General features: G+C 43.5%; 3 protein-coding genes across 7 annotated transcripts; 2 read left to right on the plus strand and 1 right to left on the minus strand.

Annotated features, from left to right (window-relative positions):
* Positions 1–23,579: 23,579 nt before the first annotated feature.
* On the minus strand, positions 23,580–62,057 carry SHQ1 (SHQ1, H/ACA ribonucleoprotein assembly factor). Of its 2 annotated transcripts, none has more exons than XM_058845361.1 (12): positions 62,004–62,057; positions 59,666–59,848; positions 59,145–59,209; positions 58,579–58,701; positions 57,656–57,798; positions 56,839–56,951; positions 54,852–54,979; positions 49,368–49,522; positions 48,084–48,137; positions 46,127–46,250; positions 43,277–43,397; positions 23,580–24,738 (listed from the first exon to the last, which is right to left on the minus strand). In XM_058845361.1, exons 2-12 carry the CDS (start codon positions 59,806–59,808, stop codon positions 24,090–24,092), a joined length of 1,818 nt encoding a protein of 605 aa, XP_058701344.1. In that variant the 5' UTR covers positions 59,809–59,848; positions 62,004–62,057; the 3' UTR covers positions 23,580–24,089. The 2 variants fall into 2 exon arrangements, with proteins under 2 accessions (XP_058701344.1, XP_058701342.1); XM_058845359.1 differs by lacking the exon at positions 62,004–62,057 and adding an exon at positions 61,760–61,935.
* A 3,102-nt stretch (positions 62,058–65,159) lies between these two features.
* Positions 65,160–87,826, plus strand: GXYLT2 (glucoside xylosyltransferase 2). Of its 4 annotated transcripts, none has more exons than XR_009278303.1 (8): positions 65,160–65,482; positions 71,540–71,729; positions 71,931–72,062; positions 77,739–77,990; positions 78,926–79,049; positions 81,336–81,508; positions 82,136–84,245; positions 85,513–87,826. XR_009278303.1 is itself a non-coding variant. In XM_058845231.1 (7 exons), exons 1-7 carry the CDS (start codon positions 65,301–65,303, stop codon positions 82,316–82,318), a joined length of 1,236 nt encoding a protein of 411 aa, XP_058701214.1. In that variant the 5' UTR covers positions 65,160–65,300; the 3' UTR covers positions 82,319–85,371. The 4 variants fall into 4 exon arrangements, 1 of the variants encoding a protein (XP_058701214.1); XR_009278304.1 differs by having other exon boundaries at positions 85,808–87,825; XR_009278302.1 differs by lacking the exon at positions 85,513–87,826 and adding an exon at positions 84,662–85,371.
* Positions 87,827–89,270: 1,444 nt separating this feature from the next.
* PPP4R2 (protein phosphatase 4 regulatory subunit 2) lies at positions 89,271–116,650 on the plus strand. The gene is made up of 9 exons (XM_058845232.1): positions 89,271–89,459; positions 90,152–90,233; positions 106,605–106,775; positions 111,275–111,368; positions 112,203–112,240; positions 112,557–112,631; positions 113,017–113,160; positions 113,441–113,709; positions 114,604–116,650. The coding sequence occupies exons 1-9, from the start codon at positions 89,426–89,428 to the stop codon at positions 114,915–114,917; spliced, it is 1,221 nt and encodes a 406-aa protein (XP_058701215.1). The 5' UTR covers positions 89,271–89,425; the 3' UTR covers positions 114,918–116,650.
* The last annotated feature ends 5,246 nt before the right edge of the window (positions 116,651–121,896 follow it).

Below are 121,896 nucleotides of genomic sequence, written 5' to 3' on the forward strand. Positions count from 1 at the left end.
AAATTAAGTTGCTGGCTGCTGTTGGCCCCATCCCTGCCCCGGGCACTCCTGAGCTGGCTCAGCAGCACTTCCACACGTGTTGCAGCCTGGTTTCTTGGCAGCCTGCATTTGATGTTATCCTGGAAAAAAGGCTCTGAGAAGCTCACAGGCTCTGCATTTAGCACAAGCAGCTCCTTTTCCAAAGGAAACACTTAAAGGGTTATGCAAGAATAAAGCTAAAAGGGCTTGTAATTAGTCAGAGTTGGGCAGGGGCTAAATTAGCCAAGCAAAGTCATTACCCGCCTGAGATCTTCACTGCAAGGCAGCAGAGGATGCACACACATCTCCTCGAGCTACACAGGAGTCTGCCAGGAGGCTTTATCTATCCCAGGAAACCCCCAGTGCCCCAAATGAAGCACAGCTGCAAACCACTGGCCCTGCAGAGCGGCCACCTTGTCCTGCTGCAGCCCTGCAGGAGCTGATGGGAACAGACAAACCTTGTTCCAAACCCCACTGACCCAGCCTGGCCACATTCTGCTGAGGGTTTCTTGCCCTCTGACCTCCCTCACAGCCCACTGACAGCTCTGGGGCAGATGGGAATAAAGCAAGGGATACACTTTGGGGGGGCAGCAGCCCTGGGGGGGCTTTGTCTGCTGCCTCCATCATGCCCCAGTTCAGCAGCTTCAAGAATGAGTGGGAAGAAATGGTGGTGGATTCTGGCCTTCACTCTTGATGGGGAAATTTCCAAGGCAGAACTGACTTTTTCCTTCTGCCACAAGGTTCTTTCTGCTGGAAAACATCCCTTGGATGATGCCTGGGATTGAGGGATTGGAGCAGGATACACAAGAGATACCAATTTGGGCCAGAACATCGTGATCAGACTGTGCTGGGAGCGTGGCTTTCAGGGAAACCCCTCCAGCCTGGGGGGAACGGAACTCTGACCCACTGCCGAGATTCCTGAGCAGGAGCAGCCACAGCAGGGACAGGCAGGGCTCTCCAGGATGTTTGGGGGCTGTGGGGATGGAGGAGCAAGGACAGGACTGTCTGCACAGGTCAGAGTGGCCCTTACCACGTTCTCCTGACAGACGGGGGCAGGAGCTGTGTTTGATCCGGGGGTAGCTGTGGGATTACTGGAGAGCTGGAGGGAAACTGAGGCAGCACTCTCTGCAACACAAACAGCTCCCCAGGTGCTGGAGGAGCATTGCTCCAGTGCTCTGACCCAGACAAACATCTCTCCTGCTGGATGAGCCTGCCTGTTGCTGGAGGCCAGCCCTGCAGCTCAGGCAGGCACTGTACCAGCACCAGAGCTGCCAACACTGTGACACAGTGGCTGTGGGACACCCCCAGCTGTGCCAGCCAGCAGCCAGGCACTGCAGATCCAATCTCCTCCTGGGGTCCCTGAAGAACAGATACAAATCTGTTAGAATTTGATTTCAGGATGCAATCCCACCATAACTGATAGCACAAACATGGAGTGAAACAAGCCCTCCTGCTCCCTCCACACTGGGAGTGCTGCTGGCCAGGCAGGATCCTGAGCACTGTAGTTATAGCAACAGGCACTGTCCTGATGGCAGCAGTTACACAACTCCCAGCTGCTCCTCAGAGTGCGACTCGCTGCACAAACCTCTGAGGAGCAGCCGCCACCAAAACCCCCCAGGGAGGGCTTGGGCATCCCTGGAAGTGGCCAAGGCCAGGCTGGGCAGGGCTGGGAGCAGCCTGGTCCAGTGGAAAGTGTCCCTGCTTGTGGCAGGGGGTTGGAATGAGGTGGTCCCTTCCAACACAAAGCATTCTGTGATTCTGGCTGGCATGAGCTCCCTTCCTGCAGCTCACCTGCCTCAGGAGCCTTCAGAGCTCCCCAGCCACTTTCTGTGGGCACAACCCCCCAAAAAAGCAAACACCATGTGCCTGCACAGGCCTCAGAGTGTTCAATCCACATGATAGAGAACAACTCCAATGCCTGCTGCCGCCCCTGGGAGGTGTCTTTGGCACCCAGGGTGTGTGGGGTCAGCAAGGCACACTGGAGTCTGTAAGCGACACTTTGCTGATTTTCTCTTCTTCACCACACGCAGCCAGGCTAAAGAGCAGCTCTCTTGCTTACAGCTCAGACGTCCTGCTAGAAAATCAATAGTCATTTGGTGATACTCTGGCACTTGGCTGGCTGCACTGCAATGCCTTGGGAGGAGCAGCTCCCATTCGCCAGTCTCCCAAGCCAGCAGAAACCAGCAAGGGTCAGAGTGGCCTTGGGAAGATAATCTGGGGCCATTTGAGCACCACAGCCTGATAAATCCATCCAAACCTTCAGGAGTCTCATTTTGTGCCTGTCCAAGGGACTGCCCCAGCCTACAAACCAAGAGCAGCTTCTCAGAGCACCCAAACTGACCCAAACTGTGAGAAGACACAAGGATGTGACCAGACATTTGCAAATTGCTGCAGTGAGCAGCCCCACATGCATTTGCATCAGTTCCCTCCAACACGATGTGCCTGTGCTGCCTGTGGGACTGGGGGGCTTCTCTGGCTCCCCAAACTACAACAAACACACATAAAAACACTTCCTAATCAATAATTTATTACACTGAGGTGGCAGCATAATTAAGTAACCGGAGGGCTTTGGGCAAATATCTGGTAGCATAAGGTGCGACGGGCTTTTGGCATGAGTTTTATTTAAACACGTTGGATCAATTTGAATCAATCTGACATGTACACACTTCAGGGCATGGCTAGTTTCAAATCAATTAAACTCCTTATGACTTTATGATTAGAAACCTGAGGTTAAAAACATTAATATAAAATCGCAGTTTATAAAGTGAAAAGTAAAATCCCAGCGTAACGTTTCATGAAGATCACAGGAATCATTATATAAGCTTCATTAAACAAACAAGGTAAGAGTAATTAGGCTGTAAATTGAGCACAGTAGTTAAAAAAAGAGGAAACTATAATTAGGAGGTGATGGCCACTTAGCTAAAGATAAGGAAATATGGAGAACTGTGCAATTTCAAGCAAAAACACAATTGATTTCCTTGTGGGATGGTGCTTCCAAACAAAACCTTCCATGGCAGAAGCTGGTTGGAGCAAATAGATGCAGGACATGCAAGCGAAGAAACTGGTCTGAAATTGGCCTGGAAAGAGATAAAAACCCCACATTAGGCAGCAAGTTACAGATAGGACTGGTATAAAATAGTGAATAAAATCCTAATTTGTATCATGGCCTCAAGTTGTGCTCTGAAGCTGTGATTCTGCAGAGTACTGAGCAGCTGCTTGGGTCTTCCCTGTGGGGAGAATGTACATGTCACTTACTAACACACAGGACTAAAGTGTGACCAAAATCAAACACTAACTTACACATACAGGACTAAAATGTGATCATAATCACCTGGACTGATGAGGAATGGGTGCAAGGTGAGTGTTTGGGAGCATTTCTAGAGGAGGGCCTGCCTGTAGGTTTTGCCTTCTTGTACATTTAGTGTAGGAATTGCCAAATTCAAACATGCCACCCCCTACTAAGGCAATTAACAGAAATCTCACAAGAGCAAAATCCTTGTAATGAGCATTCAGAGCATGATGCTTTTGCTGTTTCTCTGGCTTGGCACAGATGATCCAAACAGATCCAAACCATCCCCAGCACAAATGCATCCTGAAGCAGATTCAGGCCAGCACATCCCTCCATAGGCTGTGAGAGAGCCTGTAAGTGATTCTCCTGCAGAAATACAGAAAATTATGTTGCACAAGTTTTATCTGCCCTACCCAAAACACATCTTTTAATATAAAAACCCTCCGTGGATGAGAAAATGGAAAGGGCTCCCCAGAAGCTCCCTCTCTTACCCACAGGGCATAAATCCCTTCTGAGGGCACTCAGCCACAAGTGCCAAAGGGCAGGGTCCAAAGTCCTCAAAGTTATCAGGAAAACTCATCAGCCTCAGTGAGCTTTGCACAGGGCCTGGTGCCAGCAGATCTCCTTCACTCTTTGTTTTAATGGGGTTGAACACGGGAGGCCCACGCACGGCTGTGGGAACTTAACCTTTGCTCACACCCAGATGGATGTTTCTGTAGAGACGTGGAGGATTTGAAGAATAAAAATGCAAAATGTAGAATCAAAGAATCGTTAGAAGGCTTAGAAGGCACCCTAGAGATCCTCTAGGATAATCCTAGCTGATTCCAGGCAGAGGGAGTGCTTCCAGTAGACCCAGGCAGCCCAGGTCAGGTATTGTCCTCTGTGGTGGTGTCACAGGAACCCAGTGTGCCCAGTGTGCCCAGTGTGCCCAGTCCCACAGCCAAGTGAATAATAAATAATCTTCTCACATTGCAACCCAGGGGTTTTCAAGCAGCCCAGCTCCATGTCCTTCTCTCCCCATCCTTCTCCTTGGAGAGCTCCTGCCACCCACCCAGGCTCACACAGCCCAGTGTGGGATGTCTGTCTGTCTGTCTGTCTGTGGCCAGATGGGTTCACTTCACACATAAAGGCATCTGGTCTCCTCCTCTCTCCTCCAGGCTTGCTGGGGGCTGCAGCACCAGCATCATCCCCTGCCCAGAGGGGTCTGCAGCAAACACGGGACCTGTTTCCCAGCCACACACCCAGCCAGGCCACCAGAGCCTCCCAGACCCCACCACAGCACCCCAACAAGCTCAGAAAATAAGGTATCAAGACTCAAAACAAACCCCAAATCTGCCACTTTGAACTTCTTGGCAACCGGTTCAGAGCCTTTGAAGCTGCATCCTGCTCCCACCTCCCTCCCGGTTCAAACGCCTCCCTCAGCTGCCCAGCACATCGGGACAACACATGGATGGGCAGCTGCAGCGCCCTGGCAGACCACCAGCACCACAACAGACCCTAAAAACCCCAGCAGCACTTCAGCAGACCCAGCAACACCCCAGCAGATGCACCAGGACCCCAACAGACCCCTGAGCACTCGGCAGCATGAGCAAGGAGCTGTGCCTCGAGAGAGAAAGCTGTGGGGAAGGCAGCAGCTGGAGGCCATTGCAGGAATTAATAAACAGAAAGAAGGGATGGGCCACTGTGGTGAGGCACAAGGCCCCTGGGATCGGACCCTAAAGGTTGAGGTATGTGAGCCAGGCCCCACAGCCGTGACCTTGGGTTAGAGCACGGGGAGGTTTGACTCGCTGCCCGAGGCTCGGCTGGTTCCCTGGCGGCTTTTGGCTTGGTTTTCAGGGGCGGAATGAATCACTTCTCCACTCTCTTCCTCCTGCCTGGAAAGGTGAGAAACTGCTAAAACCCAGAGAAACCCCTGAAGTCGGTGATATTTCCTGTGGCTTTGCTGCAGGCGCCAGAAACCATCTGACCCCCGGGGAAAGGCTCAGCGTGTGCAAACGGGAGGAGAAAAATGGGTTCTGTCACACAAGCTGGGGCCGTGGTGGCCGAGTGACACTGTCCTGCAGAGGACAGGCCACTGAGCCTTACCTAGGACTTGGGGGGCTGACAGAGACCCCCCTACCTGGCTGTGCCACCACAGGGATCTGGCGTGGGGAGTGGGACGGGAAGGGGAGCCAGCAAGGGAGGATTTTACGAGCTGGCACAGGGCAAGTGGCCAGGGACGCCTGAGCGCTGGCCGGGAGCCAGCACGACGCTCCTGCATTTATTAGGGGACCCGCTGGCTTGCCAGGAAATTACACAACAGTTAAATACTTTATACGCTGAACTAGTTTATTAAGGAACTGCTTGAGATTTTTTCATAGAGAGACCGTTCTGGAAATGATGATGGTGAGAGCAGGAGCTGGCCCCACGATGTGGCACAGGCTGTGACACGGTGAGGCTCAGTGACACAGTGCTGCTGTGCTGCTGCTGCTGCCTGGGAACAGGAGCACAGTGTGCAGCAAAAAGATTCACAAAACGGGAGATCTCTCCCAGGAGCCTGCAAACAAATCCAGAAGAGCAAATCCCAACAGGCAGCTACAGTTACACATCGGCAAAGTCATGGCTGCAGCACAGGCTGGCAAACCCACGTGGGTTTTGAATCTGTGAGTGTGGGCATTGGTGGGCAAAAACTACAGTAGGATAAATCCCACAGGAAATAAATGCTTGTTCTGTGCCTGGAATGGAGACATTCCCACCAGGGCTCCCTGTGCCAGCACCCCTGCCCTGCTGAGCTCTCTGGAGATGGGATCAGACCCCACTGTGCCTTCTCAGAGCTGCACTAATTTTCCATGGATGCAAACCCAGCTGTGACTCAGCCTGGCCTCACGCACCGGGCAGGCTGTGGAGGCTGCCAGGATGGTAAATGCCAGCACAGCAGCTAATGAGGAATCATCCCTGCAGGTGAGGAGTGACTCAGGTGCAGACCCCGGGCTCGCAGGTGCCAAAGCCAACACAGCTAAATGACAAACAGTGAAGCCTGAGACTAGAAATGAAACAATGGACTGAGTGAGAAGGTCACGGTATGGGCTGATCAAAAGTCATCAAGGATCTTGCAGATAATGAAAGGAGAAAAAAAAATGCCCACATTTTCTTTTGGCACTGAAGGAGCGCTGGGCTCCTGTCTGACACGATGTGCTGCTGGCAGAGGGATTTTGCAGAGGGACATGGCCATGGCAGGGGGTTTCACGCTCATCCCTATGACCCACCAGCCCCAGGGAGCACCCAGGTTTTGGTCAGTGGCTTCAAGCACAGCAGCAATGGTCTGCAGGGACACGGAGGGGAGGGCAACCTTTTCTGATTAGGCAGGAAAAGCAGGGAGCCTGTAACTGCCAGGGAGGCTCCGACAGGGAGCTCCTCAAAGGAAGGCGTGAAAATCAATCTTAGATTGGATATTATACAGGAAATTATCTGAGATTGGCTATTAGGAAAATGTTCTTCACTTGAAGGGTTGTCAAGCCCTGGAACAGGCTACTCAGGGCAGTGGTGGAGTTAAATCCCTGGAGGGATTTAAAAGCCGTGGATGTGGCAATTGGAGACATGGGATTTAAGATGTATGGATGTGGCACTTGGAGACTGGCACTGGCAGTGGTGGGTTAACAGTTGATGGTCTTAGAGGTCTTTTCCAACCTAAATGATTCTGTGATTCCATGAAAATTGTCTCTGCCAACACAAACCAGAAAACGGCGCATGGCAGGAGGGGCACAGCCGCTATCGAGGAAACGGCAGCCATCCTGCACCTCCCAGTGAGGAGCAGCAGAAAATGAGTTTTCCGTGGCCACAACAACTGTCAGCACAGTGTTTGCATCCCATCGATCAGCTCTGGAGAAAACAGGGACGGCGAGCGTGCTGACCTTTCCAGGGAAGCACCGCGCATCTGCAGGCCGGACGCTGCCGAGCTGGAACGCACGCCTTGGCTGTTACCCTGAGAAAAGGATTTGTCTGGCTCCCCCTGGCCCCGAGGGTACAGGAATCATGTCCCTCCACTTCTGGAAGAATGGATTTCCCCTTGGCTTTGCCCAGAATTCACTACCTTGCTGCACAAGCACCCTCTCCCCTGTGCTCCCACTCCTTTCCCTTCTGACTTTGAGGACAAGGTTGTGGGAGGTGCTGGTGGAGCTCAGGAGTGCTCTGTCCCCAGCCCCCTCTGCTCCTGGACAATCCAGGCACACACAGCCCAGAGGGCACTAGATCATGTACAACTGCTGGAGTGTCACCAGCAAGGATGTGGCAAGCAGCAGCTATGGCCACTCACCCATGAAATGTAAATTTAATGTTACTATTTGCAATGTAAAGTGCTTTGCACTTTGAAAAATACGCTATTATTTGTGCCTTTTATTGGAGAAAGGGGGAAAAATATATTCAGAAACAGTCTCTTGTGCGTGTTCAGTTCTTTCTGCCTCCAGAGTTACAGAGTTTATATTGAAATTTAGCAGCTGTGGGATCTGTGGACCAACAGTGCCATCACCACTAAATCATCTCTTATTTAGCTAATGCCCTTCATCGCTCGCACGCGCCTGCAAAAGCTACATCCAGAATAGAAAATTACCTGCCAGGCTCCCAGCACACTGGTCAGGAGAATTCCTCCTTCCTTCAGTTCCTCCAAAATGCATCATCCCAATAATACCAACAATGTATTTATAAATATTTCAAGACTGGTGGGTTTATTTTTAGGCAGTTATAATATTTTTCTAAGAGTCTTTTTTTTTTTTTTCTGTTTTTCATTCCCCTTACAAAAAATGTCTACCTCCAAACAGTGAAATCCACTGTGGAGGAATAAATGCATTAAAGACTGTTTAATCCACCACAGTCACGATATTTTATTCTATTTAATATTATGACAAAGACTTAACTTCCTAGTTAATATCATATTAAGGAGCTATTTTTTTAACCGTGAACTCTGTAGTTATTAAGACAAGAAAAAAGTGTTCACAAACAGAAATATTTCAATTAATTCAAAATATCACAGGTTGGTTTTGCCATTTCCTGACTTTCAAATTCATAGAATCATAAAATTAGAGAATGGTTTGGGTTAGTGGGTACCTTAAAGGCCATCTAGATCCAGCTCTGGTGGCAGGTGGCTGCAAGGGACATTCATCAGAGCAGAGCCACCCCAGCCCAGGTGAGCTGCAGGAGTTCCCTGCACCAGCCTGGTGGCACAGAAAATTGAAGATTGATGATGATGAAGGAGATTCTCATCATTTAGTGAGGTAAGAGGCAGAGATAAGCACTCCTGGGGGCTGCAAGGCCAGGGGGGAGTGGTCTTACACCTCCTTAAGTTTCCAGAAAGCTCCGTCTGCTGTCACTGAGGGTTACACAAAGGGACGTGGTGCTTTTCCAGGGACGTGGCTCCAGAAGACAGGAAAACTTAACCCAAGCACTCTCTAAGCCACAGCCTAAGTGATGACTAATAGGAAAAATAAATTAAAGGATAGAGGAGCAAAACGTGGGTCAGTAGAACTGTACAGGTGGTTCTCCTCAATTTGCTGCACCACAAAGAACAGTGGGAAGGAAGGAGCAGAGAAATCCCAAAATCTTATTGCCAGATCTGCAATGCTTCTGGCATAGAAAACCAAGGAACAGAGTGCTGCAGGTCAGCAGAGAATTATTACAAAAGACCATCATTTTCTGGTGAAAATCAGTGAAAACTAGGAATTACCAAGGCAATGCCTTAGTAATTCCCAACTAAGTAACAGAAATATCCATCCCAGAGAGCCAGATTGTGCAGAACTGACCCCAAACATGAGGATGTTGGTCCAGGTTCCCTCCCTGGGTGCAGAGGTGACACATTTGCACCTGCAGGGGTTTTGGGCAAGGCAGGCTGGCCTGGGGGAGCTGCTCATGGACCCACTTCATATCCCAAACACTGGTCCCAGTGCCTCCCTGCAGAGCTGGTGCTGCAGGGACTGGAGGATTCAGACATCCAGTGCTCATGCAGGACCTTGCAGGTGTCCAGGGCAGCTGTCCCAAAGAATGACCATGGGCAGTGAATTGGGTCAGGCTTGGCCTCAGCTCCCCTCACCCCACAGACCCCAGAGACGTGAGGCCATGGGTTCCCAGCACATCCATCATCTCCTTCCCAAGCTTCTGACACTTTTCCGCCCGGTTTTCCTTCTCATTCAGCACTCACAGGGATGGGTTAAAACCTAAAGCCATTTATAGTAATTATGCTGAAGGTTGTCGACAGATAATGCAGCAAATAACACTAGATTTGGAAAAAAAAATCTCCACTCTTAGCTTTAATAAAAGCATTTCAAAGCCCTGGAAGGGTATTTATAGGGTGTGTAAATGTAACGGGAGGGGAGGCAGAGTAAAGGGAGTTCAAAGGGTGTCTGTGAAAAGAAAAAAACCCCTGTGTTATTGACACTGCTTCCTGCTTTCTCACACTCAACAACCTTCTTAAAACAAACTAGAGGAAACAACAACAACAGCAAAAAGCTACTGAGAGCTATTTGAGATTAAATAATACTTTTTGACAGCTGGTAGGAAAGGGACTGATTCTGCATTCATGCTTACAATAGCATGCTGCTCCCAAGCCTTGCTGGCATTGTAGAAACATCTGAAAGCCCAGAGGGAGCTGCGGGTCAGGGCTGGCAGGGACAAAGGGATGGCAGGAAGATGGGCACAGGGATGGCAGGGACACAGGGATGGCAGGAGGATGGGCACAGGGATGGCAGGGACACAGGGGTGGCAGGAAGATGGGCACAGGGATGACAAGGACACAGGGATGGCAGGAGGATGGGCACAGGGATGACAAGGACACAGGGATGGCAGGAGGATGGGCACAGGGATGACAAGGACACAGGGGTGGCAGGGACACAGGGATGGCAGGAAGATGGGCACAGGGATGGCAGGGACACAGGGGTGGCAGGAGGATGGGCACAGGGATGGCAGGGACACAGGGATGGCAGGAGGATGGGCACAGGGATGACAGGGACACAGGGATGGCAGGGACACAGGGATGGCAGGAGGATGGGCACAGGGATGACAAGGACACAGGGATGGCAGGGACACAGGGATGGCAGGAAGATGGGCACAGGGATGACAAGGACACAGGGATGGCAGGAGGATGGGCACAGGGATGACAAGGACACAGGGATGGCAGGAGGATGGGCACAGGGATGACAAGGACACAGGGGTGGCAGGGACACAGGGATGGCAGGAAGATGGGCACAGGGATGGCAGGGACACAGGGGTGGCAGGAGGATGGGCACAGGGATGGCAGGGACACAGGGATGGCAGGAGGATGGGCACAGGGATGACAGGGACACAGGGATGGCAGGGACACAGGGATGGCAGGAGGATGGGCACAGGGATGACAAGGACACAGGGATGGCAGGGACACAGGGATGGCAGGAGGATGGGCACAGGGATGACAAGGACACAGGGATGGCAGGAGGATGGGCACAGGGATGACAAGGACACAGGGATGGCAAGGACACAGGGGTGGCAGGAGGATGGTGGCTGTGGGAAGAGTTGAGCTCTTTCCTGCAGCATCAGTGGGCTGAGGCGCTCCCACAAGGTTCTCCCTCAGACCATCATCCCCGGCTCCAGGGACATCTTTGTAGGGTAAGTGGGTTTCATTCCTCCAGGCTGAGCTGACTGCTCTCCACCTCGTGAGGACCCCAATTATTTTGGGATGCAGCTCTGGCCTCCCTGCCACACTTGCTGCCACTGGGCTTTGGTGGGAGACGGCACCAGCTGCTGGGGGCTGCCCACGCAGGCTCAGCTCAGGATACGTGGGAGAAATTTTCCTGGCAGAAACTTGGCTTTAGGCAAAAATAAAATCATGTAGTGCCATCATTTCCTCATGGCTTTGGAGCATCTGTAGGATGAACAGGGTTAAGAGGAAGGCTGAGGTCTGCCCTGCAGCTCCCAACTTCTCCAAGGAGCACCTTCCCACTCCCGATCCCTGGCCCTCAGGAAAAGCCCCCCCGTGCACCTACAGAAAACCCTTGGATTTCTCCTTCAGCAGGCTCACCTGCAAATTCATCCACAGCATTTTCAATGCAGGGTGCTTCCAAACCCAGTGGCTCATTCCTTTTCTTCAGGTCTGTTTGGGGAATGGCCCGAAGAACCAGGGTGGGGAGGGAGGCACACCTGGATAAGGACATGGATTTTATCCCTTCAGTTCATCCAGCCCCAGGAGGAAAATGGAGGCAGGTGCCCTGCTGTGTCCTGGAGTCCCACCTGGAAACCTGCCCCAGACTCCAGACCTGACCTTCCCACTTCCACACATTTTTGCAGCGAGTGCTAATGAAGCCGAGAGGATTGGAATCACGGGACATGAAAGCTGCACAATAGATCCTGTAAAGTGTCTTCTTCACCTTTTTCTGTTCCCTTAAAATACAAAGCAATCAAGCCACATTTCACAGGGAATTGCTGAACGAGCAGAGAGCCCTGGGGCACGGAGTCCATATTCCAGATGAGGAGATGGCTGTGGCCAGCCAGGAGCAGGCTGTGAGCCCCTGAGGAGCACTGCCCACACAGCCAGGCTACAGGAGCAGCTCAGCTGGGGGGTTCATCCCAGCCCTCCTCCTGCCTGGATCAGGGCAGGGGCATCCTTCAGCAGAGGGCAGGAGGGTTTGGATGTGCTTGGCTGGGCAGAGCAGCTCGGAGAGGAGCGATGCTGGGTGAAAACATCAGCATCTGAGGCACTTTCCTCTTTGCAAAACCAGAGAGCCAGGCAGTGTGTCGGATGTTCATTCATTTTGGGTTAACTATCTTTTCCATTTCTGAACAGCTTCAATTTTCCTGATGTCTCGGGGAAGGGTTTATGAGGAAATAGAGCCTTGAGGGTGGACAGATGGAGAAAAATCTCCCTTCTCACCAAATTGATCACTATAATCTTTCATCTGCTCAGCGCAGGCCTGGGCTGCTGGCACGTGGAGGTGCCACAGCTTTCCCTGTGGATCAGCACGTCCAGAGGAGAGGAGCCCCTGGAGTCAGACTGGGAGGAGGATGCACAGCACAAACCCAGAAGGGTTCTGTCAGGTTCCACCTGACAGAAGGAAGAGGAAAGGAGATGGGGGCTTCAGATCCAGAGTCCTGAGCAGCTTCAGGGTTTGCCCATGGAGAGCACTGACACAGATTTAGTTGCTGCCCTCGCCCCCTCCCTCTGCTGTGGCTGTTCTGGGGCATGAAGGAGCTTTCACATCACTGCTGCTGATAGGGAGAGAAGAGAAACCCGCTGTCCTTTTTATGAAGCCCTTGTGTAACAACACATCCACGCCACAGGCTGTAACCAGAGCTCTAACAGTGCTGACAGGGAATGCTGTGGGACCTCCAGTGCTGGCAAAACTCAGGAAAGGGTTAACTAATCAGTTTCTGGGAATGATTTTGACACAGATCAACCTGCCTGACAGCAGGAAAATATACCTTGCAAGGTCTGTTCCCTTCTGGTGTTCCCTGATGCAATGACAACACAGATACGTTTTTTCCTGCCTGGCCCTGCAAAGTTCTGGGGTTGCTAAAAATGTGACCAGCTCAAGCTGGTGCCAGTGGAATAAACATCTTCCCTCAATGAGAAACACTGGTTAGCTGGCACTGAACAATATAAATAAAAAAGGAACCATCCTGATACCCCAAATTCATGCAGGTCTATAGGGAAGAAGCTGAGCCTACACATGGTGTAATTCAAGTGCCCACACCCAGACCGGCTGACTCATTTGACCATCACCCTTGTGGTCCCCTGACAGTTTCTCAATCCTCCTCCTCCCCCCTCAGGGCTCACTTTTCACTTCCAGGCTGCCCAAGTAGCTCAGGAGAGCAGCCCCAGCCTGCCCAGCTGACCCCAGCCTGCTCGGTGGTGGCAGCCAGGATGGCAGGACAGTGGCCCATCCATGGTCTCCTGCCAGGATCCCCAGCAGCAGAAATGAATCCAGAGCTGGGATGGACACATTGGTCAAACCATGGGGTGAGGCAGCCTCTGAGCCTCACCCAGGGAGATCCCCACGTCCTTCTCTCCTTTGGTTCCAGCCGCTCCCACGACTCTCAATTAACATTTAAGATTTCACTGAATAGCTGGCTGATTTATTTCATTTCTAGGGCCAGTAATTTATGGAAATATATTCTTAAAAATCAAACAGAATGCACTTTACTAATAGCTGGGCCATTCTCTGACATTTCTCAGAGTAAATGAGCATTTGTGCCCAGTGGCGTGTTGTCCCATGACTGAACCCCTATAAAGGGCTTCAAAAATATCTATTAGCCAAGCTCATTAGCTTAAATATCATTAAAATAAATTATATTTCCCTACACATAGGCCCCAAAGTGAACACTACTCTCAGTGGTTACAGGTCAAATGCTCACTTACTCTGAGGACTCTGTGCTGAAAATAGAAAGGGTGTTAAAATTAGTTTACACATCTGCAGTGGTTCAGAAATGATGTGCCCGTGCCTCGCTGATCACTTTAAAAGCGTTAACATTGCATATGCAGAACTTTCCATAAAAATCGACTTAGAGATTTCCTGCTGGTTCTGTGAACACTTTAAAGATCTTTACCTTTATTGTTAATCCTTTTAGATTTATTCATGTATCCATTTCTCCTGTTCAGAGACCCAGCTTAAGGGAATAATTCCAAGCGGGTTTATTTCGGTGTAGGTCAGTTTCTCCCATTTCTGGTTTCAGTTCAAGGGGGGGGGTGGTTTGTTTATTTTCCCATTAACCAGGCATAAAATAAACAAAAGTAGCACCAGCTCCATTGAGACCACAGCAGCTCAATTAGGCTGATTTAAACCACTCCCCATCAGCGGGGCTGATTTACGGCCCCTGCCCGGCGCTGCTGCCGCGTCCCGCTGGGCTCAACGCTCCTGTGCCTCCAGCAGCTGCCACCAAGGGAATGCTGCCCGTCCCAGCCCTTGTGCCCAGCCAGAGTGTGGCAACGGGCTCCTGGTGGCCCACAAAGCTCCATCCTCACACAGCCAGCCAGGTGGGTGTGTGCAGGGATGCCTGCAGATGATGCAGCAACAGCAATAGACCTTCCATCCATAAAGCAGGTGATTTTGAAGAGCAGAGATGATGATTGAAGTTGTGGCGGCTTTGCTGAGCCCAGGCTGCCAAAAGGGAGCTTGTCCTTCCCTTTCTTGCTATGCCTCAACACCGAGCTGTTTCCAAAACTCAAAATAGTCACATTTGTGTGATTGTAGATGCTTAAAAGGCTGAAGAGGGAGTTTCCACAAGGATTGTAGTGACAACCCGAAGGAAGGAAAGTTTAGATTAAATGCTAAGAAGAAATTCTTCCCTGTGAGGGTGGGCAGGCCCTGGCACAGGTGCCCAGAGAAGCTGTGGCTGTCCCTGGATCCCTGGAAGTGCTCAAGGCCAGGCTGGATGAGGCTTGGAGCAGCCTGGGATAGTGAGAGGTGTCCCTGCCATGGCAGCAGAGATAGAACAGGATGGTCTTTAGGATCCTTTCCAACCCATTCCGTGATTCCATGATTTTTGTTAGAATATGGAAGTTGATAGGATGCAGTGCCATCACCAAGGACACAACTGGGGGGTGTGATTGCAGACAGGTCACACAACCCTTGCTGTGCTCTACTCGACCCCGTGCTATGGGCAAAGAGATCCGGGGCGGCTCCAACGGCCCTGGGCTGAATTTGCAGAAGTTGAAGCTACTGATGAATAACCTCGTCACGGCACAGCGAACATGACAACCCACAGAGTGATTTTCACAGCCAGCTCCTGCCAGGCTGAAGCAACAAGACCTTTTGACCTCGAAAGAACACCCTCCCAAAACGCTGCTCGGGCAGGTACCTGCACCCCAACCCCGCAGCTGCTCTAACTGCAAACCAGGGCTGCATCTCAGGAGAGAAAAGCACATTATTACCAAAGCAAATTTGAGTGTTGCTGCTCTCAAAGCATCCCATGAGTTGTATTTTCCTTGTTAGCAGCACCTCTAGGACATTGCTGGCAGTGTAAGAGAAACCCAGCGCTGAGGTCCCCCTGTGACAGATTGCTCGGAGAAACAACGCGGTGATTGAGGAGCTGGACTAATCACAGCAATTGATATAAATTACCGTGTCAGCTACACCGATGCAGCAGTCTGCAGGTTCACACCTCATTAAGCTTCCAAGTGCCAAATGAATCAACAGGGTTCAGCAGAACCATTCTTAATTAATTGTTGTAGCAATAGGGAAAAAGTAACGGGAAAAGAGAATCAGAACTCCCGGCGCAGGCGGGCGGGCTTGCACAGGCTGAAACTCTGCTCCGACTCAGCATTTGAGATTAAAGACGCCCACGGATTAAACTCAGCCAGCAAAGAATTGCCAGGGGCTGGTTTTGGACTAGGGTGGAGTGAAAATTCAGGCTGGCGACGTTTTTCCTCGAGTTGTGCAGTGTGTTTTGCATGGAGCTCCTCTGTGGCCTGTGAAATCTCTGGGTTTCCATTTCCCACCCCACCCGCAGCGGGCAGAGGCCACTGCTGGGCATCTTGCTCTTGGAGCTGACAGAAATTGCAGTTCAGCAGCTTATTTTTAAGCCAGATGTGTCCGTTTTTTCCTGTCTATATTCCCCAAAGCAAGATGCAAACTTACCAGTGAGGGAAGAGGCCGGGAAAGCTGTGGTCTCACCTCTGGCCCGGCTCCCAGCCTTTCTCCGTGGACTCTGCCGTGCCAGGCTGCTGGAAGGACACAAAGTCAAGCTTGGGACAGAAGAAGCAGCAGCCACAACATGGAAAAGCAAAGGACTCTCCAGTTATGATGTCCTTGTCCTCGCAGGGGGTTTCCCTCCAGCACGTGAGAGTTCCAGAGGTCTCATCACAGCCTGGAGCTCAGGGAATGCTGAGGAAAGGCCAGCACAGCCTGTGGGCTCATGGCATCTCCACATCACAGAGCCAGCCTCCACAGGCACTTCTCGTGGCATCTTTAGGATGGATTCAACTCAGCAGCAGCATCCAGCTCCCCAGAGTGGAGTTACACCAGCACGCCCGTGGAGCGGATCCAGCCGGGACCGCGGCGCGCGCGGCTCGCGCTCTCCAGGGGAGGTTTGGATATCTTCTCCTGCCTTCCCTCACGCACGTTCCGCCAGCTTAAAGCCTCCCTGGAGCTCCCATCTGCTCACCACACAGCTTGTAATTGTGTGTGTAATGCAAGGGGCAGTTCAGCACTCAAACCACATTCCCAGCGTTGGATGTCTCCGGGTATTTGCACTTTCCCCACCGCTGCCACTCATCTGGCCCGTTTTCCCTAATCTATAAAACATCCATCTAATATTGATATCCCAGCAGGGCCCTGACAGCTGGAGCTGCCTCTGCTTTGCTGCAGTGTTCAGGCCCACTTACACCAGATCACCCAGTTTCTCTGCACCATTGATTCACCTGTAATCTCAGCAACTTGCCAGCAAAACGTAAATTGAAGAGAAAAATAGAATATGAACACAGATTTCACCTCTTTCCTGCTCCTGGCTGGAGAGCACCACTGCCTGGAAGGGGAACTTTACTGCTGGAGTCCTAAGGGATGTGAGGGGCCAGGAGTGTAAGGGAGGTGCCCATGGTCACTCAAGAAAACAGAGCAATGAGTCAAAATTATCCATCCTCATCCCTCATTGTGCCTGGGGTGGGATCCAGTGGAAATACCCAGCCAAATTCAAGGAACTCGGGGCTGTTTGAAGCAGCATTAGCAGCCAGGAAAAGCTGATACTGCAGCTCCAGGCCTTTCTGCAGGGCCTGGTTGGGTCGGAGCCCATGGGGAAGGAGGATGTGGATCCCTGAGCAGCCACACGCTCAGGGCTGGGCATTCCCAGCACGAAGCCTCCTGCATTCCCACAGACACGTGCACCAGGGCCTGCTTCACATTATCAATGAAAATATCTTGCCAAAATCCAGCAGATTCTCTTAATAGACTGGTCTGTGACTTTCCTTGCATTGAATCACTTCTCCTACCGAGGTAATACATCACTATTTTCTTTAATTTCTCCTTTCCCTATATAAATCTCTACTTAATTAACAAAGCAAACGATTCTTTAAGAAAAACATATCTAAACCATATTTCTAACCCTCAGAATTACTGTTCTAGCAACTAGCAGTATTAAAAAAATATATAAATTGCAGTTTGAGAAAGAGGTTTTGATAAAGTTGGGTCCAGGAATATTATAAATATTTATATTATAAATATTTTGGTTTTTTACACTTATTACTGCAAATCAGTGCGATAACTTTTCTGCCCTTGTTTTGTTTTAAGGGATTTAAGGTGCAAATTGGAGGATTAGCAATCCAAACAGAATAGCAGGAATACAAACTCTCTTCCAAGCTCATGTGTAAAAGCCAACTGCCAAAGAGTCTCTGTTCTCAAGCGAGGAGCCCAACTCGGGAAGGGAGGTTCTTGTGTGGAAAGTCTCTTCACACCTTAATTACAGCTCCTGCCAACCACTTCAGCTCTGGAGTGGGATGTTTTCTCTGGTGAGAGGGTACCATTAGCGCAAGGAGCAGCATCCAGGGAAATCACCTCGCAGGGGAACTCCTCAGGCTTCTGTTTTTAGCCACTTAGAAAAGCAAATTGATTAACACACACACACACACACACACACACACACACACACACACACACATACATACACACGCCCTTCCCCACCCATACTGGCTCTGCACTGACCCCCAACAGCTTTGCAGTTCACAATCAAAGTGGAATTTAGGGTCATTAAGAGCAGGGTATTAAGGTTCCACGAGCTGTTTCAGCTCTCAGAATCCTGGAATGTCCTGAGTTGGAAGGGACCTGTACGGATCATCCAAACCCAGCAGCTGGCCCTGCACAGGACACCCCAAGAGTCCCAGCCCGTGCCTGAGAGCACTGGCCAAACCTGCTGTGTAATAGACTCAGGAAAGGCACATCACTGCAATTATTCATAGCCCAAACCTTCAGGATTTCAGAGCATAATCGAGTTAGCACCAGGTATCTTCTTGGAACAGAGACTTGTCCCAGTTTTTAGGCAGTGCTATTCCCCCTACTCCACACCCTCCACCACCGAGACCGATGGGCTTTGCTGTCAGACATCTGAAGGTAAAAGGCAACTTTCCACCGGTGCCCCGTGCCAAACCCTTGTCTAATCCTTCACACCATGGATAAAGGACTGGAGCAGTGCCAGGCACCTCGGTTCAGTTCACAGCTCCTCTAGTGACACCTCCTTGATGCTGGGATCCTCTCACAGGGAGCTGCAGCATCACCTGGACACACAATTGCACAGATTGTGTGTAACTCCTCACAGCACTGCCCCACCGTGCAGAATCCCACAGGAAAGTGCTAAGACAGGTTAAAACACCACAGGACATACACCATGACTTTTACTCCGGTAGTGCTCCCCCATCCAGGTGTGTTATTCCCAGGATGTTACAGCCCCTGTGTGGTGTTTGTTAGATGGCACACAGCAGGTTCTGGGCAGTTTTTATCCCTCAGATATTTTCCAGTTGGACTAAAAGACTGATTTGCTGAGTTACCTGCTGGCAGCAGCAGGAGCACAGTACCCTATTGCCACCCTGATCCATCAGCGATTCGGGAGCGTGACAGGGAGAAGCAGCTGGGCAGGAATGGAGCTCCTTGTCCAGGACAGCAACTACTGACAGCCCATCCCATGTTCTCCTGCTGCTCCCACAGTCCTGAGCAGCTTCTTCCGAAATACACAGCACAAAGCAGCTTGCTTTTTTGTAAAGCCATCACCCGAACCCAAATTCACAGCTCGGATGCTCTGACCTTGTCTGCTGCACTCCTTCATTCAGATTTTAAAATTAATCATCTAATTCCAGGTAAGTGCTTTAAAATTCGGCCGAATGGGGCATGAATCTTGCTGGGTGGGAAATGCAGGTCTCTGCAGTGAGATGGATGAAGCCCTGCTACGCTCCCCGTCTTGTTTCAAGGCTTCAGTAGCAAGTGCCTGCGCTAATTCGAGATGGGAAGCCTCGCTGTAGGGTAATTAAGCACGTGGGGAGCTCAGGAGAGCCGCCTGCCAGCACCTGGCAGTGGGATTCCCCTTCCAGAGGCACCTGCACTAAATGGTAATTCCTTCCCTCCATTTCCCACTTCGCTCCCGACGCTTCTCCGGCAGCTCGGAGGAACAGATGGAGCAATCACCCTCCTCCTCTCCCCAGCACGGACCCCTGCTGCTACCCAGCGCCTCCTGCACTTGTAATACACATAATTAGGCAAATCAATGGACAATGCAGCATATTAGAGGAGGTGGAGTTACATCAAGGCAAAACACGGATCCCTCTTTATTTGCTGCAGGAAACGGGACGTTTCTACATAATTGCCAAGAATTGCGGGCAGGAGATGAAATGTAATCACAGCCCTGGCAGGTAGGGTGCAGCCAGCAGGTCACTTACCTGGATTGTTTGGTATGGGCAACTCGGTCTCATCTTGATATTCTGTTGATTTATGCTTTAAACATCTCATTACCATTTGTGAGTTACGCTCCCACATCTCTCACACATCCATAATTAGAGAGAGGGATGTTTGCAGCCATTCAGCCCACCGCTGACTGCGGAAAGCACAAACTGAAGGTTGCAGAAGGCAAGCAGCAGCCATCCCTGTAAAAGCTGCCCTCCCTGGGATGCCAAGGGCTGCAGGGCCAGGCACACACAGCTGCTGGCTCCTGACCCAAGGGGCTGCTGAGCCCTCTCCTCCTGTGGCTCCCCAGGCACAGCTTTGTTGAAGGTCAGCGCCGGCTCGGTGCTCCCTGCTCGGCAGCTCCCACCCCGTGGAAAGCAGGACATGGTGAGGTCTCACCATATCCCAGCAGCAGAATGAGAAAATAAAAAATAATAAAAAATTAAATATATTGACATAAAGAGAGGCTGTGCTGCCGATGAGCATCCTGTGAGCGGTGATGGGAGCTGGTGGAGCAGGATAACCTCAGGAAGGGGGTTCTGTGAGGAGAAGAGGGGTACAAGCTGAATCAGTGATGAGTGAGAGAGGCTTTTCCACTGCTGGGCTCTTGAAGGAAGGTGATCTCTTGCCAGGAGGGAACATCAGGGATCTGTTTCCAGCACACAGCCAGTGGGTTTTATCCTGGGTTATGGACTCAAAGTCAGCCGTGCCCCAGGACTGCCTGAGGAAAGGACCTGATCCAGAGAGCCACCAGAGGCTTGTTCAGGTGGTGCTGAGGCCTCACAGCTGCCCTGGACAGAGGGCTCAGAGCTGTTCCATGGAGGTACTGATACACAGAGAGCAGAGGCCAAGCCTCCAGACACATTACATTTTCTGAGAGGTTTCTGGGATCTAATTTTGGCCTGCTTTGTCAAATTTCCAGGGATTTAGAGGAGCAGTGACTGCAGCTGGTGTGGGTGAGCGCCACAGCTGCCAAGGCACCGGTGGCCTCGAGTCACTTGGATACTGATACACAGAAAGGTATTGAAGAATACACCAGAAATTGCAGATTTTAGCTTCTCGCCCTTGCTCTGCACAAATCAGTAGCAGACAGAGAAATCTCCACTATCAGATGTGAGTTTTACTCCTTTTTACTCTATTTCTGTGCTCTCCTTCCAGTCTGGACCTTCCTGAGTTAGGCCTGGTACCTCTGTGGAATCTGGGAAAATTATTTCCAAAGTCACTCAGCAGAGTGACATTAAAGAGAGGGACAGACCACAATAACACTATCACCTTGCTGCTTTCTAGACCTGAAACTTTTTGTCCTTTTCCACGCTTATCCCTTCTCCCACAGGAATGAGATGCTCTGGGGTCAGAGCTGTCCTTCACGGAGCTCTGCCAACATCTCAGTCCTCACCTAAGGGACACAGATCTTGTTTTTGTCGCCAAACACCCTCACAGTGCCACCAACTGTGCTAAGTTGCTGCTGTATGGTGGCTTATGATATGAGAAAACATTTAAAGAAATGCAAACCAGCATTACCAAGAGCATTTTGGATCTGATCTGAGCCAGGTCACAAATTCAGCATTTGTCAAAGGAGGACTGCTACTTCTCCAAAACATAAAGATATAAAAATAGCCTGATTTATGGGTAGCACAATACTACAAACCCAGAGTTATGTCAATGCAAAATCACATCTCACATGTGCCCAAGTACCATGACAAAGGGGAGGAACAGGTCCTCGACAGGCTCAGGAAACACTTGGGTGACTCAGACAATGGGCAGCGTTTGTTTGCTGTGAGGGTATAAATATCACCCACTGCTGAAATGCCTGGGAAGGGTCTGCAAGCTCCCTTGGACACTTCCCTGGTGCTCCCCCTGCTCCCTGCAGCTCCCCCCGGCCTGGGGGGACCCTCTTTGCCCTGTGCCACCACCCAAGCGCCACCACAGCGGCTCCACATTCATTTTCTTCTCCCAGCTTATCTCCCCCCGGCTTTGGAGTGCATTCTTCCTTATCTTGGAGACAAATGGCCTCCACGGAGAGCTCTAAACAGCAGAGCCATTTATCTGCCTGACATGTGTTTCCCTGTTTGTTTTCTGCAGCCTTGAGCCATCGGCTGGGCTGTGACAACACTCAGCTGTGGCACTGGTGGAGGGTCACCCGGCCCCTTCACTCGGGGCTGTGAATCAATGCCTTTGCTGTATTTATCATTTATTGCAGTAAATCGAGACTAATCGATGCTTTCTTGTTTTGACGTGCAGCAAAGCCTTTACAAGCTTTTCACAAATCTGTTTGGAATTAAGAAAAGCCAGGGGAAAAAAAAAAAAAAAAAAGATGTTTAATCAATTCAGCTTTAATTTTTTAATTTGGGGAAAGAGGAAAATGTGGCGCTGTTCCCATGAGAAAAAGGAATAAAAATCAAAATGCGCTTCTGATGCTTTCCAGTATTTCACTTGTTGCTTTTAACTCCTTAAAGTACTACATGAACAAGCATGTCCCTAAGACATCTCCATCCTTTTCCAGCCAATTCCTGGATGCAAAGACCTCCCTCCCTCCCCTCTAATAAATGTGACTTCTTAGGAGTTTCTTTTTTTGTGTGTGTTTGTGTTTGGAGGGTTGTTGTGGTTTTTTGTTTTGTTTTCCCAAGTGCTGATATTTCATGGCCACAGCAAGCCTCAATTTTGGCTAAAGGGTATTAAAGTTCTGTTTTTCTTTTAGAAGTGTCTCTGCATTCTTTCTGGAGAAGCAAGGCTTCCTTTTCACACAGACTGGGCTCATCCTGAGCACTCCACGTGTGCTGGGTAGTCCGGCCTCAGGTGAAATTCCAATCACCCCACATGCAAAAACTTCACACTGCTCCCCTACAGAGGTCACATCAAATTGCCATCAATCAACCCACAACAATCAGCATCCCTTATCAGCTCCACAACCAGAAAACACAGAATTTCACACAGCTTTCTCCAGCCCCTGGGCAGCTGCAGGAGTGACTGAGTTCACCCCTGGAATTTGGGGAGAGCAGGACCATTGCTCTTTTCTCCTGAAGTGCATTTCCCCTGCTCTCTCAGACTTTGGCAGCTCCAGTGTGGATTTTATTGCTGGCATTTAGAAGAATAAGTGCTCCCTGCCACACAGGATGGGAAAGGTTTCTCCCCCAGGGAACAGAACACAGAGACTGATTAAGCAACCAGCAGGTATTTAAGAACATAAAAAATATTGGCAGGTGAGAGCTGCAGCTCTCACTGAGCAGGAGCTGGTGCAGGAACAGAGCTCACCTGCTGATTTCCAGCAGGGAACAGCACTGGTGAAGAGTAAGTCCTTTAGCTTGGGAATTTTATACACTTTTAAATAGAAAAAAGGTTGAGAAGTAATCAAAACTTGCTTCTCCAGAGGAGTGAATCAGATGCTCCTATTGGCTCTGTGCTCCTGCTGAGCCAAACGTGGTGGCCCACGTTCCATCTTCCCAAATCCCTCTGCAGAAATCGGCTGAAAAAAACACAGATGAGTGAGAGCAGCCACCTGATTTCAATAACATAAACTGACTAACAAACTGCATTAACCTGACTGGATTATTTGAATATCTTGAAGGCAATAAAAGGATAAATATGTTGGCCAAAGCTGTGAGCCAGTCTAACAAAACCAGGACTACCCAGGCCAGGTTTGCTCTCAGTCCTGTTCCAGGATCCACAAATGTGTTGTTCCTTCACTCTGGTTAACACTGCTGTGGTGGAACTGAGAGCATCTGCAGAAAAACATTAAATAATTGGGATTTCTGTTCTTTAAACAGCAACAGAAGTGCCCACGTGTAGAAACACTTAAAAAACAGCACAAAAGAATGAATATGTGACAAAACCGCTGAAAGAACTTATGGAAGAACTGCAGAAATATAATCTTCTATCTCTTAGACATAAAAGACACAACCATTGGATCTTGTATTGATGGCATAGGAATTTCCTTTATTTTATACAAAAAGCATAGAATTTATATAATTTCAAGTAACTTGTCATCACTATTTAAACTTTTAAACTTATAACCATTATTTGAAGTGATTTGCTATGAAGCATTTTAAAATAACAGTACAATGTCATAAACAAGTTTATACAAACATAATGAGGATATTTTTCAAGTAAATCCCAACAGCTAAAGAAAATTAAAATGAGTCATTTCAGTTGTATTTGATTAGGACATCATTCTACCACTGAATAAGCTTAATGAAAACTGTTTCTATGAGTTTATTGAAATTATACATTCTCACATAAAATATGAGACTGCTGAATTGGAGAAAAATAAAAATTAACTTTGAAAGTATCACACAGTCCTATCAATTCTTTTCAAAGCAGTCTTGTTCTCCAGCAAAACAGAAAAATATCTTTGTGCAGCACAGGACAGCCTTGGGACAGCTCATTAGAGAACAAGCTGTGAGCTTGTGGGTCACACTGTGCTCCTGCACGGTCCTTTAGTCTTCATCTTCATTTGTGCTGCAGAGAAAAAGCAACGGGTTTGGCTTGGGAGACACCTCCAAGAAATTTCCCTTCCCAGCAGCATCTTCTGAAAATCTGTCAGGCTCGGGTACAGGGTTTTCTTCTTGTTCCTGTGAAATGCAGCCTGCAGTAGCCAATCCTTCAGGCTGCTCTGAAAGTCTCATTGCAGAGTGGATTTGCATTTCTAATTCTTCCACCAGTTTTCCAGGAGGAGTCGTAGATTGGAAGGAAACCTTTGATTTTCCATCACTGACCTCCATCGCCGAAGTGTTTGTGCCCTGCCTTAATCCATTACAGTCAATAAGTGGAGCTGTCCTCTCCTCCTGGAGCGTGCCTTGGAAAGAATTTATTTCCCCATCTTCACTGGTCGAGGACTCCTGCTCATCTGAATCAGAGCCTTCTGTCTCAGATGATGAAGTGCTGCTGGATTCTTCAGAGTCACTTGTCTCCGACTCGGAGCAAAGCAGCTGTTGCTTGGAAACTGTGCCAGCAGCTTTTAACGCCTTCTCTTCCTCCTGTACCAGCACTGCTGCTGCTTCCAGCTCTTCCAGCTCCAGCCCCAAGTGGGACTTGCTGAGCGTGGCTTTCTGCAAGGACTCACAGAGTGCAGCCAACTTTTTTGACCTTTAACAAAGAACAAGATATGTTACTGAACCTGACAAACAGAACTTTCCCATTTGATAACGGAAACACGAATCTTAAACATTTCTTCCATTTGCTTGGTATGCAAACAACTTTCTTCTTTGACCCTGACTGTAAAAGTGGATGTTACAGGAGGAAAAAAAAATCAAAAGGTTTTGTAATTACAGTGATTTAGGGTAACTTTTCCTACAAGGTTAGACAATATCCCACTGAAAGGCTTTGAGGATACCTTCCTGAAAGATCCTGCCGCTGGATGCTTCAGCAGTGCACAGTGAGGGAGAAGAGATTTCACAACAAACCTTTTCAGGTTTGCAGTCTTTAGCAGCACACTCTGCAGCACAGGGCTGGCTGGATGAACTTTATGAGCAGAAAAATCATTTTGGTTTCCTACCCTCCCAGATACATCTGTGAAATGCATATGAAGCAAGAGAATTGGGCTGATTAGTGATCCATGCTCCTCCTCTCCCACCCAGCCTGGTGCACCCACGATCACAGGAGATGTTCAATAACTCTGGCTGCACTTCACCCTTCATTTGGAATTCAGCTGAAATATAATTCAGCAGGAGTAACAGGACCATTTAGATAAATGCCCCTAATAAAGCAGACACACCACATTGGCTTCAAACCTCTGGTCCAGCCCCATCCATTTCCTCGAGTGTTGGAAGCCAGCACGTGCTTTACCAGAAAAGGGCACCATGAATTTATAAACAGAGACTAAAAAGTAAGAGAGTGTCTTGAAATGGAGAGGGGGGTGAGGGCAGAGGGGAAAATGGGTATAAAAACCCAAACATACATCCTGTTTCTTGTTGTGGAGTTTTGCCTCAGACTATCAATCAGCCTTTCACCACTTCCTGCAGCAGCAGGTCTGCTATAAATCCTGCACTAACTGACTGGGTTTCATTTCCTCTGCCAGGGCTGTGAACCTGCAAGGCACGACACACTGACACTGGAGCAAGGAGCTGGGGATGTAATACACAGCTCCTGCGAGGCAAAAGTTAAAGTGCTTGGTCTCTCACTTGAATGATTTTAAAGATCTTTATATTCTGTTTCCCAGGGGGCATAATTACTCAGTATAACATAGATGCTTCCACTTTTTCTTTTGCTCCTAAAGGAATTGTATTTTTAAGTGGGGGAAGGGAAATTCAGTGCAGCTTCTTACACATATTACAGACATTTAAATGCTTTAAAAACTTTAACTTAGAGACACTAGGCTTCCTTAATTCAATCCACAGACAAGGAAACTGAGAAATAACTTTCCCAGAAGTAATGCAACAGAAAACAATTTATATTTCGAGAATTTTAAAACTTAAAGCTAAGAATTAAATGCAACATGATCCTACCAGCTTCTAATAAAAAAAAATGGGTACCAAATTTTATAAACATGTTAAAATAATTTTTTCTTTCTGGCAATTTATTTCCATATTTTGTCAAGGACTTGCATTTTTCTTATGTTAAAAGTTATGGGGGATTTCAGAAATTGCCAACTTAATTTGGAACAAAGCAAGCATTCTCCCTGCTCCATCAGTAAAGAGAAAGGAAAAGAAGCCAAGTGATACATTGAGAGGTTCATGGAGCCTTGCAGGTAGGTGGGAACAGAACAAGTGGCTGCAGGGAAATCTGCTCCCTGAGCACACTGGGGAGAAGCTGATTTATACCCCGAGTCACAAGAGTTTATATCCCTTTCAGAAAGCATTTTGCTCTGCTTTTCAAACAGCCTCTTTCCTTCTAACTCTGTGCACGTGTCCCCTTCCCTGTGAGAGCTGCTCAGAACACGAAGGTTCAATTCCTTTTGCTCTCCCGTTCCCTGACTGAGCACAGCCCCAGGAGCTGCAGAGGCTGCCCGTGCCCTGCCACAGAACCCTGCTTTGGCCCATTTGATGTGCTTCCCTTCAACTCCACTGACACCACCAGCAGCTCACCACACACCCTCTGGCACAACAATTTCCCCCCAGTTCCTACTGCCTGTCTCACCCCCCTGTTTTACTGCTGCCACTAGGACAGAAAAGCAATTTTCCAAGTCCTCTTTCTCCTCACATTGCCATTGTGCCTGTCAATTCGTTTCCTAATTCTATATGCATATTTTTTTTTCCTTTTTCCTATTTTTTCTACCTTCTCCTGTCTATTTTCCCTGCTCCAGACTCTCAGTCCTCATAACCCTCTCCCCCCTCCTTCACTATTCTCTTATAATGCAGTTTATATCTTAAGACACAGAAACATATCACAGAACTGCATCAAGTATTAAGGAGATGTATGACCTAATGTGCTTTTTTGGCATTAATTCTTTGCTGTGTCCAGGCTACCTAATGCCAAATGTTAAGGAAGAAAATACACAGTGATAAACTGGTTCAACTCAGACATTATGCTACTCAATTCAAAGTGGTCCTGCTGACAGATACAAGAATGATTTCCCTAAACCAATTAAGTTGTTTTTTTAACTCTTGGCCATATCAAGTATTTGATGTCTGTGCTCATTGCAGGGGGGTTGGACTAGATGGCCTTTAAAGGCCCCTTCCAACCCCAAATATTCTGACTACAAAAAAGTCTCATTTCAGGTTTCTAAATGGGTCAAATGCTTCTTCCCAACTTTCATTCTGGTCATCCAGTCTCTTGCAGAATCTAAAGAGCTCCACTTTTCAATATGAGACAAACTCAAAACTGTCACCTCTTGACAATTTTACACATAAACCCAAAAAACTCCACTCTCCAACTCTGCAATTTTGTACTTAAAAGAACAACAAAGGACACTCGAAGAACAGGGCTGTTTCTTTTCTGGCCCTGTGCAAGGGACTAGGAGAATTACAATTAGCCATCACACTTCATCTCCTTTAAGGCAATTATCTAACTTGAAGTTTCAGGAGTGCATTTCACATCAGCCTTAAGAAAAGGTGGCAGCACTCCCTGGACAAAAAACAAGGCAGACAGCCTAAAAATCAGCATGGAAATGCTTTCAAAGGGAGACTGTGGGTCTCTGAACTGATGGTTTCCCAAGGTGAAAGATAAGCAACAATGAAGGAAACCAAGAATGAGACACCAGAAATGAGATCAATGTGTATGAGAAACCTGCAGTAAACAGGCCCTGCTGTTTCCAAAATCTTTCGAGTAGTGTTTGAGAGATTAGACAGCAAATACTTTAATTTTTCAAGTATGATTAATGGAATCCATGATTACTTTAAGACATGCTCATTCAGTATGCACATTTGTGGTAATGATATCTTATTATTATGGTAATAGTGTTCTTACATAAACATGCATAATAGGTTTTAAAGGTGCTACACATGATAATTATTAGTTATCACGATGTCAGTTGCTTAAGGAAAATGTTTAATTACAGGTTAAACTGATCAGATGCATGTTTTGTTTAATGCATAGCTCTGAGGAACAGATAAGAGAAGCATCTCGGGGCTTGTCCATGTAGCCTGGAATTAAAATTCCAAGACAGAACTACAGTAATCCTTGTCTGGGCACAGGAGAGTTTCTTCAGGTGCTAGAAGAAGAAAAAAAATCTTGTTCTACAGATCTTAGATTATAAAGAAGTGAAACTGGGCTGAAAAGAACAAAGAGTCAAAGGAGATTTAGCAAATAAAGGGAGATGGATAGAACTCAGAGAAGAATAAAAAGAGGATTATGGCAACGGGAAAGGGAAATCATTAGAGGTTTACAGCAAAGGCCACCTGTGGCAGCATGAAGAGGAGAGATTGATGGGACTGACTGCAGGACTGGGACACAAGTGACAATCAGGGTGGGAGCAGAGCAGGACACGATTCCAAGTAATGCCAAACTCCTCCAAGCTCCAGTTCTGCTTCCTACTCCAGGCAGGGCACATCAAGCTGCTCCTGCCCCAGCACAGCAGGGAAGGAACCAAGCACAGGACCCTGAGTCTCACAAACACTGACAGCAGCTCTGCTGGCCAGCCTGGTGTTTGAACGGGACCTAACTGATCTCAGAATTAACTAAAGACTACATTGCTTGCATGTGGTTAGGGCCCACTCTGTGTTCCAGTGGGAATCAGTTCTCCGTGCTGGCTGGACTCTGCTCCACAGGGCTGACAAGCCCTGTTTTAGAGTGTGAAGCACTTTGCATTAATCTCTTGAAGCCTTGCAGGCAAGAGAAGCAGCCTCAGAGGCAGCGGAGACGCCAAGCGCAGCCGTGCCTCTGGAGCGGCTCAGGTAGGAAGGCAGGGCTGTGCCCCTGCCAGCAGCCCTGCAGCTCCTCGGGATGCATTCAAACACAAACCAGCAGCGTGCTGTGCCACTCAGCAGGGCTGACACACACTGAAAGAACAGTTATTTAACTTATCTCCACTCAGCAGGAGCTCTGGACACACAGGATCTATCTCATAGTAAAGCTGCTGCATTAAGCAAAAGGCTTCCTCTGTCTGCTGCATCACAGGAGCCTTAATTTTATATCTTTAATATACAAGAAGTTACCAAGTTTAAAGAGAAAGCATCAGGCTAAATTTACACTACCTTTCTCCACAAGACCCGGCAAAACTCAGACTTAGGAGAGAAAGTTTCACAGGCAGCCTCTTTCTTTGATAAACCAGATAAGATAACAAGTGATACAACCAGACCAGTATTCCCACTTTAAATGTGTTCCAAATTACATACCTGGCAGCACTGCTTACAATTTCCCACAATTATTCATTTAGCCACAGGCACTGCAAGTATTAAGACAATTCTAGAGTTAATATTATCTCAGCCATCACCAGATATTATCCCGGAGTCTCAGCAGTTCAGATACAGAGAGAGTGCAAATTTACTATCTGTGAGACATTGAAATGTCAGTTAAACTACACAGAATAATGGAATTTTCTGCCTTGCCAGCAGGACTGGCTGAGGACAGGCTGCAATAGGAAAGCAGTGGTGTTTCTGCAGGGTCTGTCACCAGTGAACAAAAGGGCACCTGCAAAGGGACAGGCTCTCCACACCCTTCAGATGGTCTCATTTCCTTCCTGCCCACAGTGGTTCTTGATGGATTTCACCCATCACCTTCTTCCATCACCCTCATCTGCCCAGACATCAGGGGTATGGAAGAGATATTGTTCAATGTCCAGTCTCCAGATAATGCCAAATGAACTTCCCACAGGAACTCTGTCACAATCCTGATGGAAATTAATATCCCCATGGCACAAATCTACATCCAAAGTTCTCTCAAAACAGAAGGACCGACAAGTTACAGCCAAACACAAAAGCAGATGAAAGTGAGCTCATACAAGAATGACACAGCTGGCAAAGCACCCAAATAGTCCATCAAGAAGGAAATAAATTGTTCTTAACTCTGAAATTTGGATGCAGCTTCTATCCAGTCCTGATCAGCTAATGGGGCAACCAAACTGGTGATCTTTGGGGAAAGCTTGAAGCTGAATATTGAGATCACCCTGGTCACTGATCAGAATATTCTGAGAGCCAGGGATGGAGGAGAAAGCAGAGGAAAGGCACATTCCCAATTGGCTGAACAGAACTTAAACTTCAGGGGTTTAGTCCAAAAGTAGCACAATTCCTTCAGGAAGGCAACTAACAATGAGAAACATCCCTGCACACCTGATATGCACTTTCAGGCAGCTTGAAAGAAAAAAAAAAAAAGAAAGATTGCATTCTTATGATACAGAATTGACAGACAATTTGATTTTAATAAAATATTCAAGACATGAAAGAGTCTAGGTTTGATCAGCCCTGACTGGTAAGACACAGGAGCAATAACGATGATGGCGTTGAATACTAAAGCAGAATTCATTAATGCAGAAACAGCTCCAGTCAACAGGCACAAAATTGCATAAATGGTCCAACCATGGGATTAGATCACAAAACCCCTCCAGTTCAGGAAAAGAATCCTTATAAATGGACATTTAGGTGCAATAATAAGAAACTCATCACACTAAAGGCACCATCCATTTGCCCAAACCACTCTTTTAAAAGTCATGGGTTACAAAAGAACTTGAGCCTCAGAATCTGCCTGGAGACAAGAGAGTAAGGCTCAATTACACTTTTTAGAGTGTGTTTTACAGCATCTCACATATTTCACCATTTATTATTTCACTTTCAAGGTTATTTATAATGAGTGCTTCAATTATACAGTAGTCAGTGACCTCCAATCATAGTGAAACACCTTTGAAAAAGTTCAGGATCAGGGAACAAAAATACTCCAAAGGAAGTTCTGAAGGAAATTCCGAGTAGAAAGTAATCTTGGCAAGTGTTAATAGTGTCAGCCACTTTGCCTGTCATGCACACTGCTCTATTACAGACCATGACAACAACTAATTTTACACTGTTTTCATTGCTAAAATAGCTTACTAGATACTTTTACCCCAATTCCCCACAAGTTGGGGCAATCTGTGCGTGGATTTTATTTCATCCAGATCTGGGAACATAACTATTCCTTTCAGGCCAAAACTTAAATCATGAAGTTTAAAGCAGGAACTGAAAAATACACACAGCACCTGAACCCTTTCATGGCAGCAAAAGGCTCTCACTCAGAAGAGCACAGAAAATATTTTATAATAATCAGAAAGATGACTAAGTAACATCTACTAATTTTCTTCCTAGCCTTTATTAGCTGGTTAGCTCATCATACCCTACCTGGCTTGGGAGATCTGAATGAATCACAGAAGAGGTCTTACAATTAACAGAGATAAAAACAAACAGCACCATCCAACAGTTTCATGTGCTCAGTTTATTATACACTTTTATAGTAGGAGGGAGAAGCCATAAATAACTCCATTAAAATCTCATTAGTTCTGATCAATGAGTACAGAAGATAATGGAAGAATGTTAGGAAAGGAAAAACAGGACCATTTTTTTCAGGACTTAGGTAAAAATTGACCTAAACTTTAACTAATCTTCTCCCTTATCTGCAACAAAAGACAGATGAGTGTAAACACAGCAGCAGAAACACAACATTTGTTCACAGGAATTAGTCCTGGATTAATCACTGTTTTCATAGGAAAGAAACAAACCATCTCCCCAACACATCAAAGACTACTTAATTTCTAAACTTCGAGTCAGTACTCAAAAAAAGAAGTGCTCGGTCTGTCTAAGATCTTTTATGCAACTCCAGGTAGAAATCCATGCTTTCTGTCTCTCAAGATGACAGACTCTGATTTTTAGCCTAAATAACCTGGCTTTACACAGTTACACTGTCCATGCCCTTAGTGACTGTTAATCATTGCCTTTCTAACAACTCCTGGAAACAGCAGGCGACTTCATCAAATTTAAGAGAAATTAGGATTGAAAGATCTTTGAATTTCTACATATTTCATGAAAATAAGCAGATGATGAATAATGAGTCTCCTGGGACAGGGCTGGCAGGACACAGCTATTGTGTCCTGGTAGGAGGCCAGGGCAGGCACTGACCTGCCAGCTGATCCATGCTAATTCCAGCTGTGGATTTGCCTTGGTGGAGGTGTCAAAGGATGTGAAGGGATAAGAGCACAAGGCTTGGTTTGGGAAGTTTATAAAGTCTTCTCTTCTCCTTTCCTCACAGAGAGCAGACAAAGCAGAGACTGGAAAAGCATTCCCTGCACAGCAAATCTTCACTGCAAACAGGAAAATCACAGTGAAAATGCTGGGTTAAAAGAAGTCTGGAAAATGCATCTCCCTGTGAGCAAGATTCCCCCACTTCAAACAGAGAGGACCAGAAAAGCAGAAATGCAGCACCAAGAGACTACTCTGGACAGGAGACACCCCCTGCTCTGTGCAGGTGACAAAACACAGCCCTGGCCCATAAACAACGGCTGATGGGGAGAATCCAGAGGGCTTAAGGGGAACATAAAATGCTTTAATCTTGGAATTCTGGCTTTCAAAAGGCATTACATGGACTCTGAAACCAAGAGAGTGATGTACTTACACTGCAATCCAACTGGCAGTCTTGTAAACATGAACTGCTATCTACATAGCTTAAAGTATTACAGTTTGTTAACAATAAATCAAATATAAAACATAGCACCATCTTTTCAATGTAAGTGACTTCTTTTATGTTAATAAGTCTGAATGTTTCAAGTGACTTTCCCCCCATATTTATTCTGAAATTCCACAGTGCTTCTTTCATAATGGATCTAAATACTGCATGAGCTGAACTTCACATTTATAAATATTTAAAAAAAAAAGATGAAGCTTTCCAATAGAACATCTTACTTTCATTACTTGGTCTTTTTGATAAGTTGAAACCAAACAGATCATGGAATATAAAAGAAATCAAGTACAGCTTACTTATGTAGATGATATTATGAAAATACTCGTAAGAGAAAACAGACTTGGAATTAATATTGGACTATAAAAAGAAACTGAAGAGTATTTATATGTTTTAAGAATAGTTTAATGGAGCTCTGTTGCCAAAATAGCTCCAGTAAGTTGCAGCCAGTCCAAACATCTAATAATGGCACAGCTTCCAAAGTCATATATGATAAACACAAATAATGAAAGATGAATAGATAACTCACCACAAAACAGATGCAGAGAGATTTTATAAAAGAATAGTAATATTGGCTGTGTTACAGAAATGGAACACTGACAACTGCTCTGTATTAGCCCCATCTCCCTCGAGTTTCTTTGCTGCCATTACCTAAAATTTGGTCTTCACCATCACTGCTGGTGATCTAGGAGAAAGCTCTTCTTATGCTGCAAATCAGACAATTTGTGTTACAGTATGGGAATGAAAGGTACTCACACAGCAGGGCAGAAAATGTGAAATCTAGTGTCAGGATAATGCTAGCAAAGTCCTGTATTACAAAAATAACAACAATAGCAGGGAACAGGCTTAAAGGCACAATTACAAACATTACTCCAACACTATCCTACCCCTTCACAATGGAATTTATCCACCAAACAACTGAGAGGGGTTGATCAGAGTTTAACTCTTTCACTGCTCCATCGTTTCCAACTGACACTTGGAATACTTGAGGGGAAAACATCACCTGCAGCCTTCTGGCTCTCAGTCCATTCTCAACTCACACAGAACAGGAAAAGACACCAAACCCAGCATCTTGCAAACTCCTGGCAGGAAAGCAGATTTCTGTGAGGGTCTGAAGTGAACAGCCTACTCCCAGCTCCTCCCACAGCCCCTGCTGTGTTTGGGCACCTGCTCCCAGCAGCTCTGGGACTGAGCAAGGGGGGATGGTTTGAAACTGCAGAAGGGTCCACTTAGATTAGATAGAAGAACAGTTTTTACCAATGAGGGTAATAAAACAATGGAAAAGTTTGCCCAGAGAAGCTGGGGCTGGAAATACTCAAGGCCAGGTTGGACAGGGCTTGGAGCAAACTGAGTCGAAGATGTCCCAGCTCACGGCAGGAGGGTTGGACTGGATGCCTGTAAAGGTCCCTCTCAACCCAAACTACTCCATGATTCCATGGTCATGCCTCAGAAATTATTATTATTATTTTTATTAATCCAGCTGCTGAGGAGGTTGGAAACAAAGCAGAAAGATGCTCCCAGCATGGAGCTCAGCTTCCCCCTTGGACCAGAGCTGCACATTCCACCTGATCAGAAAGGCAACGACTGCACAGCTCATCCTTCCCCTCATCAAACCAGAAATCCACTCAGCTGAGCTGTGCTGCCTGAAAAGACACGACACAGGTCACTGACCCTTCTGCAGGCACACAGGAACTGCCTCCCAACAACTTTGGAAAATCAAAGCAGTAGCCTGAGGGGGGAAAAAAAAATGGCTTTCTTCTTTGCCTTCTCTGCCCACAGCAAGGTGCATTCAGACACAGCCTGAAGGAATATGAGCTATAGAAAAGTGATGGAATAAATAGAAAAAAACAACAGAGGGCAGGAGAGCAAAAACATCAAAGGAAACTGCAGCTAGCAGCTGGAAGGAGAGATTAAATCCCTTGTTAAAAATCCATGTTTTACAGGGCTTGCTAAAACATACATGAGGGGGAATTTCTGGTATTATACACACCTGTCTATCACCTTTCTGAGCCCTCAGGGCAGTGTTTTGCCTTAAGGCTCTTAAATCAGTGTACTGTATTAGCTGGGTGTTGTTATTTACAAGTGCTCTGTGTGCACCTCCTGCTTTACAGACACCTGAAATGACAGCTCAGGCCTTAAACAAGATGCAAGACCTAAGGAGAGGCACTGGCAGCAAACAAACAGAAACTGTATTAAAAACAAGCATCAAAACACTGAAAAGAGGAGACACATAGAATGCACCTGCAAATTATCAGTTACTATGTTTAAATCCAAGAACTGTGATCTAAGGTGTAAGAGCAGATGACTTGGGATGAAAATAAATGAACTCGGGGGTTCCACCAACAGCCAACGTAGCCTTTGATAAACTGGTAAAGTCCTACTTAAGTTTTATGGAAAATGATAGCATTTCCTGTTTAAGTAGCATAATAAATTGCTCAGAATCTCCAATGCTCTCTGCACCAGACCCAGAGCTCTGGTTTGAACCAAGAGGTTTTCATCTGAGCTGCACAGTTTTGATAGAAACAAGTAAGACTGTACAGAATTACCCAACAACACAGGGAGAATGAGTCAACTCAATTACTTTTCACTATGAAAATGTGACAATTTATCACTGTCTGAATTTTTCCTGTTCAAATTGACTGTATGATTTATTTTATTTTTTTATACATCTCAATTGCTAAAACCTGAAAACTCTGTCCCATCATAGTTGTAGACAAGTCCTAATCAACCTTTAATTTTCTTACCAGTGCAGTCCTGAATTTATTTGATGTCTTGGCTTAACACAGGTCACTCAGACATTTACATTCATGAAGTATTTTCACCCCTAATCCTCTCCTCTTTTCAAAATCTTTTTGAACAAGGACTAGAATCAGTGTTTTAACACAGTCTTACAAATGATGCATTTTAAGGTCATGCCACTTCCTTCTTCTAAATGATACTACTCTGCTTCTTCAGCTGAAGTGCACTCACCCTGTCACCTGCTCAGGTTCAAACTGCTCTCAAGCATGACCCAACCTATTTTTCTGAAGCTGTTGCCCTCGACTGTCTTTTATTCTCCAATCCATAGCTGTGCTCTACAAGCTTTGACTGAGTGTGTCATTTTAGACTTGCTTGTATTAAAATGCACATTGTTCAAATAAGCACTTATGGCCAGTCTAGGGCAGCCTGTACAATTCATTTCGTACCTTTAAATAAATAACATTTAATGCCACAAAAAAAAAAAAAAATCTAACAGGACACATTATGTATTTTCTTACAGATTTTAAAATATGCATTAAATTAATCTCAAAGACTATCTGAAGTAGCCAATCTCATTATTAGTAAGAGCAGCTGGGACAGCTCAAAGTTAATTCAGCACTCCAGGCCACCAAGGAAGTGAATGGGAAGCAAACCCAGCACAGCACGAGTACTCTAAGCAGGCAGCAAACAGTGCTGCACACTGAACTGCCTGCCAGCAGCAGTAATGCCAGCTTGTAAAACCTGCTAAGAAGGAATTACAATAATTGGGGATTGTAGTCATGAGCTACAATAATTAGGGATTGTAGTCCTGAGCTACTGCAGCCTCACAGGACAGTCAGGGTGCAGCCTGAGAACCCCCAGCTGCCTCACCGTGTTCCAGGTGTGACTACGAGCAGCACCAAGGTTTTGGGGCTTGTCCTTGTACCTGCATGGCTCTTACCAAAGCAGAACAGCAGAAGAAAGAATAGCCTTAAATAAAAACTCTTCAATGTAGGAGGTTTTTTGTTTTGCAGGGAGTGGGGGAGAGAATTATGTGGCTTCAGCACATCTACAATGATGATATTGTTAAAAAGCTATCGTCAAAAATATAATCCTCTCACTACAGAACAGATCAAAACAGACCAAGTTAAGGGGTTTTGTGATGGGGTTGTTACATTACCTGATAAGTGAACACAACTGGCTACAGCAGAACATAAGCTAAAAACACTTGCTAATGGCAAAGCTGCTTTCAAAGCAGCACCATGAAAGCAATTTGGCTTTTCTCTGCACCACACTGAAAGCTGGAGTTTTTATCAAACCTGAAACTGCTGCAGCCTTCACTAAACCAAGGTTGCTATGGGCAGCAATGAAGGTAAAGTCAAACCCCAACCCAGCCAGAGCAGGGAACAGCTGCCCATGACCCTGTAACACACGTGGAACAACACCATGAGGGGCATTTTCCCTCACGCCTCAACTGGATGAAGTGCTTTCAACATGCTGCACAAATCAGATTAATCCCACAGAGCCAAGAGGCAGGATTCTCATCCAGAATATATTACTGCTTATGCTTTTGTTCTTTGGAATCATGGCTGCTGGATCCAGGAGGTTAACAGCTGAAAATTAGCATATTCCTCTAACATTTGAGAATGCTTTAAAGCACCAATTCATTTTTATTATGTGTTAACACATTCCCTCTTCCCCCCATCACAAATCAGAAATTTAGTAAACATTAGCAGTGCACCATTTGAAAACCTTTTAGGACAGTTTTGTTCCTGAATGCTCCTATCTGAACTCAGTATTTTCACAGTAGAGGTGCTGAGGCTACAAGAGTAACTCCAATCATTCCTCAGTTGGTAGGACAGTCCTGACTTTCAAAGGTTACAATTAAACCCTTCCTAGGAACATGAAAATGGCATGAAGGTGAAATAGGACTTCATGAGTGTGGGCAGGTTTAGATGGAATATGGAGAAGAAATTCCTCCCTTGAGGGTGGGCAGGCCCTGGCACAGGGTGCACAGAGAAGCTGTGGCTGCCCCTGGATCCCTGGGATTGTCCAAGGCCAGGCTGGAACAACCTGGGACAGTGGAAGGTGTCCCTGCCCATGGCAGGGGGTGGAATGGGACAACCTTTAAGGTCCTTTCCAGCCCAGACCATTCTATCAATCTATGAATATCAGCCCTACAAGCAGCAAAAAAGGAAATACTAAAAGACTTTAAAGCTTGGCTTGTGTCTTTCCAAGTATTTTGAGCTTTTCAAAACCACAAAACACTAAAGAAAACAAAATGCCAAGAAGAAACAGCTGCAAAAGTGGCACAATCAAGATCTGTTCTACGTACTTTGAAATGTTTCTCAAAGTTTTCCAGATTTTAGCAAATAATAACCAAATCAAATTTCTTCAGTTTGCAGATAAATGATCCATTTCACAAATTATTTTAACACACCATCAGAATGGATGTTAAAATTCTATTTACATTCACTGATAGATCATATTTGACTATAGAAGCTCAAAGATGTTTATATGTTACAAAATATTTTCCCAAATCTAACAAAAGCCTGAGGTAAAACCAATGCAATGGACTGAAACTACAATAACTGAAGTTCAGTTCTTTACTCCTTTGTGCGCTTTTGGATCTGATGTGACACAAGGCAGTAAAAATCCTCTGTATCTCACAAATCTTTTTCTTCCTCAAAGTCCTGGACTCCTTCATGCCTTTGCAGCATCAGGCCTTAACACTTCAGGGCAGCATTGCACTGTATTGATTAAACAAGGGATTCAGAAAACCTGGGGAAAAGAAAAGGGGGCCTGAACAATCACAGGCGATCTCATCACCTCCGTGACATGCTGTGAATGTAATTAATCCTACATTTATTTAGGAGAAATTCACATCCTACACATCAAGCAGCAACTCCCTGCTGGCTTCAGACTGGGTAATTACAGTGTAACAAGGACAAGGCTTCAATTGTAAGGAAGAGATGAAAAGGAAAACAGACCTATGAGGCCAACCCACCTTTCAGGGGCTGTCTCACCTGCAAACCAGGAGAAGCAAATATGACACACTCAAATACCTGATTTTAATTTAGTTAGTTCCAACGAAGACAGCAGCTTCTACAGAGACTGTAAAAATGACACCAGGAATCCTGGCTTTTACTTTAAATCAAGGAGTCCATGCTCAAACTGGCATGTTACACCTACAGTCACCAAAATTAGCAACATTACATTTGTCTCAGGGTGCAGAGCACGTATTTGTGAAGGGTAACAAAGCAAGTTGCAGATAAGAGTTCCACAGAACACAGCAAGGCAATTTAACAGCTCAGCTGTCCTAGCTCACAGCTCTCCTTCACTGCACGTGTTGAAGCTACTACAAAATACAACACAAACAATGATCTTTAGAATCTTATGCTAAGTTAAAAAGTAGAAAACCATAGATGGGATCAAACATTCTCCTGCACACCTCATACCCATAAAACTGTGAGAAGGCAACAACTGCACAACAGGCAGCTGGATGGATGAGTAACCTGCTCTTGTGAAAGTGTCCCTGCCCATGGCAAAGGGTTGGAATTGGATGATCTTTACAGTCCCTTCCAATCCAAACCATTCTGTGATTCTGAGAGCACTAAATCCTGGAAAACTGCCAGGAACACTCACAGCTTCACCACCAATTCAGGAACACAGATAATGCACATTTACAAATATTAAAGAGGTACACACTTAAAGCTAAATGTGCATGTAAATATTAGCTGAAAATACTTGAAATTGCCATGGGCTGGAGCTGTTCCCTTAATCAGGGGTGCAGAACTCCTTGTCCTGCCTGCCCTGGCCAAGGACTGGAGGAAGCTGTTCAGCCTCCCACCCATGTCATGGCCAGCAGGCACATATGTACAACAGCAGCCAAAAACCACCATGTGAATAGAGCCTGGCACAAAGGGGAACACAAAACACTGGAGAAAGACATCAGGCCACACAAAGGAACCTCAGCACAGCAAGAGACAGAGGGTAAACTATTCTGACTTCTCTAAAGGACACAGCTCCTGTGGGGTCACAGACTCCTGACAGAAGGGAGAAAACCCTCCTGCAGTAAATGCACACCTGGATTGCCCTGGTCTCAGCTGCCCATCAACCGACCAGAGGTTTCCCCAAAAATCCTCCTCCTCTCCCTCATGCCCTTCTGCTTAAAGGAAGGTGTGAAACATGGGAGAAAACCCCAGACCCAGAACACAATTCCGTTCTAATTTCACCTCGGAGAGGCTGCCATATGTATCAGAGTGCCTTGTAAAAGCTCGGACCTAAAGAACAAAAGCATGCAAACCAGGCAAATTAAATTTAATTTTATTATGGAAATGAAAGCAATAACAGAAGTGACAGCAGGGTGGATGATAAGCTCACTTAGCAGGGGGATCAAATGAAGTGATGACATGTCATTATGACCTCAGGGGTTAAAGATGCAATTTTCCATCTGGCTGCATCTGGCTTTTCAACAGAAATGTTGACACCACCTGCTGAGATTTACCACAAGCTGCCTCCATAGGTCTTTGTCAAGCTTTTGTTATCCAGGTTAACATTTACTTTTCCCTCTTTTCTGATAAGTTTGGCTGAGCAACATGCTCCCTTTCTTCAAAACCTAACAACACTTAAAGGGATTTACATGCCACTTTACACAATGGATGGAATTATTAATAGTCACCTCACAAGCAGCTTGAAGGGAAGTACTAGGAACCTAGAAAGCAGGTGAAACTGATTTAAGATAGCAAGCAGGAAGATGGAATTTTAGCTACACTTGCTATTATCTTCCATTGTCTAGCACATTTGGGAATCTACTTTTCTCTTAGTAACAGGCACCTGAATAAATCAAATTTTCTGGGAAAAAAAACTAAAAAACCAAAAACACCCAACTAAACACAAAAATCCCTATAATTCCAGACCTAGCTTGTACTCCCCATTCCCAATTGACTATTAGCCACCTGTGTGTGTTTTATTCAGCATCTTCATCATTTCCAATTCTGTATACACTGTGCTTAAAATAAATCAGCTTTTGCCAAACCAGTGACACATTCACTTATTCATCTAATTTACCCTCAGCCAAACTATGATCTCAAACTAAATTTGTAATCAGCTACTGACACACTGCTGGCTTTAAGGATTTTGTTTCCACACAGAATATTTAAAAGCTAGTACATATCAGAGGTGTTTCTCTTCATTTGGAATGGGACTGTGTGCTCTCTTTCACAGGATATGTCCATTATGGTTTTGCCTGTGCAAAACTTTCTTCCTAAACCCAGAGACTGTGCCAGAACAGGTGAGCTGAAGAGCTTATTTCCAGCTGGTTTTAAAGTGCCCAGATTTTTCACTAAAAAGAACCTGCAGTCTGTTTTAACCATTTAAACAGAGGCCCCAACCTCCACCAGGAGTTTGTTGCTTACAGGGAAAGAGGAGAAGAAAAGGAAAATCCTCCATGGATCTTGAGAGTATCCTCAGCCACAAAAAGGCAGGAGGAAATGGAGACAAAGGAAATTAATGAAGCAAATAATAGTTAAGAAACAAAACAGGGGAAGTATCCAGACTGACTGGTGATGGAAATAACTACAACACTGAAAGACCATCACAATAACATCTCTAAATACCTTCCCCTCCCAAAACTCTTCCACCACAACAGCAATTATAGAATCTCAGAATGGTTTGAGTGGGAAGGGACCTTGAAGTTCACCTCCCATCCCCTGCCATGGGCAGGAACACCTTCCACTATCCCAGGGTGCTCCAGACTGCCCTTGGACACTTCCAGGGAACCAGGCACAGCCACAGCTTCTCTGGGCACCTGTGCCAGGGCTTCAGAGGAAATTACCAGAGGGATGTCACAACCTTCTTCCCCTGGAAGACGCACCATCCTCCCCTCCAGGTGCCACACCCTGGGGAGCTGGGACCCCTTGCCTCAAACAGACAAACCACCAACCTGTCAAGCAATGTCCTGAATGACAAGTGATCTTAGCTGTTCCCTTCAACATAAAGGAACAAAACCAAGTGTTCCCATTCCCTTTGCACTTGCTGAACTTCAAACACTGCTGAACTGCACAGCAATGACTGCAGCATATGCTTAAATGCTGTCCTGATTCAGGCCTAAAAATAGGACTGGGTTCTGCAGCTCCTCTCTCTCTTGCTCTCCTAATGACAGACAGCCATTGTGCCATGTCACTCTGACAATAAGATAGCTTAATTGCCCTCTTTCCAGCAGCTGTCAGTTCTGCTTAACTGGGACATAATGTGAGAGTCTGGGAGGAAATGTGTTAATCTATTAGTCACTTATAGCTACTGTGCATTTTCCTGGGCTGGATTTAAAGAAAACTGGGTTTTATGACTGACTTGCCAGACATTATATTCATTGATATGGGCAGCAGAGGTATTGCTGCTTAATGACTCATTTCTTTGTGAAAGACCCATGAAATAACTTTCTCCTTTATTTACTGCACTTTTTCTACTCAACTTCAACCTGAATTTCCCCACACTTGGTGTATTTCCCACACATTTAAGGTGTGGTTGAAAAAGGCCTCCTCAAAGATGAGGGTGTAAAATGAACTGGCTGTTTCAGGAATTAAGCAAGACTGATGAATCAAAATGTTTGGAAACACCTGTAATTGATTTAAAGTACTTTATATATTGTTACCTATAGGAACAGAGTCACTGAAAGCACACAGAGATTAAAAATCAACATCTACAGATCATCATGAACAGCTATGAACTGAGGGTCTTTAATTCTCCAAGAAGTACTGCTAAGGTCACACCTAAACACAACAGCCTGTGCAGGCTGCCTCAATTCTCTGTCTCATTCCCCCTTCTGATCACAATTATTATCAAATTCTCTCTATGTCCCCTTCACTGTCTTGTGCACCTCAGATATTTTATCCTCCACAGTCTCTTGTTAAATACAAAGACTATTTTAGCCCCTGGTTTAGGACTCTGCATTGCTGTATTAACAAACAAAACAATGACATTTTTTGTGTGTGTATTAGTCATCCCTGCTCCAACTCACACCTTTTGTGGGCTTTCAGAGAAGGCTGTGAAGATATGAAAGGGAAGGAAAAATAGTACAAAAGCTGTACAAAAAACAGAATAAATCTGACAAGAACAATATAAAGCTTAGTAAGATTTGAACATGCAGCTTGCTTTAATCATTTAATCCACTTCCCACTGTTTTCCTACAGATACTTTTGGTTTTAAGCCATTAAAACATGCTGGTATTCCAACCAGTCTGGCTGCAAACTACCCAAAACTCTGGAAATACGCCATGCTGACTCCATTAAAAGGGCACAGGTGAGACACAGAAGTGCAGGGGTTTTGTCTGGAGGTGGCAGAGTCTTTCCTCTCAAGTAGTGGAAGCCAAAGCTTCCCACAGTGCCAGGGAGAGCTGCAGGAGCACAGAGCACATGGGGATTTGTGACACTTGTTCTGGTGTTAATAATCAATTGGTGCAACTGCTACAGCCCATAAATCAGTGTTCCATGCAGCTGGGAATGCTTTGCATGTGCTGTCAGTTTTGAACTGGAAGCTCCTTCCAGCCTTTAGCCTGAAGTTACATAAGTGCTATGTAAACATTTCTCTTCCTAAGAAAGATCACAATAAAATCAGAATTCCCCAGAAGCTGTTTTTTTCCCCAAAAACACCTACTAATATATTAATGAAAATCCACACTTCCATTTAAAATCCAATTCTGCCCTCCCTTCTCCAATGGTGTCACTGCATTTTAATACAGTCTTGCTGAATGTCTTTGCTTCTGTATCAAGAATTGCTGGACAAAGTTGCTAAATGAAAAAACTGATCATATTCCCACATATAGGAGACAGAGTTTATTTTACTGATATTTGTTCATAGATGAAACATCTCCCACATCAGCAGCTACTGAAGAACTTACTTGACTTTCTGGATCCAGATGCAATAGTCTGTAATGAAGAGATCATTAAGGATGTAAGCAGGGTCACTCTCCATAAAAATCTTGTGAATGTCCAGCAGACACTTCAAAACTGCAGCTTTCCCTGGAAACAGATTTTTGTTTTTGTGATTCACAAGAAATCCTAACAGATCACCTTTATCATCTCACACCTGAGGGTTTAATAACCACAGTATCTACGACCACCCTGGAAACTGGGGTTGATTCCCAGGCTGGGAACAGCAGCACTGTGTCCTTCAGCATCCACTTCCCTGGGGATGGGGAGCCTCTGGATTCAGCAGGAATCTCTGCAAGACCAAAGCCTGCAGGCCCAGCCATGCGTGTAATTCTCCACAGCTGAAGCAGCCCCTTCCCCTTCCCCCAGCTCCTCCAGTGCTCTGAGCTCTGCTGGCCCAATCTTTGGCACAGACAAGCAGGGCACTGTATTTAAAAAGAAACAAACTAAGCTGAAAAGTAGCTCACAAATAACAAGAAGCTATGCCCCATCATCTCTCCTAAGAGCAGCATTTTTCCCTTTATGCCTACACAAATACCAGTGCTGGGAAATAATAAGGTTGGAAATGCACAGCTCACAGCAGGGCCAAGCACATGGAATTGTGTGAGGCAATGTAATGATTACCTAACAGCAGACCAGGGCCTGGAATTAGGGAGAACTTTCCCTATTTCTGCTAGTCACAGAATAGCTTGGCAAAATGGAAGAAAAAAAACCTCACTTCAGGTTCAGGAAGGAGCCATTTGACACACAGTCAATAAATACAGCAAAAGATTAAAAATGTGCTCTCACTCCATAACCAGAAAACTTCCTGTTGTCAGTTTGACTTTTCCTTCATATGCAACATTCCAATTAGCTGGAATCTCCCCCCTTAGTTTTCTGATGACAGTTGCTAAAGGGTTAAGTGCTGGAACACTTAAAAAAAATTATTTTCACCGTTTAATGGTGGGGAAAAAAAACCCACATTCAAATGAAAACAGCCACCACTGCAAATGGAATCTAATAACCCTCTCCCAAGAGGCTGGCTCCTCCTAGGCTATGAAACCTGAACAGGGATGAAATTACATTTTACAGATTTAGAGGAGAAGGGAAAAAAAAAAAAAAAAAAAGAAACAAAAAAGATCAGAACTCCCCCTGCTGTTCAAGCACAAAATTTGTTTGCGTATTTGTAAGTAATTCCATGCTGAAGAAACACAGCCGGAGAATGAAATTTAAGGGTGAGGAAGATGGCAATAAGGAGGAGGAATGGGGAGAGGAAAAAACCATGGCAAACAGAACAAAAAATCCCCACTGGTTTTGGAAACCAAGTCAGCAAAGAAAACCTAAAACCCCCAATATAACTAATAACTTTTAAATTGTATCCCCATCAATTCTTGTCAAACATCACTATTTTGACTAAAAAGAAGTGTGCTCTTTTACAAAGAAATGATGTGTGGAATTAAAATTTTGCTGATTTTTTCAGGTTCCAGCTGTCAAGCTGTCAGCCCAAGCCATTTCCAACATCTGCCAAGTAACAATGTACATCAGTAAACGTTACACTAATTTGAAACTAAAAATGTCTTTCTTCATAAATTAAAAGTTTTGGATTATAGTACCTTAATGGGTCTCTAATGAGAGGCAGCAAGTCTTGCCAGACTTGAAACAGGGAATCCTGCATCATGCAAACTATCAAATGTCTGCTTTTAGAACATGGGCCCATGGGATTTTACATTTTTGCACAGCTACAGCTCTGCATTATACTGATCAAGAAATAAACTGGTTTTTATGTGCAGATGCTACTTCTTGCATATTCAAAAAAGCCCGCTAGTTGTGTTTAAAAGTAGCAATAAAAAAGCTTCCAATGTGTATAACAGGGAAGTCAGAGAATGTGTCCTGCAGATCACTGGATCCTTCTGGAGTGCCTTGCTGAGAGCTGCCAGACAACAGCTTGAAACCTGAATTCTGCAGATTCAGAAATCCACTCCTCTTTCCACTACAGTCCATAGACTACTCCAAAATGAGGATAAAATTTGACCCCAGCTCTGTATGTGCTGTTTGATATGATAATCTGATTTTATAACATCATGAAATTCTACCAACTTTGATCCTGTGTATTTGGAAGGAAAGTTTAAGTCATATCTCTATTTTACATTCTTTTTCCCCTGCAGACTTCTATGTTTTTCCACATTTTCAAGGAGGAGCATTCACCTGAAGATAAACTGAACTTGGCTGTTACTCTCTTTTTGAATAGTATGCTGAGACACAAGAAAATAATGATATAAACTTTTAAACTGAAACATCCTGGTAATAACTTACCCACTCAGGCAATATCTCTTTGGATCACAATGTTCACTGCAACACCATTTTCCATCGTGATATTAAAAGAAAAGCAAATTTCTTACCTCATGTACTGTCCTCCTCAGAAAAAACTCCATAGGCTGTCAGCACTGCATCACTGCAGTTTTGTTATCAGAATTTTCTTTTTCACACTTAGGAACAGCAACATAAGGCAGTGGAGATAAGTGAGGAGGGACAGCATCCATCTTCCCCTTAAAACTTCACTCCCTGACTGTTATAATGTCAATGGGATTTTCAATCAGCAATGGTTTTTGGCAGAAGTAAAGATTAATATTGCCATTTGTGTGGGATTTTAATCCTGCAACTCACAAGCATTTAAAATAAACCACTGAAGCACTGCTTTCTCACTGATCCTTCTGTCCAAATAATAAATCTAATGCTTTTCTCAAGGAGGTAACTCATGCTAAATAGGAAAGCTGCAGGTAACTTTAGCAAACCAAGGTATAAAGATGGTTGTGTACAACTTCCAGGCCCTAAACACTCACCCAGCTGCAGAATCATGACTGTGTCATTGAAGGCACGTGTCACCAGCTCAAAATGCCTGTACAGGGGATAGCACAGCACTCTTCTTCCAAAAGATACCAGGACATCATGGATGCTGGAGAAACTCTGTGTGCATCAGTGAAAAATCTGAATTAGTCTGTGTGCTTATTTGTTTTCCTTTAAGGAAAAAAAGCCACAGAATGGGAGGACAAAAAAAAAAAAAACCAACACATTTTAATTTATTATGTCTCTAAAATCTGTATTTAAATAGATACGGAAATGTACGTGTTAAATAGAAACAAGACACTGCACATTGAGTTTGCATGGCAAGGTAACAGCAGTCCTGTGCATTTTAGTGGTTTGGGATTAAAAAAAGAATGTAGAGAACATGGGAATAAAACATCTCACTCGAGACTTTGCCATCCTTTAGATTAAAACAATAAATTACATCTGTCCCACATTATTATATATATTAAGGAGAAGCTATAAAAAGCCTTTTAAGAATAAAGAAAAATTAAATCCATATGATATTAACCAAATACATGTGTACATGTAAGATCTTTAAAAATGATACACGACTCTGCTTTTCATGAAAATTCTAGATATTCAAGACAGGGATAAATATACCTGCCTGGGGAGAACAGTTCATTGTCCTCCTTCATGAGTGAGGAACACCTCTAATTTACCCAGGCCAGAGGCATTAAGGAGTTATTAAAGACTTTCTTAAGAGTGATTTCCCTTCCAGCTTTCACTTTTCAAGACAAAATGCTCCATTTATTAATTAATAAATTAAAAAAAATACCTACTTCATCTTGAACTCTCAATCTATTAAAATTAATAAAAGCACTTTGCTGACAGCCAACACTTCTTTGCATGCTGTGCAAAGACCACTTCAACCCATTGTTCATTTTAATGGATCACCAGTGAGCATTTAAATCATTTATGGTTTGTGATTTAATATTTAGAGGCTAAGGTGTGTACATGTCATGGCCAGCAAAATGGCAGTCAGCTCCAACAAACCAAAGCTGAGGCAATTTTTTTTATTTTACAGAATGATGAAAATTCCCAGGCCTAATGATTTATCTAACAGAGATAGTTATTAACAGCTTGGTGCCAGGATTTTGAGTTTTCCAGGTGTGAAATACACTGCCCCAAGAACTCTATCATAGGATAAGCATTTGCAGCAAACTCCTTCACTATGATAGATCATGGATCTGGAAAAAAAATACATTGTGAATTAAGGCAATCAGGGCATTTTTATTTGCCCTTTGCAACCTGCTACTGCAGAACTCAAAAGAAAACCTGTTATCACAGGACAAGTTATGACTGAATGCAACATTCTCCACTACTGGAAAAGTTTGAAGGAGTGGACCCACAAATCCTGTCCAATTTCAGTTTTGATCCTGCAAAGTGAGACTTGGCTCAGTCATTTCAGGACTGAGCTGGGACAGGCCTTTCCACCTTCCTGCATTTTAGGAATTAACGGATTTCAGGCCGGGTCAAGTCCTTCCCACCTCCAGCTCTGTAACAATTTCTCTGCAAAGGCCTGGGTGCTTTCAGTGAACAATCTGAATGTGGAGAGAATGGAATTCAGGGTTTCCTCTGGTCTCAGCTGGTTCAAAGGGTGAGCAGCAGCTAAAACAGGGACATGGCACATGGATGTGGATTAATGATGAACATGGTGATTCTGCTGGTAATGGTTGGACCTGAGGATCTTAAAAGTCTTTTCCAGCCTTTATTATTCCAAGAGTAAGGCTGAAAAGAAGGGAGCAGGTAAAGCAACATGTGCTCACTAACTTCTGGAGCCCCAAATCAATTCCTGGTACCACTAAAAACAGAAAATACAATTAATTAATCTCCAATACTGAAAGAGCAAATGTGGCACAGAAACAAAACACCAAACCTCCCCCCCCAAGTAATCCAGCAAAAACATAACACAAAACTTTATTTTTACCTTACCTCCAGCCAGCACAACGTTGCACTCAGCTTCCTGATGTTCCAAGATGATTCAACCTGATTTTAAGAGAAGACAGTAAAACAAGTATTATCTAATCCAACACTGCTGGTTAAGATAACATTCTGGCAGCAATTTAAGAACCTTTGTGAATAACAAGCAGTAATTACATTATGTGCATCGAAGTGGCCACAGGACAGCATTAAAAATTATATTGCAATGCAGATGTTGAATTTCTGAGTTGGTTTCCATAGTAGGATGATCCAGCCCATGCACAAAATCTTTAAAATGTAACAGCAATACACAGAGAAATGGTGTTTTAGTGGAATTCTGTCCCTTTGCACAAAGCAGTAGAAACTTGAATCAACAAAAGCCAGGCTCAAATGCCTTGTTTCATGAAATCAGCTCAAGACTTTTGGCTTGCAGAGAGGGTCCTGAAGCCAGCAGTGTATGTAAAATATCATTATTCTTAATATGTGACAGATTCATAGTATTTGAGTGGAAGTGAGGTCCAGCAGGATGATTGGGGCAAAAAGCCAGAAAGCCTTGTCCTGGCTCTGGTAAAGATTTGTGTGGCCTGAATGTCTTGGTTTTCCTATTAAATAGGAATAAAAAAAAGGGCATGGGGGGAAAAGGAGAAGAAGCCCAGTGTGTTTTCCACACACATCATACAGTTACTGCAAAACCAATAAAGAATTGTACAACTGTGATCCTGGCAGATTTGCAATTCTGTGCAGCTCCAACATGCAACACAACAACAATCACAGGTTATTCTGGTGAATCAGCAGGTCTGGATGTCTTGCTCGTCATTCTACAGTCCATGCCCTGAGTGTCAGTCAGATTAAGCCAGAATGGTTTTGATTACATGTGCCAATATTTTGGTTAAAAGCATTGAAAAAACATATCAGCACAGGAAATGCAAGGCACAAAGTTGTATCTGGGAAGCAATTCTGAGAGGGCAAGGTATCCACACAGAACACAAAAGAACAATTATTTTGTTAAATTTGCATAAACACAAATCAGAACTACACAGAATTGTCTGGAATCTCCTGCTCCTCCATGTCTCTCCTATTACAATGCTGCTGCAGAAGAACACAAGTATTTAAAAATCCTACTAATCCCCATGAACACCAAATTTAGAGATATGAAGTCGTTCATTTTAACTTCATCATGTATGTTTTAATGCCTGGGAGTAAGTTCACTTTAAGAGGTAAGTTCCCTAAATGGCAGTACAGGGTCCAGCACTAGGTTCCTAAAACATGTTCTATTTTTGACTTTTTTCAACTTACATTCTTGTCCCCTTCATTGACACAGATCTCGTAACAATATGCCAGAAGAATATCAATTAATCCAAGATACACGTGGCAGCGACTCCTTTTATCCAGAAGGTAAGATTTATTTGTGAACTTCCTCATCTGCTCTCTCTCCTCCTCGGAGAAGACAACTATAAAAAGTAAAATTAATTGATAATTGATTATGAGTTTAAAGCTGGCACATTCATTTTAATAGGTGGTAATACTACTCCAACAGTGTCGTTAAAAAGGAGCGTGTAACTAATTACAAGTCACCCATCACTCAAGAAAAAGCCTAAATCACTCTTACTTTCCTTTTTAACTTTTATTAAGCTCTGGTATCCTAATTTCAATGTCAAGCTCCAATACAGCACTGCAAGTACACACTGATGATTCTGAACCTCTCCAGGTGCCAAGGATTTCTGTGGATGCCTGGATATTTTACACAGGGATAAATGCACAACCAGGATCTGAGTAAAATTAGGATTCTTAAGCCCAAAATGTATGGGACAAAAATCCAGAGGCAAGTGACAAGTTAGAAAAGACTATGGCAGTTCTAACTCTGTTTTTTCTCTTCATGCAAAGCAGGTCAGTATCACTCCTTGAATCACAACTATAGATGAGAATCTCTATCAGTGAATTTCTTTATAAGTTGACTTCAATGTAAACACGAATCACACTTCACTTTTAAACAAAGAAACTCTCAGTGAAATTCATGAAATACAGCAGCAAAGTTTTCTTCTTCTAAAATTCAAACTCTGAAGCATCATAACATCTTCAACTGGACCATAAACACAGAAATTCCAGGTCTATTAAACAACAGCAAACAAGACGTAGACTAGGCAATTCCCAAAGGTAAATGTTATGAGATGTTCATTAAGTTGCTGCAAAGTGTCAGGTGTTGCAAATAAAATATCTTTCTCTGAGAAAATACTTTAATGCTAAAAAAAACTATCCATTGCCTGAAGTTTTTGAACAATTAATTATCCAGGCCTGAAACTCATTATTAGTATTTCCAAACCACCACTTATTTTGTTTTCCCCATTCAAAACTTTCAAGTACATGGTGTGAAATTATCAGAACAATTAAAATTGTAATTACATTTCTGCTGTATGAAGCCTGTACACTTTTGTACAGCTACACTGCCAAATTTTAGCTAACAATCTGTACCACAATCAGTATTAATCTAATGCAAAGCAGCACTTGCTGCTACTTATCAAGTAAGCTAAATAGGCAAGTTTTTTGTAACTTTGATTTAGAACTGTTTTGTGTATTTGCCAGTAGCAAAACCATGCCAGAGGAAAAATGTGTGTTAATACATCCACATCTAAAGGAGTCAGGCATTCATCTCACAAAATTTCTAACAGATGAGACTGCAGACATTACCTTTACATTTTAATCACCTCTTTTACTTTTTTTAAACTGGCTATTCCTCATGTTAAAAAAGAAGATACTTCAAATTGTCCTCCAGCAGCAGAATGTCAGTGAAGCAGAGTTTAATTTCTGAGGGGAGGATGAGGTCTGACAGCCAGAGGGTGTTTTGTTACAGCCCTACTGCTATTTTACACTGTGATAACACCACTTAAATCACTGGGAGATCTGTATCTCGAGACTACTATGACACTTGCAGCTCTAAATGTGTTAGGGCACTTAGATAAAATGTGCTGGACCCACACAGAGAGCTGACTCAGTGGTCAGTCAGGAAAGTACAGGTTAGGAAGCACCTCTGATAATGTGCTGGTGAGAGCAGAATCTCAGTTTATAATCCTGTCAAACCAAGTCTTGAACCCCACCACTCTGCCAAAAGGAAAGAGCTGAGCAGAACTGACCCCTCCTCCTCTTTTTTTTTTTTTTCTTTTAAACTGAAGTATTATGCTACAATTTAAAGTTTTTTAAATGTGCGCTTCTATCCCTGTAGGTTAAGGAATCATCAACATCAGATGAAGGAGAATAGTCAGCAGAGAGCAGATTAGTCAGAATAAAGCTATTGATATTAGTCAGTAGCAAACAAGTTTCTTTTCAAGCTCTTCCTAAGCCATTACAAGATGAAAGGCAGCACTACTTTGACTGGAGGCACCCAACGCCTTTGTGCAGGGTCAGCATCTTCCCCAGTGCTGGATACTGCCTTAAAAACGCTCAGTAATAATGTAAATTTAAACAAATAGCTGAAATAATAAAGCTGATTTTGTGTTAAATTGCTTGGATTTGTTGCAGCCTGTTGAGGTGTGAGAGGTAAGTGAAAATTCCCACTTCTTTCCTGTACAGACTCTGCCCATAAAAAGTTGTCACTGAAGCCTCAGCAAAAACTCTGCCCCTTGTACATGGGGCCATTCTGGTAAAATTGCAGATTCTGGCCATCTTTGACTCCCTAAAGCTCTGTTAGGTAGACTGTGATCAGAAGAGCCTCAGTGCTCCAGGAAATGAGCCAAAAGTGCCAAAACCACAGATCTATGCCCCATGCACACCCATACTCACACTATGGCCATTCAAGTCTGGGTTGCTCATTCCTCTCCTGTCTCTGCAATTCTTCCATTCAATTGTTATCTCCTTCATTGATCTTTTCTTTCCTCCCAAGCCTCCATCTCCACCTCTCAAATCAACATTTCCAGCACATTTTCCTCCACATCACTTCTGACCTCTTCCTCCAGGCATTCTCCACAGAATCACTGGACTTGGACAGCGTTTCCTGGATCTCACGATTTCCTTTATACCCATTTTTCTTGCTATTCCTTAAGAAACCCACATTTCCACAAACGTATCAACACCATACATCATTCTTTCTTTCTACTGCTCTTGCCTTTTAAAGCCTGAGATATTTTACAGTGGAGTCTGATCATTAAGAGTTTTGCATGAATAAAAAGCAGAATTTCCTCACCTAACAAAAACCTGCTCAGCAGCAGAGCAGTGCCAGGAAGGAACATATGATGCAAAGCTCTGAAAACTGAGCAAAGCAGGTAGACAGCACAATTGCAGAAATTTGATAAAAAAAGAAAAGTAATCCATCTTAAACTTATGAATCCACCAGTAATGGCACATATCTGAGCCAAGCCTTACTGAAAGGTGGAACTCTGAGAGGAAATTGCTTCTCTTTCTATAAAGAAATAAGAAAGAACAGTCACTGTAAGCATGAGAGGTTACCCTGAACAAAATAAGATATCCTTGGAGCATATAAATGCTAGATTAAATACATATGTCAGCCTGAGCCTTTGAAGATTATTGTGTTGCCTAAAGAGGAGTTTTTTACAGTTGTGCAATTGAAGTAGAATAAAAATGAACTTTTAACCAAGCTGAATGTGACTGTTAGAAAATGGAACCCCTTTCATCTGGAATCTGTAGAAGGAAGACACTAATGTAAACTTCAGCAGCAGCAGCAAGCAAGCTTTCCAAAAATGTTATCCCCTCTTGGGAAAGGCTGTGTAATTAATAAGGCTTTATGGAGTATTACTTGACTTGAATAAGACATTGTAAGTGTGAACAAAAAGGGCTGGAAGAGAATACACAGTAAGATGCACAAAAAGGACAAAAGAAAGAAAAGACACTCAGGATTAAAAAAAAAAAATTAAAAAGGCAAAATACACAAACCACGCACACTGGTGAAAAAGTAAAAAGGTCAAATAAAAATAGATTCAAAGTAAGGACAGAAGAGAGATAAAAACTTTAAATGTTAATGAGAAGAGATGAACCAAAAAGAGAAAAAAAAATCTGGTAACGAGACATTAGAAGAACCTGACGATATAAAAACAAAGAGAAAATAACGAGGGATAAATATAAGAGCAGTAATCAACCAAAGAAAATCTTCAGTTAATTGCAATGTCACGCAAAAAATAAAAAAGGCCATCTGTACTTCTAATTACTTGCAGCCAAAGACGTTATAAGGACAAAAGTAATCAAATTTTTGGTTCCAAGAAACCAATCAAGATAACAACTGAAAAGACACCAATGTAAGTCAGGGAAAGGAAGAATAAAAGTAATTATCTTTATTTAGTGTTTCTGGATAAGAAAATAAACTTTTAAAGAATCTGCTAATTTTTATGTCTCTTTCCCACCCTAAACTCACTTTAATGTTTAACTTGAGGAGCAACATGTCTTTACTCAAAAACAAATCCTTCCTTCACACAGGACAGACAGGAATTCCTGATTAACTGCAGCATTCCTTTGGCTGGGTAAAGCAATATAAAAACCACAGGGGACACATCCTGCTGCTGATCAGATCCCAGGTGGAACAGCCTGGAGCCACCTCCTGCCCTTCTGTATTGCTGCTCACAGGAGACCTTCAAGTAGAACCTGCACTCCCTCTCATGGTGGTTTCCTTCACCACAGCTCACTCAGGTTTAGGAACCTCCACTGATTTCAGTCACTTATTCAAACAGCGCAAACGTTACCAAAATTCAGGTCCTTCCAAGGAAAAGGGTGGATTTGTTGTCATTAACATCACCCAAACTCCAGATTACCTCTGATGTTACTTAAATTTCCTCAAGATTCACAAAACTGCATCAGCGTCTCCACTCAGCCCCATGAAGGTAAGATTTTTTTTGATCATTCTTATTAAATAGGTATCTGTTAGAACAAATGGTTTGGAGCAAATGGACTTTATAATGTTCATTTTCTGTGTAATTTCTATTAGCAGGCTTGCCAGGCTTTTGAGGAGTTTGTTGCTGCCCCTAAAACCCAACAACAGACATATTTTTCCTCAATACCTCAATTTGGAGGAAAAACATTCCTTATCAATAAAATCATCCAGCAGCTCTTCATTTTAATTATATTCCTTAAACCAAGCAAGCAGGAGTAGTATTTCATTTACTAAGGAGTGAATGGATAAAAACAAACAAAGGAACCCCTCATTATTGTGTTTTCAAGCCTCTTGTACCTTTGTCCAATGCTTTTTAAACCAAGTGGTTATGATGGACATAATTAACAATTTCTGGCTTCAGAGGCTGAAAAGAGACCAGATCAGATTACAGAAGAACAGATTACATTCACAGTAAAATACACAACATCTACTCAAATTCTATTGTTCTCCCAGAGAAAATGTGGAGGTTCAGGTATTATCAGTGCACTGAAAACCTCTGGTAAAGGGATTACCATCATCTACTTTAGGAATATGAGATTTTCATACTACATAGGAAATGAACAAAGAAGAATAGAAGAAAATGCACAACAGTAACTCGTAGTGCTCTCTGTAATCACTGTGTGCAGGGAGGCAGCCTCAGTTATCTGTTACCAGTGTTTCCACAAGGTCACCTACTCACCCTGGAAACATCCCTTTAGGTTTCTAAATGGACACAAAGAGTTCCTTTTGAAAACACGTCTCCAAAACCCATAAAGTAATGCAATAAAGTAATAAATATTAAATGTAATAGAGTAATAAATTTCCTTTAAGGACAATAACCTATAAAATGGCACCACAGCAATTATCATTCAAGCAACAGATGTGTGCACATATATACATATCTATACTTATATATATATGTATATTCTCACCAAATGCAGGACTGTCATGTTCCTGATGACTTTCTCCCTGCAAGGCTGTCATCTTTTTATGAGCATCAATCCACCAGGGTTTGTACTTTAAAAGATGCTTAATAGCTTCATCTTCAAAAAAATCAGCTCTAGGGAAAATAGAAAGAACTTTCACATGCTATTTATTTCAATTCATATTATACGTGGGTACATATTAACACATCCATAGAATACGTCTCACTTGGCTCCAGGTTATTATCCATGTTAGAAATATGTTCACTTTAAAGCAGAAAATTATTTTAAAACCCCCAATATTCTCCTGTCTTTCAGTAAGTATTCCTTCCTTACTTCCTCCACCTCTCCTGAGCCACCCAGAAGTCCAGGGATTTCATGAGCTTGCAGCATCATCACGTGAAGCTGAACCAACCTGATTCAGCTAAAGGAAAACACTCCAAAGGCTTCTCAGACAAATCACTTGATTTTATTGGGTAGCTCCCCCACTTAAGACCCAGGGCATTTGTTGGGGGGAAGTTATGCAACTGAAGGAAAAAGGTGAAGGAGGGATGGGGATGGACTTTAAGTAAGGACATGCAGCAGCATGGAAAAAGAAGAGCTGTACATGAGTTCTGGAAGAGAGATCACCTCCATCTCAGCACAAAGCCGCTGTGGTAAAAATCTCAATCTAGTAATCCTAAAGGATTAAAGTTCTAAGCCTCCTCTTAGCATTTGAGCATTTTCTTCATGCCAAACAATGGTATAAATACTAAGAATTGAAAAAAAACAAAAAAAAACCAAAACCACAGGAAATTTCTCCATACCTTCTTAATCACCACACATAACCTGAACACAGAATGTAATCTGCTTCCCTCTCACACTGAGAGATTTTTTTGTTCCCTCCCTTCAATGTCAAAGCAACTTAGAGCTATCAGGGTACATTTTCCTCAAGGCCACCAGAACAGTTGTTTGCCCCCATTTCTGCAGAGTTTCTGTTCTCCTCAGGAAAACAACTTTTGTTGAAGAAAGGCTGGTTCTGAAACAACCAAGACACAGCCATTAAACTGAATGGTATAGCTCTACCAGGCCAGAACACAGAATCTAAAACTGAAACTAGAAATTACTGCAATTTGCATCCCATTAGAGGTTAGGAACTACTTCAGTTCTAGTGAAATGTAGTTCAGGAAAGCTCTTCTATTTTATTGTGTGTTACAGGAAGACATGAGGCTGCCTCTGAAAACAGTCAATTGTGGAAAAAGTCCAGCTTTGCAAACTTACCTTCTGAAACAACTCAGAATAGGTTAAGCCTTCCTGTCCTCACAAAACACACCACAGCACTAATCCTCCCCACTGGGGACTATCCTCTTCTCCCACCAGATCCATCATGCAAGAATCAATCTATACTAATAAATCTCATGGCTTTCATTTATTTAACTTATCTGAACCTAACTTGACCTGAAATTCTCCAACCTGAAAGGCACAAAGAATCATTTCACCTCACAACATGGAAAGAGGCATGAAAGAAACACAAAGTTTCAGTTTGGACATCTTCCTCATTCTGCTGTAAAACAAGTTTCATGTGATGAAGGCAAAAAACAAAGCGGCCAAGACAAAATTTCCTCACTTCAAAACTCAATTTCCCCCCTCCTAGACAAGTGTGTTTTATTAATCCTTTTTTCACAAGGCAAAAACAAAATTTTGCCCTTGTCAACACAAAATCCCAAGCAGGGAGTGGCTGCTCAGCTGCTGAAGAGATGAAGTATGAAACAACATTCTGCAACAGCTGACAGCAGCCCCCTTTAAACACAGACTAAAGCAATAATGAAACAGTTGAGTAACCCCAAAACAGATGAGCAATGTTTTGTGTCAGTGTCCTACTAAGAACACCCACCAAGGCCTGCTCTGATGAGACAAAACCAGACCAAATGTAAAGCTGCTCTTTCCAAAAGTGATCTTAAATCAAATAATTTGTGTTTCAGAGGTACTTGGCCAGGTGAAGTCTATCAGTACTCACAGGTAATGATCAGGCTCAAACTTGGCAGCCTCAGCTGCCAAACGTTTCCTCCTACGTTCCTGTGCAGGAGTTTGGTCTGGATCCTTAATGTCAATAACATCACTGAGCTCATCCTGTCAATGGGAACAAAATTACAGGAGCAAGCCAATGGTATGGCACACAAGATTCATTCAGCAGGAATTGAAGAAGGATGCTTATCAGCATTGCACTGAAATCCCTAGATAAACTTCAACCTCCCTTTCAAGTCTTCCAAATTCAGGTTTCACTGTGCAAATAAAACAACAAAATTCCAAGGAAATGGAATTATTTGAAGCTCCTTAGTATACATGATATTATTAAGTCTATTCAGGTAATTTTATCATAAGGCAGGGAGGTTATTTTGCATTATGATAAATTTGCAATGTTAAGCAAAAGCACACAAGCCCAACAAAGACAAGATAAGACTCACATACCATTCTTTTGACTTCTGAAAATATTCTCGCTCTGAAGTGGTTGTACATTAATTAATAGGCAACTGCAGTGCTCTTTTAAACATCATTAATTAGTTATTTCCCATCCCATTAATGCTGATGGGAAATGTATTCCTTCACAAATCTCATGGTAATAAAGCAGCATACATATTCTAATAGAATGTAAATACTTTCTCCATAAACAGCAATCCTGCTCCAAGACCTGTGAATACTACAATTCATACAATAGTAAGTTAGAGTTACATAACTGAGTTGCACTTTTCAAAAGTTGTTGTCTTGTAAGCCAGGAAGCCTATACAGCAAGTTACCCAGAACTTCCAAGGCAGCAGAAGACAAAATGCATGTACCTGCAGCCTCTGGAACACCCCTGAGCGCAAGTTCCCAAATCCATAAGGGTGCTGCAGTGGTGGAGTGCTTTCTTCATATGGAATTTGTTCCATTTCCCAGTCAAAATCTTCCTCATTCTCTTCAGACAGCTCAGCAGAAGAAGCTGTATTTATGGCATGGTCAGAAAAAGAAAATTGTTACATAGAAAAAATACGTATTACTTCTTTGAAAGGTTTATTGTGCTACTGGTGTTTGCTTTCCTCATTTTACTGCATCTTTTAAGAAATCACACTCAACACTGGGTCATACAGATCTGTAACTCACAGGTCCTGCTTCAAACTCCCCAGCTTCCAGAAATGAACATCAGGAACACTACATTTTAACTGCACTCCCTCAGACTGAAATACCTGTTCCACTGAATTCAACAAGATCAGCATTTGATGCTAGGAGAACTCTGACAGAACCTAAGTGATGTTATCAATAATTTAAGGCAGGATTTAAAAAAATCAAACAGAGACAGACAAACATTTTTATCTGTTAAATACTGATGTTAAGCAAGACATGCACTAATGATTTTAATTAGCTTCTCACTTGAGCTAATAGTCCAGCTGTAGTTCATACAGAAGACTCAACTGTGTGTGTGTTCTACAGCCACTAGAGGGGTACAAAGACCTACAGAGCATTAGCATATTTTTAAAGCACATTTTAAGCACATTTTTGAAAAAAATTAAACATAACTAAACCTCTAAAGCTGACATGTGTATCACCTGCAACATATTTATTTCTACTCTTATCCACACTTTGATTTATTCATATCCCTCTCACACCTTGGACTAGTCAGTAATAAAAATACTGTACTTTTCTATAAGTAACACTATAGATCTGTAATTGCTTCATTACACACATGTATCATCTTGTATAAACAAGACTGATTTTGTCATACCTATTTCTTCTACCAAAGGTTTTGCTGATCTTGATTTCTTTGGTGCTAAAAGAGATGTCAGCATGTCCAGTCCCTCAAAATATTGGCCAGGAACCTCCTTGGGCAACTGAATTGTAAAGGTACCTTAAAAGAAAGTAGGAATACAATTATTCCATTAAAATAGCTGTGACAGACAAACATGCATTTTTCCTCTATGAGAAAGGCTCAGAGGAAGTAGGACACATGCAGGTAGCATTTTATTTTGCACTGATCCTTGTGCATGTTTTTAACCTTATTTCATAAGAATTAAGGATTTTAATGATAAAACATGAAAGAGAATATTTAACTACTTGGAGTCTCCTGACTTACATTGTATAAACACAAACCAACAGAAGAAAGCAAGCTTTATTTAGTTTTTAATCCTTCCATCAAACAATCCACAGAGGCTACATTCCCCAACCTGATTATTGTCTTAAATCTTGTAATAAAGGTTCTGCAAGTAGCAAATTTATTGGTTTATTGCCTTTTTTAAAAAAAGTATAAATTACTGGAAATAGCAACATTTTTTATGACATAGATACCAATACCTTCATCTGTATTGTAAGATGCTTTTTCTCTGCCATCCTCTACAATTCTTCCAGGAAGTGTCAATCTGCAGGCAAAAAATGAGATGCCTCACTGAAAGCCTGACTAATTATGCAAGTTAATGTCTCAGCCTATAAAAATGTAAGGCACATTCCAAAAGCAGCACAAAGGACTTAACTACATGACTCCTCCTCACAGTAATGGAATCCATGCAGTTCAATCTCTCTGGATTCCTCCCAGGAAAAGACACACTCACAAAATACACCCAGAGAGCCGTCTGGCCATTTACAATTAAAAAGCCATTGTACAGTAAATTTAGAAAAGTATTTCTTTTAACTCCCTTTAACATGATTTAATGCCCAGAAACAAAGAGGCCAGACACAAAAACCAAATCTTTGCATTAAATGAGCTGTCTGTAGTCAACAGAATAAAAGCTGCAGATGAAGAACATTCTGAAGGGATCAAAATTAACTTTATTTCCTACTATGAAGATTAATTTTTGAAATTTTTTTCCACTACTTGCCTGAGAAAGTATGGCTTAGCATAAAATTTGAAATCTTCCCCTTCAAAATAAAGATCAAACTCTGAAGCTCTGGCATAAGGCACTCTAATTTTTACTGTAAGAAAATCCGGATCCTGGGTCAGTTCGAAAGCTGGAGTTATCATGATGAATCCAGCAGGAAAAGCAAACACTGGTTATGTGGCCCTACAGAAACAGGAAAAAAAAAAAGTAATTAAAAAAAAATTGTAGCTTCCAATTTATGAGAGCAAGTGGTGTCTCTTCAAAATTCTGTAAGAACATTCCAGATTCTCACATAATTATCCTCCATGTGCTCAAGAAGAAAACACTGATGCCAACAGCAACAACATCAAAGCACTATCAAAAACATAAAAATACTACCCCTCTGCACCTTAATGAAACAACTGAATGTAGAGTTGGAGTATAGGAAAGCACCTGTTACATTCCATATGAAAAACACACTAAAATTCAGTCCTAAAATTTTTCAGCTTTTCGTAACAGTTATTTATAATTTCACACATAGCTGACTTTAGACCTTTGCAGTTCTCTCGTGAACTGAACACAAACCACTATTTAAAATATCCTAAAAACGTGTAATATTTCCAAAAATAGAGCTGCGTTTTATAATTCACACATATAGCAGCCAGAATATGAGCAGGACATGCAAGGACAGTTTAGGTAACATCCCTCAGAACCATATGTAGTTATAAACTCTGGCAAGTGTACATATCTAGCACAAGAAAAGGTATTTATATAGTACTATTCACATATATATACAACTGTCTGACCTTTTAATAGCTTTTCATCTCAGGTTTAATTTGGAACCCAGTTATGGATTGTTTGAATTTTTTGTGGGTTTTTTTTCATTTGTTTTGTGTTTACAAAAGGTCACACAGTTTTGAAAATTAGCTTTCTAAACCAAAAATATTTTAACAAGTAAAACCAGAATAGAACTATTATTTGGGAAAGAACTACTTTTCACCGACTCTCAGTTATTTTTACTAAACATATCCCCATTCTGACCATTTTGTGAACAGTCATAAATCATTAACCATTAACAAGGCTAAATTAACAGATCACCCTTTTCTCATAATGGGTAATCAGCCTCGTTTAGCATGTATGAAAAATAACAAAACTTCCCATTTCCCCCTATCACATGATTCCAGGAGCAACATTCCCCCCCATTCTAGGCTGAGAAGCTGCCAGATGTTTTTTTGGTATTGTATCTAAACAGGAAACACCTGGCTTCTGGAACACCTGCACCTGTACACCTGATGCACATTCCTGTGGATTTTATTTTTCTCTCATCACCACAAGCACAGCTAAGAGCTCCCAAAATCCCAACAGCTTATTTGGACTCTTCAGGGATGACCTGCCAGTGTGCATTTTTATTTTCCCATTCAGAGGTTCATAAATAAACAGCAGCCCCACAACCAGGCCCAGCTCTCCCTGCCCTGCACTCAGAGCATCCCTAATTCAAATTAATCACCCCAAACCCCTCTTTTGGGTGGGTGGGTGGGTGGGTAATCATACACAAATCCCTGATATCTCACAGCTGAGGAACCACTGGGTCACAACACTCGAACCCCAGGTATCCCAAATAATCACATCCCAGCCTCTCCTGTGCATCAGGACAAGGCAGAGGGAGCAGGGCAGGGAGGGGTTAAGCAGGGACAGGGTTGATGCATGAGAAGCTCGGCCTCAAAACACAGAAACGCTGGGGCTGGGGGGCCTGGGAACCCTCCAAGGCAGGGTCACCTGGAGCAGGTGACACAGGAACCCCCGGTGGGCTCGGAATGTCCTCAGAGCAGGAGACTCCACACTCCACGGGCAGCCTGCTCAGTGTTCTGACACTCGCCGTGGAAAAAAAGCTCCTCCTCGTGTTGAGGCGAGCTTTTTGTGCTTCATTTTACGGCCACGGCTCCTCGTCCTGTCGCTGGGCACCCCTGAACAGCGTCTGGTCCCGGCCTCTGACACCTTTTAGCGATATTTATGCGCATTAATGAGAGCCCCTCTCAGTTTTCTCTTCTCCAGCCTAACCAGGCCCAGCTCCCGGCGTTTCTCCTCATCAGAGCGATGCTCCAGACCCCTCATCACCTTCGTTCCCTCCGCTGGACTCTCTCCTGTACTTTCCTGCACTGAGGAGCCCAGAACTGGACACAGCCTCCCACCGGTGCCGTCACACCGGGCCACGCGCCGACCTGCGGCCTTGTACCCTCCCTCAGCCACCCAGCAGCGGGCCCTGCAAGGGGACAGAGCCCTCTGGGAAGGCGGCTGCCAGCGGGAGAACCCCGGGAAAGCGCCGGGAAGAGCCCCGGCCGTGCCCGCCCGCGTCACTCACTGAGCCCCACGCCGCTCCCGCCGCCGCTTCCCGCGCCCGCCCGCGCCGAGGCGGAGCCGCGCATGCGCACTCGGGCCGGGGCTGCTCCCCCCCCGCTCATGGCCGCCCCTCAGGGCCGCCCGCCCCGCCCCGCGGGCTCTGCCCCCACGCTCGGTGTTTACAGCTCTGCCCCGTTGCGGGAAACGTGCGGCAATTTAAAGATCGGCTGTAAATTCTTGCTGCCCGTAAATTTGGGGAGGTTTCCTAGTGTTTGCAAGAGTTGTTGGAAAGGGAGTGAGTAACGGGCAGTGTAGCTGTGTAATGCTGGGTCGTTTAGGGTGAAAATCACAATTCGTCATCTGGATTTTAAATGAAAAGAATGAATTCTTATCCGCGATTGCATAAAACGTCTTGCACAGACTGAACATATTTTATTTTAGCAGCTGCTTTTCATAAAGAAGTGTGGAAATTGAACTTGAGTGTGTTGGGGAGGCGGTTTCTTTCTTTTCTGTGAAGCCACTGGTTAATCCAGTAGTAATTCCTGTGAACATATGTGCTATTCCTGTTATGTTTACACTCACCTGTCTTTTCCTTTGCTGCAGATAAGGTAGAAGATGAGTGAAAGAAGAGTGACCCCTTGAGCACTGTCAGAGTAGGAATTCCCAATTACATAAAGCTCTTCCAAGGTAATGGATTAATGCAAACATGGACAGGGAACAGAACCTCATGGACCAAAACAAATACGACATGAGAGCAAGAAGATCCAAGAGCATACAAGTTGGTTTAAAAAGCTGTCATCTATTAAATATATCACTTAATGTAGAATTATTCTAATTATTCTGCCTTTGGACTATGAGAGGTATTCTGGTTCTAGGTAAGTCTCTACATTTTATAATGCTGCTGTCTTCCCCTTACTGCCCCCTCTGAAATGCATTCAAATATTTTCCTGGAGGGAAAAAGCATATTTATATAACCTTTCATAATAAAGTTTTGTTAAAAAAAAAAAGTAGACAAACTATCCTCCAGCCTGGAAATCCACTGAATATGACATATCCTTTTAAGAAAACATCTTTACTCTTGCACTGAAATGAACCAGCAGTTCAGGTACTGCACAAAAATTAAATAATTTGCTTCAAAATAGAAAGTTCTCCCCACTGATTTAAAATTGATGGATAGTTTTAATATTCAGCCTAAACTTCCTTGTGTCCCAGTTTTTCAGTGCAGAAATTGAAGATGCTTGGCACATAAAAAACTTTCTTCCATTTTAAGAAGTTAATGTTATCTAATTTCTGATGCTGATTTGTTTTGCACTAAGGCCTCAGTCATGTCCTTAGAAACTTCTGATGCATTTCCACAGAACTTCAGCACTAATTAACTTTTGGACCTTACAAAGTAATCTGTAATAAGTATATTAGACAGGAAGCTGATTTATGAACCAGTAGGCACCATCTTCTCTGGATAAGTTCAAATTTGCAGGACAAGCCTGTGAAAGATAAAGAAGTTTCATATGAGAATTTGTCCTTGTCTAACTGACACTTTCCAAGACTGGCTCAGAATTATTTTTTTTAGAGCCTAAGTACTCCCAGCCTTTCTTCTTTTTGTGCTAATACTTTCCTTGTAAAAGAAGTATTTTTATATTGATTTTAGTGAAGAAAGTGGTGCATCAGCCATTCTGTTTTTCCATCCAAGTGAAGGATGAAGTAGCATCTCTAAGGAATGTGTTCTGCTTTCTTCTGTAGAATACATACTGAATTTTTTTAGAACTGTAATGAAAAAGTTTTATTTGGAAATGCACAAAGACTTCGTCTTTTAGTGCATCTTTCTGATGAAGGGAACTTGGCTGGTATATATTTAATGGAGCACAGAATTAAAATGCATTATCTACGTTTTGGGCAAGTAATTAGGACAACTTGCTGGTTTTGCTGGAGAAGTAGAAACATGAAGCTTTGCAATTGATAAGCACAATTGGCTCTACATTGCTAATAATAACCAGTAAATCTGGCAATTTCGGGAATGGTAGTCCAAAACAAAATTACTAAGAGGGCTTAATTGACACATCTAGAGGAGGAAGCAATTGTATTGATGATACAAAAATCACACATTTGAACAGCTCGAGGATCTCAGCAGGTTGCCACTGGTACTCTTTTTCATTAAGTATAAAATTTGGTAGGGTTTTATTATAGTGCATGTATTCTTAGGAAAGAGCATATGTTTATGCACTGTGGTTTTTCTGTAGTTTCTCCTTTGGTGTTGCTATTTTCTCTTAGCATGAAGTAATTTACATTTTCATATCTGGCCACAATCTGATTTGGATGAAACTCTTGAAACAATAGCTGTTCATTGCATTTGGACTGATGCTAAGGCAGGGTACATTCTGGGATACCACTGGTGAAGGCATGTGGTCTGAGCAGTGTAAAAGGCTGCACAGTTCCACTGCCAAGCGAATGCCAGTGTCACTTCCAGTGGCTCCATGAGGGACACACGAGGCTCCTCCAGTACTGAACTTGCGAGGCTCCACTTTCCCTTCCCTCCGTTTTCCAACGTTGGTGTCTCCATTCTTTGCACAGCCGTGTACTCCAGCTCCATGGGGCAGCAAGAATCCTTGTATTTGTATTTCTGTCATTCTGTACATTTCAAGGTGGTAAATCAGACCACCCCAAGCAGGATTTACTTCTGTGAAATTCAGTGTTGTGATTCCTGCTGATGTTCCACAGCAGATCGGCTAGGATGGGTCACACGGGGACAAAGCCACCCACGAGTGAGTGAGCACCCTGTTGCTACACGGTTCTACAAGTCTTGCACTTGCTCGTGCGCTTTGCCTGCCTTCGGTGCAGATGGAGTGAGGAGCGCGTACTGTCTGCAGGTGATAAACGGGCTGCGAGGCGGAGAGAGGCTCGCTTTCCCTGTTAGCAAAGGCAGAGGAAACGCGCTGTCGAGAGGAGCTGCCCCTTTTTCTCCTGATCACCTCGCTGCACACACTCACGCTCTCCCAGCACTGCCCACCCGCGAAACCAAATGTCCCGCTGAGCATCCGCGCTCCGTGCCTGGCACTCCTCGCTGTGCCGCCTTAGCGATCAGCCGTCCCGTGCCACATCCCGGTGTTCCTGCGAGGCCGGGCGGCCCCGGGGCCGGGCCCTGCTCCGGGCGGTACGGTAGGCGCGGCCCGGCCCGCCCCGCCCCGCTCGGGCCGGGCTGTGCGGCCACGTCCCCGCTCGGGCCGGGCTGCGGCGATGCGGCCGGCGGGACGCGGCCGTGCGGCGCTGCTGGCCCGGCCGTGCGGCGCTGCTCACCCGGCCATGCGGCCGTGCTGACCCGGCCATGCGGCGGCCCTGCAAGGTGGCGGCGGCCCTGCTGTGCCTGGCCGTGCTGCTGCTGCTCTATCTGCTGGCGGGCAGCGCGGCCCCGCCGCCCGCGCCCTCCGCGCCCGCCCGCCGCCCGCCGCGCCTCGGCCGGAGCTCCCCGAGGAGGAGCCCCGCGGGCGGCGGCAGCGCCAGCGCCAGGTAACGGGGGCGGCTCCGTCCTCCGGCCCCTGCCCGCGGGAGATCCTCTGCCCTCGGGAATCCCCTGCCCTCGGGAATCCCCTGCCCGCTGTGCCCGTGGCCAGCCCCACGCGTGACCCGCCCGCCCCGCGGTCCCCTCCGCCGTGTCGCTTTGGTGCCGGTGCGTCGGACACTTCTCTCTGCCAGATGTTCTTCTCCTTCTAGTGATCGGTGATGAAAGACCCTTTTGCAAACTGCTGAGGTCGCAAGTATCAACTTTTCCCTGCGTGTTTCCCCTGGCAGCGTAGTTGCCAGAGATGCCACGAAGGGTTTTCCCTGTGCCCGAGCGGGGGGGTTCCCTCCTCTGCGGGAGCAGCTTGTGGAGTAGCGGCTTTTCCATTTATCCTGGCCTTGTTTCGGAGCTGACGTGGGCAGTGTGGTTGGTACTCGCTGTCTGGAATGAGGGGCTGCTGTCACCTCGGGAGCTGCGCTTTGCGGGTTTTCCAGGGAAAAGGGAAGGCGGCTCGTCTTTGCAATGTGGTGCCACTGGGCTCCAAACTGCGGAGGCATTGGCAGATTTTAAGCTTTCGAGCTTTTTGTGTTGAAGGTTTTTTTAATATGTAAATTAATTTAGCAGAACTTTAAAGGTGTTTTAAATCGTGGTGTGGTGTGTTTCCTCTCCCAGCACCTTACAGGCAGGGTATTCTTTAAAAAACTAATCAGTTGAGAAAGGGCAGCTTTCAGTGGGTGGAGGGCTTGTTTTCCCCTTTGCATTCCAATTATATTATGGTCAGTGTGACCTCATATATCTAATTAACTTGGTATGTCTTTGTGTCTCTGATTCATGATTTCACAGTGATGTTCTGAATGAAAGACTATTCCTGTTTTTTGAGCTCTTACTCGTTAACTTATTAAAGCAGTTGGTTTCTCCCCAGCATTGTTACCCCACTGAATGCAGGAGATGTTTTCTGGGGCTGAGAGTGGGCCACGGACAGAATTCAAATGCCGGTATTAAAGCAGGATTATTTCCACTAGCAACTGTACCTCCTGAAGTCATTTTTCTTTAAGGCATATCTCTGTGATTATCATGGAAATCAAGAAGAACACTGAAGGAGGGAGCCCAGAAAGTATGGAACTGCCAGAGGGTGTAAACAACCATTCCACTTCAATGCACTTTTCAGTGGCATCTTCATGTTTCACAATTTGACGTTATCTAACTTTTTGATTATTTGTTGACTTTGCAAGTCCTTTTTGCAAGGTCTGCAACACAACAGCAAAAAGAAAAAGGAGGAATTTAGTATTCAAAGTGAGCATTTTCTTCAGAATTTTGTGTGTGGGGCTTGGTGGTGGTTTTTTCCCTCGTCTTCCTGTCCCAGCAGGAGTTTGTATAACTGAGAAACACAATTAATTCTGTGGGTCCTGTTCAGCCATTTGCTGAAAAATTCTGTGTTACATTAGTTACTACTAAAATTTATTCAGGTGAGGATATCCATAAAAAAAGCATTTGTGGGGAGGGTGTGACATAAATGGAGGTGGATGCTTGCCTGGTTGGAAAGGCATCAGGTGGTGGGATCTTCTGGGCTTAAAAAGCTTGATCCAAGCTAAACTGAAAGCAATGTGGGGGGCTTGAATTTGGATTGTAAGAAGCAGGCCATGATTACCATTTTAATTCCTCCTTATGACCGAAGGAACATTATTTTTTTATTTGATGTGAGAGATCCCACCTTATCTAACTGATTAATTCAGGATAATAACAAATCTGATTAGGACTGTGTAAGATCTTGTGAGGTGATCACAGTGTACATACTTGTATGAGACTGCAGAACTGATTAGGAGAACTTTAGTGAAGTTCTGTCTGTGTGAGTGTAAAACATTTAAATTCAGTTTTGTCAGGTTGGTTTGTCAGAAGAAGAAGGCTTTGGGCTTGGCTCAGAAACAAAGGTGTAACTTAGGATTTGTGTTTGCTTCATGAGAATCAGCATCTTGCAGGGAAGATAAATTGTATTTTGACTGGGATTTGTAGTATTGCTTTCTATTGTCACATAGTATCAGAAGATATCAGGTTTTAAGAAGTGCATAATTCTCTTAACATAAGAAGCTATATATAAAGCTTAATGTAAACACATCATTAGCTGACTGGTGCTTCACCAGTGTTAGCAATGACATTCATGTGTCCATCTTTGGTCATTAGATAATTTTGATAAATCTAGGTAAGTTTCTGATTAGCTTTGAAAACTTGATTTTTCGTGGTGGCTTTACTGCTCATTCCTGTTGGAAGTATCAAGTCCTATGCCTTCGGTAAAACTTTTTATATAAAGAATTTTATATATGTGCTAAATGCATGTGTGCAAAGTATCAAAAAGAAGGAGGATTGTTTTACATTTGAAGGGCAGATGTGCCCATGCTCTCTCTTAAACCAGCGTGGCAGGGCTGGGGAAATGAACCTTTGCCAGCACATTTAGTTCCCTGAAAGTAACTTTTTTAGTGCAAAACATCTCTTGCATGGCAACCTGTCAAGATACTTTCTGTGCAGCCTGTGTGCACACACATGCAAGTTTGGCTTGAGTTTGATAATAACATGCTGAAACCCCAAGTATTCCATACTTGTTTCATAAAGAACCCACTTCATACAAGGAAGGAGAAACATCCATTCTGGTTTTGAGTGGCTTTTTTCCCTTTAGGAGAAAGTTAAAACTTCAACCATTTTTGGATTTGACAGCAGCTACACTTGGTTTTGTGCAACTGCTGCAAAATGAGAAAGGTTGATTTAAAAACATTTGTATTTCAAAGCGTGCAAGAAAATGTGTTTCACATCATGGAGCTGTTGTTGGGATGTTGACTCAGGGGTGGCTGTCAGGGAAGGAGCCTGTTCAGTGAATCACCAGTTTTGATACAACGCCTAAATCTACCCTTGTTTGTGCTGCAAAAGTAAATGAGATCATAATGGGAAGAAGGTTTCAAAAATTAACAACTATATTGCATTTTGGAAGCATCTGCACGCATTATCTTTCAGGAATAAATTTGAAGGTTTGAATAGATTAGCAGGCTCTGTAATGAGGTGGGAATGCATTATTTTGAATGGATTTGGATTGATTTAGACAGGTTTTAGGTTAATTATGTTTGAGACACTTTGGCTGTGACTAATAAGAAAATTACATGTAATCTTACCTTTAAGACCTAGGAATGCAGTGCTGTGCTTGAGCACTGAGGCTGCTCCTGCTGTGTCAGTGCCTTTCTGAAAAAAATTTATTCAGTAAATAAAATATGAGTGAGCAACTGGATGGGAGTTGCTCTGTATTGTTGGAAGGTCTTTGCTGTAAACATTTTATTGTGCTCCATCTTACCAAGTTCAGTCTTCAGTGACTCCACAGGGATGTGTTCTGCAAGTATTTTGTGATGCTTTCTGGAGTGCTTAATCTTAGTTTGTGTATTTGTTCTTGTCAAACACATTAAACTTTAGGGCTCTGGTCTCTGCGTTGCTTTCAATGTGTTTAAACATTTAATTTAGGTTATAAAATCTAACTACAGACTGTTCATAACAGACAAGTTGAACTGTAAAGGAATGAATGTAAATGTTAGGAAGAATTGGCTAATGATAATAGTTGCATTACTCTGTGGATCTATGGGCTTTTTAATGTCTTGGGAGTCTCTTGAGGTAGGAAATTCTTAGAGCTGTAACAACTGTTCCCATTTTCCAAGTAGGATGACTTGGCTGTGTCCTGCACATCTTTAAGGGATGTCCTTCCATCCATCTGTTCCTCCCTGTCCCTTCCATTCTCCTTGCCCTGTATGAGGTGCATGCATGAACAGGGCAGGGAAGGGGAGCTGGGGTGTTCTTTGCCATCATCTGATTGTTTGCCCTCCAGACAGTTTGACTTTGCCTCTTCTACACCTGCCCCTTCTCAGGCTTCTGGATTAATGTTATTTTTTAAAGGCTAAGTTAAAATTGCAGTTAAATGCATCCTGCTGTGGCACTGTTTTATCTCCCATTGCAGCTTGCCTTTGTTTTTCACTGTCCTCTAAGTTTCTTGATGTACTTAAAAAGAAGATGCAAAATATTGTGTCCCAAAATTCTTCTGTTCCTCATTGCTACTTCTCTCACTGGTTATTGCCCTCAGATATAGTTCAAATAGCTCCCTTTTCTGGGATTTTTATTCTAATTCAGGCCTCTCCAGGCTCTTGAACCCCCTGCACTGTTGGTAATTCCTCACCTCCAAGGCTCAGCTTTGTCCTCCATGGTGTCTATGTTGGATGTCTGTTGTTTTCCTTACTTCCATGGGCTTTCCAGGCATTCTGCTTTCACCAAGGGTTGCTTCTGCTGAGTCTGTGCTCTGGAAGTGTTGTCTACACATACTGGATTTTTCACTGCAAAACAGCTGCAGAATGCAGAGCTCACTGTGGCTAAAATTGCCCAGGAAAGCTCAGTGCTTTGGTGTGGGGTTTTGAAATGTTGCAATAAAAGTGCAGGGTTTAGTCCCTCTCCCAGTGAGTTCCATTGCCAGAAACTACATCAAAGCAGCTCCTAGCCTGTGCATGGCTTGATTTAGAGACTCAATTAAGAGGAAACATTACACAGATAGGGAGAAGGGGGAAAAGGTGATCTGTGTGAGCAGCTAATTATTCACGTCAATAATTCAGCAACTTTTACACTAATAGGTTGGAAAGTAAATACCACTTCACATAGATGTAATATTCCATTATTTATACACTGATGAAATTGGGGGTTAATTAAGACTAAAGCAGAAGATTTTAAACCCTTAAGGAAACCTGTTGCTTTCTATAGTCAGTGAAGTGCCAGTGCCTGGTGTTCCTTTACACAGAGGTAGGTTACTCTGAAGGGTAGAATGCTGCTGTTACACAGAGCAGCACTTCAATGTCTGGAAAAAATAATAACACCTTAAAACTGTCATTTTTCTCTTTGTTTAGAACTTCTGTTTGTAGCATTAACTTCAGTGATTAATTGTGTGTGTGTGTGTAACTGTGTGTGCTGAGCAGGGCTGGGATTGATGTCCTCTGCTCAGAGATATGTCCAGAGCAGGCAGTGATCTATGAGTTGCCTTTTGAACTCTTCAGGAATGATTACTGTGTCTGGGATTTAGTTGCTTGGTCAGCTCCATCCTCTGTGATGGAGGCTAAGTGCCATCTGTGTTGGAATGTGGATACACCATGGTACAAGCGTTCCTGGAGGATGCAATTTTTACCTCCATGCTAAACAACAGAATCAAAAGACTATTTTCAGAAGGTCTTCAACTCCCCAGGAGAACCTGATTTTTCTGGCTAGCAGGAAGCTTCATTGTGCCTCTGACTGTCTTCCTTATATCTGGATGAAATGTATTTAAAGCCCACACAGGTGGGTGCTAAGTGAAAATCCCACAGTTTGGCCCTTGGAATATAATATGATTCATCTGGGATATGTGACTATATTTGTTTTCAGAAATCTCTATTTAGCAAAATCTCATGGATTCAATGGGGTGAAGTGGAGAGCAGTCCTTTGAAACTCTGCCAGTACCTTCAGGCCAGGATTAAGGCATGCATCTATAATAGCAAAATTAATTAACTGTTAGAACAATTTTCGTATGGATGGAGGGTTTTTTTTTTAAAGTATGGATGTGTTCTTCCAGTCTAGCCGTTATGGGCTTGGAAATGAAGTTGCTGGATGCAGTTGTGTGATCTGCATTGTGTTAGAAAGTTGGCTGGGTAGTCGTGACTCTCTTCTGGCTTCCTGACCTCTGGGCTGGGTAAAGAGCTGTCGTTTGCACAGAGCAAGGTGGTGTCTGGTTTGAGGTGCTGTGAAATGGCCTTCGTCTGTGTTTGTAGTCCAGTGATTTTTGCAAACCCAGAAATGTAGGAATAACAGAAAATAGACTTTTTCTTTATGCTATAATTGTAACATTATTGATCTGTACCATGGACAGAAATTACCATGCTATTTGCTTGTTCTGTAAATATCTCACCAGAAAAAAACCTCCTGATTTCTTGCAAAATGACGAAGGAAAAAACAACACTGATGCCTGTTAAGGAGGAATTCTCTTCATATCTACCTCAGTAATTTTTATGTGCCTATGCCTGAATTTTCAGGAAGCCTGGAGAGCAGAAACATCCAAAGGAGCCCTCATCCTTGCAGTGCATGCATCTGGCAGTGGTGGCATGTGGGGACCGGCTGGAGGAGACGCTGATCATGCTGAAATCGGCAGTTCTCTTCAGCAACAGGAGGCTCTGCTTCCACATCTTTGCTGAGGATTCCCTTAAGCCTGAATTTGAGAAGAAGGTGAGTTTCTTTGTCATTTGGAAAATAAATAAATGAGTTAGTTATAAGTTGCAAACCTCTGAGGAAAATTATGTTGACATCAACAAGTAGCAGCTGAGCGTGTTGTTTACTGTACGCAGTTATAAATTCCTTATGCATGCATTTTTTATACAAAAGCTCTATAACATTTAGTGTCTGATTTCTTCCCACCATGTTTTTCAGTTAAAGGAGTGGCCTTCCTCATATACAAAGAAGTTTGAGTCCAACTTTTACCCAATAACCTTCTCAGTAGGAAATGCTCAGGAATGGAAAAAGTTATTCAAACCATGTGCTGCCCAGCGCCTGTTTCTTCCGGTAAGGCACCTGGATTTCTGAGTAGGTTGCTTCAGGAAAAGGTTGATTCCACAGAAAGGAAGCTTTGCTAGTGTAATATTAAACCCATTTTCAGGCTGAAACATCTGCTTAAAGATAATTTTAGTCTGTGCTTTAAGACACTGTAAAAAAACAACACAGAAATCCAGCCTGGCTTTTTCCTGGCTAACAAAGGATGTGTGTTTCTGATTTGTCTCCAGTTCCATGAGCCTCTCGGGCTCTCCACACTCTCCAGGCTCCAGAGAGAGTGTGAGAGCTCTCTCAGGGCAGATTTTTTGGAGTAGATGCTGCGTGCCTTTTGTAAATAACATTCTTTACAACATGCCCTCTTTACCCACCGTCCTCCTTTTCCATATGTTAGCCCTTAAACTGATGCTCCCAGCCCTCCCTTTTCCTTGAGTTTTACTTATTTTCTTCAAGACTGTCAGAATTGCCCTTAAGGTAATAACTCCAGTGTGTTTGAAGTTGGATTTCATGCAAGAGCTCGGTGTATCTTGGACTCTTCAAGTTCACTGAAGAGTTGTATTATACTCAGTGTCGTAAACTTGGAGAGAAGGGAAGTGTTGATCCCAATTTTGCATATCAGAAGTTGAAAGAACGTTTGCATAAAGCAATTTCTGTGGAACTGAGAACATCTATCAAAAATATCTTGTGGGTTGCTATTGATTGGGGTGACTCCAGTGAAGTGACAAGCTGTTCACATGATCTAGATTTCTTCATTTCTGTCTTAGGAGAAGTGTGGGGGGTGAACACAAAGAAATCTTTCCCCTCTCAGATGGAAGCAATCAGGAGACAGCTGCATGTCCAGATACGTAGCCTGTGAATACATATGTGAGAAAATATGTGCTGTCAGCAGTTCTGCTGATCTGCCATTTAGGGGTGGACTATCAACAGCACAAAGGCCAGATGGGCTGGAAGTAGCTCCAACTGCAGCAGGGATCCTCTCTCCCCCCTGAGTAAATATTTTGTATCACCTGGAAAATAATCCCTAAGCGTTCACTCATTCCATACAGTGTCAGGGTGTCCTGGGTAAACAGAAATCTCTGTTCTGTGATGCTTTGTCATTTTGGGAGACTAATCACAGGAATGACTTAACTTTTATTTCTCTTCACTGTTCTGATGACAGGAAGGGGTTATGCATTCATGCTGATTGCTTCAGGCTGGTCAGTGCTTTCACTGATTCCTTTTTGTCACTCACATGTTGCTGATGTTCTCCAGTAACTTCTTTTAAGGAATACTAGACTGTTGCATGTTGTGTTAGCAGAATGAGGGGACAACTTGGACTGTAAATGTTTGTTTCTCTGGGGGCAGTTGCAAAATACTGTGTGTGGTCAGGCTGAGGTTATGGCTTTGTAGGAGGGGCTGTCCAAGAGGAGTTGCAGCTGACACGGAGTTGGTGTGGGTATAGTAAACAAGCTGTAGTCATAGCTGAGGTGGCAGATGTCCTGTAGGACCCTCGAGCTTTCGTGCTCAAGTTCACAGGCTGACACAACCTTGGGCTGTTTCTGGGTAATTCCAGTTATTATTTTGGTTTTTTGGTGTTTGATAACTGGGTTCTGATATCCCACTTGAACTGTCTGCACACAGTGGGAATCGAGGGTTCAAAGTGTTGCTGTTTAGAGAGCTAGTTTGACTTTTATTTTTAATAAATATCACCAGAATATCAGTATTTTTTTAATCTTTCCCCATACACTGAGCGTTTTTCCCTGCAGTAGCATGAAATGTGCCTGGATTTAGGGAGTACCCTAGGAGAGCAGTAGTTATCAGCTGTTTAGCTCTCAGTTGTGCAAATTGTCTTGCTCCTGATAATGCTAAGCCCGAGTGGAATGTGAGTCTTTGATTCACAAGTGCCTCTCCTGGCAAAGAAATCTCCTCTGCAGCACCAGCAGGCGTGTGAAAGTGGACAGGAGGGTCTGAGGAATGTGTTCCGGGAAAAAATCGGTTAAGAACCTTTCAGTGGTTTTACTCAGTTATGAAAGTAGAGCTGTGGGATGTGACCCTGAAGTTTGCAGTACTGAACTGTTCTGTCCTGGGCAACAGGTTGAGGTGCACATTCCCAGCTTGTTGACTCTACCCAGGATGCTAAAATATTAAGGAAGACTCAACAGCATCCTGCATTTTTCAGAGGCATGCTGAGACATCTGATCACATTTGCCACTTACATGCAGGGGATGTAGATGGAGCCTCTGTGTAGTCTCACAAGTCAATCTTGCTGCACTCTGCTGCAATAAAACCATCCAGGGCATTTGCAGAGACACAGGGAGGAAGATGGAGATCTTTTGGTAAGCACAGAATGAAACTTTAACATTAAACTAGGAGAGCAGTGCTCTCAGCAGCCACTGAGAGCTGGTTTGTACTCCTGACATGGGTGTTAAGACAGCAGGTGAGGAACATTCTCTGGTCCCAGGGATGTTGGTCCCTCAGGGCTGGCTGCAGCTGTCTCCATGCTGCTCTTCTGGAGCTACGAAAACAATCAGCTAAAGTATCCTGAAATGCTTAAGGGATTTTTGGATGATTTTTGGATGAACATTTAGAGCCCTTCTCAAAACACTTAATCTACTTAAGAGCTTTTAAGATAGATTAGCAATATCCCTGTGTTACAGCTTTCCTCTTGAGGGATGCTCAGGTATCCAGCCCAGTGGGAATAGATGCCAAGGCCTTATCTAGACAAAAGTCTCTGCTGTAACTTGAGTTAATCTCTTACTACAATGAGGTTTAGTAACTCCACTTTGTGGCACTGTTACTCTAGCATCAAGCTTAGTGATTTGTCCCTAATTTTGGATAAAGCTGTGCTAAGCTGCCACATGAGCCCTCACAAACCCTAAGGTAGCCCAGCTTCACAGTACACCAGTGTGTGTTTACTCAGGAGTGTGTTATTCCTTGCCAACCTTGCTAACACAGGGAGAATCTATGGAGACAGAATTTGTGAAATCAAATTACAGATAATTGAGTATTTAAGAGAAGTTCCAGGCTAAATATAGCCAGTTCTGTGCAGAACTTTTGACAGATTTACTAAGAATACTTTATATAGCTGTGAAAAAAAGAGAAAAAAAATCACACTTTTAATCTGTAAGAGCCTGCAGAGCAAGGGGAAGACAAGCAGGGCAAACCATATTTCTGGCCATCCTTTTCCAAAATCCCAGGCTGTCAGGTGTGTCTGCATGGTTTGTGTGAGCTCAGACCTCCAGACACAGCCTGGCACAGCTCCTGCTCCAGGTCACAGCGTGTCACTTTTAACCTGCACTGCAGGTTCCTGCTCTGTGAGGAACTCCTACAGCTGCAGTTGGTGAAATTAAATCCCCCCTACCCAAGGCACAGCCAGGAGAGATGTGAGCAATTCAAACTGACATCTGCAGGTTTTAAAGGAGACTTAACACTCAATATGTGAAAGTGGGAAGGGCTTAAAGGAGGTAGCACAGCTTTTTTTAGCCAGCTGGGTGTCACTGCAGGGCAACACCTTGGACACAGGAGAAAGAAGAATTTTTTAACCAGCAGAAAGAGCATGTGAATCCTGAGAGGAGGAGTACAAGGTGGGGTCAGGTGCTGGTACGCACTGCACAAAAAACTGAAATACCTGCTTGAATCTGTAGGAAAGTTATTACAGTCTGTGGACTTCCACAGATTTAAATTTTTCTGTGTATTGAAAGCTGCTGAAAGAATGTTTTTCTGCTGGAAGAAGCGGTGTCCAGGCTGTCACTTATGCTTGGGAAGGATGAGGAGGGTCTGTAGGCCCCTGTTAAACTTCCCCCTGAACTGCTGAAAAATGCCTCAATTTGCCTTTTTATCAGGGCCTCCTTAGACAAAAATCTTACATGGTCTGCAGTGTGCTGTGAATCCCCAGGCAAAGTCTAATAGCTTCTGCTCTGCTTGTATTCCAGTGTTACCTCCTGTCTCAGACTAAATTTGGGGGTGATTTTTCTTTTTTTAATGTATTTTGATTTAATGTGCCTTCATATAGCAGGTCCCTATGAATCAGAGCTCCTGGGTGCTGCAGAATAATTAATACACAATAAAAAGAAAACTTTTCTTCCTTTCAGACTGTCTTTCTTCTATTGATTTACTCTTACAGCAGCTGGTTTTTTTATTGGTTTAGTTTTTTAGTACTGGATTTGAGGATACTTAACATCTGCAAATACTTACTCTGAGCTCTTAGTGTATTACTGAACTATTTTTGTCACTTATTTACTGATACCTCCACATGCTGGTTTGGGTGGAAAAATGCTGTATTGCTATAATCTTCCATCCAGCAGAGAGATCTGGATCGTGTTGGATGTGTTTACTTAGAGTTTGTTGTGAGCATAAATTTTGTTTAAAATGCAGAGACAGTTCCTTCTCCTGCTTGCCCTGTTCTGTAGGAAGAACATGTAGTTATCCTGTCAGAAATACAGGTCAGGGATTTGTTAAACTTGACTAAATGTCAGTCTGAATGCCAAAGTGTTCAGTCAGGTGAAAAATCTCATTTAAGTCTTTACTCACGGATTTGGCATCTTAGTGGATTCCTGTTGAGCACGCTTAGAGGTGATATTTTTCACCCACTTGTTGAAAATCCTAATGTTGTTCACTCTATTTCACAGGTAATCCTCAGTCACAATACATTAGCATTTATGTAAAGCCTAATTTCTTTGGTAGAATTTCTTGTAACCTGCATAAATAGGAGAGCTTGTCATTAATGTCATTGCAGTTGGGTGATATTGATTGTTGTGTTACACATGATGAAAATCCAAAGCCTTTTGGGTTTGTTTTTCAAAGAGAGAGAAGTAAATAGGGTTTTTGGCTAGACCAAAGTAAGAAGATTTCAGTCCTTCAGGAAATTTTGGACAGATTTAGCAAATAATGAAGAAGAGCAGTAAAAATGTGGTTGGAACTGGTGGCCAGCTGTAGGTATGGATGTTTATTACTTTACAAAGACTTGGAGCACCAGGTCATTTGTCACAGGATGGATATTAATGAAGGAGTGTGTAAGGATTTGGGCAGCCACAAGGGGGAACATGGTCAGCAGGAACCACTGAAATATCCTGGCTTTAAGCTGCAGTTTCACCCTTCTGACCTGACCAACTTTACTGTGGTTATTCCTCATACAGAATCTGGTAACAGCTCAGAATAAGACCTGGTATGCTTTAATGTGATATTTCTGTTTAACAACCAAATTTTGTTCTTCAGCGGGATACACATATATTGGTGATCAATGGGGTTGTCTTAATTCATGTGAAACAGTGGTATATATTAGTTATATATCAAGGTAAGTCTAAATATTCTGATCTCCTCAGTTATCCTTTCTGCCAGTGGAGAACACTGTATGCTTCACCACTTATAGATGTTGGAAATAGCTCTGCAAATATATTTTATTTACATGTAATTTCTGAGCAGGTACTAAGCAGTCCTTGCAGGTATTTCTGGGAGCTGTGTGAATTGATGCTTCATGAGAAGTTTAATCCAACCTCAGTGCTCTGCTTGCTGTTTTATTGTGCAGTTCAAAAAAAACCCCAGCAAACAACAAGCCAATAGTCTGATAACTGTTGTTCCTCTATGTAATTACATTTAGCTGATAAGTCAATAACCTCCAAATGATCAGTTTAAAGTAAAAGTGCCTTTTGCCAATAATCTTTGTGTTTGTTGTCTCTCTGCTTTGTTTTTCATCCCACTGCTCAAACCCCAAAGGTGATTTTAAAGGACGTGGATTCCCTGCTTTACGTGGACACTGATGTGCTGTTCCTGAGGCCCATCGATGACATCTGGCACCTCCTGAGAGAATTCAACTCCACCCAGCTGGCTGCCATGGCCCCCGAGCACGAGATCCCCAAGATTGGCTGGTACAGCCGCTTTGCCCGTCACCCTTATTATGGCACCACCGGCGTCAACTCCGGGGTGATGCTGATGAATTTGACACGGATCCGCAGCACTCAGTTCAAGGTGAGAACAAATGCAGCTGTTGCAGAAACTCAGGGCTGGTGTATTTTTCACATCTTGGAAAGCTCAGTGTAAAATTACATAAAGTTCGTAACACAAAGAATCAGAGAAATACAGAATATTTATAATGGGATACTGAAAGCTATTGTGAATGTGATTATTAAAATAAATGAAATTTCCTCAAGGCTGGAGCAGTGAGAACTTGCAGCTGAAGCAGTCTGGTAGCAGTGTTAAAAATGGCATTCCCAACTTCTTACATTTCACTGAAAAGATGTATGAAAGAACAAACTCAAGGATCTTCAGTGCAGTCGCTGTATTGTTTTTAAAATTGGAAAGCTTCATGTGAATACCCAGAGAAATTGGTGATTTTTGCATCTGTTGTGAATAGACTTTGGCATCCTACTGCAGATTAGTGACTCTGTGAGCTGGTGTGAGAAGGGAACATTTTCACAACAGGCCCATGTCATTGAGCACATATTCTGTAATCACTAAAATTTTGCTTACCCTAACTGGTTTCTCAGGCAATGCCAGGGGTTTCCCACATTGTTACAGGAACAGGTAGAGGAAAAAAAAACCCAAGCATTGCTCTTACTACTGCAAGTGTGTAATTTTCCTTGCTTTTATACCTTGGTTTTCACCTTGTGCCTGCATTTTTTCACTTTTTCCCCCTCCTGTTACTTGGAATAGGAAGATTTTGAATAGCAGGAGCTGACATCAGAGCTGGGCCCAGGAGACCTTGTTTTCCTGTTTAGATAAACACTGAGTTCTGCTGTTACAGCCCTGTCCAGGTCTAACATTTCCTGGCACTTTTTCATTTTTCACCTGGCTGTCCAACATGGCTTAGCAAAACTTAGAGATTTGTGTGTGCTGACTCTGGGTCAGATACTACAGCACTGATCATGATATTAACCCCTTGCTTCTGTTTTCCTGCCCTGCAGAACAGCTTGATACCAGGTGGCTTGACTTGGGAGGAAATGTTATATCCATTGTACCAAAAGTACAAAAATTACATCACGTGGGGAGACCAGGATTTGCTAAATATCATTTTTTACTTTAACCCAGGTAAGGAGTGATTCTCAGAGTCATCATTATCTGTCTGTGTTAAGAAAATATCTTGAGCTTGATATTTTTTTAAACTGCTATTTGTTATTTTTAATATGCATAAATACTCTGGTATTTATTAGTTGAATTTATTTATTATTGTGTAACTGCATCCTCAAAGGATTTATAACCTATGAAAATATTTCTAATGTTGCTGCAGGTAATGGGGCTTGGACTTGGTTCTCTTGGATATGTAAATCTGTTTTCTGGGGATTTGAGAAAATAATGAGGTATAAAATTAATGATGAGGTGAAGGGATGAAGTTTGTGTTGTGTGTGTGCTTCAGGGTGTCACTGGACTAGAGTGTAGCTGAAAAAATGTTTTTGTTTCAGATATTTATCTGAATGTGAAAGTGCCAAACTTTCTGCAAAGCTAAACCCTGTTTTTCTGAAATTCAGCTGATTTGTGATACTTATGCAAATAAGTAACAAAGCTAATATAGACAGAAAGTGGACACAGCCATTGGAAAATCTCATCTAAAGCAGCTTCCAGCCTCTGAGCCAAGTGACCCAGTCTCAGCAGGCAGCAGATGATGTCATCGATGTCCTGCTGGTGAGAAATGCAGGGATTTAAACATTGGAGCATAGCACACACTTCCCAGAGAAGCTGAGAACCTTATTTCATGCTTCTAAATGGATGCTGAGTATCCATCCCTGCTGCTTCTCCTGGTTTCCTATGTGACCTTGTCACCTTCAGTTAAACCAAGTTTGGAATTATCTTTATTTATTCTGCTCCCTTTTCTTTTTCTCTGAGGAGTCACAGGGTAGGTAATTGGATATACCCAAATCCTGGCAAACTGCTGGAGTGAGGAGAAGCAAAGCAAAAAGCAAACATCTGTTTGCTGCAGGCAGATGTCAAACATCAGTGTCCCTGGTACACCATAGATTATCCCCAGTCCTAGGGAAAAATAGAGTGGGAATTAATTTCCAAAAAGAAATGAGTGTTATGGGAGTACGGTCTCTGGGAGAAAGAAAAAGATGAAGCCAGATTAATTGTGAAGTCAGACTCAAGCTGTTCACTGAAGCGTGCAGGAAAAAAACAAAGGTTGCAAAAATACTTCAATATTGTGACGAGTGTTCTCTATCAAAGCTACACGTGGAGACTCCTCTGCGCCACAGTCTGTCCTTTCCTCAGAATTGGTAAAGAATATTTTTATGAATTGCGTATCAGACTGCTCAAGAAAAGAAAACAAAAGAACTGGATAAGATTAACAAAGAAAACTGGACTTTCTGGGGTCTTAAGCTCTGGGTTGTTGAGACTGGCCAGGGAGGGAATTGGCCAAGACTGCTGCAGGTGCTTTTTTATAGATGTGAGTTAAAACCACAGAGAGCTCTGCTACCCGGGCCCAAGGAGCTGCTCCCTTTGCCCATCCCCAAAGACTGCTCTCCCTTTCTGGAGAACTCTGCTGGAGAGGCCTTAAGGGAAGAAAAGTTCAGAAAGCTTTTCTCCTGCTTTTCAAGAACCACACAGGACCAACTGCAGGCTTCCTGGGAAGCTGGAAAAAGCCAAGGGAAGAATTCAATCTTCAGTGCTTCTGCCATGCCCGGCTGGCACCGGCCATGATTCATTGTTCCCCAGAGCCGAGGCAGAAAGGTTGCAGGGACTAAAGTGATTTATGACAAGCAGATTGCAAGCACTGTGTGCACAGAGTTTAAAAAAAAAATCACCAGGAGAAAGGGAGTTATGAGGCCTTTTGAGAAATTAGGCTCATCTCTAAATAACCTAGACCTGTGAAATTAATGGATGATGACTCTTTGGAGGGCTGTGGATAAAATACACCACACCTTATGCTCTGCTGTGTAACAAATTGTCATGACCTCTGTGACAGCTTCAGCAGCAAACACTGGAGACACTTCACAAGTTTTCCCATGCTGGCTCCAGGAGGAGTCCGGATCTTTCATGACGCTCACTGCAGTGTGTGCTTCCCCAGTTGTTCCTATTGCTCCAGAAACTCCTTCCCATGGCAGAAGGTGCTGGACAATGTCACCTGCTGTGCTCTTTTGATTCTTCCACTCCAGCTTCCTAAGGGGCTCCCTTGGGCTGTGTTTGGTCCCAGATTTTGTGCTGTCCTGTCTGTTCAGGACCAACAGGTGGGCAGTGGAGTCGCCCACGAGGGAAGGAAGTGGGGGTACTTGCAAAAGATGTAACTGAATGTTCCCTGATCATCAGTCCCAGGCTGGTTTAATCTGTTGTAACTCTTGTCTGACATGTCTCTCCTCCTTCCCTGTGCCCTGCTGTCGAGGACAGAGTGTCTGTACGTGTTCCCCTGCCAGTGGAACTACCGGCCCGACCACTGCATGTACGGCAGCAACTGCAGGGGGGCAGAGGAGGAGGGGGTCTCCATCCTGCACGGCAACAGAGGCGTGTACCACGATGACAAGCAGCCCACCTTCAAGGCTCTCTACGAGGTGATCCGGGATGTAAGTGCTGCCTCCACAGGGCCACTCCTTGTGTTGTCCCAGGGGGGATTCCTGCTTCGCTCGGATTGCTCTGCCAGCGAGCAGCCTGGCTAGTTGTGTTTGTGTAAAACCCACCAGACACAAATGAACGTGGTTGCTTTGGTCTCTCATGCATTTGAGATGGTTTAAACATTTCTCTTTTATATTATAGTAATAAAAAAGGCTGATAAATTGCTTTTTTTATAATACTAAAGGTAGAAAAAAGATGCTGGAGTGGAGTTTCTCATGCTGGGGCTGCAGCTCTGGTCCACAAATTCCCAGGGAAAGCTTTTCCTCCCTGAGCACCTCAAGCCTCCAGGCACATGCAGGGCAGAAGCTTGTCCACAGACAAGTGCCAAGTGTCCATTTGGGATGTTGTGTGTGTACAGCTCTGCTTGCCAGAATTCCTGTTTTCTTACAGTATCCTTATATTAATAAAATTCCTGTCAGTTCACACCCTCAGGCAGGCAGGGTGTGAAGCGATGGGGTTGGTGACACTTGGCAGATGAGGGACAAGACATTCCCTACCTATGGAAAGTTTTCTTTTACAGAAACTTATAAAATGCCCTTTCACAACTGGTAAAAACAATTTTTTTTTCTTTTCTTTAGTTTCCATTTGAAGACAATCTCTTCCAGTCCTTGTACTACCCTCTTCAGTCGAAGTTTCTGGATACAGTGCACACTTTATGTGGGAGAATTCCACAAGTATTTTTGAAGCAAATTGAGAAAACTATGAAGAAGGTGTATGAAAATCGTGTCATTGTGTACTTGGGGGCCAACCACAGATACTAACTGTAGCTCTCTTCTTACACAGAAGTTTTAAGTCCTATACTCTTTTTCATGAAGGATATAAATGAAGAATATAGCTCTTTTACTGAAACTCAGAATTAAAATATTTCTTTTTCCAATTTTCTAATAACCCTTGAAATTAAAAAATGCAGGAAATCCTAGAAGCCTACTGAGATTGTTGCTGAGAAGAGCAGGGGAATCCTTTATTTTTGGAGTACAGTTGTGGCCTGCCTCCCCAGTCCCTTACAGTTAAGAATGTATTCTCTGGCTTGGTAATGTGAATTGCATTAGGCACAGTCCAGGACTATTGTCAATGAAGAGTACAAACCCGGGTACTGTTGATCCATTTTCCTCTTCAAGTGCTATTCCCTGCACAATAACAGCAGTATTTTACTGCCAGACAGTTTTCCATCCCTGCCTTGGGAGATGGCCAGTGCTGCCCCTGACTCCCCTCTCCTGCATGGAGATGTATTTCTGCCTTGTGCTTCCATTTCTGGGATCACAGAAGCAGAGAATTCTAGAATGGTTTGGGCTGTAAGGGACCATTATGGGTATCTTGTTCCACCCTCTGCCATGGGCAGGGACACCTTCCACTAGACCAGGTTACTCCAGCCCCATCCAACCTGACCTTGAACACTTCCAGGGATGGGGAAGCTGGGATCTTTATGCTGGGATCATAATGAATAGCCTTAAAGTGGAAGAGGATACAAGATGGCTTTGATGTTTATTTAAAATACTTCATTTAGCTTAAACTTCCAAAGTATGATCATCATCTTGTGATATGCACAAAGAGCTTGTTTAAACTGCAGTAGCTGAAAGGTGCTTGGGACCAGTCCCTGGGGAACTGGAAGTGAGGGCACTCCTACAGAGCAGATCCAAGAGCAAACTCACTCCTGAAGAGCAGTGATCCAAGAGCAGACTCCCAGAGGGCATTTTTTAGGTGTAAGCCCCAAAGGTGTGTGTAGGAGTGCTTCAAGGAAGCAGGAGAGAAAATGATGTTACTTTTCAAGTCTGTTCAGCAGAAAACATCAGTCATGACTTGGAACTGCTCATTTTTTTATTTAACAGGCAAAGTAGGAGTGGGGTGAGCAGGGTGAGATAATGAAGCCTTCCCCTAATGAAAGGAAAACTGGCACAGATGGGATATCCTGTGCATGTATCATGCATTTGTTAGAGAGAAATGCCTGGGGACTGTGGATGAGGGAAAGGATACATTCACAAAGTTAAAATAAGATTTCTGAGGAATTGCAGTTTTGGGCATTCTCCCCTATCCAGTCAGGACTAATGCAGGGTTTCATAAGAAAACAGACTCCAGGAGTCTCCCTTTTAGCTCGCACATTTCTCTCTCCTCGTCTGGCAGTTGCTGAGAGGAGGGAAAACACGACCTTGGTGCCATCCCAGGCTGCCAGATAAGAGCCTGTGCATGGGATGGAGTTCCAGCAATCTTTTCCCAAACCCTGGAGTGTGAGAGTGTCTGTGACACCGCCTGGCAGAGAGCAGGGCTGCAGGCAGCTGAGTGGGGGAGTGGTGGGACAGGGGCTTTGGAGTGAGGGACAGCAGAGCTGCCGGACCTCACAGCATGACAGGAACAGAAACCTTGTTTGCACCTCTGCTGCAAATCGTAATCACACTTTGATTAAACAATGTGTTCTGACTCCAGCCCTTATCTCACAGTGTTTGCCACCTGAGTGTAAATTGACATGTGAAGGACACAGGGGCAGCTGGACTGTTGTGATTGAAAGCCTGGGACACAGAAAGTCATTTAAACTTGAGCAGAGGTGCCTTTCCAACTTGTCTTAGGATTTTCTATTTTAGCTGAAATTTTAGTTGCCAATTTAAACAAGAGTACACTTTTGCCTACTGAGAGGAGTTTGAAATGTAACCCAAAAGGGCATTGAAGATTTCAGAACCAGAAGGCAGAGAAAAGAAGGTAAAGCTGCTGATTTAAAAAATTTAAAGTAATGTATGACAGGTAAACCTTCAGGCCAGCAATTCTGAGAGCTTGTATAAGGTATTAGCTTGCTTTTGGTCTTTATTTTCAAGTATCAGGGTAAAGCTGATGCAGGTCTAATGAGGCTAGTGGAGCTGCATGCTGGGCAGAATTCCTGATTTCCATGGTGTCTCCAAGCCACAGAAAGCTGCAGAGCAAAGTCTTGCTGCCCAGACAGTTGCAGCCCCAGTGCTGAGGCTCTGGAGTTTCAGAGGCTGTGGTTGTGTAAGCTGTGATTCAGCGGAACCCTGCAACTGCGGGCACATTCAAATCCAGGAGAGGAATTCATTACAAAACAAAGGCATTATTGCATATGAACTGATTAGAGATTAAAGCAGTGCTTTTTATGTTCACAGGAGGTGCTACATTTTGTTTAGGAAGAACTGAGTTATGTTCTCAACAGCTATTAAATATATGAAGTACTTGCTTTAACATGAAGACTCTTGTTAATGTAATGTCAGCGGGCAGGAAGAATGGGGGAGGTTCCCCCCTGCTGGGCTTTTTCTGAGGAAAAAAGCAATAATTTGAGCTCTCCAAAGTGTTTTAAAACAATTATGTAAGTTTGTTTTTTGTTGTTGTTAGAATTATTAATTTATATTTCACTACAGCTTCCAAAACTATATTTTAGCTTTAACAGTAGTTGATTGTAATATTCATCTTACTTAGAAACCAGTTTTAATTCATTTTGTATTTCATACTTGTGGCTAATTCCATGTTAATTAGCCTTCATTTATCTTAATAATAGGATGTGTAAATACTTACAAAGACTTTATGTCCTCATTTCCCCTTCCTCTCCTGTGTTTTAGTTATTTCCAATGGTATAATGGATAGAGCTCACCAGCATTTTGCTTACAGGGGAAACTGGAAACTGTTCAGTGTGTGTGTGTGTGTGCACAGCACAAACATGTGTGTAAAAAATGTCCCTTTTCTCTGCCACTGAATTGCTTGTGGATTTTTCTTTGACAAGTGCACTGATTGTTACAGCTCCCAAGGAGGCTGAGCAGTGCATTTCTGGGTTGGGGATGGTCCTTTGGCTTACAATACAAATAAATGAAATTTTAAGCAAGCTCTGTAATTTGTTAGGTTTCTTTTAAATGCAAGCTTTTGTGTTGGTCTGGTTGGGATAGAGTTTTGTAGGTGTGCTGTTATAGTGTGCATATACAGGGTTTGACAGCAGGGAACACAAATAAATGTTCCTCTTTTGCAGTTTTACTGTAGTGAAAGAGTCTGATATTGGATATAAAGAGACAAATACATTTAACTTCCCCCAAAGTGCTCGTGTGTCATGCTGCAGCTCCAGTTGTGTTACGGTGAGCATAGATCAAAACCTTCTCTCAAAGGAAACTGGAGTTTTATCTTTTACTCTTTACTGTTTCTCCATTATGTTTCACTCCTTGGAGGTAATTTAGCAGCATTTCCCCTCCCTCCTTCTTGTATGCATTTTTTGACATTCTTGTATGGTCACTACTGTGCTCTTTGCTTGTGACATCTCTGTGTGACAGAATCTCCTGGGCTGCCTGTTCAGCACAACCCTGGTGGTGCTGACACTGTTTCCAGCTGGGTGTTGGGCTCAGCCTCAGCTCTCTGAAGTCAAAATAAGGATAAAACTGTCATTGACCTGGCTGGGCAGAGGTGGGCCAGCTGTAGAACACCAGCCTGTGGGTGAGTTCTGGAAAGGCTGTGGGTGTGTGGGGAGTGTTACACACTCACAGTGTAATCACTGCTCGGTGATTCAAGGTTTTTCACTTGCAAATGTGGCTCCAGCCAGTGTTGGTGTGGGGAGAAGAGAGATTTCCCAAGCTGGGAATAAAGTACAAGCAATTGGAAAAAAAAAAAAAAAAAATCTTGACACTTTGTCAACTGCCAGAGAATCCTTTTTTCCTCTCCATCAGATACAATAAATTGTGATGGTAAGAAATTGTGAGCACCCCTCCAGAGGTGAGATGGGATGAGACAGTCACCAGGATACCAGGAGCCCTGCAGAGGCTGGAAACATTCCCCCACTGCTCTTGGGACAAGTGCTTGTGTGTGCTGGGATCAGCCTGCACCTCCCGCTGGCAAGAGATAAGGAATTGCTATTTGAGCTTCAGAAGACAGAGCAATGTTGGGAAATTTTGCTTTCATTCTGGATGAGAATACAAACCAAACTGTCAACACTTCCTTTGAAATGAAAATCCAGACAAAACACCAAATTGAGGCTCAGCATTGAAGATGAACAAAGCGCTTTGTTAATGTTTTCTTTTGAGGTAAAATATTTTAGTTTGACTCTCACATTTCTGTAAATGTATCTTAATTGCTGCTGCTGTTACTTTGTGAAAACTACATTATAGCCCAAAAGTGTGTATGTATAGTTTTGTTAACTAATACTGAAATAATGACACAGAAATGACATGGCTCTTTATTTTAAAGACCTGTTTTTTAAATCTTCTCCTGAATCCTTGTGAAAATGTTAATTCCCTCCTGCGAGGGTTAAACTGTGCACAACAGGTGCCTTCTCAGGTTTCACACCTTCAAGCAAAGATCTTCCCATTCTGCTCAACACTTCCAAAGGGCACCATGGTTCCTCACACCTGAGCTCCAGGTGAGAAAACAAGGCTGGTTTTAGTCTGACTGGTTCTGTAGTTTGTGATGTCAGGAAGCTCCTGTTCCAGGGAGATACTGTGAGGAAGGTGTTAAATACAGCTTGGAAAGAAAACTGCCAGCCAGTTTAACATGGGCTCTTGGCTTAACAGGAGACAATCCATGAGGATTTGCTGGAGTCGGTGGCTGAGCCAGGTAAAGCCTGGAATGTTTGTCACATCTGGCTATTCCTTGGTTTTTTTTTGTATCTCCTGTGGGTAATCTTTCACAAGAAACACCAGGTCCCACAAATACCATTTTTCTGTTTTCAGCCTCTTTTTTTAAGGCACTGTGTGTGAGCTGTTCTTGTCTTTTGATACTCCCAAGTCTTCGAGATTTTTTAAAAGCACAATAAAGATTTTTAGTCATTTTCTCAGAGGAGAAACATAATTTGTCTCGAGGCAGCTGTGATATACTTTAAAGAAAAAAAACAAACACTTTCCTACTCTGGATGGTTCAGAGAGCTATGATTTTTAGTGTTAAATTATTGTACCCATACTCAGGTTTCTGCAGCTATAAATTTAAACAAACCAAACAAAATCTCTATGCTCCTTTTGTAAATCCTTTGATGTGTATCGATCTACAATATTTTCTGAAGACCTAAGTGAGTCTTGAAATGTAAGATTGTTCTCATTTTCTTATTGTTTTCACTGGATTCTGCTGCATCTCCCTTGCTTGAATGCTGTATTGAATTGCTACAGATTGTTTCAAAGCAAAACAATCAATTTTTGTTCAAACTGGGTGGAAATACCTTGCAAATTGCTGTCACACATCAGTAAAGGGAAACTGCTTTAAGTCAAGTTGGGTCAGGGATCTCTAGATACCTAATCTAAGCTTCATTTGTCAGAGCAGAAGTAGCTGCTGGTCATATACCACAAGTAATTTTAATTATTGATCTGTGTCCAGGGGTTGGACACTCTATAACTCTGAAAAAATATGTTTTTAAATCTAAAACGTAAATCTTAACAAGGCTTTGTGTAAGTTTAGTGCAAGAAAAAAACCAAAAAAAAACAGCCTGGATTGTAAAACAGTTTCTCATTGTTCTTTAGTTAGGTGTTTAAACCACCACATCTTCCCCAACAAGGTGATTATTCTTGTTGGGTCTCAGTGAATAATCTACAAACAGGCTGGGAACTGACACAAAATGAAATCATCCTCTCTGTGTACATTTTTATTACAAGGTGTGTCAAATACCTTACAAGGAGTAATTACCATTTATATTTCATTAATGAAGAAGCTCAGGTGTGATTGCCTCACCCTTTTGCCTGCAACTCACAACAAACTGATGATGAAACTACCTACAAGCTTTTTGTGTTCTAGGATTACGTTTAAATGTTTCAGTTTTGCAAATGGAAGGAAGAGGTGATTTGCTGTGAATTGCTATCTTTCCCAGTTAGTAGAGGGGGCTGTGCTAGAGCCTCTCATCTGCTCTTTGCCTCACTTCGTGCCCTTGGCCAGGAAGGACTGACGGGTCTGCCAGGGCTTCTCTCCTCGGAGCCAAGTGCTGACACAGAATGAGCGAGGGGATCATCCCAGGAGCCCAGGGAATGTGTGCCAGGGTGGGAGAGGTGGGACGAGTCTCCTGGAGGGGTCTGAGGGGAGACCTCACTGGGATCTTCAACATCCTCATGAGGGGAAGCAGAGGGGACAGGTACCCATCGCTTCACTCCCATGACCAGGGACAGGATTCAAGGGCATGGCGTGAAGTTGTTGCGGAGGTTTGGGTGGAATATTAAGGAAAGATTCGTCCCCCAAGAGGGTGGTGGAGCAGTTGGGTGGGGTGGTGGAACCACTGCCCAGGTTCCCCGGGGAATGGTCACAGCCCCAAGACTGCCAGAGCTCTGGGAGCGTTTGGACAACGCTCTCAGGGATGCACTGGGTGGGAGTGCTGGGGTGTCCGTGCAGGGTCAGCAGCTGGACTGGATGGTGGGCCCCTTCCAATGGGGCATCTTCTGTGATCTTGAGAATAAAAAGACAGGCATGTCCCTGCACAAACTGTTATTTGGGGTGGGCGGAGGGAGCGCGGTCGCTCTCTGCCTGAAAGCGAGGAGTGAAGAACTAGAGCACCCTGAGGGGCTGAAATGCGAAAGGGGATGGCTCCGCGATCCCGAGGATCTGCATGGCGGGGCAGGTATGAGGAGGACAATAACCCGCGGCTGGAAAAGCAGCCCAGAGCCGCCCTCAGACCGTCCCTGTCGCCCAGCCAGAGGACGCTGCGGCCGAGCCTTTCCCGCCGCTTTTCCCGCGCCTTTCCCGCCCCTCCCTCACGGCCGCCCGGCCCCGCCCCCTCACGCGGGACCCCATTAGCCCCGCCCCTGCCACGGAACCGCCCATTGGCCACGCCCCTGGCGGGCGGGGCCGCGGGGCCGCGCACGGGCACGGCGCGGGCGCCATGTTGGAGCGTCGCTGAGCGCGGGGTCTTGCTGAGAGCGCGGCCCGGTCTGCGCGGGACTGGGGCGGGGGAGCCGCGCGGAGCCGCGGGGGAATCGCCCGGGCGGATCATGGACGTCGAGAGGCTGCAGGAGGCGCTGAAAGGTGGCGGCGAAGCTGGCGGCTGGGGGTGGGGGAGCGGTGTCGCCGCGCTGAGGGGAAGACTGAGGTCCCTCAAACCCTGTGGGGGGAGCGCCCCTCGCTGGGGGCGACGGGTCCCCGCGCTGTGGGGAGAGGGCTGCTCGCTTGGGTGGGCCCGCAGAGTGGGGAGAACCTGGGGATCGTTGTGGGGAAGTGGAGGGCAGAGCCCCTGATCTCCCTACCCAACGACCCTCGGGGCTGCGTGAGGGGGGATCTCGGGTCGCCCCGGCTGCCGCCCTGGACTCCCCGCTCTGGCCGCCCCTTCTCCCTCATTCCTCCCCTTTCCCCCGCATCCCGGCCCCTTACCCCGCATCCCGGCCCAGCCCGGACCTGTCCCCTTCTCCCTCCCCAGCCCTCTCTGTTCTGGGCTCAGCTTGACGAAATCAGCCTCTTTCTGTGCCGTAGCTGCTCAGAAGAAGTTGCAAATCAACTTTTGTTACTCTGGTGCGTGCGGCTTCTCCGCAGGAAAAATAATAAGTGTTTCCCAGGGCTGGGAAGCTGGTGGAGTTCATGGGAACAGCCGGAGCATTGTGAGAGCACAACATTGTTCGTGTGGGGGCTGTACTGATAGTTGAAGCAAATCGCTAATTATTGTGGATTTTTGTTCTGTCCCGTCTTCTTTTACCATTCTTTTTATGTCGTTCTCATGCCAACAGATTTTGAGAAGAGAGGAAAGAAGGAAGTGTGTCCAATACTGGATCAGTTTCTTTGTCATGTTGCTAAGACTGGAGAGACGATGTAAGTGTGACTGTTTTGGTGGTCCTCAGTTGTGACTTAAAACAATTCTTGCATTTTACCTCAGTGAAATTCTACCAGAAATCTTTATTTTGCTTGTAGGTTGCTTCAGTGGGCTAAATAGGCTTTCCTTAGTTCCCGTTTAATTTTATGTGGATTATTTTAGTTTGCTGATAGTTTGATCTAAAGAGGAGAGACTTCTCGTATAGGCTTTGCTCTGGGGTGTCTGTCAGGTCTTACCGATCCTGCTCAGCACAATAAAAAACCTGTTGCTTTTCCTGGATTTGTAAGAGAGGTTCAGGTTTTGTAAGTGGCAAGTTCAGCTGCTGTTGCAATGTCTGCTATACGCTGTTGTATAACTGTGTTTGCAGTATCTAATTGTGTTATTTACATAAAGATTCCAGTGGCTCAGATTGTTTCATTCTGGGCTCTGTAACCATCCTGTGGTTGTATCTGGGCGCTGCTGGTGAAGAGGGGACAATCCGGAGGTGCTTTTGCAGACGAGATGTGTGGGAACTGCTCTGAGTTGGCCTCGTTTTTCAGCTGTCGCGGGAGTTTCCCTTCTGCAGCCCTTCCTGTGCGGCTTTCCCGGAGGGTTTCCCAGGAGGTGCGAGGTGGAGGGAGCCGCGCTCCTTCCAGGGATCGGTGCTGGTGACTTCCTTGGCGATCACTATTTGGCAGGAAGGGGAAAGGCTTCCCCGGCTGTGCTGCCGTGGTTTGCTCACTTTCTGGCGCCAGGCGTCTCCTTGTTTTTGAGGCCTAGTGCCAGACTACGGCTCCAGCAGTGGAGATGTGCTTTTACGAGTGTTTTGTTACCAACCAGTGACCGCAGGGACTTTGTTTGAGTTTCTGGAGTCCCTCGAACTTGTAAGAGGTTTTGGTATTTTCATTTTTTTTTTCCTTCTTCCTTTTTTTTTTTTTTTTTTTTTTTATTTTCTTTTTTGTAGCCTGCTAGTGCTGCTTGATTAATGGTTTAGAAAGAAAAACAAGTTCTGAAATGTACTTTGCTCTTTGAATAGAAGGCTCATGCTCAGCAGACATACACAGTGGTAATGCTTAATATTTTGGTGTAGTGCTTATTATACAGAAAAAACACGCCACAGTAAGCCCATAGTAAAATATGTTTAAACTATTTTTCCTATTCTGAGATATTTCTTCAGGTTGTTTTTACTGTTTCTGCCACAATTACGTATGTTTCAAAGTAATTTTTAAAAGGTGATTCTGTAGGGACAACTTATTGGGAAAATTATTTCCTCTCTGATTTTATTTTCATTTAGGAAATCCAGGTTTATTTTTTTATTAGTTTTATGCTATTTTTACAAACTTAAACCTGAGCTGGAATTCTGTCATCTGATATACAGGTCCTGCCTTCTATGTTTCCAGGGTTTTCTTTGTGGTTTTTTTGAGGTTTGTAGCTATTTTCAGCCTTCTTGAACCTTTCAGTTGCATTAAATTGTTTTTTAAAAAATGTTGGATGTGAACATCAGAAGTGTCTAATATAATCTGGAGATAATCATGGAAATACTGTTTTATAATATTAAATTTGCTTCAGATTATCTACAGAAGTCTGTATTTGTTCATCAAACATGCTAATGTGTTCAGTGCTGGGTTATGTATCAAAATATCAGGGGAAAAAAAGTAACAATTAAAATCACCTGGAAATCACTTACATGAAGATTGATAATGTGCCTTTTAAGAACTTAATGTATTTTTAAACTGATACAGCTTGACCATTGTACATATATTCTGGAATAGGCAAACCTACCAAATACATGTAAATTAAAAGTGCTCTAGATAGTCCTTATTTTCACTTATGTAAAAATAACTTCGTGTAATAGAATCTAAACCTGTAATAAATAGATACTTTGGAATGAGAAGATAAAATACTAGTTTGCAGTGACATTTGATAGGATTTTTACAAAGGTCAGACTATAGTTTAAAAAAAACAAGCAGTGAGGATAGTTTAGTCAGGGGTAATTACACCCATGGTTTGCAGACTTGATTATTGAAAAACAATGGATCTTACTCAGTCACAGCCTGTTCCTAATGTAACAAACAAAAAGTACTGAGGCAAATCAGGACAAGTGAAATGTGAAATATTTTTGCTTTCAGTTGTTAGTTCTAGGAGAGTTATATGGTCTTCTTAGGGGTTCTGTCAGCTTTTTAATGTCATCATGAATACTGATTTTTAGAGGATAAACTGCAGTCTGTGTCCTGGAGTAAATGTTCTCATCCCCCCATGTGTTTCCAGACACAGTTGCAGCAGATCTTGGTGACTCAGTAAAATTAGTTTGGAAAGGTAGTAATGAAGCAAATGAAAGTGACTTTTAGGTTCTCCTCAAAGCTTGATCGTGGCACAAGTAGCTTTCCCAACAGGTGAAAAGCACAGGCTCAGCTAAGGTCACTGGGTACCTCCCTGCCCCCACTTGTTCCAAAGTGCTTATTCATCTGAGGAAGTTGGGAGCAGGTAGGTGCAGGTTTAGGTGAGGCTCTGATCTTCCTTGATCTTCCTGGGATTTCTCTGGCAGCAGCCTTGCCTGGTGAAGCCCGTGGGTCAGTGTTTCACTTGGGCTGTTGAGCTGCTTCTGCAGCTCCATGGGAAGCTGGGGCTGGAGCTTCTCACAGTCCTGGCTCTTCTGGACAGGGCTCAGCTCCCTGATCCACGTGCTTTGTCCCTGGTAGCTGGTACTTCCAGCTGTAGTGCAACTGGAGAGGTGGTGAAGGGGAGGAACAAAGGGTGAGAGGTGGTAAAGCCACCACTGCAGCTGTGATAAGGCTCTTAGTATCTCTATTGTAATTAGAGGTCTTTTTCCCTTACAAGGGAGGTATGGAACAAGAACATTGCTAATTTTGGTTTTATATCAGTGTTAAGCTTAGTTGTGTTATCAGTGCTGTGCAGTAAAATCCTGATCATACAATAATGTGCGTTCACTTCATCTTTATGAAGTTGAAGTTTACCTCTTGTGCAAAGTTAACCATTCACTTAATTGCTGGTGAGATTATGGCCTACGTTTACAAAAGCCAGTCTAAACTTCCTATATTAGAGGGGACAGAAGCAGAAGTCTGCTTGGCTGCTTTGAAATATTTTTGTTTCTTAGCAGTTGCCATGGTAAGACTTAGCCTTAGGTCAAATACAATATAAAGTTCATTGTTCAACCTTTTTTAAAGTTGTCTTGGATCTTAGGATTTTTTTTTTCTTTTCAAGAGGAGTAGTATACTCCTCAATTAACCTGACTTTTTACTGAGATACTAACATGGAATTTCATTAGTGAGACCAAGTACAGTCGGGGAAGTTTGTTGTAACCTCCTTGTCTCCAGTTTGTAACAGATCAATGTGACTTGCAACACTGAGGAAAGTGAAGAGAGGGGAAATTTGTTAGTCCTAGTACTTAGCTGTATCTGAAAGACCTCTGGAGCAGGATGAGGTTTTGTGCCCTTTTTTTTCATAAGAAATACACTTAGCCTTTTTTTTTCTGAAGTAGAGAGAGCTTTAAAGAATGGGATAGAAATCAGAGCACTGCAGTGCTAGAAGTGAAATCCAACAGTGAAATTTTTTTGTTGTTTCTGAAGAATTCTTAAAAATATATATGAAGATCATTTTTCAATTGTGATCTTGTGTCCTGTATTTAAAATGTATTCTCTTGCCTCTTAGGAAATTCTCTTGGGTGTAGCATCACTCTGCCCCTGCAATAGCAAAAATGTTTTAAACCCTTTTATTTAGGTACTTTACCATGAAAATTCGATGTGTTGGACTGGAAAGGAAAACAAAATTTTTCTGAAGTGGAAAATAAAACTTAGAAAACTAAAGTAATCAAAAATTTTATGTTGTTTTTTTATGCATTTCCCCCACTCCTGCCCTGGGGCAGGGAACCTATAAAGTGTAGGTTTAATGGCTTATTGTAGTGGAAAGTGTAATGCAGAGGCTTACTGACAGTGAAGGAATCCAGAAAGTAGTGAAGTACCAAAACTGGGGGCAATACAGTTCATGGGCAGAAGTGATGAATTGTAAAATCCTTCTAGGCCTAAGTAGAGAACACTGTCCAGGATGTGATGCAGTTGCACCGGTTCCTCCCCTTAGTGCAGCATAAACAGCCATTAAAATACATTCCTATTTTATTTCTTCCTGTAATGAAATTATTTTGGAAGCTCTGAAATGTTAATTTAAACCTCATCTGAGCCTGAAAACAGAAGTTGTTTCTTCGCATATTTCCTTGAGGGCCAACATAAGTGTTTTTTTTCAGAGTTTCTTGAGAAGTTTAATTCATGTGATTGTAGGGCAGATCTGGACATCAGTACTATCATCATAGAATAGTTGGAAACGACTTCTGGGGGTGGTCCAGGCAGACCTTGTGCTCAAGGGGAGCTAATTCCAAAGTTAAATGAAATTGATTAGAGCTTTGTGCAGCATTTCTGAAAATCTCCAGTCGTGACAATTGCATAGCCTCAGTTTGGCTCCCTGTTTCACTGATTAACCCTGTGTGCTGGGAAGAATGTGTCCCTTGGAGCATCCTGGGCCCAGTGCCTCTCCCCTGCACTGGTGTGTCTTGGAAAGGAACTTGTTTCCATCTCCCTGGATGCAATTAGCCCTTCACTGGTGAGAGTCAGCAGCTGGATTCCACCAGCAGAGCCTGTGTTCTGGGGGCAGCCGTGCTGCCTTAGCTTCCACAGCAGCCTTGGTGACAGCACGGGCTGCCAGCGCTCAGCTTCCCCTGCTGTGGGCTCTGAGCACCAGCGCTTGTGACTGGGTGTGCTTGGGCTTAGCATCCCCGGCACCAGGAGCACTGCAGTGGAGCCTGATGCTGCACTGGGGCTGCAGCTTTGCCAGGGCAGACTGTGCTGCTGTGCCTTGCTCAGGTTGAACTACAGCATTCTCTGCTCTTCCCTCCTCAGCAGTCAGTCAGGTGGATCAGGGATGATTTGCCTTTGGTAAATTACATAACTGTAAATGTAAGTTACATAACTGCAGTTCCACCAAAGATAATGGCAAAAATACTTTTGACCTTTTGATGCTGTTTTATGTACCTTATGTAGCAGTGAGCTTTTTTCTTATTACGCTTTTAAGGTTTTTTTGAATCAGTTTAACTTTTCAGTTTGTTTATTACAGCAGTGAAATAATTCATCAGCTGTAGGAGAGCTAAGTGAAGATACAGTAGCCATGAACTTCTACAAGAATAAGTTTGCATCTCAGGATAAGTGTTTTATACTCTGAAGGCTTGTATAATATCCTTTCTCTTGTTACAAATGTATAGTTTTTTTTAGCCATATGTTCTCTGGCTTATTTCACATGCTTAAATTTAAATCTACTTTTTTTCCCTAAAGTATGTTCTCTGCTTTTATTCAGCGAGCAGTTTTCTTGCTTGACATGTGTGTGCTAGCATTTTTTCTGATTTGGAGACAGCTTTCTTTCTGGAAATCTCAGTGCCTATTTGGGGAATGTAATTCTTTATGATTTTTTAAAAACATGAAATAAAACAATTCTCAAACTTCTTCTGTAATAAGAAGGATCATAATTTTCTGAAAGAAGTTTGTGTGCCTTTGATAGTTTAAGCCTCTTCCATGCTCTCAGTAAAGCGAGACATGTGAGTAGACTTCCTTGCATTGTCTACTGTTATTCCTCAACAACTCCATTCAGCATCAGGAATTACTCCCCACTAATTCCCATTCAACTGACACTGTTTTCTGTTTCATAAGCCACTGATGTCTCAAAGGGACAGCAATCTTTGGTCAAAAAGCTTGCTGATGTACCTTTGTCAACACTAATTTAGCTTCCTTGCTCTTTACCTCTATTATAAACAAATACTTGTGTACCTGTGAATTGTGTTGCTGTAGTACTTCAGAGCAGTCAGTGGTGATATCGATGAAATCACCTGCTGCTTTGGGAAACACACTGTTGTAGTGTTTTATTTTAAGTGCTGCCACTTCATATCTATTGGGAGTGGGGTTTACAGAATAAAGGTCAGACTTTATCTGCCATTATAAAATGTGTGTGATGAGCTGAGCATAATAAACATTAGTTTCTCTATAGAATACACATGTCAGGAAAGGCAAAAGGCAAACTCTGATTGCAGCACTGAGATTTTTGGGGTGATTGGACTATTTTAATCACAGATGTAGCTCTTTGCACCTTCAGATTTGCAGTGTTAGTGTGGCTTCCTTCCCTGTTGGTATACACAGTTCGTTCTTTTAAGCACATTTCCTGATAATCTTTTTGGCAGCCAGTCCATGTCACTTTACACAGAAAACCTCCCCACCTTGTATTCTCTGGTACTTAATACAGTTGTGTGTGTTTCTCATGATCACTTTTACTTATATTCTGTTGTCATCCTTCTCCTCAAGCTCAGTTCTCTGCTGTGCTTGATAGGATTTGTTGTTATCCTGAGGGTTTCTCTTGGTTTGTACCTTCACCTCTCAGTGACGTTGCTGTAGTGGCTGCCTCAGTGTGACCTCTGATATTTTCCAGTGGGCCACAAATCACTGTTCTGTCGGGGCTGTGCTTGTTAGTATTTCATCTGAAGGACTTTCCCAGGCATTTGGGTACTGTTCACTCCATATTATACTTCTCAGAGGCCAGGATGTTTTTCCATTTTGACTTTGTAATTGGTGAGCCTTGATGGCACGTGGGGGGAAGGAACAAGGCAATAGTGCACACAGAAGGAGGAATACAAAGCAGTCTGTTCGACTTGGGGAAGGTGGATTATCAATTTATGGATAAACCAGACTAATGCTGCTTTTCCACAGAGCTGATAGGTGTCTGGCAGGTCTCAGCCTTAGAAATAAAACTACTTGGAGACAATGACAAGATTTCCATGATGGCAACACCTGATGATGCTTGGCTTGGAGGTAGCACGGGAATGTGATGATGCACAAATACCTAATGCCTGTGGATTAGGTCCATGAGGTAGGGGTACACCTTGTCATATCCCAAGTTTAGCATGTGTCAGCTGAACTGCCTTGTGGAGAAGCCAATTGGGTGGCTTTTGTTTCTGGTTTTGGAAGGAACCAGTAACAAGTGCAATTTCTTTGATCCCAGTAGTACTGCTGTGAGACCTGAGTTGGGGCCTGTGGGTTTTTGGGACGCTGCATCAGGTGACAAGCACAGGGACTCACTGCAGCAGAGATCCAGGAGTAGCTGCACAGGGTCCATTTTCCTAATCTGGTTTCCCAGCTTTATTGCTTGATACAGCAAACATCTGATCATATTATCTTAGAGTGGCCTGCAGCTCCTCTGAGGTGACCAGCTCCTTTGACAGTGACAGCCACCCTTGCCAGAGGAGCTGACACATTTCTTGTGTGGATTTGGTTATTCTGTGCGTACTGGTGATACCTGAAGCAACATTGCTGTCCTATATTGCTTTCTACTCTGCTATAAGGAAATTAATTTTTGAATGAAGAATATTGTAATCTTGTACTTTTTTGTTCTGTGGTCAGTTTTTGACTTCAAAATCAAAGAAAATGAAAGGTACTTGAGTTTGGTTTTAGGTAACTCTATTTACAAATGTACTTCCTAGAAGATTTTGGACTGAATTTTTTTTTTTTTTCTGTGGGACAGCTGTATTCTGTTAGAGTCAGCTGAATATTTATCAGCAGAGATCAGAATTAGTCCCTTGATGATTACAGATAGTGCTTTAATGTCTTCTTCAGCTGCCTGTTTCCATAACTCAGTTTTAATCTTTGTTGTTCCTGGCAAGAGCAGTAGTAATTTGCAAGCAACAGAGGTGAACACTCACACTACTGAAGTAGATGTAGTTCTGAGGTCTGACAGTTTCCCTGGTTCTGGAATGAGCTCATTGTGCTCCCAAGGAGAGCAAAACTGGATTTAGGCTGACAACGATCAGAGAGTGGAAATGGAAAAACACCTCCTGTGCTTGTAGGAAATACCAGTTTTTCCTCCTTTGAACTCTTCAATATATTTTTAATTAAAGTGAAAGGTAACACGAGGTAAAATCCTACTGAAGATAAAATGTGAGAGTGTTTAATTTTACATGAGTTTTCAGGTGAAAGAAAACAGGACGCTCCCCCAGGACGAGTGCTTTGCCAGTGTTTTCCTAACAGGAGCACACTCTGCAGCCAGGCACAGTGTTCCAGGAAATTCACCCTACCTGGAGCACCTCAGCTTTTAAAATTGATTGCTCATTTAGAAACACTCATAAAGGGTCTAGCACTTGCTTAAGGCTTTGATTTGATGTTAGGTCGAGGCATTTTTCTGCTTGCCAGAAGCATGTGAGAATCCAGCCTCCATTGGTGTACAGGGGATTTTACTGTGCAAATCTGTTGTCATTGTTTGGAATTTCCCTTGCTAATCTGCATTGTGTGAATGGTGAAAATAGCAGCAGTGTGCAAAATCATGACACTAAAATGAATTGCATCAAAATACTGTTAAACTAAAGCACGGGAAATAGAAAAATCAGTTTAAAATGCAAAGAATATTTGGCACAAGAGTGGAATTAGGTGAGAAACGTTCTTTTACCTGATAAATGAGTGCTGCTGCTTAAAGAAATGGCTCAGCCCCCTACTAGTCACATTGCACATCTGACTCTGCCTTATCTGCAGCATTAATTTTGTGGTTAGATCAGTGATCTGCCTCACCTCCCTGCGAGTGGGATCACAGGAATGTGTGGGAGCAGCAGAGCAGGCTTGCCTCTTTTGGTGTAGACCAAGGACAAGGTTAAGTGTGTGGTGGGCCAGCACCCTCCTGCTCTACACTGGGATGAGATCTCTGTGGGAACCTCAGCGTGGCTCACCTTCCTACTAGTGGGAGTTCAGTGCTGCAGCTTTTTATGCCAGAAATTTTCGGTGTTATTTTCTGAAAAAATTGAAATCCATTTCTTTACCATTGAGCACACCTGTTTAAGAAGCAATCTGTTTATATCACAAATAATGAAATAGTAATTCCTGTACGAAAGCTAACGTGTCAAATGGCAGCAAGTTTGGGTTTTTTCATTTGCTGGTCCAAAAATGCTGGGAATTGTGTTTTACAGGCAGTTCTTCAGGTTTTTAGCTTGTGCACCCTTTCTGTATAACTGTGTTATGTCCAGGTATCTTTGTTTATAGCCACTGCATAAATCTCAAATTTGGATGTGCTGGATACGGTAAGGATTGATACAAAACCATGGCAAAAAAGGTGGAGAGAGTAGAGCAGAGATATCAGAGGGAAGAGCTGAGCGTGGCCTCTGTCTCCTTCTCCCACAGGCCTGCAGTCCATGGGTTTCCTGTGCAGCTGCAGCTCCCTTGGAGCTGGAGAGGATCCCTGGATGCTGTTCTGAGTGCTGAGGCACTGCCAGGGAGTGGGACAGGACAGGACAAGCACAGGGACAGGACGGACAGTCCAGGCAGGGGGACAGGATGGGCAGTCTGGGCAGGTGCCAGGCACTGCCTCCTGTTGCTGCTCTTTGCCCAGCCTGGGGGAAGGGAGCCTGGGGCTCCTCATGCCTGGAATGAGTTCCCTGCTCCCTGGTAGCAGACACGGGCCTTGGATTTGAGCAGGCATATTCCATCTAGTTCTCAATATTCCTGTTGGATACGTTTTGTATCGAGGCTGTGGAAGAGCATGCTGGAAAATTTGCTGCCTTGCCAGGGGTTTGAATTGGGTATGTGATTGCTGAGTGCTCTTCATTTTCTCTGCCTTTTCACTTCCAAATAGTTCTGGAGATCCCATTGATAGACCAGAATAGAAAAGGAATTAACTTGTTTTAGATGAAACTTTAATTTTGCCTTTGACAGCCTGGGGAGATTATTGTGTCTTAGAGTATATCTTCATCTCCAGTGAGCTCTAGAACAAGGCACAAAAGAAAAGAAACAGTTACTAAAGTTGGCAAGTTTCTTCACCTCAAAACACCTGTTTCCTACTAGCAGGTCTCTGTGGGAGTGTCATGTAAGTCAGCAAAAACTGGGGGAGCAGAGGTAATACCAGTGACTCACATCTCTTGTTCCATGTTATGTGACTCCCTCAGAGATTGTTCTCTGGTTCTTTCCTTGTGTGTTCTGAGGACATTGCCTTAAAATCAGTTTAGCTGGACATAGTGTTTGCATCCTAAACATAATAATTTGATGTTATGTTTGGTTTTTGTTCGTGGTTTGTTTTGTTTTTTGTTGTTGTTGTTGTTTGGGTTTTTTTGTTATTTCTGCTTGTCATAGAGCCAATAGTAGGAGAAGTGTGGGGAGGGAAATACTTCCTTTTACTAAGTTTTGATATTTCTTTTATGGCCTGTTCAATGAACAGAATCAATAGTAGATCTACTTTGGTTTCATTTTATGTTCTGTGTGGTATAGCATCTCTCCAAAACAGATGGCATCCTCTTAAAATTTAAATCAAGTAATTTTGTAATGAACTTAAACACTGTGAAATCTGAAGACAGACATCCCACCAGGACTCCTGGGACTCTTCACATTTTAAGTACATAGCTGGGTCTCTGGAAGCTTAACATCTCTTCAGTATAATGTTTTTCTTAATTAAACCTGTAATCTGTAAGGCAATTCCAGAAAGATTTATAGAATAATTGCAGTACTTTCGTTTCAGGAGTTAGCCTTGTTTCAGGCACTCTGAATTCTTCCTCCAGTTCTTCAGTCAATTTTAGGTTTTGTCCTGCTTTGCTTCAGTGGGCCTTACTGGAGTTTGAACCTTAAAATCTTTAGAGTTTGTCTAAAATGTATGAGCCATATGTACTCCCTTAGGGTTCTTCTGATGTTTTATGACAGTTTTTAAAAAGGGAGATGAGTAAGTCAGTGGAGTTGTCTTCTGCACTTCTGGGGACTTGGCAGCCCAACCTCCCCTCGTGTCCAAGTCATGTGTTGGTGTAGTGATGCATTCTTACACCAAAGCCTTGCAGTGCTAAATAAATATGTGAGAGGGAACCATATCATTTGCTCAACATGGATAATTTTCCCTTAAAAGTAGTGTAGGGATTTTCATCTTTGTCAGGTCTTGCCCAAACAAGAGTGTTAAATGTTTCAGGGTTTTTGTTCTTCTGGTTGACACCTTATCTCCCAAAGTGACGATACCATGTGGCAAAGTAGTGCGATATAAAAACTTGTCCAATGGGCAGAAGAAAATCTCAGTTAATTCTCTGACACACAATAGTACAGATATTTGAGCTGGTTCTCCTCCTTTCCTATAACATTGTGGTAAATGAGAAAGCTGTTTTCACAGTTTCTCCAGGACAAGCATTTTGCATAAGCAGGAGATAAGGGAATATGGGGGGGGGGGATGTCTTTACACTCTGGGAATGATATGATTAGATTATATCCATGTAAAATGCAATTTTGTTTGGATATGCATGTTTGGAAGGATGAATCCTATGCAAATCATGTTAGTAGAGACGAAGTCATTCCTTGCAAGCAACTTTGTACTACTAATTCTTTGAAATCAAGGCATTGAATCAGATTGCTTGCCCTGCTTTCTGTCTGAGGTGGCCTGTTCCCTGCTGAAGATGCTATTCATCAAGTAGAATTAGTGCATTTCTAAACTTGGTTGATGTTGCTTGGCAAATTCTGTTGATCTGTAGTAATGGATTAGTTCCAAGTGCAAATCATGTAATTCAAGTACAGGTGTGAAATAGATTGATTGCTTTTATTAAAGAACAGAGCTATTTAGGATTGTGTTCTTCCGTGGCTCTGCTCTGACAATGTTAGATTGTGTCTAAATTCATCTCTTCTTTTTGTTGTTGTTTTTTATTATTCTTCCCTGTGCAGGGGAGATATTTTTGCTGCTTCATCAGCTCTCAGTGACTCAGTGTGTTACTGTTGCACTGTTCCGCCTGTTGAGTTCCCCATCCCTCCTTTGTGGCTTTCCTCTTAGAGTTTACATTTCTTATCTTCACCTACTAATTTTGATCCCATTCTGGGGTTTTATGTAGTTCTGTGTGGGATTTTTTGAAAAAAAAATCATTAGTGACTTTTTTTTGCATAGTCTGTAATTTAATTTAATCTCTACGTGCTCATTTCATGTTTCATGTCTTCCCTCACCCTCTCCTAGCCTTTTGTCATGTTGTCTCTGTAATTATATGTAAATCTTCTCAGAACTTGCTGATGTTCCTTGTAGGATTGGCTGTTTGGTCAGGTGCTGTCTGCTTTCCTGATTGACTTTGAAAACACAACTGGGTGTCTTCAAACACTGAAATCTCTTCCATCCATTTTTCTCTTATGTTTAATGAAATTGCACGGTCAGGGACTGCACTGGGGTACAATATTAGGGTGTTAAACATCATCTCATAGCTTGAACCACATTATTAGCATGTATAAAATGGTGAAGTGAGGTAGAAGGACTGAATTGTTGGACTCTGTGTGAGCTTCCATGCTCTCATTTGTTGCTTGATTTTTAAAGGTGCTTCTTAAGAAAACAATTAAATTTTTGAGTTAAACTACCAGCATTTGTGTCTGTCCTGGGAACACTTGCAATGGGTGGTGTCTGTATGGATACAGGCTGTAGTTCTGAAGTGCTGTGGTTGATTGCTTCTCTTCAGCCATTCCTTTGCCTTCGACTTTTCTTCTTGTTAGGTGCTTTTTACTTGAAATCAGTTTCTTCCTCTTGATTTTTTTGTATGCTAGAGGAAATAATTTAGGTTGATAAAAGGGAAGGATGGTGCAGGAGCTGGTGGGAGGGAAGCAGAGGATTCCTAGGGTAAGCTGGCATTTTTTTCCTAAAAAATTGGATTTGAAGCATATGTGGAACTCCAGGCTCATTAGCCCAGGAGAGCTCTTTGTACGTTTACACGGGGTGACCCAGATATTGTAGTGAAAGGTGCCTTGATGTACAGAAAAAGTATACAACTACAAAGCCATCATTCTCTAGAATGAAAGTACACTGAACTAAAACATTTTGGGATCAGGTAATTTTTTTAAAGTATTATTTTTGAAGGTGTTGTTTCAGATCATGCAGCAGTCTCAGTAACTTTTTTATTTGAGTAGCTCTAAAAGCTCTCAAAGTTGCTGATACAAATTCCCAAGCTAGTGTAGTGGACAGGAAGAGCATGATTTGGAAGAAAAGGCTGATTATGTGTAATGCTGAGTGGGAAGAGCAAGTATTTATAAACAAGGCTGCTCTGAAAAAAGTATGAACAGTATTTTTTCCATGGAATTTCTTCAATTTCTTATTCTTACAGAACTTAAGATATTTATTAGTTATTTTCCAGTGTATAAAACTTAATGAGATTGTACATAAAGCAGAGAGTAGAAGAATTTTCTTTTGCTTCTGTTTGGCTCTTGATCTAACTATAGAAGGCATTGACCAAACTTTTCTTTTGGTTTTGGGTTCTCACATTGTGTAACAAAGCAGAGAAAATAGAGGCCTTTCTCAGGAAGTTTGTGATACATGTGGGATATTTTTCTTTTCCTGAAAAACAGATTTTTGGCACTTGTTTGTCTCTTCTATTGTCTGTCTTTCTAAGTAACCAGTGTTTCAGTGAGTGAGAATAACTTAAAATTTCTAGAGATGTAGATAAAGACTGCTTTGATAGCTAGTAGATATGTGACTTTTAATCTTAATTTTATATTGCCAAGCAGTTCAACCCATTGTTATGAAGGAACTGGTTTTCTCTATGGATGAGACACGTGAGTTTGTATAGCTCAACTGATGCCAGCTTGGACGTGTCACTTTCATAGACTGGTAAAACAGGAAAGGTGACTTGGCTCTTGTGATACTCACTTTTGATCAATTCCACTAAGTAAATGGGAACTGAGAAAATCTTACCGTCTCTGCAGAAACGATTTTGATTTTTCTGGTCAGAAATGAGTTCAACAACACTGATGTCAGGAGCTGCACAGAACAGCTGTGTTTATTGTTGGACTTACAGTTCTGTCTGAGATTGCACTGAATGTATCAGTGGCCTTTGAGCAGTTCAGCTTTCCAACAGTGCTGGGAAAACCTGCTGGAGAAACACAGTGAGTGTTTGAGCAGCAAGGCTGTGCTGAGCCCCTTCTGCTGTGCTTACACAGCTTCTAGCAACGGCTTGCTGGGTTGATTGAAGCTGGTGTTGCTGGGTCTGGGTTAGCTATGGTCACTCTTGTGATTGTAAGATGAGTTTATCCTTAAACTCTCCTGCCTCTGTGTGTGACCTGTCCTGTGTTACCTAGTGAGCAGTGATTTAGCAAGTGGTTTGGAATGCAGGTTGAGAGATGCTTTCTGTGTCAGTAGTTCAGTGTGTTGCAAATGTAAGTTCTTAGTCTTTTTTATAATGGGAAAAATACTAATTAAAATTTTTAGTTTAAAATCCAAGTGGTAGTTTTCTCAACTTGTTGATATGGGCAAAATATTGCAATCTTTGTTTTCTGTAGTTTCAGCAATGTAAAGGAGCTGGTGGGTCCTGCTTTCAGAGTAGATTGCCATTTTAAACCTCATGTTGATTTATTTCAAACAATGATGGGTTAATAGTCTGTGAAAAGATAAGTGCTACTATTTAGCAAGAAGTAAGTAACAATGAAAACAAAGAACATCTCAAATTTTAAAGTGTGGAAATATATCCAAATGGGGTTGTCAAAGAATGTTTAGAATAGTAGTGGAATCCCCTTTCATGAGGCAAGTAAAGCTTTTGGGGATGTTCTGTGGGGAGTAATCCTGCACTGTCATGGGGTTATTTACTGTGGTTGTGGTGTGTTTATGTAGTAAATCTGTGATTTGTTACTAACACTTTGCTTTCATGGTGGTAACGCTGCAGAATTGTACAGCTTTTTAATTTAATGTTTTTGATAGTAATGCTTGATATTCTACATTGGAACATTATAGTATTCTGCTTTGGGTGTAGAATGCTGATTGGAAGCAATCCAGCAAGACTCAGTGGTGCTCTTTAATCCATGCCATTCCCTGTTGGGACCTTGATGTTTATTTATTTATTAATTATTATTATTCTTTAAGTCCTGTGATTCTTCCTGTTGTGAGGTACCTAAAGGTTTCTTGTGAAGGAAAACAGAGGTTTGCTTTCCTCTTTCCCTATTCTTGTAAATCTATCTTTCCTAGTAAAAGACAGGGGGTTTGGATCTCTATAGATAAACCTGAGCTGCATTTCCCCCCCTTTTCATCCCATAATTACTTCTTTGAGACAAAGGAGAAAATTAAGGCAAAGATGATATGGCCCTATGTTTCTGGTACAAGCAGGCTGACAGAGCTTCCTTGGCCTTTGGTTTGGGATTTGGTGGTGCTGGTGCTGGAGAAACAAACATCACCATCCATTGTTCACAGCACAAATAGTTGGGTCAGCCCCACAGAGGGGCAGCTGCTGCGTGGGGTCAGAAATAGTCAGGGCTACCAAAGGCAGCCTGTAGAGATAGAGCCTTTGGCTAAATAGTTTTCTATGTAGTTTAATATTGCTTTGAGCAGGAGCTGAAGGGCTGTCCAGGGGCTCACACTGTGCACTTGTTTGGTTTGAGCCTGCTCATACCAGATTGTGTGTGTTACAGATAAATGTCATTTTCTATCTTTCTTTCTTGATGGTTTGTTATTCCCTGTTTTTTCTTTTTCTCTGTCCTGGAGCTATGCAAGCTCCTGCATCAACAGGAATATAAGCAAATTGATCCTGAGCTAAATCAGTTGCTTTCACGTGGTTCCCTGTGCATGGTCACAGACATGCATGATCCAAAGGAGGCCTGAATGTCTCCTGCAGCTGCTCTCTGGGGCCATGGGCGTGGAAGAGCTGTCTCAGCACTTGTCTGTTGTACCCAGTGAGAGGGACCTGTTTGCTTGAAAATTTCAAAATCTAGAATTTTATAAATGATGAAACTTGAAGCTGTAAGGCAGGATTGGAAACATCTTAATAGCTTACTGCTGTGGGAATGTTTATTGGGAGTCTAAGGGTTTTGCTCAGTTATTTGGCAACGAGTGCCAACTGTGATACAGAAAATGCTTGCCTTTTTGAGAAAAAGAGGTACAGTGAAATGCTTTTGGTAAGGTTTTGTGAGGGAAGCACATAATGCTGTGTATAGTTGCTCTATGGATTCCAAACTTAAAACACTTTGGGTTTTGTTGTGGTGTGTTTTTTGGTGGGGGAGGGTCATTTGGTTGGCTTTGTTTGATTGGTTTTTTTTCCCCTTCCACCTCTTATGAGCTTAGTGGAAGCTATAGGCAGCACTGTAGGCTCCCTTTACATTGTATAGACATGTGTATATTTCACATTTAGGTTTGCCATTGTCAGTGGATATTGGTTCTTTAAGGAAATGGCTTCTCCTGCTGTTAGTAGCAGTTGATTTGTGTTACATTGTTCCAGTGTAATTGTTGAAATAGTTACCATGCTTTAAATTCAGGAAGGAAAACAGTACTGCATTACTGGCCTCGTTTATCTTAGGACTTGCATACCCGGCTGAAGGTTGTTATGCAAACATAAACTTACACTGTTGTTCTTTGGGTTTAGGACTAACTTGCTTCTGTCTCAATGCTTGTATTTTATGCAGGGTTCAGTGGTCTCAGTTTAAAGGCTATTTTATTTTCAAACTGGAGAAAGTCATGGATGATTTCAGAACCTCAGCTCCTGAACCAAGAGGCCCCCCCAATCCAAATGTGGAATATATTCCCTTTGAAGAGATGAAAGAAAGAATCCTGAAAATTGTCACTGGATTTAATGGGTATGTATCCTTTGTTTTCTAAAATCAGGATAGCAAACATATTTCCCCAGTTTTTAACATATTAATTTGTACTGTTGTACATACAGTCTGATCTATTCATTATTTGCTTCCTCGAATAGATAAGCACAAGTAAATATGCACCTTGGAAATACATTACAGTAGCTTCTGAACTTTATTATTGTGTCACTGATTGAAAAGTGTGACATGTGACATGCTGTCATTGACTTTGTTTTTTCAATATTTACTTAGTTTTTAAACAGTGCAGTTATAAAGAAGTATCATATTACTGTATGCATTTAAGAGGTTAAATAGACAGTAAAGTCAGATTTCTTTTAGTGCATTTTGAAATACCAAATGGAAAGAGGTTTTCTGGTGTTCAGTTCCTGATTGTTTTGTGGCTGTTTTGTTCCCTGGCTTTTGAAGAAATCATGCTGTGAGAAACAGGGCGTGACCAGGAGGCAAAGGTGTACCTGGTTTGGAATTTCTAAATTATGTCAGATTGAAATTTATAGCTGGAGTGATACTGATGGAGGACATGGGGTGTTTGATCTGTTGCTGACAGTGTCCTAGATTGAAATGTATCTGTGCCCTTTGCTGGTTATCTAATTTTGGAAGTTTTTCTTTCCTTTCAAATAAAGCTCCTGATGTTTTTGTCTTATTTGGTGTGTCCTTTTTACTAGCTTACATAGTATTTGTGTTGTTTCTAAACTGGATTACATACTTGCCATAAGCTGAGTCATCCTGGTTGAGGTGCTCAGTGCTTTTTTAGAGACTTTCAGCATTTTTCTCAGCTTGTTGATAAATGGGCATGTTCTAAATCTTGCCTTTTGGATACTCTGAAATTTCAGGTTCAGAGGTGCTACTGACATGTCCTTAGTATTGTATTTGATGCTGTATTTATAATTTATACTTTCATTGTTCATGCTATTTCATTTATTTGCAGTTTAGGAGCCTTCTTAATCAGCCTCTTCCCTTCACAATTGCTCGCATGTAGGAGACTTCTAAGAATGTGAAATTCAGCTTGTTCTCAGCTCCCCAATATTTATACCGGGCTGCTTCACTGCAGGAATTTAAAAACAAACCTATCCTTTATGCTCAAGTCTGCCTCTCTCCCCGCCTCCCCCAGCTTTTTGTTAATGCTTCGTTGCCCACAAAATGGGTAATGTTCTCCCAGGGACAGCTAATGAATGGGCTGCTGTTATCTGCTGTTGTTCCCAAGTGCACTGAACAAACCTCTGGATGATGAGTCTGGAGCTTAGGCTGTGCCTGTGCTATTTTCATCCTTTGCTGTAACACTTCAGGGTGCTCAACTTCCTCATACTTTGCCATGAAACTCCCAGGCTTTGAGGAAGCAAACTACATCCATTAGTTACCTTAAAGGAAATAGTGCCTGGGGATGTTTCAAGATCTGGGATTGCAGAGTGGTTCATTTAGTAAATCCCTGAACCCCCTCAGGGAGGATGTGATTGTAAAAGCTGAATCGAGTGGAGATCTGTCCAAAAAGAAGCAGCAGCAGGTTTTGGGTTATGTGATTTGTGTATTCAGGCTTCTTTATAGAGCTGTGGGTGTCATTTCAGGCTATACCAGGGCAGACAAGGAACCTACTTGGTGTGACTTTATTATTGGGATATTTTTATTAGTGTTTGTTTAAGAGAGAGGAAAAGAGTTCATTCAAAGTAGCAGATTTGTAAAAACTTTTAATTTGAGTTGAAGAAATAACACATTAAGAATGACCCTGTTTTGGGGTCTTTCTAGCTGAAGTGCCTTTTAAAGGAAGTACAAAGTGGCTCTTCTAACCTGTTTGTATCTTACTTGACATGGTGTCTGCACAGGTTTGCAGAGCCAGATTCTCTCTACAGTTCTCTTAAACAATTGCTTTGGAGTAGGAACTTCCAACATTTTTTAAATATTTTTATCCTTTGTTAGTGAGATAAGGAAGTTCCAAGGTAAGTGACTGGGCATCTCTGATGACAGAGAAGTTTTCACAGTATGAATAAAATGGATTGTAATCCAAATTTCATTTATGGGGTTTTTTTTGCTGCAATTTAATATTGCTGTTTTAAGTAATTTTCCCAGATCCCTCTTCAGTCCTGTCCAAAGAAATTTTTGGTTTGTAATTCACTCTGGACTCATCACTCTTATAGTGCTGGAAGTGCAGTTTTGAGCATGGTGGTATAGACTTTTAAGTGGTCACCTTAAGTGGGCAGATCAGGACTATTCATGCAGCTCATGTGCTGAACTAATTAAATTTCTGAGCATCTACAATCAGTTCTCATACTGCTCACAAACTTTACACCAAAAATACACCAATCTTTATAGATTTACACCACTTCAAATTGCTTCTGGTTTAAAGTCACGTTGTTGAGCTATTTTAAAACGATAGTTTTGCACCAGAAAGAGCTCCTGAGGTGAAGTTAATTTTGGGTTCTGCCAGCTAAAAGCGTTTGTAAATGTTGAAGGAGTTCCATGCAGAGGGTTATTGTGTGACACCGGGTGCCATCTGCTGCTCAATGCACGAAGTTCACTTTGCTGTGAGGAATTTGGAGGGAAATGAGTTGGCTTTTGCCTTTTTCTTTTTAACTTCTCACAGCTGAGAGTAAAATAGGAACACAGCTTTTCCTTCTGGAGTTAGTTGGAGGCTGCACATTTCTGGAGTTTTCTGTTGTATGTGGGGAATTAGCACTGTGTTGATGTTCTAAAACACTTCATGTCAGCATTCCAGGGGACCAGTTAAGTACAGCTAAACCATATTAGCCAGGTCCTGATTCCCCAGGATGTCTTCCAGATCTGGCTGATGGAGAATAATTTAAAAATCTGTATATTTTTATTTCTGTTGAATAAATGGATTTTTGAATGACTTGCCTATTCTATTAAAAAAACAGCAAAATCTCTTTAATTATGAATTTCCAACCCAAAACCAAAATTACCATCACAAGAAATAGTAAGATAAACTTAATATTTTATCTATATGGAAAGATTAATAGATCAGGTAAATTCTTTGTGACTTAAAGGTGGGAATTTTGTGCAGAAGCCAAATATTGTAAATATGGATTTGATCTTAAAGGCCACTTCTAAGCTTGATGATTTTATGAAGAATTTGGTTGTCAAAGATTGCTGGTTGACCAGTGAAGAGCAAGGGAAGGGAAATTAATAATGCCAGAACTATTATCAGGCTTAAGAGCCTTCATGTAATAAACTGAATTAGAAGGAGCACTTGTTCCTGTGGTTTTTCTGGTTTGTTGAGGATTAGGACTTCCTTAGTAACGTAATGTACAGGCAGTTCTGAAAAACATAATTAAATTGTTGATACTTAGTCACTTTCTGAGTACTACCGGCTTTTAGTTAAAGTGAAGTGTCATGTGGGATGATGAATTGGAGCTGTGCTGACCTCTGCACTGAGATCTGGGCATCCCTAATGTGGCTTTTTAGCTAATGAGCAAAGCTGGAGATCTGTGCTGAGTTAGCTTGTTACACAGGCTGGAGATACCATGTACTGGCTTCCTGAGAAAATAATAAACGTGGAATTTGGACAGAAATTCACAGTACAGGGATATGCACACACATGCATGTCAGTCTGGATTGATGCTGCTCTGGATTTGGTGTCAGTTGTATTCCCAACCACAAAATGGTTCATGAATATTGTACTCTATCGAATATTCTTAGATAACTTTTTAAATGCTTATGGCTTCAACTTCCAATAGTTAACTGTAAGAATGCCTGGTACTTTATAATTTTACTGAAATATTTTTGACAGAAATGTATTAAAATGTGACACTGAACTTGGATTAAAAGTGTGTGACACCTCAGGTAATTGGGAATTGTCTGTAAAGTGTTGTTTGTCTGAAAGGTCAGTTTCTCATTTCAGCAGGAATGGAACTGAGTGCAGAATTGTCAAAAAACAAAAACGTGTTTATGTGGTTCTTATGATCTTATACATCTAATATTTGTTATTATTCATTTTTCCATATCCATTCCTTGATAGATTAATACATTGTCCAGTTGTAGCAAAATAGATTCTTTGTAACAGCTGAACTATAATGGTTCTACTAGTTCCAACATTTACTGCTTTTTCTGTAACTGTGTTTTGTAAAACCTGAAATAAACTACAAGTGGAGACTTCTTTAGCTCTAGTGTGTATGACTCAAATTTGTTTTGAATGCCTTAAAATTTCTGCTCTGTATATCAGAATAGTACAGTCAGAAAGTTTACTGTTGCTGATCTGATTTCCTTTTCATTGTTTAAATGAATCCTTTGAGTTGTGGATGTTGCATTTAGGATTCTACTCTGGTTTTGTGGTGGTGAGCACAGGAAACAGCTTTATATGAGATAGGGGAAAATAAAGCCTTGAGGTGCCACCCAGTGTTGATCATGGTAACAAATTGCAGTACTGGTTTTGTTCTATCTTCTCAGTAAGGGGGGGAAAGCAATAATGTTGTTGCTTCCTAACAGTTGTACTTATTAAAATAAAATTAAATTGTTATAAATCTATTTCATTGCAGCATCCCCTTCACTATCCAGCGACTCTGTGAGTTGCTGACAGATCCTAGGAGGAATTACACAGGAACAGACAAATTTCTAAGAGGTGTGGAAAAGGTATGTATTTCACTGAGAGAGAACACAGCTCCACAGTCACAGCCACCACTTAATAACTTTCCAATTGCTCCCAAAGGTCTGCTGCTTTCCTGGGGGCTCAGAGCCAGAGTACAGCTAATGGCTGCTCTTAAGTGTCTGAGTTTGTGTCTTATCTTTCAGCAGCAAGAAGCAGTTTTAAAATAACTGCAGACATAAAAATGAATTTCAGGGCTGCAACTGCTGTTTCCCGATCACTGTGCAGTACTCCACCTGTAGTTTGTGGAGGGTGTATTGGCAGTTTTTGTATGGAGTCCTAATTAGAAATGATCAGATGAAATACCCTGAATCTTTTGATCAGGAATTTCTTCCCACATTTGGTTTCAGAGTAGATTCAGAGGTGAAGAAGAAGGGAGGCCCCTTCCCTCCAAAAGTTTCTTGTTTCATTATTTAAATCCTGTGGTGTAGCAGAGTGTGCCTTCAGAAGAGCACACAGGTGTTTTAACTGCCATTTACAGCCTGTAACAAAATGTGGGATCCTTCAGAAGCAAGGAAGACACTTTGAAAATGTGGCTCCACAATAGCATGCCTCAGCATTTCTGAACATTTTATACTCCAGAGATCCCTCAGTTAGAAATTACAGGCACTCGGGCCTGAGGCTTAATGTGCTGGTCTCTTTAGACACTAACAAACTTAATAAAATCCTGAATTTTAGTGTAATTATGGCATGACCTTGTAAGATGGAACACAGGTATAACAGATAGGACAAAAATCCTGTTAACTCTTAAATGGGGTGTTGTCAAGAGCTGAAGCTTCTGTTTCTGAACTCCTGATGTGTTTGTTGTTTGTATATTACAGAATGTCATGGTTGTCAGCTGTGTATATCCATCTTCTGAGTGAGTATAATCCTCTTTGCCATGAAACTTCAAGCTTATGTTAGTAACAGGGAGGATGTATGTGTGTCTGATGTATCTGTCTTGCTGTCAGTAGTTGCATCTAAAAGCCAGACATGCAGAGCTCAGATTTTGTTATCAATAGTTCAGTCAGCAGCAGGGATGGTGTCTGCAAGTGCATAATTGGGGTATAAATAAAAAGCCCTTGAGGACTGATAGTGGGGGCTTTGTAAATTTGGGATTGGGAAATTCTGTGCAAACAAGCTTAACATGATTTAAAGTTCCTCTGTTCATAACATTTTGTTGTTTTGTTTGTTAGGAAAAACAATTCCAGTAGTTTAAATCGGATGAATGGTGTTATGTTCCCCGGAAATTCACCAGGGTACTCTGACAGGTGAGTTCAGCTCCGGGGGTTTTACTGGATAAAAGCAGTGGAGTTCTGGGAATAAGTACCCTTGAAAATAAGGTGTGACATGGAATCCTGGGGGATGGGGACAGAAGTGCATGCCAGGTACTCTGTGTTTTGCTTTCTCTCTAACCTCATTGTTGAGGTTTTTTTTTGGTTTGGTTTTTTTTTTTTTTTATTTTATTTTATTTTTTTTATCAAATTAGCACATTGTAGGTGAGGAATGTTTTATTCAATGTAAAACAGCAAAGCCCCTCATCTATTTGTTTAGTTTTGTTGATCTTTTAAAGGGAGGGTATAACTGCTCTCTGCCAAATAGGAACAAACTACTTAGCTGAAAGGCTGGATTAACTTTTCATTATTATTTTTAAAGATCGAATGTAAACGGCCCTGGGACCCCCAGACCCGTGAGTCGGACGAAGGTTTCGTTGTCAACTCCCATGACAACCAACGGTTTGCCAGACAGCACAGAGCATAAAGAGCCCAGCTTGCAGCAAACAGAGGAGAAGAAACACAGGTTTGTCAGGAGGAGTGTATTTGAAACTTTCATTGCTCTTAGGTTTTTTTATTTATGTTTTAAAAACAGTTTAAAAAAGACTGGCCCTCTAAGGGATGCATAATGGAGTCTTAAATCAGGAGTGATGACTTTGAGATTTGTTATGTAGTAAGTGAAGCAAATTCTATTGTTATCACTTCATGTATTTAAATCAAAGTAGTTGCTACTTTTTTCTTAAAGTGTGACAAGATACAGAATGTTTGTCTTCAGTAAAAGCTACATGTGGTTTTGTTGCTTTTAGTGAATCACCAGCGTCTGAATCAGAAGGTGCTCAGAGCAGCCCGGTGAAAAATAAGCACTCTGAGGATGATCCTGCAGAAGCAGAAGGACGTGAGGTAAAAAGACTTAAATTTGACAAGGAAGGGGAAGCCAGAGATGCACCAAACCAAACTGCCTCCAGTGAAGTCTCTTCAGGCATGGGGGAAGAGACAGAAGCATCCTCTACATCTCAGGATAAAGACAAAGATGGTACCTGTGCCAGACAGCAGTGTACAGAGGAAGAGGAGGAAGGTATTTCAGATTTCACTTCCAAGGAGTTGGGATTTTCGTTGCTGGAGGCCAGTGCTACTGGGATCTAGTTGTGCTTAAAGAAGAGCTGCTTGTCTGTACTTCAATTTTGCATAATTAAGCAATTCTGTTATTTCTTTTTCTTTGGTCCTAAGCTCATTTTGAAACTTATACAAGGGTACTTAAAATCTTCTGAGGCCATGAATTAGATGAGGGTGCACCAAGAATTCAAGAATCCCTGTGTTAGGTTATAATCAGGTGATCTCATCCTTTCTCCAGAATGGGGATGGGTCATAGCTCTGTTAGACTGTCTTTATTAATTATGGAATTTATTTAAATGCAGATACAAATTTATGTTCTTTCACTGAGGAGACTGAGCAGCAATATCTCCACATCCTATTAGAACAGTAAAAATTATCTCAATGTGTAAGGCAGGCTCTGTACCTAAGTTAAAAAAATTAAATAACTGCTGTTAAGAGACTAATCTTCTTTTAACATATTCTTCAAATCTCCTTTCAATAATTTTTTGTGGCTCATATATTTATACAATGTTCATGTAGATCATGATGGCTGTACACCTGAAATGGCCATAGTTTCATAATTTCCAAAAAACTGCTAAATGGAGGATGGGGGGAAGCCAGAAAAAGTTACTTCTTAAACTTTGTCTTTATTCAATACAGCTTAATTAAGTGAAGCTACCTGTTAAATTTTTTTTTTATTGAATGTTGGGATAGTTTGGATATCCTGACAAAGGTGGCTCTAATTCTTTCCATCTTCTAATAAAATTGGGGTTTGTCTGTTTTTCCTGTCCTTGGCTGTGCTGTGGAAGTTTTGCTCAGCATAGCTCAGAGTGGAAAGGAAAATCCCTTGGTAATACTGTACTTTCTTTGTTCCTAGAGTCCTTCATGTCTCCCAGAAACGCCGGTCCCGACAGAAAGGATCAAGAAAAAGACAGTGGCTCCTCGAGTGTGGCTGAAGAGAGCTCTGAGGAGAACAATCAGATGGAGGAGTCTGAGCAGCCGCGGGCAGAGAAGGATTTACACTCGGCTGGCAGCGACACCAGTGCCTCTGCCACCAGTGCAGCTGACTGCAGTGACACAGAAGAGCTGGGGTCCTATGCTAGTGAAACTCCAGAAAACTCCTCAGAGACCCCGATGGAAAACAGTGATGAAGCCACAGAAGCTGCAGATGAACCTATGGAGCAAGACTAATTTAAATAAACTTAGAGGCAGTATTTTCCATAAGGCTCCAGTTTTACACTGTATAAATAATTTTATGTAATAAAGTGGACCTTTAGTTTTACAAAAAGAAGCAGGTTGTAAAATAAACTTCTCCGTGGATTGAACCTTGAAAGAGTTGTACATGATAAGAACTGTGAATACCAGCTCCTTCAGGTCCTGCTTACCGCTGAACTTTCGTTTGGTCAAATCAGTGGTTTGTGTATAGTTTTTTTTATTTAGAATAAAAGTTTTTAAACTGGAAGGTAATTATAATTTTGACAACTTTTTTGGAGATCACCACACCTAGTTGTACGTAAGCAAGAAAGCTTTTTGTCTTGTCTTTTTCTGACAGCTCTAGCAGTTACTTCATATTTTGGTTACAGTTTCAACATTTGACACGTGAAATTTGGGGTTTCAGGCTGGTTTCCGGATTTTTATTTAAATACACACCAAGAATCCTTCTGTCGTGTGTTTCAAATGTGTTCCATTTCACACACATCTCCACACAGCATGCACACCTCCGTGTACCCTCACTGTTCTAAGGGGGAAAGGGTATATTTTTCTGTTTCTAAAAAAAAAGATAAATACAGCAAATACTTTTTCTATAGGAAAAGACTGAGTTCACCTCTCGAGGCACTTTGCTTTGCCTCTGGAAAAACAAAACACGTGAAATCTGGCCCATATGAAACCCTGGAAGTACTAACATTGTTGAAAACACCAGAATAAACACATTCCAAGAGAACTGTTCCGATGACAACATTTTTGTATACTTCTGAGGTGCCTGAGTGAAAGGAGTTCATTTATTTATGAGAAAATGTGCTTTATGTTGAGAACGTTGTAATCAAAACATTAGCTTAAACTTTTGTAGAAGAAATGTTTGAAAATAAAAAATACCTTGGAAGAAATGAGCAGGTATTTGCCTTTTTGAGTGCTTCTTGGAGCTTGTGAATATTGTAGAGAAGTCTGAGAGTTCCTCCAAGGTTTGCAGGTGGCATCGGGCTGATCACACCATGGATGGGAAGGACGGAGACGTGACCCTGGTCACGTTCCTGAGCTACAAGGGTTAGGGGTGCAGAGGAATCACCACGATTTGTATCACATTTTGGAAGTGAACTAAATATTTTTGAACATGCTACTTTGACAGCCAGTGTTACATTTTTTCAAACCAGCTCAAAGCACAAACTACTGCTTTAAACTCAATATTTTCCAGTTCCCATATTTAAAGACATGCAAGCTGCAACCTCCCAGTCACAATTACTGGCTGCCAAATTTATACCTGTTTCTTCAACTGTACCTTTTTGATATTTAGAATTTTTAAATTTCTGTAAAGTAGATTTTTTGTAGATTGTAATGAGTGCTCACTGCCATTGTGAAACGGTATATAATTGTATAATTTCTGTGTGTAAACTGAATGCTTGGGCTTTCAATACAGTATTCATATAAAGCAATAAATATTAATGTTATGAAATATCTGAGTACATTTTTATCACACTTGTCCCTCTTTGGTTTTAAGTTCATGTACCTGAAGTACAAAAATGACCTCTAAAATGCATGCTGATAGTTTCTTGTACTACATGGTCTGCTTTGTATTGTTTGGGGGAAAATTTAGGTTTTGATTAATACCAGGATTAATTTGGCTCAGTTGGACTATTTATGAAGTTATTTCTTGCTGGTGTTGCCTATCAAGTTGTGAGCAGACAGGATTCAGGGAGACGCTTGCAAAACAAAAAAAAATCTCGATCGAGATCCCCTTGCAGAAGGAAAATTGTACTTTGACTCATTTTCATTGTGCAGAAGGGTTGGATGTGTGTTATCAAACTAAAGGACTGAACCAATATGTTGAAATTAGGAAAGTTTAAGAATATAGTGACATCTTACACTTTTTTTTTTTTTTAATATTTTGCCAATGAGAAAGTTTTAAAATTTCTAAGTTTAGAGATTTCTGAAATTTTCTTTAGATTGTTTATTTGTGACGATATTGTCAATAAACTTGTTCTTTAAGCACTTGTGACCTTTCCAGATGTTTGTTTGAGCAGCATTAGTGCCACTCCTGCAGAAACCTGCAGAGGGATTTTGAGATACGGATCCATTTCTGTATCTGCAACTTATTTTAAAGGCTAATAAAAATTGAAATAATGCTTCAACCTCACAACAAAGATCTTAATCCTAAATGTGTACCTTACATTTAATGAAATCTGCTTTAAACTCCCTAATTACACACCCCAGAGCACATGGCTTCAAACTGAGAACAGATTTAGATTGGATGAGGGGAAGAAAATCCTGACTGACGGTGCTGGGGCTGCCCCTGGATCCCTGGAAGTGCCCAAGGCCAGGCTGGGCAGGGCTGGGAGCTCCCTGGGATAGGGGAAGGTGCGGGATTGGCTTTAGGATCCTCCCCAGCCCAAACCACTCTGTGATCCTGTGTTGGTGTGCAGCTGACTGGAGCCATGTGCTGCTTGGGGGAATGTGAGGTTAAACCCCACAAAACCAGCAGCAGGTGCTTGGTAGCGTTTGGGGGTGAATTTCCTATAAAAAATTACGTGGGACCAGAATATAAAGTGAAATGGAGTTCAGTCTTCAGAGTACAAGTGAAAGTCAGCACTTAATTCTGCTCTTGATATTTAAAAGAAGTTACAAGTTTATTTCCTTGTGGTACCCAAGTTCTGTGTCAGCCTTGATTTTTAAAGCTCAGGGAATACTTGAAAGCTTTCCCTAGGGAGAGCTTTCTAATACAGCATGAATTTGGGGTTGTGGAGACTGGATTTGGACTTCAAACATTCAAGAAAAGTTGAGTGAATTGAGCAGAAATTGCTGGATTTCAGGGTTAATTTATGGGCAGCAACTTCTGCTGAGAGACCATGAAAGGCATTGCTCCCAGTGGGGGAGGTTTGCTGTAGGACAAATAAATCCTGGAATCCTTTTGCCTGGAATCCTCGTGTGTCCCGAACGGAGCTCGGGACAGCAAAGCCCACGGGCCTCTGAGGCTGCCCGAGGCAGCACAAAGCTTTGGGATTATTGCTGCTTTTTGCATTGCTGGCCAGCTCCAGGACTGGTTGGGATCTCTTTTAAAAATCCTTTTGGATCTACTGTGGACTCCCACAAAGTGAACTTTTTTAAATGCAAAAATTGTATTGTATTATTTGTATTAATTATTAACTGTATTTAAAAATACAGGTTTCCAAGGCTGGGGTATCTCTGCAGCACCAAATATTGTCTTTAAACATTTCAGCAGGAAATACTCATAGCTGGAGGAGTAAATTGGAATTGTGTTTCAGTTGATAGATGCAGAAAATGGGCTAAAAAGTTAACCTGCTTCAGCCTGTGAGTTGTTTTATGTGTGTGCTGTCCTTTGCTTGAACACTGAGAAGCTGCATCACAATGGTCCTGGGTCTGGTATGAAAGAATCAAGCTTTTATTTTTAGCTTCTTTGTTAAATGTATGTGAGGGGAAAAAAAACCAACCCACAGCAAAAGCCTGATAGAATGTTAGTTCTACGAGTTTTCTGTTGCCGAAGTTAAGTGGCAACACAGTTATTTATTAAAAATAAATAGATTTTTTTCCCTACAATGGATACCTTCTATTGACTGCAACTGTACAGAACACCCTTCTGCACTCTTTGGCATTTTTCATGCGTGCAGTGCACTTCTAGGAAGAGTTTAAAGGTTATTTACATCTCTGTCTGTCTCAGGTGACAAGTTATGGATTACTGCTGGCATGCAGCTACATCCCTCCGTTTCCAATGGAGACCCATCCTGTGTAGCTTGTAAACTCCTTTAATCAACTTTTCATCCTCGTTCACCTTCTTGAAGTAGTTCTGTAATCCTGTGGGAAGCAGAGCAAGGGGTGTGAGAAGGGTTCAAAGGAAAGCAGAGCAGAACGGGGAATGTGCTGGGCTAACACGGACGGGCACAGTGAGCCCGGCACAGGCACAGTGAGCCCGGCACAGGCACAGAGAGCCCGGCACGGGCACAGAGAGCCCGGCACAGGCACAGAGAGCCTGGTACAGGCACAGAGAGCCCGGCACAGGCACGGCGAGCCCGGCACAGGCACAGAGAGCCTGGTACAGGCACAGAGAGCCCGGCACAGGCACAGCGAGCCCGGTACAGGCACAGAGAGCCCGGGACAGGCACAGAGAGCCTGGTACAGGCACAGAGAGCCCGGCACAGGCACAGAGAGCCCGGTACAGGCACAGCGAGCCCGGTACAGGCACAGCGAGCCCGGTACAGGCACAGCGAGCCCGGCACAGGCACAGAGAGCCCGGTACAGGCACAGAGAGCCCGGCACAGGCACAGAGAGCCCGGTACAGGCACAGCGAGCCCGGTACAGGCACAGAGAGCCCGGTACAGGCACAGCGAGCCCGGCACAGGCACAGAGAGCCCGGTACAGAGAGCCCGGCACAGGCACAGAGAGCCCGGTACAGGCACAGAGAGCCCGGCACAGGCACAGAGAGCCCGGCACAGGCACAGAGAGCCCGGCACAGGCACAGAGAGCCCGGTACAGGCACAGAGAGCCCGGCACAGGCACAGAGAGCCCGGCACAGGCACAGAGAGCCCGGTACAGGCACAGCGAGCCCGGTACAGGCACAGAGAGCCCGGCACAGGCACAGAGAGCCCGGCACAGGCACAGAGAGCCCGGTACAGGCACAGAGAGCCCGGCACAGGCACAGCGAGCCCGGTACAGGCACAGAGAGCCCGGCACAGGCACAGAGAGCCCGGCACAGGCACAGAGAGCCCGGCACAGGCACAGAGAGCCCGGCACAGAGAGCCCGGCACAGGCACAGAGAGCCCGGCACAGGCACAGAGAGCCCGGTACAGGCACAGAGAGCCCGGCACAGGCACAGAGAGCCCGGCACAGGCACAGAGAGCCCGGCACAGGCACAGAGAGCCCGGCACAGGCACAGAGAGCCCGGCACAGAGAGCCCGGTACAGGCACAGCGAGCCCGGCACAGGCACAGAGAGCCCGGTACAGGCACAGCGAGCCCGGTATAGGCACAGAGAGCCCGGCACAGGCACAGAGAGCCGGGTACAGGCACAGAGAGCCCGGTACAGGCACAGAGAGCCCGGTACAGGCACAGAGAGCCCGGTACAGGCACAGAGAGCCCGGCACAGGCACAGAGAACCCGGTATAGAGAGCCCGGCACATCGAGCCCGTCCTGCCGGGGCGCTCACACCGCTCAGCCCGTTCAGAGCACAGCGGGAGCACCAGCATTCCTGGGATGGGAGAGAAAACGCTTGTGCAAACTCGCTCCCATGATGGGAAAGCCGAGCTGGGGAGCTGATCCGGACACGGGGCAGAGAACGAGGGGAAATCGAGACGCTGCGGGAGCGGGGGCGATGGAGAGCGGCATTCCCGGTGATGGAGAGCGTCATTCCCGGTGATAGAGAGCGGCATTCCCGGTGCTGGAGAGCGGCATTCCCGGCCATGGAGAGCGGCATTCCCGGTGATGGAGAGCGGCATTCCCGGCCATGGAGAGCGGCATTCCCGGCCATGGAGAGCGGCATTCCCGGCCATGGAGAGCGGCATTCCCGGCCATGGAGAGCGGCATTCCCAGTGACGAACGTGCTGCCGGAGCTCAGGGCTGTTGGATAAAACATTTCGTGTGCCAAGGGCAGGAAGGGCCAGGGCCAGGGCCAGGGCCAGGGCCAGGGACAGGCAGGGACAGGGACAGGGACAGGCAGGGACAGGGACAGAGACAGGGACAGGGACGGACAGGGACAGACAGGGACAGACAGGGACAGGGACAGGGACAGGGACAGGGACAGGGACAGGGACAGGGACAGGACGCTCTGCCGGCAGAGGCCGCCTCGGGAACGTGGGATGTGATGGGACATCACAGGAGCTGCCGCAGATCCCTGCCAGGAGAGCAAACCCACAGATCGGGCAACCTCCCAGATTACAGAAACCAGGGATGTGTAAAATTATTTTTTAAAAAACTTTAAATCTAACCCCTTGAAAGTTCACAGCTTTGCAAACTTTCCTCTCAAACTTGCACCGCGATTTCGGTGAGAGCTGAACCGCTCCTGTGTTGATTCCGTGGCTCCAGGAGATGGAGCTTTAGAACAGACAAACATCACACAGTGGGAAAACGGGCTGGGAGATGCTCCAGGAGCAGCAGCTGAGAGATGGGAGGTACAAGTGGGCTTTTTTTTTTTTGCTTTTTTCCTGTCCTGATTTGGAAAGACATTATTTAAGGAGGTGCTTTGTTCTCCATCAGCTGAATGACTGATTATGTGGGAGACAGACACTCCTGCCTGCACTTGGCGTCACTTATCTCCCTGGCAATCTCAGCAAGGAGTGACAGCCCCTGACACAGGGGCCTCTCTCAGTTTCCACACCCAGGATCTTGCCTTTGGATGTTCTGTTGCTGGGGAGTCCCCATAAATCAGCCCCTGGTCAGTGACTGCTGCACTTCTCCATTGATTCCAGGAGAGATTCATGTAAATTCCCCCACAATTTGGGGAGCAGGAGGTTGGCACATGTTTTCCTTGACAGGGTGACTGGGCTAGAGGGTGATGCCCAAACTTGCTTTTTTCTTTGTTTTCCTGGGCCAAAGAGACAATTTTGACTCTTCTCTTGTACAAGGAATAAACTAAAGTTATGTGCAAAAAAATAATTCTGTTATTATTAGGCTCTTCTGTCTCTGTAATTGTGTAATTTAGAATAAAATTCACTTTAAACAGCAAAAGAAACGCCCTGTATTCCTGGTGCTATTGGACTCTCAGAACAGGTCTGTGTATCTCAGAGTCTTACCAGCTTCTTTCTACTCCTGGTCTTTTGATTATTTATTCCTTTCTGCATTCTCTTTGACTTGTGGAGGAGCTGTGTGCACCAAAGGCCTCCTCTTCAGATCTCTCTGTCTGCTAAAACACCCCAGAGAAAATACAGGTCTTGACTGTGTGATCCTAAAGGGTTCTCCAAGCACAAGGGTTTGGCTTTATCAGGCTTTTAACCCTCACCAGGCTTATCCTCA

Source organism: Poecile atricapillus, chromosome 9, assembly GCF_030490865.1.
Source record: "Poecile atricapillus isolate bPoeAtr1 chromosome 9, bPoeAtr1.hap1, whole genome shotgun sequence".
In the NCBI taxonomy this organism is placed as follows: Eukaryota; Metazoa; Chordata; class Aves; order Passeriformes; family Paridae; genus Poecile; species Poecile atricapillus.

Coding starts and splice junctions, on each gene's coding strand:
- SHQ1 (XM_058845361.1), bottom strand. CDS start 59,808: ATGATAACTCCAGCTTTCGAACTGACCCAGGATCCGGATTTTCTTACA. Junction 57,799..58,578: donor ACCTTTGGTAGAAGAAATAG/GTATGACAAAAT, acceptor CCATAAATACAG/CTTCTTCTGCTGAGCTGTCT. Junction 43,398..46,126: donor AGTCATGATTCTGCAGCTGG/GTGAGTGTTTAG, acceptor ATCTGTTTCCAG/GGAAAGCTGCAGTTTTGAAG.
- GXYLT2 (XM_058845231.1), top strand. CDS start 65,301: ATGCGGCGGCCCTGCAAGGTGGCGGCGGCCCTGCTGTGCCTGGCCGTG. Junction 65,483..71,539: donor GGCGGCAGCGCCAGCGCCAG/GTAACGGGGGCG, acceptor CTGAATTTTCAG/GAAGCCTGGAGAGCAGAAAC. Junction 77,991..78,925: donor TCCGCAGCACTCAGTTCAAG/GTGAGAACAAAT, acceptor CCTGCCCTGCAG/AACAGCTTGATACCAGGTGG.
- PPP4R2 (XM_058845232.1), top strand. CDS start 89,426: ATGGACGTCGAGAGGCTGCAGGAGGCGCTGAAAG. Junction 89,460..90,151: donor GCTGCAGGAGGCGCTGAAAG/GTGGCGGCGAAG, acceptor TCATGCCAACAG/ATTTTGAGAAGAGAGGAAAG. Junction 113,161..113,440: donor ACAGAGGAGAAGAAACACAG/GTTTGTCAGGAG, acceptor TGTTGCTTTTAG/TGAATCACCAGCGTCTGAAT.